We start from the raw sequence: 121896 nt of genomic DNA, 5'->3' as shown, positions 1-121896 counted from the left end.
CAGTGAAGTGAACAAGTGTCATGCCTTAGGCTAGATTCTAAATCCCTGACTTTCTTCTTACCCTGATTGCACCAGGGCACAAATTCCAGAGCTGTGTTATGCAGCATTGGAACCACTTATGCTAGTTTTGCATGAATGTAACTTCACAGACCTAAATGAAGTGATTTTGTAGTTGACATGGATATACCTTCTAAAGCAAAAGCTTCCAAAATCAGGTTTCAGTTGCAAGTGGGAGACTCTTTAGTCCTACTTTAATTTTTTAAGAGCTAAGCACCCAGAATTAGTTAGTAGGAATTCTGACACCATATGCTTTTCTTGGGAGGAATAGGTGGAACAGGAGGTGAAAGCAGGCTACCAGTCAAGCCCAGGATAGATTGTGTGGTGTATACACACATCATCACCTTTTTAGCTTCTTAACTTTTTTGCATTTGAGCAAGACAAACTTCCTGTGAGGTCCAGCTCATCACTGTCCCCCACCTGTTTCTCCAACCTGTACATCCTTTCAGCACAAACATTGCACCGTATGTGGCAGAATTCTGATAACTTCAAGGGGATATATATGCATTTAAATAAAGGCAGCCCATTGCCTTTCTCTCTGACAGTGATATTTAGCTAAATTGTTGTTAGAGCAAGAAAATCTCGGCATGCATGCCAAATTGAGGACAAATCTGAGGACAAATTTGGTTAGAGCGCATGAATTCTCAGAAACTGTGGTACTCATTCATCCGCACTAATTTCAAGTGTAAAATAAGAAAAAGTATAGTTAACAATGTTTTACAACCCAGCTAAAAATCACAGAATTGTTTGAGTTGGAAGGGAACTCTGCAGCGTCATCCAGTCCACCCCCTGCATCATAGAAGGAGTCTTTTCATTATCCTTAAATAAAGATAGGATGGTGTCAAGTCATTCATATTGCCAGCGAAAGATTATAAAACCAGCCTGGACAGTTTGTTCCATTGCCTAATTGCGTTTCCTAAAATTTTCCTGATATTTATCCTAAATTGTCCTTTCTGAAGTTGACGCCCATTATTACTCGTTCTGTCCACGTTAACTAATAAGAACGTTTAGTCTCTTCCCTCTTCAGAACCCCCTGTATTTACAGACAGTTATTGATAGGGACATGCAGGCTGTCTGGAGGCTGGGATGATGTGGAAACAGACATTTGGATGAATACTGGAATCTCTTCAAGCTGCAAAAAGGGAGTTAGGCCTTCTCAAAATGCTACCACTGTTTTACTGATGTGTGAGCTGATCAAATAATCTAAGAATAGACTTTCCCCACTGCCTTCATAGCATCTGACATACAAAAAACTACAACTCTTGGTTCCAAAATGATACCTTTTATTAGATCAACTGGAAATGGCAAGAAAACTGTCCTTTTCTGCAAGCTTTCGGAATCAAAGTCCCTTCATCAGGCTCTGGGAAAAGTGTAGATGGTACAAAATGGTAAAAAGTCCCCATAGGTAGGAAATAAACTTCATTTTTGCACAGAGGGAGCTGAAGATGGAAGGCTGTCCCTCTGGGTCCATGAGAGTGTCTTTGTGAGCTGTGCTGAATAGCTCTTTGATGTGCTGATCAGGTAGAATTCCTTCTCTGGAGGTGTCAGATGGCACGCAGGGAGGCAAAAAAACTTCCTTGGTGTTCTGCAGTGAAGTTTAAATTCCAAAATTGGCTAAAATTCGGCATCTTCCATGTTTCTGGGCACTTTCATCTCTGATCCCAGAGTAAACCAGGGAATACATGCAAAAAATGAATCGTTCCAACTGGAAACAGTAATTAGCCAAACTTGCTTGACTCTGTGAGGGTTGGTATAGATTTGGCTTAGGTTTTTAATAAAGGATGGTATTGGTTAATTTGATCAAAACTGCTTGTTATCATGTCAGATTAGGAACTGGTCTGAATTTAGCCCCAGGTCTTTTTTCCCTTGGATTTAAACCCCCCATTCCTAAATGTGCAATCCACTTGGCAATTTTGTTGGTCTATTTTTAAATTGCTCAAATTTCTCTCTCTTTAATACATGTCCCCAGCTGTTGCAGAGTACACTGGAATTGCTGAATCTTGCTGACTTTATATAGGACACACAAAACTTTCTCAGCTCTCTTGACTTTGAGATGCTCATAAATAAGGTCAGAAAGGACCATTGTGATTCTGACCTCCTTAAAATAAACACATCCTAGTTGAGTGGCTCCTTTGTGCAGACAATACACTAATCAGGTTTACTGTCTTCTAATTTAGGAATGACAAGGCTAAGTGGCCTCAGACACAGCTCAGACTGACAGCTTCTTGCTCACTATCCCTCTGCAATTTGACCCCTCACCATTAATTAATGCATTCAATCTTTATGCTAGTGTCCATCCAGTTTCTAATGGTTCTGGCTTACTGTTATTCCTCTGGTGGTATTTTTTAATGGGAATGTCCTGTAGAATCATATCCAGTGCTTTGCTAAAGGGAAACACGCTTGCACATTTTTACGCTTGTAAGACAGTTAGTGTGCGAGATGCTTTTTGAGAAATGTAGGCTGCCTATTAAGTATATTCATAGGTTCGCATTAGTTAAGATGAACAATATCTGCCAACTGCATTATTAGTATGCTACAGTACTGCCAAAATAATTGGGTTAAGGTGAGGGCCTCGTTAAATTAGGAACGGTGGAAAGACCAGGACAGTTCCCTCTCCGAAGCGAGGCAGTGTAAATGGGCAGTACAAACCACGGAGGGGAGACGGGACCAGAGGCAAAGGACTCGGGCGAGGCCGCACAGCGGGGCAGGCGGTAGCAGACCTGGGATTGCCGGCCGACCGAACCGCTCTGCCTCGAGGAGCAAAACGTTTGTTCTCACGACGCGCTGCCTTTACTTCTTGCATAGCCGGGATAATGGAAACGGACTTCATTTCACTTCCTCGTGCTCACGGCCTAGCTTAAAGCTTTCTGCTTCAAATCAACCTCCCCCTCCCTTATGATTTTTTTTAATTACACTTGTTTTGCAACGACTCAATTTCGATCTAAAAATCGAAAAGTTCCCCTTTACTGTTCGTTTGCCGAGGTTTTTTTTCAATTAACGATTTTTTTTTTTAAATTAAATTTGGTTTGCAAGGACTACATTTCGATCTAAACTCGAAAAATTCCCCTTTACCGTGACTTTTGCTGAGGTTTGGGGAGTACAGGCAGTCCTCAGACTTACGACACAACTGGCTCCTGAACACCGTGTCGTAAGTCGAAACGTAACTCGGCGCCGATTTCCCCACAGGAACAATGTTATCAATGGGGGATCGGTTCCTGAACTGAGGCCCGATACCCTATTTTCACCAAAAATAACCCAGAATTTTGTACTCAATCAATTATAGATGAGTCCTATAGCGACAGTAACGCATTTATATTGTAAACAGCAATTGTATTGCGTTGGAAGGACTGTTTTGTGGTGGCTTTGCCGGACGTTTCGAAGGCTTCGTGGCTGGAGGCTTCTCGGGAGTCCGGCCCGCGGGTTTTCGCGGCGTCCCGTCCGCCGTCTCGAGGAAGTCTGGACAGACGGGAGAGGAGAGGAGGGACACGGCGGTGGCGCCGAAAGGCGTCAGGGAGTCGAGGCGGGGTGTCCGTCTCGAAACGCCGCGAGTCGAACGCTGCCTGTGCTGCACGTGTGTTGGGTCACAGGTGGAACCGCCGCGCCTCACCAACGACACCTCGGGCCAATCCGGGTTTTTATTAAACCGCATTAAGCAGCGCCAGGACGGTCGGTAAGAGGCAGCATCCCAGAAGGAGGAATGCTGCGGAGCCGGAGGAGGCAGGCCTTGTCCCGCCGCTCTGCGGCGCGGCTTGGGGCTGGCCGCGGGGCGGGGCGGGGCGGGGCGGAGGCCGGGCCGCTCTTATAATAGGCGGCGGCTGCGGCGGCGGCGTGAGGAGGCGGCGGTGGTGGTGGTGGCTGCGTGCGGCGCCATGTGCGGTGAGTGGCGGGCGCGGGCAGGGCCTGACAGGAGCGCGGCTCTGAGGAAGGGCTGCGGGGCCCGCGTTTGACAGCCGCCTCCTTCCTGCTCCCTCGCGGGGGCCCAGAGGCCCGGGGGGTTCATATGACGAGAGTTCAGGCGTTTCTAGTGCGAGGGAGGCGGGTTCGGGGCACTGCTCTCTCTAGGGTGACTTGGAAGCCGTTTGACAAGCGCTTTCTGTAAGAACGGGCAGCGTTTAAAAAGTTGCTGGAGCCACTTCGAAGGGATGGGCTCTGTCCCGTTCGCTTGAAGTCACTCGAACGTCCTGGCAGCTTTCAAGCTTTAAAACTAGGCGCCCCCGTGTTTGCCAGGTGCGTTTTAACGACGCCAGTCTGCGCCGTGTAACGATGACAGCGCTCTCGCGTGGCCTCGTCGCCGCGTGTGCAAGCCCCCGTGGGTTTAAAAATGGCAGCCGGGGTGCTTTTATCTAAACCGTGTCACGTAAAGCATCCCGTGGCCAGGTTGAAACCTGCAGGGTGTCTCCAGGGACCGCGCCGGTTTGAAACGCCCCACCACCTGTGCACATGTATAAGCGGCCTGGATAAACGCCAGAGTCATTTTTCCGTTGCAGGACAGATCCGTAGTGAGCTAGGTGAGCTCTTGCCGCTTATGGCATTTTCCTAGGAAAGACGCTCAGAAACCTTTTTCCCCCCCTTGTCCTGATGCTTGCCTTTCGCAGCAGAGAAAGCAAAAGTCCAGACAGCTGGCGAGCTGAAAGGAGAGGTAGGTGTTCGTGAGGCTTAAGCAGGCACAGAGACGGAGACTAGTTTTGTGAGAGGCAGCGTGCCTCCTTCCTGGTGGCAATGCAGGATTGTGAAACCCTGCTCAGAAGCGAGTCGCTTCCACATTGCAGTGATGCCTGGTATCAGTTGTATAGCAAATACAACCGCTCTAAGGGCAAAGGACCAGTAACCCCGTTAAATGTTCTTTGAGTAGCTGTAATGGGATATAAAAAATACCCAGTTCTACCTTTATATTTAAAATTGCTCGCTTAAAATGCGTGCTAGTGAAGTGAGGCCATCGCTTCAAATAGCTTTACCTGATCTAACGAAGCTGTGATATCACTTTACACAATCATTTTTTATTTTTATTAGAAATTCTCTTGGAAACTGCAGCTCCCTAATTGAACAGTTTGGGAAGTCACAGAAGTAATTTCAGATGAAATGGGATTTGTGCATGAGAGAAACTTGTGAAATTAGTCATTTGCTTAAACTGCCAGATGGAGCTACCCTACTAGAAATATGGCTAAACTTTTTGGGGGGGGGGTTTCTGTAGAAGAGTTAAGCACCATAAATCTGGCAAAAAAAAAAAAAAAAAAGGATTACTGAGAAGAAAGTGTGTGTGTGAAAGAGGAAGTAGTAGATAAGTCTTATTCCTGACTTATTTCCTTCTGGTAAAAAATAAATACATTTGCAGTATGTTCTTTGACAACCCAGGCGGCACTTATCTCTTTCAGTGTAATAGCCTCTAGTAGCGTCTGAGTCTCCTAGTTCATGTGTGTGGGTGGATGTGTGGCTAGAGCTCCTTAGAAACAAGGATCTTTTTAACAATTACTGCACACTGGTAGCATTGTAAAGGCATTCCCAGAGGAAGCTTTTCCTAGAGCTTTGTATAGTCATAAAGACGCCACTCTGAACATATGAGCCTGGTGCGTCTTTGAATGTGTTGTGAAATCTGGCTTAGAAAGTGGTGTTGGATCTGAAAAGAGGTACAGAGCAATATTCTGGAATGATGTTAAGACATTTTGTATTTTTAAATTTCCAGGAGCCTTAGAGGCAGCAAGTGCTAGAGAACTGTAAGCAACTGTCTGGAAATTATGATCAGCAAATCCTTGATCTAAGGTGGTTTTATGTGCAACAAACCTGCAGATGTTATTTCCAAGAGATCTGTGGAAGAGCAGCTTTTGAAATGAGTTCAGGCATCTTTTTTATGTTTAACTACTGTAGCATGTTATGGCCTCCGAACATCTTGCTATTAAACCGATGGACACTTTTTAGAAATGGTTAGGGTCAAATAGGTACTTTGAGTCCCTCTTCTGTAGCAGAGATGGAGTTTTGAAACTTAATTAGTTTCTTTGAGGTTAGTCTAAAATACTGCAGCCTGTAACACTAAAGTTGTCCAATTGCTGGTGTACAGCCAGTAACATTATTGGCTTTACTCCTACATGTGGGGACTAATCAATTAGACCTGACATGTTCAACAACTGTATCTTCACTATGACTTCCTTAGTTTTGGAGGACCAGTGGGAGGTATAAATAACATTTTTGTGCTCTCAGTAGCTATAATTGAAGAGGTAAAACCATTACATTTTCAGCACAGACTAATGTGAATTAGTCTTCGATATTACGCATTTGTTAAAGAGAACAGTTTTTTCCAGTCAAACTGTTCCTTCCCTTCAAAGCTGAACCGCCACATGCTTGCTTGGTGCAGGGTTCACAATGATTTACTGATTGTCTAGTTTACATAATTTATTATACCAAATTCATTAACATTTTAAGTAGGGTTGGAGCCATGATGATCCAGGAAATGTAGCAGAAGCAAGGATTTTATTGTTTTTTCTGATACTTTTTTTAGACCAACTGTATAGTTGGGAGAGCTGCTGGATAGCCTTTTGGGCATTGCGCTCTTCCTTAAGTCTGCAAGAGACTTGAGAATGGGTACTTGACTTGGGTTCCTTGTCTGTTTTCCTTTGTCCCTTGCTTTCTGTCCTTTGCTTCCGATTTCATTTCTGTTTTATTCCCTAGTTTTCCCCTCCTGTTCCCTGTTAAAGTGACTGCTGCATACCGTTTTCAGCAGGAGCCTTTCAAAAATAGTTCCTGTGCTCAGAGTCCCTACCCTGGAGCATTTTGGGCCCTGACCTTGATTACAAACATTGCCTTGTACTAGTGCAGTGAATATACTCCTTCTTCATGAGATGTCTAGTTTTAGACCTGGAAACGCAGTCAATCACAATGCTCCCATTCTCTGCTACAGTCTGCATGGGGAGTTGGGGGATTTAAAAAAAAATTTTTTTGCAGTTTGGGCATTAACTGCTACTGTTATTTGGAGATCTCACTGAAGAGAGTGATAGTCTAAAAGTTCCCTAGAACCAGGAATGTTTAATTTTGTGACATTGATATTTGGAGCTAATAAAGAGCTTTAAATCCATCTCTGCAGGTATCCCAATAGACTATAAGGCTAAGTACAGATAGTTAAAAAGCCCAAGGCTGAGTCTATTCAATCTTTACAGGTTAGTCTAAGCTGCATAGATTGAGCCGATAAGCAAGTGAACAGTTTATTTTGATTCTGCAAATGCAGCCATGTGCCTGCAGTGGCCCAGACCAGAAGCCGTGGGGCGCTAGAGCATGCCTTCCTGCTGCTTTGGAACAGACCGCTTGGGCCATGGCTAGCCCGCCCACCCTGCGTGAGGGGGAGGGGGCATGCAGGGGAGATGCATTTTGGGATGCTTGGGGGGCTGTGAGTTGACTTGAATCTGGAGGGGATCTAGGACAGATCCTAAATCAGTTAAGTTCAATAAACCTACCTAAATTAGTTAAGTTTGATGCTACATGCATCCAGGTTTATTTTAAACCGGTTTCAGCAATTTTGAAAGCAGTTTATGTGCACTGAATTTCGGTTGTGTTACAGATTTGAAATGGCTTCCCATCACTTACACTGGTTTATGTGCAATTTCTGTTCCTAGCCTAAATGTTGACTTTCTGCTCTTTTGTCCCCTATTTCATTAAATAGGAATCTTTGCTTATCTGAACTACAGAGTACCTCGGACTCGGAAGGAGATATTTGAGACTCTGATCAAAGGACTTGAGAGACTAGAATACAGAGGATATGACTCAGCAGGTACCTCACCTTGTCCTAAAAATGCATGTGTATATGATTGCAACTGCTCGGTACTTGCATTATTTCAATCCAAGATGATCTTTACAATTTCTAACCAAGACATTTGGATGTTGAATTTTTATTTGTGTAGTATTTTCTCATCCAAATTTTATTCTATTGCCATGAAAGAGCAAAGATTGAGACCTGTGATTTAATTACATGTTCAGTTTAGTTGTTTTAGAACATGTAATTGAAGCAAGCAGAATGAAGGAAATGGATACCTACTGTAATTTTTGTTGAACTTCTAGTGTGAAGTATGTTTGAAGACTTATCAATTGATAGGCTTATCAAGTCACTTTAATCTTGAAGTGTTAATATCACTGACAAAATCTGAGGTCCTTATTCAGGCAAAACTTTGGTCAGTTTCAGTGGGTATTTAAACCTGTATTGCCTTTTCAGGTGAACCGTAATCTGATTTGAATAGCCATTTGTAGAAGACTAGAAGCATCCCTTTGAAGGCTAACTTTGTTGTAGAGCCTTTGCATTTGCATGCGATTGTCTGTCTAATCTTAGGTTGGATTTTTCTGAATAAGATGCACTCCCTTCCTTTTAAAAAAACACTTGCCGATGTGTTCTGAATTCTAGGTGTTGCCATTGATGGAAATGATAATAAAGATAAAGAGAGGTTCATCAAACTGGTCAAGAAAAGAGGAAAGGTAAAGGCCCTGGATGAAGAATTATACAGTGAGTTTAAAATTCCTTTTGATTTTATACTCCTGATGATAGCTGTAGATTAGCAAAAAAGTTAAACTATTGATTTCTATGGTTTAAAAACAAAGCTGTTAATGGCATTATATAACCAGCATTAGGTTGTTGAGTAGTTTTTGTTCAGAGACACTAGCTTTTACAAAGTAGGCTTATCTTTGTGCAGTAGGGGTTTAGTGGAGGTACAATAGTATGAGAGCTCACCAATAAGCTAACTGTTCATTTTTGAACTATCACTGTGCCCTCTGAAATCTAAGCTCTCTTATAAGAAGACATGCATATGAATTCATATTCTGACAGAGCTTTGGCCATATTGTACAGCATTTCCAAGCAGTTAATCTTCACACATCAACTCTATGGATCCCTTCCTCCTACAAAGAACTTAAGTCTTATTTTTAATAAATATTTGTTTATATTGTAATGTTATGGTCAGTTTACCTAGTTTATAATTGTTAGTATAGGCTGAAAAATAGCTCCATATTAGCAAAATGTTTCCCACATGCACTTAAAACTACCCAAGGCTTAGTGTCATGAAATCAAATAAAGTTAAAAACCACTTAGGATCTTTACAGGTAAAATTTAAATCCAACAAGGTTCTGTTAGTCTTGTGTTTGTGTGACATTTAACGAACTGACTTTCTTCTGCACAGAACAAGATGGTCTGGACCTAAAGGTAGACTTTGAAACACATTTTGGAATTGCTCACACTCGTTGGGCAACCCATGGAGTCCCCAGTGTAGTAAACAGTCACCCTCAGAGATCAGGTAAAGGGAATGGTAAGTATCATTCGTGTCAGTTTGGAATTGTTTATGAATTTGTTATGGCAGAAAAGATCTCAGTCTAGATTACTCTAAAACTGCCAAAGTATGCATGAATTCTGATAGGCTACGCTCATTCATCAGTGACCTTGTCAAACAGACATTTCTTTCCACTAGAGAATATATTTTGACTTGGCAAAGCAGTCTAACTGCTCTAATTATTACTCACAGAGAAGTTTTATTTAACGGGAAACTTATTTCTCAAACATGATACAAATGGAATAGAATAATAAAGGATACACATTTGTTTGAATGATTCACCGTTGGTTTATTAGAAGCTCAACACAACTTGAGCCCTAATGTATCATAATTAATGCAGAGAAATGTCTTATTGGGCCAACAGTATCCAGGAGGTAACTATGCTTTAGTCCATTGATATTTTGAAGAGCAACTTAGCCCAATGGAGGTGTAAAATATTTAACGATATTTTTACTGCACAGTATGATAAACTTCAAACTTAATACCAATTCAAATATTTTAATAGGCTGCTATCTAGAAAAAATAGTGTGTGTGGTTGGTTTGTTTTTTTTTGGTTTGGTTTGTGTTTTTTGTTTTTTTTTTTTTTCCTGTTAATGCATTTAATGCTTCCAAGTATGTGTATTTTAGTGTTCTTATGAATAGTTGAGATGTTTTTAACTGGATTGTTACGCAGAACCATTTTTTTAAAATGCAGGCTAAATTGAATACAATTGACCCAAAATTGGAAAGAGTGATATTATGATTAAGGCAGACGAGTTTGTTTGTTTTTTTTGTGTAAAGGCGATATATTTTATTAGACCAACTAAAAAGTTGGAAAAATTATCCTTTGCAAGCTTTCAGGCACAAATGCCCTTCAGGCATAGGTAGAGTCTGTTGGTGTTTGTATGCTCTTCTGGGTGGAATGGAAGCCAATATGCAAAATGCAGGTCTGTGAAAATGCAAATGTGAGGGGATGGAAGACCATAGGTGTGAGGCAGGTAGGTGTGGGGGAGTAGAAGGGGGGGGAATATTGACCGAGTGATATAATGTAGCTGGTAAAATGTAGAGGTTACTTGGCGTTATTGGATGGAAGGCAGGTTATAACGTGCCATAAATCCAATGTCTGTAGTTAGTCTATAATTTTTTTTTTTTTTTTTTAGTTTTTTTTTTTTTTTAAATCCAGTAGATTTATGAAGTGGAGTTTGTAGGTTTGTCTATGAAAGGTGTCTTGTAAATTTCCTTTTGAGGATTAGAATTGAAGAATTGGAGAGAGAGTGGTTTAATATTAGAAATAGCTCCATATTAGCAAAATGTTCCCCACAGGCACTTAAACTGTCCAAGGCTCAGTGTCATGAAAGCAAATGTTTTATAATTGTTGTAGTACAAAGATAAGATACACATGGTCTCTGCCCTATAAGCTTCCTTGAATATAAATCAATCTTTTTGGATTGCCTTAAATAGGGCACTTCATCTTCAGAACAACTTGGTACCCATAGAGGCCTTTACGAGGGGTATCTTTAGTTTTTTCTTGAATGCTCAGCTCGGGAACAGTGATTCAGTTATGCCAAAAAAAACCTAAAGTGGATGAGTAGTAGGTAACAGAATGCTTTTGTGGGTCTGAAGAAATAGAGAGACCCAAATTCAAAATTATTTATTCCTTCTCCCTACTATCCTAAAACTTGCTTCTGCTTAATATTTGGCTACTTTAGCTCCCATACAAGTACCAGAGTAAGATCTTTAGAATTTCTGGCCCTTGACTTTGTTCTGTAGCCAAAAAACCCCCCAAAACAACTCCAGTTTGGGAGTGATGGGATGATGGACAATAAAGAAGTAAACGTCTTCTCAGAAGTACTTTAACTTAAAAAAAATAGTCTATACAGGGTTGAGATGTCCATCCAGACAAAAATGCTGTCTGGTTGAGATGACAGAGTAAAATGGCATCATGGTTTCTGGCCGTCTTTGTATAATGTGTTAACAATCCAGCAATCTGGCTAAAGTGCAAAAAATGTTTTAGCATAACTATGAATAAACATCTAACAAAGTTGATAAAGGTTGCTATTAATATCTAATCTGTTCTATTTTTAAAACTGTGTGCGAATTGGAGGAAAACAAATTCTTATTTGAAAAACAGGATATAATGCTCAAATAAGATTTGTAAACTGATGAAGTGTATTTACATATAGGCTGTCAGGGAAGAGAAAAGGGGAGAAACGTCCACGCTGTGATGGTGGAGACCATAAAACTACTTCCAGTGCTTAGGTCTTAGTAAGTTGGTCTGCAGATGATAACTCTTAGGTTGGATAGAGCCTGCCAAAGGTGCTACAGTACACCCTAATTACGAAAGTGTTGCAGGAATAACAAAAATGTAAGATGCTTCTGTGTGCATGGAGTTTACACTTTGCTCTCTTATTTGTTGACTCTTCCTTTCAGAATTTGTTGTTATCCATAATGGAATCATCACAAACTATAAGGATCTGAGAAAATTTCTGGTAGGTTTTATAACTGTGTGACTAATTCCAAAATTAAAATACTGATATAAAATAATTGTTTATCCATTTCTCCTAACTTCTGAAGGGATTGAAATAACACTTTTGTTGTTTACAATTGAAAAGTGGTATTGCAACAGAGGTTGCCTGCTGGAGTTGCACAGGACCCGGCACAATACAGCCTAGTTTCCTTATGCTGGAGAAGGATAGAAGGCCAATTTTCTCTTATTTTTATATATGTTTGAAAATAGTGAGGTTATGATTAGTTCAGTCTTTTCTCTAAGTGGTAAATTGCAGCCTAGTGTGATCCTCCCAAGCTGTCCGTTTTAATGATTTATTACCTTCTGGTGTGATGACACCAATTGAAAAACACCAGGGTTTCCTTCCTGAGGAAGAAAATGCTTATTTTGTCTTTGATTATATCTCACATTCCAGGAAAGCAAAGGCTATGAGTTTGAATCTGAAACCGATACAGAAACCATCCCCAAACTAATCAAATATATATATGACAACAGAGAGACCGAGGACATCAGCTTTTCAGCATTGGTGGAAAGAGTTATTCAGCAGCTGGTAAGTGTGATAAAAGGAAACTGCTTGAATTGCAGTAGTGTCTACTATAGTAAAGAATCTCAGCACTTTATATTTGGAGTTAACAAGGTATGTTGGTTCATGGATGGTGAGAGGCTGCTACTGTTTAGCCACTGCTTGGAGGCAGAACTGGGGGACGGGTGAGCTTGTTAGCATGTTCCCTACCTACCTTGATGACTCTGGATCCTGAACACAGAGCTGTAGAGCAATTCCAGATCAACCTTACTTACCTTAAGAGTCTCTTTAATGTTGCGTAAAACACCAGGATTTTGTTTTTAGGCATTATTGTTATTTTTTAACGTTAAATTGGTCTTAGATGGCTTCCAAGAGATGGTTTTGTTTTTTTGTTTCTGTTTTTTTCCTTTTAAAAAACACAACCCCAACAGAACCCAAACTGAGCCAGGCCGCACATTTATGTCAAAGTGGAATAAAAAGTATTTGATCTATAACTTCAGCATACAAACATGGGCAGTATTGCCAATTTATTGTCTAATACACACAAATATCTATTTGTAGATCCCCAGCAGTGCTAGGAAATGCACCTGTCAGGGCTTTACAGAGACTTATATTAAAAGTATTTATTTTTATGGGTAAAACTGAGAATCTAGTTTCCTATAAAAAGTGCCCTTCTCACTATCTGGATAATGCATGGTATATTTATTGGTCTTTTACTTGTTCTACTGTATTTGCTGACCTCTTGGATGGTACAATCTGACTGCCAGGAAGAAATTCCTGATAGTGGTAATGAGCTACGCCTAAAATCATTTCAGGAAGAGGGGCCCCAGATTAATGAAGATTTGACTCATTTGTATAACTCAGTTCAGGGTTTTTCCTTTTGTTTGTATGGTTTCTAGGAAGGTGCTTTTGCCTTGGTTTTCAAGAGCAGCCATTATCTGGGTGAAGCTGTTGCTGCCAGGTTAGTGAAAATCCAAAAAATATTTTTTGTGTTATGTACTGAAATACACTGTGAATGAATAACCATAATTAGAGCATTTGACCATTTTATTTTCTATACACATTAATAATCCTTTGATCAGACATAACTTGCAAACAAAAATTGAAAACAATGAAATGCAGAGGACTATGACTTACGTTAATTAGTGTGTTATAAAAATTCTGTGTCCATGTTAAGCGTCGTTAGTCGGCATCTGGGTTCAGGACCATGAACTGTCCCTCAGTTCCCTTGGCACATCTTCCAGTCAGCTGTTTAATCTAACTGATTTGACATTCACAAGCTTTTCTTCCTTGCCAAAACTGCTGAATTCCAAGGGATTAAATAACTGCCTTTCAGATTCATTCTGAAAGATTTACCTATAAACGTACAATTAGTTTTTGAAGAAATAATTGTGAAAAATATGAATTAATCATTTTGTAATTGCAGCTGAAGAACAGTCAGATGATTGCTAAAGTAGGCTGACTTGATGCATTTCACTTGGTGTTAAATTTTTAATGTGATATGTATGAATGCAGTGTAAAATAATGAAGTATGAAATGGTACACCTGTGTGCTGTAGAACACTGAGAAGCTCAGTTTGCCTTCTGTTTCCAAAGTGCTTTTCTTTGGACAAGCTCTTTTTTCATTTGATAGCAGATTGAAAAAGGAAAGAAGACTGGTGTGCTTTGACTTCATTTTGAATAAATGCTGTGAATTGTATATTCATTCAAGTTGGCTAGAAGCCTGTTGGGTTAATACATTATGTAAATGCTGGCATGCAGCTCTAGTCCAAGACAAAACTCATGATAGTGTTGAGTTGCCTAAACTCTGCTTCTATTTCTGGTTGGAAAACCAATTTTCAGGATAGGTTAAAGGCATACTAAAGTGGCAACTGGTGCATCATGGTGATGGGAAAACTGTGTTGGTTTATTGAAGAAGTCCAAGTGTATGGTGTCCTAGCTTTACCAAAGGCATTATAAAGATGAAAACAAATGCATCTTTCCAAGCCTGATCTTATAATTGGGAATGCAAGTTTAGCCTTCCATCTTGTCAGTATTCCATATGCCTTATTTTGTTTTCTACAGTTGCAAAGCAGGGAACGGAACATCATGTAGCTGGGTGGTGGGCGGGGGAACATCCGTCACCCTGTGAAGTTGGAAGGGGTGTGACCTTCCAACCCTGCAGATTTTAAGTAGATCTCCCTATATAAAGTACGTCATAGCTAATGTGTTCCTTGTTGCATTCATAGGAGAGGAAGTCCTCTACTCATTGGAGTTCGCAGCAAATACAAGCTTTCCACTGAACAGATTTCTGTCCTGTATAGGTCATGTAAGTGAAAATATTTGTAAGTTACAGTAGTTATTCTCTTTGTGATGACAGCTAACAGAACCTTAGCAGGAATTTTTTTTCATAATCAAATTAAATTCAAGGTGTATTGCTACTCCCTTAGAAGTGAAGTTAATGATTTCTGTACTCTGTGTATTTATTGATTTGTTTTTGAGTGAAGAGTTTTTGTTACTGACAGTTCCCATTTTTATCCTATTGTTTATAAATGCCTACTGGGAATGCATCACTTTCTAAAAGGATAGACTACTTGTAAATGTAATATAGATGTCCATATCTTATCTTTATAGCTTACAAGTTTTTTCAGCCAGGTAGGTTCCTTACTTCAGATTGGTCTAGCTTGGATTCATGTCCCATTTCGTTTAACAGGCAACATTGAAAACGTGAAGAATATATGCAAGACCCGAATGAAAAGATTGGATGGTTCTACCTACCTTCATGCTGTTGGAGATAAAGCAGTAGAATTTTTCTTTGCTTCTGATGCAAGGTAATACATGACACTATTTTTGCTTGTCATTTAGGAGCGATACAGTAATGGAAATCTTACCTATTAATTCAGTGCCACATGTTTGTGATTTGGTAGTAAACTATTTTGTTATGGAGACTTGCAAAGCTCAACTAATGATTAATTGACTGGATAAAGCAGGGAAAATGACAGTTTGAAGGTGGTAAAGGGCACAGATTTTTCAACCATGTGTTACTGATAAGTAACTGTCAGTCTGGAACCTTTCTGGCGCTGTTCTGAAGTGTATCAAATGCAGGGAGGCAAGTTAAGCTTAAGTAGCCCTCACCAGCACATGTTATCTTTGTTTCTTAATCTTATTGCTTCTTCATACTAAAACATTGTTCCGAATTTAAATCTTTCTATTTACGTTTCTTCAGCGCCATCATTGAACACACCAACAGAGTAATCTTCCTAGAAGATGATGATATTGCAGCAGTAACTGATGGGAAACTTTCTATCCATCGACTGAAACGTTCAGCTAGTGATGACCCCTCTCGAGCCATCCAGACTTTGCAGATGGAATTGCAGCAAATAATGAAGGGTAAGTTGGAACACCTTAAAAAATAACATTTACAGGTAGGTAGTCTGATATTGGCTTGGGGAATTGACATGCAAGAAAGTTGCCAAATCCTCACATAATGACCTTGTACCTATGTTTCTAGTATGCTAAAGTAATTCCTGGGAGCTGGCAATTTTAAGACTTGTGACCAGATCAGGCTAGGCTGATTCAAGCTCTCTCTCTGTAGGTATTAAATCTGTGACTACAGGATAGCAGATACCTACAACACTTAAACATTGTATAGAATTAAATGTAATCATTCTTAAGATGCTCAGTGCTAGGAAGTTTGCACTGATCCCTCAGAAGTTTAATAAAGCATCTCAGAATCTTGGTAACAAGCAAGAAAATGACCAGAATTTCTTTTAAAATTTAATTAGACTTTTAACATTTTAAAACACTTTAATTGAGCAAGTGGCCCACTCTCTGTTATACCAGAGTCTCTCCCCATTAGCAAATATTGGAGACTTACAGCCTCCGTGAAACTCTCAGAATATGACTGGGCAGTTTAAAAAAAAAACAAAACAAAGTTCTCCAATAGAATTAAAATTGAAATGAAAACCAACTTAAATCTGTTTCTTAATGTGTCTCTAAATAGGTAACTTCAGTGCATTTATGCAGAAAGAAATCTTTGAACAACCAGAATCTGTTGTCAATACCATGAGAGGCAGAGTGAATTTTGAGAACAGTACTGGTAAGTCAATGTGATGACAAAAAAATGGATTAGAATAAAAATATATATGTAGCTGAAATCTACTTTTTTTTTTTTTCTTTTGTTGGGAATGCTACAGTTCTGTTGGGTGGTCTTAAGGATCATTTGAAAGAAATCAGGAGGTGCCGCCGACTGATCATCATTGGTTGTGGAACCAGTTATCATGCTGCAGTAGCTGTAAGTTCAACCTGCTCTAAAATATGGGGGATACTTAGTTTTTATGGTTTAGAGAACAGCTTTTTTTCTTTCTTTCAAACTGAGCCCCGGGTGAGGGAATTGGACTTTTATGCATCTTGCTTCCTCTTCCCCTTAGTACCTTTTATTAAAATAGCTCTACTGTAATCTGCCATGCTATAAATTAATCCTTTGCTTTTTGATGTTGCAGTTAGTAGTTAGAGCTGCCTTATTTCTTGGTAATAAGACACAAGATTTCATTAATTCCTATTAAATTCTGTAACTTTGTAGCTTGGTTTGTTTTGTTTCTTTTTCCTTAATATAGCTATTCACTCTAATGCTTAATGTTAATAAATGCTTTTTTGCTTATTGACTATAGACTCGACAAGTGCTGGAAGAATTGACAGAGCTGCCTGTGATGGTGGAACTTGCTAGCGACTTCCTGGACAGAAACACTCCTGTATTCAGGGATGATGTGTGCTTCTTTGTCAGTCAGTCAGGTGAGTTACTCTGACTGTTCCTCCTTTATCTGAGTGGAGACATGCAGAGAAGTGTATGCAATAAACAAAGCTTATTTCTATCTCCATACTTAAATTTAGAGTAAACGAGGAGGATTAATAGTAATGGTTCTCTGTATTGGATGCAGGGGTAGTTTCAAGCTTGAATTAAATAAACAACTGGTGGGTGCCGAAACTAGGTCTAAGTGTAAATGTTCTATCCAGCTGCAGCTTGTACAAAACTGGGTTCAGTAGGTTAGAGCTTCAAGTACCCTTATAATATAGTTTCTAAGATGCCTTTTTTTGTTGGTCCTGTATTAAACATATATGATAAACTGTACGTGTTCCATAGGTGAGACTGCAGATACACTTATGGCCTTGCGGTATTGTAAGGAACGTCGAGCTTTGACGGTTGGCATTACAAATACTGTGGGAAGCTCAATATCCAGAGATACTGACTGTGGTGTACATATCAATGCAGGCCCAGAGATAGGTGTGGCAAGCACAAAGGTAACTATTCACTGAGTGGCTTTTATACCTTTCTTCTGTGGAAGCCAGTGAGATGTTTTAGTAATATGCTTCTGTGGAGCACTGACATTCTGTCTGTCTGCAGGCTTACACCAGCCAGTTCATCTCTCTTGTAATGTTTGGCCTGATGATGTCTGAAGACAGAATTTCCCTGCAGAAAAGGAGACAGGAGATCATCAGTGGGCTGCAATCATTACCAGGTGTAATAACTTCTACAGTTTTTCGTTCTGTTTTTTCCTTTTGTTTCTGTGATGATGAGTGCTGTTAAAGAAGTACACCTTGATAAAAGCAAATCTTGTTCATTATCTTCATGAAAGACTAGCAGTGTTATGCAGACAACTCCTTTACAACAACCAGCAGCTCTCTCTGCTTTCAAGTGGTCTGAGTTTTGAATAACAAAACATGTGCTCTAATGTTTCAGTTTCCAGTAACTGTTCTCTTAGAGGCTGTATACTAATCCCGCAGCTTGTTTCCTATTCCAAATATTGGTGCCTGAAGGATAGGGGCTTATTAATGCGGTGGGATTTTTTTCCTTTTATTTTATAAAATAATTTTTTAACTAATTTGAAGTGGTGTTAATAATGACATTATTTTTAAAAGTAGCAGCCCATGTGGCTCTGAATACTCCTTTTGGTCCACCCTCTCCCACCCCTTTTATGGTTTAAGTCTATTTTCTATCAGTCAGAGATACTTTTTTGTGTGGGAAATTGAAGTCCTTGACCAATTAAACAATATACTGATTGAAATGTGAGCAGATGGGACTAATGCAGTTCAGTTGATCTTTTACAACTATTTTGCATGTCTTCTTTCCCAATCAACTGCAAATTATTTTTACTTATCCTAGGATAGCAGCAGGCAGCTAAAATACAGTTTAAATGGATCAACTGATGCAGAATTATAAGCAGCAAGTCTTTTCCTTTTCCTTCCACCCCAAAGAGATTCCACCCTTTTGAAATAGTATGATAGTTCATATGCCCATGCCCTTGCTTACTATATTGGAAAACTGATGGTTGTAAAACTGAAATTGATACATCATCACCTGAAGGCAGTAACACAGTATTTGGTGGTACATGAAATAATAAACTGGAACACAGTTTTTATTCTATTCTTAGTTACAGTTGAGTGGTGTTGGCCCCCACCCCTGTGCCCCCTTCCTTGCACACAACATTCCTTTTTTTTAATTTGTTAAGGAAATGTTACTATTTTCAGTGCTGATATAAAAAAATCAAGCTTATTTTAAGCTCATGTCAAGATGAGAAGTATAAGAATTACACTTAGAAATACAAAGGGAGTGATTTAAATTATCTCTTGGTTTCAAATGTATAAGTGCCACTTAAATCTATTCAGGGGTATAGGTTGTAGACATGTTGGTCTTAGGCAGGGGCAGGCAATTATTTTGGGTGGATGGCCACTTACTGAGTTTTGGCACGCCATCGAAGGCCGTGTGACAGGCAGCCTGGGGCAGATCAATACTTTATTTTCTAAATTTTTTTAGGAGTCCTGTGGGCCAGATGCAATGTGGCCCGTGGGCCACATTTTGCCTGCCCCTGGTCTAAGGACATAGGCAGACAACGTTCTTTGGGTAAATCTGCTATCTTTTAATAGACTAACTTCCAAATATTTAAGTTGGTCTAATAAAAGATATCTGAACTTTGTCTACTTAGATCCATGAGAGTCCAAGGCGCATTTACAAAGCTGCAAAGCTTTGAAGTTTAAGTGAATGCAGCTACGAACCTATCTGTTACTGCCTCATTGAAACAAATCTTAATGTAGTTTTGGTAAATTAATAACAATGCAGGAAATGGCAGTTAGGTTAATCCTCTTTGTATGTGATTTTGACAGAGATGATTAAAGAAGTCCTGTCCTTGGATGAGAAGATACATGATTTGGCTCTTGAATTGTACAAACAGAGATCGCTTTTAGTGATGGGTCGTGGTTATAATTATGCTACTTGTCTGGAAGGAGCATTGGTATGTATGCTTATGAGTATCACATCTAAAGCTTTACCCTTTTTTCTTCTTTTGTTTCCTTTCCATTGCTCTTTTCACTTTTTGTAAATTTAACTGCAAGAAGGAAACATCTGGAGAAGACCTCTTTTCCCTACTTTAATGTGTATGGGCCTTTTTTTGCACCATTTCAGTAAACCTCTCTTGTTAGGACTAGCGAGATGTGACAATATATCTTTCTGGTCACTAATCACCATATCTCGAGACACAAGTGCTTCTAAAATGTAAACTTTATTCAAGATAACCTAGAAAAAGGATTAAAAATAAACAAACTGCTTGTTTCTCTGTTATCTCTAGGAAACAAAGACTCCTATTGATTTCAGGCAAACTTGATCCAGCAAATATGACAGTTTTGCCAGAAGCAAGGGTGGGAACCAATTTTGTTGTAGAATGAGATAAACCAACTGCTGGAAAGAATTTATTAAAAAATATGAGCTTATTTCCATGTTTAAATAGCGGACACTTGGTATCTGTGTTTTGCCTTCTGAAGCTTTTATTTGGCACTTGGCATGAATGTAACTCTGGCATTTGCTTTCTAGAAAATCAAGGAAATCACATACATGCATTCTGAAGGTATCTTGGCTGGTGAACTGAAGCATGGGCCACTGGCCCTTATTGATAAGCAAATGCCTGTTATCATGGTAATTATGAAGGATCCCTGCTTCAACAAATGCCAGAATGCTTTGCAACAGATCACTGCTCGACAGGTAACTTGAACAACATCAGCTGGATAGAGGTTCTGCATGCTGAAATGCGTTGCTACTGACAGCACTTCAGAAACGCCGTGTCTTGGTGTTTGTCTAGTCCTCAAAGATGGCAAGTGCTCACCCTTTGATTATACCATAATATTAAAGATGGATGCCAGTGATGAGGACTGACCAATTAAAAATGCAGGTGGAATTATGTTGGTGATCTGCAGTGCTAGAAGTTCAAATTGTAAATACCATGTAACAAGCAAAAGGTCTTGTTTTCTCATAAATAGTAGGTAGGCATTGTCATCATCATTCTTACTATCTGTTTGAGTAAGCTCAAAATATATTGAATGCATTTGAAAGCTTAGCACCATGGGGCACTTACACACATACAGGGAGGCTGCTCTGTAATTCCAGCGTGTTGGAGCAGGCTCAATTTTAATTGAGTTTGCTGAAGCGTGGAAATTTTACCGCACTCCAGCGTCATGTGTATCGGCATCCCCATGCTGAAAAATGGTGGTGGGGTGCTTTAACCTAAGTAATCTTATTAGTAATATCTTATTTACAGGGTCGCCCAATCATTTTGTGTTCTAAAGAAGATACAGAAAGCTCAAAATATGCATACAAAACTATTGAGCTGCCACACACAGTTGACTGTCTCCAAGGGGTTCTGAGTGTTATTCCCCTCCAGCTGCTTTCATTCCACCTGGCTGTTCTCAGAGGATATGATGTAAGTGTCTTTTATCTTTAGGTACTCCAATTTGAACAGTTGGAGAAGCACTGCAGTGAACTTCCTTCTGCCTCCCACCAGCTTAATGCGAGAGGAATAGTTGCACAGAGTTTCTAGCAAGAGAATAGCTATATTCTAATTAGCTGAGCTAGAATTCTAGTAAAACCCCCTGAAAATATGTTTAGCTTCTTTTAACTGGGAAAATAAAACTAAATGTTCAGTAGTAAAACTGAATGAGAGCAGTACCTAGAATGAAGATTTCCCTCTATTTTTCAGTAAACAATATGAAAGTAGGAAGTAAAATTTACCCAAAGAAATTGTGACGCTTGTCTGATACTTTATTAACCAATGCTAAGTGTTTGAATAAGCTTAAGACTGATGCCTATGCTTTTGAGAGTTGTACCCTGTCATGGCAATTCATATTTTTGCAATCGAATTGCAAGGAAACTTCTAACGTTTGCAGATTTTAAAATCTCCAGCACTTTTTGCATGTCTAGGTTGTGTTTTGGCTAGCTAGGACAGATAAGGTGTGGAATTAATTCAGGGATGGGTGGTGGGGTGTGTGCACACGCATGTGCAGACAGGTTGAATCAATTAACAGATACAGAAAGTTGCTTTACTCAATCATGTACTGAAAATCTGTTCTTCATTCCAGGTGGATTTTCCAAGAAACCTGGCCAAATCTGTGACAGTGGAATAAACACCCTGCAACTTTTGTCACCAAACTTCTAAATTTGTATTCTACAAATGTATTGTTATTCATTGAGTACACAACTTTCTAAGTAGAATGATGATATTGTTAACTGGAAAGTGTTGAGGAAGGTTGGCTTGTTTGTTTTTTAACTTGTTCTGACACCCGTTTTTAAAAGCTTTTGATGTGCCTTGTACCCAAGTGCTTTTGCTTACAGCAAATGTTTCTCTAAATAACTAATATTGCCAAAAGAGAAAGAAAGGAAATCATTGTTTACACATGGTATAGTGAATGACGTTTTCTACTATTGTGCAATATATATATACAGCTCTGTTTTAGAGTAACTGTGAACACTTTTAGCCAACACTACTTTAACTAGTTTTAAAAACAATGTATTTATAAGTACAGTTGTATAGCTTTAAGTTATTATTTTTTTTAGTATGTTGCTCATCTGTAGCATTGTTTAATGCCCTGAATGTATATCCTGAGCATGGTAACATTTATTCATTTGTGTACAGGGTCATTGTTATGGTCTTGTATTTCAGCTTTGATCTGGAACTCTATGGGCACTTTTTTACATGTGCCCTGGGGGTGGGGGAGAGGCATCGCTTTAATTAAAGCGGCTCTGAGAGCCACTCTAATTAAAGCACAGCAGTGTCTTGTATATCAGTGGCCCTTGCACTTCAAAATGGCAGCGGGGGCACTTGAACTAAAGCTCATTGAATGAACTTCAGTTCAAATACCTCCACCACCTTTTTGAAGTGTGGGGACACTGCACGAGATGCAGGAAGCTGCTGGAGCGCAGTAATTACCATGCTCCGAGAGACTCCATTTAATCGAGTCTGCTCTGACACAGTGTAATTAGACAGGTTGGAGCAGCCTCTGCGCTTGTGTACAGACATCCTGTAGCTGTTTTTTCTTTCTCTTGGTCTCCTTTCTAACTGTTTTTTGCCATTTTCTGTTAACTATTTGTTACCTCAACTTCTTTGACGGAAATCTATTTGGAGATATTCAAACTTCAGCTTTATTTAACCAACCAACCAATCAACATTATTAACTCATTGAATTTTTTTACCACATACATAGTCCCAGTTTTGATTCATTTGACATGTAAAGTATAACAAAATAAGGCAATGGTATTTTCAAGTGGATTACTATACTTCTGTTGGAGATTGTACAATCAAATTACTATGCAATTAAAGAAAACGGATCATGTAAACTCTTATGTGCAATCTTTTACCAACTCCTTCCTCTTCCAGTTAACTATTCTTGAGTACAGTTGCATCTGACTCCACACGTGGAGTTTTCTTCACTGATGGGTTTTGTATCAGACAAAAAATGAAAGCACTTCATGAAGTTTGTGGAAAGGGAGGAATAGTTTTGGAAAAGGAGGAATAGTTTTGTGCTTAAGGCACCTGGTTAGGTTTCAAAATATGAATCCAAATCTCAGATGTGCTGCTGGATTTATGTGACATTGGGCAAAAAATCTCTGTGTCCTAAATGGGGACATTACAGATGGTCCTATTCTTTCTACTATCTTTCCTCTGCCACCTAGTAAGCTGCAAAACTCCTCTGGGGCAAGGACTGTCTTAAAATTTGTGTACTTGGTACAAAGGGAACCCCAGTCTGAACTTATTCCTTATTAATGTATACACATAATGTAGCCATAATATCTGTTTTGTACAAAAACTTGGCATCTTTATAACCTTTTTCTGTACTCCTTATCAATCTAAAAGCTACATCTTTTGGGTGCAGTAGTATCTCCTGCACACACTGAATTTTATAGATGTAGTTGAACTATTAACTCTGTATATTCTGTCTTCCTTTGAGTTGGCTGAGCTAAAAAGACATTTCGCACAATTTTTAAACAGGAAGGTACATTTTGTATTTCACCACTTATTATTTGTGGCCATAATAACACTTTTTATGCTTTTTGTGCCAAGCAAAACCTCACCAGAGATGAATACTTTTAAAACGGTTTGAACCTACCATCTCCTGGTTACGCTCGTGCTGATGAGCAGGATTTAGATCTAGCTTCTCTTGCTGGGAAAGGTCTAAAAGAGGATTTGTTTCTTGCTGGACATCCTGAAGAGCACAAAGCGTCTCTTCTCTAACAGTGACCGGTTTTGTATGCTTCAAAGAACAAAGAACTTTTAACCAACGGAGCTGGACAAGTGTCATATATGTACTGAATTACTGAGACTTTTTTTTGCCCTTACTGCTGATCATCTCCTTCCCCAAAGCAATGATGATCAGTGTGACATTGCAACTTTAATCTTACTGAGCATTGCTAATAATTTTAAGTGGTTAAATCAAAGATTTCAGAAGCCAAGACCAGAAGGGTGGTGTGACTTTCTTTTTTTCCCCTCTTCTTCCAAATTCTTCCTCCTATATTCAAAAGGTGGGGGAAAAGGCAGTGCACATGCACATGACTTACAGTGCATCATCTTTTGTTAAAATTTGCTCATTGCTTAAAGAAAAGTGAGTGGCTTCAATACAAAAGGCTGAACTTTAATAAAAGAAATGAAAAAACAGACTATGGATATATTTATCTGCAAAAAAAATTGCACTTCATGTGTACATTACGTGAACATATTTGTGGAGTAGCACCAAGAAGTCTATTGTAATACCCTGTCCCTTTTGAGGCTTATAAGTGAATTGCTCTAATGGTTTGTCATATTAAAACACTCACAAATTACCATCATTCTAGTTTTTGTAGGTGACTTAATGGTTCACACAAGTTCTTGAGTAGAAAACATTTTTTCCTTTATATAAATACAATATATTCCTCTGCAGGTTGGCTTTTAAATTGAGATGTTTGAATACTTACAATTTAATGGCTTTAAGTGCTGCAGTAGCTTTTTGTACTAGAGCAGTTTCTGATAGCTCCTTTTAAGGTGCTTCGCTTTCTTATAAAGAGGGCTTTGAAAGGTAAAAAAAACACAGTAAAATATGATATGCATCCCTGGCTGAAGCTGAGGTTGTCAGGGGCTAGTCGTGGAGAGGGCTGTTTCTTTGGAGCCACTAATTTTCTTGCCTTTTAATGAAATGCAGTACTAAGACTAGACTGTAAAGCAATGAAAGCAGATTATTTTTGTTTTTTAATTTATAACTTTTAAATTCAAGTAAGGAGAGAATAAATACATGGGGAAATCTTAAAGGAGAGAATAAATAGGAAATCCTAAGTAAGGAGAAAATAAATAAATGGGAAACCGTGCCCTACTTGGGTTTAAAGAATAGACTCAGTTCTTTTTTAAACAGGTAGCAAGCAAAAATAGTAGTTTTTGAGGTATAGGAAAAGAGAAGAAATGCATGGATGAGATGTTACTGAGATTTTTTGGATGGAGGAAGGAACAGCTGTGAGGGCACACACATTCCCTCCAAAGCTTTCGTGGCTCATTTATTCCTTCAAGCCACAAACAAGGATTACATTTTGCAAATAAAAATGGGAATTGGGGGTACAGCTTCTGAACTGGTGCTTCCTGGACCTTAAATGTTGGAGAGCGGCAAGAGGGAGAGGGGGAAAAACACCTTGGCAAGACCCAGTTTGCTCTCCCGTCCAGCGTTCGCTCCTTGCCATGGCATGCCGGGAGCCGCGGGGTGAGGGGGACCGGCGGTCTGATCCGCTTAATGGCAGTTCTTTTGTTTTTTCTCTTGTGAATTACAGAAAATATACAGTATCTATTATTAACTCCATTTTTTTTAAATGAGGGACAGGCGGGCGGACCAGGCAATGCCATTTTTTTCTTCCTGGTGGATGCATTGTGGTAAAGAAGAGAGGTTGAGGTCACCACCTCGGGCAGCGTCATTTGTAGCAGTCTCTTGGTTTTCAGAGACCGCATCTTGCGGTGCAGCGGCAGGCGGCTTCTTCACTGCCGCCCCCGTGTCACGGGGCCGCGTCCTCCTCCCGCCTCGCCTGGCAGCGCTTCCTGGGTGGAGCAGGGTGACGGCACCCGGGGGTTTTGGTGACAGCTGCTGACACTGCCTCGCCTCACCCTGGCAGTTGGATGGGGGGGGTGACATCACCTCAGCTGACAACGGTGATTTGCCGTGTAAATAGCCCATCATTTGGCAGTGCACTTAGGTGTGTGGTGACATCACCAAGCTGGGGGCAGTTTGACGTGGGTGATGACATCAAGCTGGGGGCAGTTTGACATGGGTGATGACATTAAGCTAGGGGCAGTTTGACATGGGATGACATCACTAAGCTGGGGGCAGTTTGAAGTGGAATAACATCACCAAGCTGGGGGCAGTTTGATGTGAGTGATGACATCACCGAGATGTGGCAGTTTGATATGGGCGATGACATCAAGCTGGGGGCAGTTTGACATGGGATGACATCACTAAACTGGGGGTAGGTTGATGTGGGATAACATCACCAAGCTGGGGAGAGTTTGATGTGGAATGACATCACCGAGCTGGGGGCAGTCTGACGTGAGATGACATCACCAAGATGGGGCGAGCGTGACGTGCGCTGCTCGGGCCCAGCCCGGCCCGGAGCCGCCCTGTCTCCACTGCAGTCCCCTCCCTTATATAGTGTCTTGAGGAGGTCCCGCCTCCAGCCGGATTGGCTGAGCGCGCCCGGCGCCGCGCGACGATTGGACGGCGCGCGCGCCCGTCAGCCGGTCTGGCCTGGCGCGGCCTGCGAGGGGCAGGGGAGCCATTGTGGCTGGGGCGGCCCTGCGAGCCGGAGGCGCCGAGCGGGCACCCGAGCGCCGCCCGCCCGCCCGGCCTGGCCAGGCCGCCGCACGGTGAGGCGCGGAGCGGGGAGGCCGCGGGGGGGCGGGGCCTGGCGCGAAGTTTCCCTCAGCCGCGGGGGTCGCCGCTGCCGCCCCTCCCCGGCCGCGGCCTGCAGCCCCCCGCGGGGCAATTCGCTCTGCGGCCCAAGGGGTTTGGGAGCCGCCCTCGCCGCTCCAGGCTGGCTGGGGCCTCGGGGCTCCTGGGGTGGACGCTGGCGCCCGTGCCTGGGGCTGGCGGAGGATGCTGCGGGCAGGCTGGTTTCCCTGCCTGGGCGACGGGGACCCGGGAGCCTGTCCTTCCCGGCCCGCGCCGCGGAGGAGACGGGCGCTCGGCTCGCCTGAGGGGCGACAGCCAGGTCCCCCCGCACCCGCCAGGCTGCAGGTGTAGGGAAGGGGGACCGGAGACGGCACGGCTCGTCTCGGGGACCTCGTCTGTTCCTTGATAAACTTAAAAGGTTTTGCTCCTTTTCCCTCTTAGCTGGACCCTCCACCTGGGACGTCGCCGTCACGTCCTTCCCCTGTGTCCCGAGCGGCGCGGGCAGCGCTTCTCAAACCGCAGTAGCCCACTTGTCTCCCATGTAAGCTGATGTGACGTGAAGATCTACAGGGATCCCATCTGGTTAGTCAGCAAGCGCCGCTTCAACCCTGCTGTTACGGGTCACGCGTGTACGCCGTCACGTGCTCGCGGCGTTTCGTTGTCCGTCTTTGCCGTGCGGTCCGTAAAAGTCCTCCGGTGATTGTCACCGGCGCTTGTCAAAACAAAAAGAAATGCAAAACTCTGCCACTCGCGGTTCAGAGATGATACCTTTCATTCGACCGACTAAGCAATCGCCCTCCCCCCCCCATAAGTCTTTTTCTGCAAGCTTTCGGGCGCGCACCCCGCTTCCTCCGGCTCGGGGAAAATTCAAGCTGGTAAAAAGTCCCCATGGGTAGGAAAGCAACTTCATTTTGCACGGAGGAAGCTGAAGGTGGGAGTGCGCTCCTCGGGGTGTCTTTGTGAGTTGCTCTTCGATGTGCAGATCAGGCAGGGATCCTTCCCTTGGGGTGTCACGTGGCAGAAAGGCAGGGAGGTGTAGAAATCTTTCTTATGTTCAGCAATGAAGCTTTACCTCCAAAATTAGCTAAAATTCGGCATCTTCCATGTAACACATCTCTGTCAAACAAAATGGCTTTCAAATGGGATCATCCGATCTTGTGCCTGTTTTTAATTTAGTAGTACAAGGCTGCCGGGTCAAAATAATGATCCTGCAGCTTTTTCAATTGATGAAGATGTGTTGCATTCTCATTGTAAAGGGGTTGTCGCTGCTGTCCATCCTTCGGAGGACGGATGCCTGTTTCCTGTTTGTGTGTTGGTCCTTTTTAGATGAAGTAATATCACGATACCAGGTGCTGAAAACCTTTTTCTGAAATTGAAGGTTTATTTCTAAATTCCAGAGGACTCCTTTATATCGACTGATGTGAAACATGATGTTCATACTGGCGTACGTGGCGTACGTGATACTGTAGTCAGGTTGTTGACTGATATTCCTTGGCTTTCATGGACCATAGTCGGAACAGAGGCCAGTTTCCCAAAGTCGGGCATTCAAAGGGGGATAGGTCCACAAGGGACTCGGGCATGTAAGTCGATATGCAGGCACCATCAGCATTTGCAAAAAAATTTTTTAACCATGCAAGTGGCTAAAGTGTCTAGCACAAGCGTAGTAGACAAGCACAAAAGTGCCTGTGTCTTGCTGTTGCCAAGCAGCTTGGTACCCCTGCGCAAAGAGAAACTAGGTGATTTCCCCACTGATTTTTTTTTTTTTGTTTTCCTGCAGGGCCTGAACCATTAGACAAGCTCAGAGCTTACCTGTCTTGCCCAGAAGTGTGCTTCTTCTTGTTCAATTGTCCAGTTACGTCCAGTATTCCTATGAGAGCCAGACACCTTGTTTGAATCCTTGTGCCCAGCGTGAAGCTGGATCTAGACCTCTGCTTTTGCACAGGAGGAGGCTCTAACTGTAAATATTTGAGGATTCTCTTTTCACAGCTGTTCTGCTTTGCGTAATGAATTAAACATTTATTTGGCCAAGGAGAGAAAAAGTGAGTACAGCTTCATAGCGCAGTGGTAAGGAGCAGTCATGAGACATGTGGGAGAGTTGGGCTCTGTGAGGGACTTCATATTCGTGCATATATAGTTGAGTAACTTCATTAGGAGATACTGAAAGAGTCTCACTCCAGAATATCAGATAACCTCGTGGTTAGGGTTAGGGTCCTCTAATTTGAGAGAACTGGCGTCCCGTTCCTGCACTGTATTGGCAGAACAGAATTTGAAAACAGCTCACATCTCTCAGGTGATTGTCCTATTTGGGAATGGGAGGTCTCTTGTATTTTTTGTAAGAAAGGGCTGACTTGGTACAAGCAGCTAACTCAGTGAGACAGTTCACAACCGAGACTCTTGCATGGAGATAGGTGCTTAACTGCTCTTGGCTTAGGTTCTGCCTGGTCCTAGCCTTTCCATTGTTACCAGTTTGCCACACAGCTTGCTTGTTTCTGTGAATTATTTTAGGTCTCTATCTTTCCCCATATATCGTATGGGGAACCTTGCCATAACTCAGGGCTGTGAATTAGCAGGGGTGCGAATTGGGGTGACTACCCCAGGCCCCACACTTTGGGGGGCCCCACAGAGCCAGGCTGGCTTCATGTCCGGCCGCTCTCCAGCATCTGGGCCCTGCACAGGCTGATTTGCCTGGGGCCTCACACCCTGCTAGGGTCGTCTCTGTTAAGGTGCTATATATTACAACACCCAAATCCCTGTGTGGATTTAGACCAAAGAAGAGTCTTTATCCTTGTTTCCAAATGACATTAATTTTAATATGGTTTTGTGCAATCAAACTCAGTTAGAATGAGCACTGCTAGATCAGATAGCCTCCTACTTCCTTTTTTTAAGTCTTGTCCTTAATACAAAAAATATATCCTCAACTCAAGGTAAAATCCTCCCCAAGAAAGGAAGCTTATGTTTTTTTCACCCACGTGAAAGTCAGGTTACCCTGCAGGGGAGTTTAGTCTCTAACTTGAGCTGTTTACTTATGTGAAAATGCTAAGCTGCCATTTTCTTCATGAGTATTAGCAACACTGAGTCTCCCCTGTGAAGACAAGGGCAAAGGAGGCTGTAGACTTTTCACTTCACTTCCTTCCCTTCCCTTCCCAAACATAGTTTTCATGTCCTGCATTGGGGAATTGCATAAAATAGCACAGCTGTCCCGTTCCTGTTACTCAGACAGTTGCTGTACTTAGGACATGCAGCTGTGATCTTTACTTTGCTCAATAACCCTTTCCTTACCCTGGCTCATCTTGCCAAGCAGGTGCTTAGGTCAGTTTCTTTACATATCTCAAAGGCCACGGAGATTTGAGCTGTCAGCATTTGCATGGGAAACCAGACCTGCAGCCCTGTGTTGTTAACTCTTTTACCCTTTAAGTAAAATAATGAAGATTTGGAGTGGAGTGGGTATAGGTTAAAACCTTGTCCTTCCTCTGGCCCTTGGGAGCATAGTGGCTGGAGAAAAAGGAGACTTGCATACCCCAACATATGGGCTGGGGTAGGCAGGGGTTTGTTAGCTTAGCTTCTTCCTTTTGCATTCATGTTACTGGTCAAGGAGAATAATAAGAAAAAGGTCTGTTGCCATTTCATCTGAAGTTTTAAGACTTTTTCTTTCTGTGGTCAATATTCTAGAACTATGACACATAATGGGGGGTTTATTTTGACAAGGGAAGGGTAAAAGGAGTATGAGAAGTCAGGTATCCTTTAAAGAAAACCCAAATATTTATGATTTTCACATAATGAGGTTTTTTTTTTTCATAGAACATTGACCATAATTAAGCCTCACATTGGACTGTCAGGTAGCTGTAGTCATAGGTCTTGCAAGAAATAAGGCCTTTTTATATTGATCAACAGCAAAAGAAATGAATCTAAGAATTCAACAGCGGGCTTTGATTTTTGGTTTCTTTTTTCTTGTTTGCTTTTTCCTTTTATTATTTGTTATTTCTCCAAATTTCATGTCAAAGATTTGCTTGTTATAGTTGTCCGTTGTGATTCTAGTAGCATTAACTCAGCCACACTGTACAGTCTGTATGTTCTATATATGTTAATAACATAGTAAAGTTTTAAGTTTTATATTTTAAAGGAGAGGAATTTAAGAGAATTGGGGATCTTGAAGAGGATCTTGAAAATGCCAGTATATCTGTTCTCTTGAGGAGGAAATCCAGGACTCCTTGAAGTCAAAGGCAAATTTATGTTGACTTTCAATGAGATAAGGATTTTACTCAGAGTCTCTTAGTACCTGCATGATAAAGACACCCAAATCTACTGGTTTACAAACTGTAGTCCATGCCTTATCAGTGGCGTACAAAAAGCTTGTTGGTTTCTATTAAGATCTAATTGGTCATATGGCGTAAACACTCTTCATTTGCATCTGCTAAATCACACTAAAAGGTATCAGAAGCACACTGAATATTTTCCAGCTATTTTTTTTCCGTTTAAGAGATGCTTTAGTTGCTACATAGCTATTACATAGCTGAGCAATGGAAGTTGGCTAGTTGAAGGTGGTCAACACAGTGGTGAAGGTGGTCGAGACAGTACTTCCTTAATCTGTGGTTGGTCCATACTGTAAAAGAGGCGGGCATCCTATGGCTTAGGGACAGATATGGCCCACAGAGCCATTTGATGTGTCCCACAGATGTGGGGCTTCAGCAGCAGTTGATTTCCCCTGCTGCTGCAGGCAAAAGCACCCCGGTGTGGGGAGGCTTTCGTCTTGTTGCCACATGGGAGAAGTAGCAGTGACAGCTGAGTCCAAGCACCTGGCTGCCCACCTCTGACCCAAACTGGGCCACTCCATCTCTCAGCCTAAAAAGCCTGCCAACCACTGCTATAAAATATTTGATGACCATTGTTTTAATTTGCCTTTTCTCTCTTTGTCCAGACTCAAATTTCTTTGCATTATTAACTCTTCATGAATTTCAGCTGCCTCTTAACTGCAAATGAAACTTTCCTCACACACTGTTTCCCCCACTCTCCCTTACCACACTGTTTCTCAGTCACTTGGCAATATAACTATCTTCCACCTCATTCAGTCTTGGGAGTTTTGGAGTTATTTCTTTTTTTTTTCTTCTTCTGTCATATCCAGGCTAGTGCCAGATTTTACAGCTCCTCTCTCTAACATTTCTGAAGTCCACTGGCTCCTCTTTGTCATATTGCCAAAACCCGTGTTCATGCCAGACTTCTATTTTGGCTGGATTACTGCTACCTTCTCCTTCAATTTCACTTCTGTCCAGCATTCAACAAAATTAAACGTTCTGTTGATCATCTTGAGTTCCTTTGCTGAGGACTCTTTCCTTCTACACGCATTTCACACACACCAAGTGCAGTTTTAGCTCTTGTTTTGTCTCGCTTCCCTTTCTCCCTGTTTTGTCTTTTCTTACTGCTTTCCAGCTTGCCACCCGCTCAGCTTTTCTTGTCTTTCATTCTGCTATTGACTTCCTCATCTGTGTTGCTGGCTTTTGAAAGACAAATACAAATGTTAATGTTTACCAAATATTACAGGAAGTAATGTACTCGCATACAACATAGAATAGCATAATAGCCATAGCTTTAGGTTTTATATTCTCCCCTTTAAAGGTCACTGGTTGAATCGCAGTTCCATGTAATGAACAGTCCATTTATATTTGGCAGTTTGTCTATCTCTACCTAGCAATAAGTTAAAATAGTGCAAAAACCCCCTGAAGATTAAAGTAATTTAATACTGTGTGTATTGGAAAATACTGATGCACAGAATATATTGAAAATGTTTTAACACTTTTGTTGAGAATTGCTTGTTTAGCTAATTGTTCAATATCTCTTTGTGTTTAAAGATCTTGAAAACTGTACCAGGTCCTTGGGGGGAAAAAACTACATGACACTGCATCATGAGTGAGAATAAATGTGATAGTCAATTTTACAGTGTTCAAGTCGCAGACTCAACATTCACTGTACTAAAACGTTACCAGCAATTGAAGCCCATAGGATCTGGGGCTCAGGGCATTGTTTGGTGAGTAATACATGCTTTGTTTAAACATAAATCACTTTAAGAACTGCACATATAACACTTAATTGTAATGCTTTTATCTCTTGCTACAGGATTGTGAACCAAATGGGTTCTCCAATGCCTGTTTGTTGTCATTTCTAATATGGAATTGTGATTTTTAGGAAACCAAATTAAATTTTTAGATATTTTCATAAGTTAAATGGGCAGCAGATTTCCTTCTCATTACCATTTGGTTTTAATTTCTAGTTGTTACATTTCATATGTGGTTATGAAGTTACCGCGTAAGGGTATAATGGTGAGATGGTGAGAGGGATTCTGGGTTTTACTCGTTTCTTCAGCATGGTTCCCTGTTTCCTTCTCCCTTTTTATTCCTGATCACTCCTGTTCATTTCTAGGAGCCATCAGTGCAGTGCCTTGCCATTAACTGGCAGGATGAGGCAAATCAATGTCACTGTCACTCCATGGGTAAATTAGGGATGCTATGTGAGGGGTTGGGCTGGCTGTCTGTCTCTACCTTGCTGTGTTACCTCAAATTTGTGTCCAGCCTCCACTGGCCCAGGACATGAGAATCTTTAGTCTGATCTTGAACCTTAGTCTCTTGTATGACTCCACAGCTCTGGGCCAGCTAAAGGTAAAACTTTTCAAATGTTTAATAGGCTGCCACTATCTGCTCCACACAGGTTACCTTTCAACCCCATCTGTTTTTGAGCAAAGCTTGCTTGGTACCAGGAGGCATCTGTAGGAACTCTAGCCCTGACTTTATAGCCATGATTTCTTAAGGCTGTAATACTTCAAATCCTACCTGCATTTTTGTGCTTTTACAATTCAAATTGAAGCGAGGAGTGTTTTTGATATGTAATTAAACTATGTTACACTTCTGAGAAAAGACAGTTTCTTATACTTGATCTGTCCATGTCTTTGACCCTCTTGTAACATAGTTCCTTAAAGAAATGGCAGGTTCTCGCCTCAAATGTTATATAAAAATATTTAAAAATTTTTCCACCCCCTCATACACACACAGAACTAATTTATTTAGTATCTTGTATTTTCAATTTTTCAACTGCTGTGGATATCACTGCAGTTATTTCATGAAATAAGCCATTGCCCAGCTGTTGATAAGCTGTAAGTCAGAGAAATTAGAGGAAAAATCCCTCTTTTTCCTTGAAAATAGCATGTTAAATGTAGGGTGTATGAAGTCACTAGATATTAGTGTTTAGGAAAGCTTGGTATATTATTATAACTCTTTCTGACAATACAGTTCCGATTTGATTTCTTTTCTATTAGTACCAGATGGCATGTGGAAATTTCAGATGGCCATGATTCCCCTCCTCCTTCTAGAAATGGTGCATTTTTGATCTGCTCCACTTCCCTGCTGTTTCAAACCAGACTGCTTCCTCAAGGTCAAGTCAGTGATGAGGTCAAGCTGTAGGGAGAGACAAGGAATGATCTGACTTAATGATTTGTCCTGAGTATACCTGATTTAAGGAGCAGCTGAGTATAAATTAGAGGTGTACTGTATCTCAGCATCTTCTGAAACCTCTAAATACTAGCTACAAATTAAAGAAACTAAAATTACAGTGAAACAAAAATTTGCCCAAATCAGCATTTATAATTTTCAAGAGAGAACAAATAAATGTCAGTCTCAAACTGGAAGATAGCAGCTCCCATAAAACAATTTTACTTTCTTTCTAATCTTTTCAACATTTTGATAATAATGATAATTACGATGTTAATCTTAGAAAGACCTTTCATAGCGTATCAAAATCCAGTCTAGTTGTGAAACTTGTGTAGGGTTATGCTGATGCAAAATCCATTTCTTAAACTATGAGTAACATGAAGTTCATCAGTCTTTCAGAAAATGTGAAGTGGAGCACTGTGAGTTTCCCAAAATTTAATAGGAATCACTGTTAACTTTGTTCCATTTTCCCTTTTGGTTGAAATTAAAATACATAAGAGTAATGTATTTGTCCTGAGGTCCACTGATGTTTGCTGGTAGGAGGATCCTGGTTCTTCAGTGCCTGTAATACAAAACAAAGATTGGAACAGGCTCAAAAGTCTCAGTATCTTTGGAGAGCCGTTTTGCTTTTCTGCACAGGCTTAAGTAAGGAGATTGGTTACGTGTCCCTGTACTTTATTTTAGATAGCATAAAATTTCCCCACCGGGGTTCCTTTCCTTTTTTGCCTCTTGACTGTTAGTGTATTTGAGCTTCTGGGCTGTGTGCATGCACACACACGTATACATGTGACTGAATTACCAGATTCTTTATATCTCCTTGAATTTCTTTGAGACCCTTTTCTCTCTTCTCCCCAAATGGCTCTTTCCCTACACTTTCTGATTTTTCTCTCCTAGCCTGGACCCTGACTTTCCCTGTCCCAGTTTGTTCTGTACCCCCAAATATTCCTGTATCAGTCCCCTTCAGAGAGAGTGAGAGAGCACGCATGATCTGGAATATCCTACTTTTATCTGTTCGGGAGACGTTGTAGATTGTTAATGGCTGTACTTGAGCAAGCTGTTCAAAATAATTATTCTATGTTTTTCAAAACAGAATAGACACCTTAAGAATTTAAATTTAGTTCTCTAAAATTAAATTGTCTGTGGGAGCAAAGTAATTTGCTTTTGAAAAAACACTTAACTGAGAATCATCCCTAGGCATGTAATGTAATAAGTTTATTGTATATAGTACCCTTCACAGACTAGTTGAGAGCAAAGAAACAACACCAGATTAATCATGAGGATGGAAATTCTACATTTCATAAAGAAACAATTGAGAAGAGCTATGCTTGCCGAATAGTAATCGGAGCAACACGGTAGTAAATTACTTTGTGTTGTTGGCTCTGCAGTTGACCTTCAGGATTTCATGTGACTTCTTGGAAATGTTTGTTGTTTTTTTTTTTGAGAGGGAAGTGTCAGAGTGAAATTGTCAGTGTTCAAATTAATTGTTGTGCACAAAATTTCCAAAAATTATATGAAACGAATCTGACTATTAAAGAAGTAACTTATAAATAGCTAGTGAGAAGATAAGTAAGAGCAGGCAGGAAGCTAAACCCTTGGATTTTTAAAACATGTATGTGTGTTATACAGGGGCAGAAACTGTTATTTTGAATGTTTTATATATCAGATAGAATTCCGTAAAAGTCTACGTAAATTTTGCTCAATACCATACTTCAAAGTTAATGCACTTCCTACTGTAACTGATTTAAAAAAAAATATTAGAAAAGAATTATCTTTCAACTGGTACAAGAGTATTCCTAATCTGCAGAACATGGTCTGATTTACTAAACAAGCAACAGAAAATGTGGGATTTTATTGCAGTGCTGGTGCCCTAACTGCCTTTCATTTAGATTAACGTTGTGAACAACACAGATAAATGTGTAACCTTAATCCTGTGTAAGACAACTTTTATCTGATATTGAATGATAGACATAAGCTTTTCATTAATTTGGAAGAAAATATCCTTGGAGGTGTTTGGATTAATAGCAGAGTGGTAAGGGAAATCAAATGAGTAAAATAAATCCACTTTTAATAATGTTTTTATGTGTAGCAATTTTCATTTCTTCTAAGATACGCATCACTTTTTCCTATTGACAATTCCTTTGAAATCAGGTACTTGAATTCGAGGACACAGGAAAGGGAAAATACATTTTGCACAGTGGTCTTAGAGGTTACGTAATGAAATTTTCTTATTAGGAACACATTCCAAATTATCTAGCATTTGAAAATGAACACTGGATTATAATAGGCATTGTGGCCTTGCAGCTTTGTTTCTTTTTAATATTGAAGTTCTTGATTTTTTTTCTCTGTGTCACACTCAAGTTCAAATATTCTTTTAGATTGGTTAATTATAAAATCTTTGATCCATTTCCTTCTGTAGTCTGTATACTTTTATTTCTCTTAGGCTGTGATGGCAGGAGGCACAACTTGATTTTCTAATGTGACATCAAGGCTACTTACTTCTCTTCAGTTTCACAGGCAGGGAATGAGTTACAGGCTCACTACTGAATCACTTCCCTCCTTGAGAGATTTTGCTTTACGTTTGCCAAATGATTTCTGAATAAAGCAGTGCCGCTAGGTCAGCCTCACAGCTTGTGGTAGAATTTGAGAATCGGTAACACCATTTCATTCCAGTGCATTTTCTGTTAAAAAGTTTTGGGCATTTTGTAGTAATTCAAAATGCAGGTCAAAGAACTGACATGCATAGAACTTTCTACTTACTATTTTATGGTCTCTTGTTCAGGTAAATATGAATAAATATCAAAAATGTAAAGTTTTGTACTAGGAGTAGTAGGGTTAAACCATCTGTTGAATTGCCTTGCTCCCACTTCATATTCTATTTTGTATAGGTATTCAAGCTTTGATTCTATGAATGGCTGAAATGACCTGATAATGATGACTTTGCACAGATCAGTTCTATAAATATGTCACTTTATATAAACGCTGAGATGGGTTAAGTAGGCTGTAGGCATAGAAACAGGGCAATCATGCTGTGTTTTTACCTTATTTCCTCTTGTATGAGAAGCCTGTTGTAATTTCATTTTTGCTCTTCAGTAATGTTGTTCCTCTTTATAGGGGAAGCCATGACTTCACATAAGCAGAGCACATACTATTTTATTTCAAAGTACTGATGCAACCTCTTGGAAAATAGTACTGTACAGGAATACAGTGCTGTTATGACATTCTTAAGCATACTGCTGGGTGTACTCTGAGAAAGAAAGCCCATCTCCCAACAGCCTTGAACATATCTATATTCTTATTTCCACCACTAAGTAAACAGTCAAAGTAGAGCTTGAATGATATTGCACTCTTCTGAGTGAGAGAATTGGAATTGCTTCCTGGGTTTGCAGTATACGGCTATTCTTTATGAATAACACCTGTGCATTAATACTCAGTTTCTTCACTGTTTAGTCTGATCATGAATATAGGCAGCTGCAGCTGAGAATTAGTTACTTGTGGCTCTTGGAAACAAACCTCCTCTGCAAAATGTGCTTATAAAATGGAGGCTAGGAAGGAAGAGAAGTCACAAAGAAGTAAAAGTTTTTTGCTAAATATAATTGCTAGTTCGAGGCCATAATTGGAAACCTCTCTTCCCAAAATGTGTGAATCTTTTTATTTATTAAATTTGTAATTCAGTTGGTTCCTCCAAGACAATAATGTAATGAGAGACTTAAGAACAATGAACATAGTTGGTGACCTGTGTTATAAATGTATTTATCATACCTTCCAAGTTTCAAAAACCACCCTTATGCTTCCAATGGCACTCTTACAGAGATCTCGCTTTTGGAGGCGTGAAGCAGTGAGGCACTCGAGCTCTAGACTGAAGTGGAGACTTTAGAGACTTGTAGTTAATAATTGCATTAGAAATGGACCTGCCGTGGAAGTAGTGTCAACAGCACTATGCGAGAGAGACACTTAGCTCAAATTAATTAACCAGGAATGTTTTTGTTTCCGGAAAGGTTGCCTTAACTTGGAGGCGGGTAGTTAGCTGTGTTAGCCTGAAGTTAGGCAGAAGGCAGTGCAGTTGGGCACATAAAGACTTCGTTAGGGACGTTTGGGGTCGGACTCGACAATCTACTGAGGTCCCTTCCAACCTAAACATCTCTGAATCTATGGGCTGTCATAGGGCAGCCCTACTTCATCAGATATTATGACGAGGTAGGCAGTTGTAGCTCAGAATCAGATATTTGTGATATAACATTCTGTAGTCTACAAAAACTGATGATTTTCTGTAACGAGTATCAAGCTTGCTTGAGGTCCCAGGCTGGGTCTGGACTGTGAGACTCCTCCTAGGTTGGATCCATAGGGTAGCAACAACAGCAGCAGATTTAGCGATGGTGGTGGCATGAGTCCAGTGGTCACAGGGCCAAACAACTGCAGTGGGGCAAGCAGGTCTGTGTCACACCTCTTGCTCACCCCCACCCATCTGCCATGGGCTATATATATCCAGCTGAGTCCAGGACCCCCAAGCTCTGGAGCAGGTCACATGGCCAACTTCTAGTACCCCAGCAGACTGGATACAGTGGCTCCGCAGGCCGTATATTTGACACCCCTAGTCTATAAGCTGCCACACTACCATATCTTCTGCTTAACTTAATTTTGACTAACACTTTAGGGTAGTAAGTGTTTGGGCTTGGACAAGGGGTGTGGGGAGCTTTTGTTTTACATTTATCCCTGTCTAAGAATGTGCAGACTCTTTTCAGTTATCTTTGTCTGAACAAAAATTAAAAGAAACGAATGTCCGCAGCTTTGTGGATGTGCATGATTTCAGACCTTGATTTCTGTCTTCCCCAAAAGTCTTCAACTTAAATTAACTCTCTCAATTTTCAGTGCTGCATTCGATACAGTCCTTGGGATAAATGTTGCTGTTAAGAAGCTGAGTCGTCCTTTTCAGAATCAAACACATGCAAAAAGAGCTTACAGAGAGCTTGTTCTTTTAAAATGTGTCAATCACAAAAATGTAAGTCATTTTTCCTAAGAATGTAATTATTTTCCATATAATGCTCTTACTAGAAATAAGTAAGGGTGAGTCAAAGTAATCCAAATAATGGACAAAGGTGGTTGCGTCAGAATCGTTGAATTGGTATAGGTAGCGTAGTCCTTTATAAATGAGAACTTTGACATTTCTCAGAATGAAACAGTAGGCTGTAATATTTAAGCACAATATATGTTTAAGTTTGTACACATGGCTTTTTTTCATGTACTGAGTTGGAGGGGCCAAGGTGGAAGGAATATTTTGCAACCGTATAGTTTAAACTAGCATAATCCATCAGTATAGTCACTGGACCAGCATAAAATTGGACTTATTCCACTATGTTTTATCTCAGTAAGTCACATTGTTTTGCACTGGTTCAGGTTCAGTCAGGTTAGTACTCTCCCTTTTGGCTAAGATCATATGTAACCATGTCAAAATGTCTATTTTATTGCCTTCCCTATTTCAGTTTGTTTAAAAAAGAGAACTGGAGCCAAGAGCAAACTGATAAGAATTGTAGCTTGCTTAGAGGCAAATATAGTGACTTGTGAAAAGTTACTACACAACTGCTAAGTTTTGTGAACGTTATGAAACATACATCACATGTAGAAGTTAAAATGACCTAGAAACACTTGCTGGTTAAGACTTAGATTCAAAGCCTTCTAGGGTTGATGAGAATTTTAAAATTGACTTGAGTAATTTTTCTTGTAGTAGTAATTAAAGGATTACAATAATGTTAAGGAAAGCTTCCAGAAACCTAGCAGTAGACAGATGTATCTGCCCAATCTGTGTGCTGTTTAGAAGCCTTTGTTCTAAAGATTAAAAAAAAATGCATATAATTCACACAGACTTTTGAGTGACACACACAAGGAGGTTGCTTTTCTCAGAAAAAAAAGATTTTTGGTTTGCCTGTGGAGAAAGAAATGCATCTATGCCTTCTAGTGCCTTATTTTAAATGTACAAGTTCAATGTTGCTCTTCAGCACTGCTGCTGTGTTGTGCTAATATATGTGAACTGAAAAGTCAAGCACATTAATAACCGAACTTCAGCAGTGAAACTAGCTTCTGAGTGACAAGTAATTGACAGTGTAAGCAGTTTCTGAAATAAAAAATGAATGCATTTGACTTCATATTCAAGTGATGTTGTGGCTTGCTTCTTACCTTTTAAGCATTTAATCTATGTAAATATTAATAAATTAATTTTTTCCACTTTTTGTCTGTCTTTGTAGATAATTAGTTTATTAAATGTATTTACACCACAGAAGTCACTAGAAGAATTTCAAGATGTGTAAGTATCAAGGGATTAAAATACGATGAAGTGTGGCATGAATTAGTCATAGTTTGCATTTTAACCCTTTGCACCCCTAGAAAGTTCATGGTATTGGGGTCATAATTTGGCTCATAATAAGACTGCACTAAAAGGGCGCATTTAGATGAGCGCACACCGCACGTGCAGGTGTTCCCTATGGGTGGGGGTTGGCGTGGTTCTGACACTGGGAGATCCCAGTGTCAGAAAACCCTGCACCTTAAAAAAGCTGGGTGGAGCATGTGGCATCAGCATGCACCGCCCGGAATCAGAAACTGGCCAGCCAGAGCCATGCTCCGACTTCCAAGTAGGCTGTATGCTGTTGGATTGCTATGGCTGCAGCCCCTGGAGGCCCCCCAGGTAAGACTGCTGGGGCCAACCCAGGTGCTAGCTCCAGCCTCCCCTACCCCACCCAGGGTAACGTGACATGCACCAGAACACACATGCACCAGTGTTTCTCAGGGACAAGCAGCCTGCCGCACATTGTGCCACTGCTGTTTGTCCCCGGGGAAACGCACATTCTCACTTGTGGGGCCGTGCCCAGATTGTCTACAGTTCCCATAATTACCCCTTGTCTCTTAGCCAGTAACTCAATATGGATAACCTGACATCCTTTTCTGAGATGAAGCCCACAATAACTGCAGCATCAAATACAACCTGAATATATTTCTTAACTTAGATCTTTTATGTGGCAGTAGGTCCTATTAATTTAAGTATTCATGGGGGTGCAATCTTAGTCTTGATGATAAAAAAGAATAGCACTTTAACCTGAAAATGAATTATTACATTTTATTCTATAACATCGTTTCCATAGTTTTGTTAAGTTAGGATACAGTAAAAAGAAATCTCACATTGATACACTTCACTGTATTCTCTCCTTGTGTGCAATTTCTGTGTAAATTTAGTTTGCTTTTAGGTTCCATCAAGACAAGCAACGTAAACTAGCAGTTTCTTTATGCGTTGTGTTTGGCACAATTGATGGTTATATCAGAGTTGTACTTTTCTTCCTCTATTTTTTCTTAAACAAATTACCAAAAATAATTTTAAATTATTTTCAAACTTTAAATAATGTAAACCATTCGATATTTTTACCTTTATCAGCATTCTGACACTCATTACATCAGTGACTTGCATGATCTCTTATTTAAACCTATTCTGATGCTAGGTATAAAATCCTTGACGTGAAAATTTTTTTTTGATTCCCTACATTATAGGTATTTGGTTATGGAGCTGATGGATGCTAACTTGTGTCAAGTTATTCATATGGAATTGGACCATGAAAGAATGTCCTACCTTCTGTACCAGATGCTGTGTGGTATCAAGCACCTCCATTCAGCTGGTATCATCCACAGAGTAGGTAGTGTTACGACACTGATATTAATAACATCTGTCTTAAAGGTAGTATTTATCTGAAATGTGTTCACTATTATCTTGCGAGTTGGTGTTCTGTTTCTATATATATTAGTTCAAGGATAAACAGTCATGTTACAAACAAATCCTTCAAAAAAGCAAATTAGATCTGCAGATAATAAAATAATTTTAAAACTGTTAAATGAAATGACTGACACCAGACTAAGAAAAAGACTAAAGATTGTATTAATATGAGAGAGAGAAACTGAGCTTAAAAGTATGAAAGGTAAACTCTGTAATGACAGAATAAGGAATAGCTTGTTTTAAAAATTCTTTTAATTGTACACCACAGTAATATTTATATTTAAAGTAAAATCCATAAACGGTCCCTATGATATTGCAACCCTTCACAGGCTCTCTGTGCTTCTGTTTCCCTGGTTGTCCTGTTTGCTGTGCCCAGTTTACATAACTAGTACTGCTCCCTTTGAGTTCCAGTTTTCCCACTCTTGCATTTTAATTTCTTCCATATGATCAGGGTGTCTGGAACCTCTTCCGTGTCCTAATATGACATGGTTTTTCTCATCCTTCAAGTGCTTAAAACACAGGAAAGCTTATCAACTCTAAAACGGTCACCTCCTTAACTTGCTGAAAAGGTCTGGGATGAAAATGTGATAGTAAGGTAGACTACAGTAATAGTACTGCTTCCAAGCATTCGAGCTGCTTCCAAGCTTTCTTACAGCTGCAGGGTACTCTTATTTTCCAAAGGTCTGTTAGACTCAGTGAACTGTGACAAGGTACTGGTGATGATGACCCTTTAGTTATTGTTCCTTGCAAGGGAGAGGCTGTCTTGTTTCAAAACATCTGATTATTCGGGATAATATATTTCCTTTGTTATAAAGGTTGATGTCCAATATGGTCGGTCTTACAATAACTATTTGAGGTTACTTTCTTTCGCAAGAAGCTATCTATCTAGTATGATCAGTACTGGTGTGCAAACGGTTGTTAGCGGTAAACTTGTTCACTGAAACAAATAAAAGGTCTAATTCTCTGATTTCTGACAGCAAACAAATTTGCCAGACTTGGTTTTTATTCATATTTTGTTTTGTGTGTCATAAAGACTTTGTAACCGCAGTAATATTGTGTTTAAAGTATCTGTTGGCTGTAATCTGTAAATAATTTAGCTATAAAAGGTTGCAGGCATGGCCAAGTATATATTTTAATATAAACTGTTAATGTGAAATGCTGTGATGATGACTCGTATAGATTTAAGGGAAAGATGCATACTATCTTTTAGTTTATTGGACATTACAGCTAACCAAAATAACTTTCGTTTAGGATTTGAAACCCAGCAATATAGTAGTCAAATCTGACTGTACCCTGAAAATCCTTGATTTTGGATTGGCAAGAACAGCATGTACTAATTTTATGATGACACCATATGTAGTAACACGGTATTACAGAGCACCGGAGGTTATCCTTGGCATGGGATATAAAGAGAATGGTAAGTTACAAGACTGAAATATTAAATGCTTTACCTAGAGTGAAGCTTTCTCAGACTAATTTCTTTAGACTATAATTAATCTTTGATCTGTAATGTAACTGTCATGGAAATAATGAAATATACAGAGTTAGTCACTGGAAGAATAGCAATTGTCTTGTTCTTTGTGACTGTGCCTCGCCATTTTGTCTCCTTTTTTATTGCTTCTCTTTGTATTCTTACTTATGCTCATTCATGGTCCTGTCTCCTTCATTCCTATTACCATTATTCCACCTGTAGAAAATGCATTGTTTACAAAACAATCATACTTAAACATTTAAAAAAATTAACAGAACCAATATGTGAAATGATTAACCCACAATGTGAACTTACTTTTATAAAGTGTTTTCTCTTCTGTATGTATCCTCTTCTCTTTGTAGTATCATTTTTCATAAAGTCTTTTAAATTTCTCTAGCCTAGGCAACATTTTATACCATCCTAGGTCTTTTTCTGGGTATTTGATTATTAATACTATTATTAATTTTAATAAATGCATCTGAGATATCTTAAACATCAAACAACAAAGCAGTTGTCAAGGAAAATATCCTTTAATTGCATTTCCCCTTCACAACTGACTGTCAGGCAGTAAGACCCAGCATCCTGCTCGGGACCTTCAGCCCAATGCATCTTTTTACTTTTCCAGCTTTAGAGTAGATTTAACATTCTATGGCTACAGGCTGGGGTTAGGGGAGGGCAAATCTTGAAGATGTACGTCTTTGGGAATGTAACACAAGAGATCCATAGAAATTCTTGAGTCGGCAGTATTGAAGGGTTCTGCATCGCGCATAATGCCTTGGTAGTGTAGTAAGTGTTGATGTGGCTCAAAAATATTTAATATACCTATAGTGGAGTCTGTCCTAAATGGGACAGGAAAGTGTAGAGTAATACACTAATCTAAAAGACTAAATGTGCAGTGTAAATTTTACAAATTAAAAAATCTATCTGTGGCTTTTTAAAAAAAAAAATCTTTAATCTTTTGTCCTTGCTGCACCTAACATGATAGTGGATATCTGGTCTGTTGGGTGCATTATGGCAGAAATGGTCCTCCATAAGGTCCTGTTCCCAGGAAGAGATTGTATCCTTCTTCACAGTGGTTTTACGGATTGTAAAATCCAATAAGTATTTTGAAGTACTTTAAAAGTACTAATTAGAACGTTGAGAAAAAGCAGGGCTGGTGTTCATACTGTCGATTGCAGTCATGTCTTGTTAGCAGTTTGGTTGTCCACGTTCTTGTGTTTTATTGTAGATGCTAGAATTTTTTTCGTTAAGTTTTCCACTTTTGTTCATGACACTTCATAATTTGATCATTTCATTTTTACTTTCAGTTGATATCTGGTCAGTTGGGTGCATCATGGGAGAATTGGTGAAAGGTTGTGTGATATTCCAAGGCACTGATCGTATCCTTCCCTAGTCATATTTGAACCCCATTACACATCCACCAAAGACACACAATTATTACCATCTGTTTATATATACAAGTGCGTAAAACTAGAAAACAAAATATTTTCTTACATGTTTTTGAATGCATCTACTGTAATGTTTGAAATTAGTGTCATTAACCGAATCACTGAACTTCCATTTTTTTCTCCTATTTACTTGACCGCCTTTTAACTTAATCCTTACTGCTTGATCACTTGCTTATCAATATAAGAACTTCATATTTTGTAGCTGTAAAGGATATTGATAGGTTAAAAAGCAAATTCCCTTTGCAGGGCTCCTAATAGTTAAATTATTAGAGCTGAAAGCTTAAAAAATATTGTTAACAATTTTTCCTGTTTTGCTTTTTTGCATTTTTCTGTTTGCATAATGAAAATAAGTTTATTCTCAACTGTTTCAGTTTGTAGTTAAGTTTTTTCCTGGTTCTTGTGTACCAGCATGTTGCAGTGCTACAGTGTTTTTGCTTACAGTCACTGCAGGAGGTAATATATATATTTTAAAAGAAAAGGCCTTTCATTTAAAAATTTTATGGAAATGTTTCTGAGTCTTTTTTTTTTCTTTAAAAAAATGTTCTTTAAAATTTGGCTTTTTTGCTTCAAAATTTACAATTTTTGCATGAAATTGGAATTCTAGAGGATTGGGTTGACTAGCATATTTCTTTGTATAATTCATTAAAAATACCAAAATATTCTGGTTAAGTGGATGAAGCTTATTTCACATAGATACATTGTGCATATATTTTAGTAAAGTAACTTATCTATTTCAAAACATTTAAAAAAAATAAAGCTTAAAAAGTGTACTTATTTCCAAGTTTATATTATAAAAATTGAACAGGAGACTACATTCTCTCCATTTTAATTGTTCTCACAATGTAATAGTAAAAAATGAAAGCTTGTGGACTATAGATTTGAAATCATTAAATAATTTGTCCTTTGTGGGGTTTTTTATTTTTATAGGTTAGATTTTATAAAAGTACATCCTCTATTACATCTGTAGGCAATACCAGAATTTTAATCTGAATGCTAAATTTCATGACACTAATCTTCAGCAGTTGACCATGTTAATTTAACATCACAAAATATTAATATGAAATTAGTTCTTTGTTTTTCACTTCTTCTTCCTTTGTATATTTATTGTTTTATCTTCCAAAGCCTTCAGACCAACCTAACACAATTCTTCATGTATGTTCTGTGTCTTTTCACTTGCATGCTTCAGTGGCTGTGCTGATTGCTGTCTTGATTTATTCATTAATAAATCAAGGGATTTTTTTTTCATACTTGTTAAATAAGTATTAGGTAAATCATTTTTACCTAAGGGACTAAAGCTCCACCAATCTAGATTTGAAACGCTGTATGCTATCTAGCTGTGTTATAGTGGGAGATGGCAGCTGTGGCCTAAGGAGCAGACACACAATGCGCAGCCTATGTTGGTGTAACTTGAGTCCAGTATAAAATTACCCTGTGAAAAATTAGGTGAAGCTGCACTGGCTTAAGTTACACTGGTGTAAGTGTTGTGTGCTCAGCTATTCTGTGATAACCTGTTTCTGTCTAGCAAATGACTATTACCTGTTTCCTCCCCACCTAACAATGAGATCCTGTATTAGCACCAGTGGTGAGCATGTATCTCCAGATAACTGTTTGTGCACGTTCTTCAGATATGGGGGTGATTTACACTGATGTATAAAACCACTATATGTGGGCATTTGTACACATGCTTGTGCTGCAGCACCAGGCGCGTCTCGTGCAGTTTTTTTAAGTGGCAAAACGCATGCCAGCATGCAGAAAATGCCAGCGGCGCGCTTTTAAACTAAAACACATGGAAGGTGTTTTAGTCCAAAAATGTACCACTGCCATTTTCTGCGCGCTGATGTGCGTTTTGCTGCTCATACAACTGCATGTGATGCAGTGGAGCGCGCGTCAGCTCGCATGCAGAGTAGACTTAATTAATCGAGTTTGCTCTGACACGCTGGAGATAGTGTCAAAGCATGTAAATGTATGTATAATGCCCAGTGTGTCTCCAGCTATGTATGTATGTATATTATAAATGCCCAGTGTGTCTCCAGGTCTTAAGATTTCCATGATTGGGCTCTGTTGTTAGTTGTCTAATGCTAGCCATTTCCACTAGAATTTCCAGTGTCTAGTGTCTGCTTCAGGCAGATTTTTTTTCTTTTGTTTGTTCATTTGTTCTATGTAAAATGTTTTTTTTAGTTTCTGAGAATGGGGTAGAAGGAACAGCAGGTGAATTTTGTCTTTGTTAAACTCTTACAACTACTCCGTTGAGAACCTCTTTACCTTACAGCAGGGACTTGGACATTGGCAGAGGGAGTCACCCTAATGGCACAAATGGGCCTTTGACTCTCCTCCTCAGAGTCCAACCATTTCTGCATAGTTTCAAGCCTTAGAACATAGTTTCACACCTGTTCAGGTAGAAATTAATAGATTTAATAGATTTTAGGGTCGGATGGGACCTATTAGATCATCAAGTCCAACCCCCTGCCCTGAGCAGGAAATTCCTGAGAGGCTCAGCAGTATTTTCTAAAGGTCCTGCTGGTGCTAAGCATGCTTTTAGCCCCCCCACAGCGACTTGCTGGCCAGACTCAGTGTGCTCTTTCCCAGGGTTGTAGGGGCTAAGCAAGGTTTTCCCATTACTTGCTTTTCCCAGCTGCTAATGGTTCCTGTCGTGCCACCCCAGAACTGAGAGTAGGAAGACTCGCTGCAGTGATGTCCATTATGTCGCTGCTCACTTAGCAAAGGGCTTTGGGAAGCAGCCTACCTCAGATGTAGAAAGCAGAGTGGTGAGAAATAGAGGAGGGGATGAGGATCAGAAGCCTACGTGTCTTACAGGAAGTCATCATAACTCGGTGCAAATATAACGGGGGCTCGGGTGTACTTCTGTAAGTTGGGGTTTCTTTGTTAATGCTTCTGAAAACTGCAGTGAGACACAATCTGCTAGGCAGTATCCAACACACGTTTTATTAATTTCGGGCTCCCTCCCAGTCTGGGTTTCAGATGTTATAAGGCATAGCTTTATTAAACCCACGTTTTTAGAGGCCCCAACCTTATACCATAGAATATTTTCATACTTTAAGCATTGGCAGGGTACTTCTAGAGAAATCTCATTCAGATACTCTGATCTTCTACTGCTCTTTATTAAATTAGGGTGGGTCACTACATTTTCCCTCTAATGTTTGACTAAAGATAGGGGAGTGAAGTTGCTGAGAGCAGGGCCTGGGTGTGAAGTTTTGTTCAGCTGTTTTTTCCAAACTGGCAATGGTCATAAGGAGAAATAACTTTTTTTAATCTAGAGTGGTGCAGACTCTTCTTGAATTGAGTTTTCTAAGTAGGAAAGAAAAATGCCTTCTGTGTATTCAGCAGTTTGTTTTTTTTGTCCGTTTCTGTAGCATGAGTCTAAATTTCCAAATTTGTTTGCTGTGTTTTGATGTCATTTTTTTTTTATTTGGATGCATTTGAACAAAGAAATATAAAGTTTAATCTACTAGAATGATCTTTGTATTAGTGTGGAAATTTTGAATACATGTTCATGAATGTCACAGATTATAAAATTCTTACAGCTTTTGCAGACTAAATGTTTAAGCACTTCTATTAACAATTCTAGATTAAATATATATGCAAAGTCCTGCCACTTGTTTATTGAGCTGTATTCTCCAGACATTGATATGACAGAAAGCAAGCAACCAAAAAATCCAAAATAAAAGTGAATGCTTGCAAAGTTGGTGATTTAGAAAGGTGTAGTGCTGCAATGAAATCATAAATTCTTCCAGTCTAGAAAATGAATAGGTATTCTGACAAAGAGCATTTCTTTTCCCTTATTATATTTTACATACTTTGAGTACTGTGATACAGAATGTACTTGCTGTCCAAACAGCTTTAGCTACATGTCTCTTTTCTTAGGATGGACTGAAGTTTCAAGAACTGCTGCTGTTACTTTTGTTGGTAGAAATAATAGAAGAATAATCTAGTTATGATGCTTCTTTTCAGAAGTTTCTAAACCTTATTACATAGTGTGTAATAAGACTCTTGATGGATCCACATTACCTAATCTATACATGCCTTGCTTGTGCAGAGAAGACCAGATGCTTAAATTCTTTTCATCTTTTTCTTTTTCTGCAATTTAAATATGTAGAGGGATCATGGGAATTCCTAGCTTAATCCAGTATCATACTAGTTTTCCTGCCTACTCCCTAGGCATCCTGGTTATACAGCAGCCAATAGAAATGAACATGCTTAAACAAAGTGCTTTTAAAGTCAGACATTGGCATTGACGGAGGATATTCACAGGTGTCATTTAAGCTGTGAAGCAGGGAAAATTGGTTAAGGTACCTCCGCTAGCACAGGTATTGTTCAGTACAGACTAACCCTTAGATCAGGGGTTTTCAATCTTTTTTTAAGGAGTGTATGCCTTCTGGCGGATACCCCGTTCCAGATCGGGGGCAGGATGGAGGTGGGGTGCTGATGGCCAGCCAGATGTGAAGCCGGCAGCACAGGGAAGCAGTGACGATGCAGAGTGATGAATGGCAGGGGGTGGGGAGCTCACACGCGGCCACTGCTGCCATTTACCACTGCACCACCACTGCGTGCTGCGTCCCTGCACCACCGAGTGTACCCCCTGGGGCTGTCCCAAGTACCCCCAGGGGTACGTGTACCTGCAGTTGACAGCCCTTGCCTTAGATAGTGTGGGGGGACAGTTGTGAAACTGCATCAGACATTATGTCCGATTTGTAATTATTAAGCATAATTCTAGTGACCTAACGTTTGAACTCTTAATAATTACAATAAAAGAATATAGTCCATGTTCTTTGCTATTATTTTAATAGCTGTATTAAAAAAATACACACTTTAAACCTGATGTTCTATAGAAAATTCAGATCGACCATTTTGGAAACTACTATGACATGTTTGAGTTGGGTCTTCCTTATGTTTTCATAGGGAAACTGTGGGCGTTTTTACACAAGCTCCTGGGATGGGCAGGGGTGCTTTAATTAGGGTGACTCCAAGAGCTGCTCTAACTAAAGTGCCTGGAGTGTCTTGTGTATCAGCATCCCTGCGCTTCCAAATGGTGGTGGAGGCACTTGAACTAAAACTCGTAGAATGAGCTTTAGTTCAAGTGCCCCCATACCTCATTTTGGTGATACATGAAATACAGAGGTTGGCTGAAGCATGGTGATACACGAGATATAGAGGTTGGCTGAAGTGTGGTTATTACCACGCTCCAGTGGACTTGACTAACCAGGTGTGCTGTGACGTGCTGTAATTACAATGCATCAGAGCAGCATCCCAGCTCTTGTGCTACAGGCACCCTATTTTCTGATGAGAATTCATTGAGAAGCATTTAAGCAGAAAACAAGTGGCATAAAATTCTTACCTCCTGTAATTTAGTTGCATATTCCTACCTGTTATTAAGCATCCATGTGGGGTATTCTGTAGTGTATGTCCAGAAGATTAAATCCCAGTCCTTTTTCTCTCATACTAGTTTCCATTCAACAAAGTCCTACTTCTAGTTAAAGACTTATGCAGGATCCAACAGGAGTTTGTCTAATACCCCTTTTAAAATTGGCTAACGGCAATTACAGAGCAGTAGAGAGTAATACTTCACACGTTATGCAGCAATTCTAGTCCTTCCTAATACTAGGGTCAGAAGTCTGATTTTAGGTATCAGATTGGCTCTTCGCACGACAGCTCAGAATGCTGGTGCCGAGAGAACAAAAACGCTAATCCACGTTTGGCTCTTACATTTCAATTTTTCATTACGTTCATTTAATATAGACAAATACGTTGCTGCCTGTTTTTGTGGTCTATTATGTGGTACAGATTTGAAATATTTCAGAGAATTTTCCTAAAGATACCCTGCAGATATTGATCAGTGGAATAAAGTTATTGAACAGCTAGGAACACCGTCAGCAGAATTCATGAAGAAACTACAGCCTACTGTAAGAAATTATGTAGAAAACAGGCCGAAATATCCAGGTATCAAATTTGAAGAGCTCTTCCCAGATTGGATATTTCCATCAGAATCTGACCGTGACAAACTAAAAAGTAAGTTGTTTTTGTCTTTCTAAATTGGTTCACTTAAAGTATATACCATTTAGCTATGCAATATAAATGTGATAATGCAGTGTTTTGATACTGTCACCTTTGTATTGTATTATGAGGCAGGAAATGAAAAGTAGCATCTTTGTGCTACAAGTGCAGGACATGACACTGTCTTACTGCCACTATTAAAATATATCTTATTAAATGCATACATTCTTTTCTGTTCCCCAAATTCCAGTTTATTCTCAAAATTGTAGGCTGAGATACTGTTGATCGTTTAAATGTTCACAGAAAAAACACCTGTTTGTAAAAGACATTTTACAATGAAAACCTCTGGTTGATACTGATATGTGTAGGTTGATTAAACTAGATCTAAATTACTGTTAATGCACTTTTATCTTGCATCAGCAACTTGGTGACTTGAAATTTGTGCATATGTTTTCAAAGTCCATGTTGTTAAACATCTGGAATAGTTAGGAACTCAAAACTTGGTTTAATGACATAAAACCATATTGACATGTATGCTACAACTGTCCATGGTCAACTTCACTTCAGTGAACAGTCTCTTTAGATGTAAGACCCCAGTTTGCAAAAGGGCATCTAATTCAACATGAATGATACCTTCTTCAAAATGAGTTGAAACTTATTTTAGTATCATATCAGCTGTGGCCCAGTGCCGCAGTAGAACGTCATATACAAGTCCTTTCCCAGATTAGAGGTTGGGCATGTGGTTTGAATGACTTGGAAATTTTTATTAAATATAAAACATAATGCTTTTAATCATAAGAAATAAGTGACAAGATAGGAAATGTTTTCCTCTCGGGGTTTCTCTTAACAGACTTAATGCTTTTGTTTGAACAGCAGAATGCATCGTTTTACCAGCTACTTCATTCTGATGTGTGCTAATCACACAAGTTACAAGACACCTGTTTAATCTGGATGCATCGTGAGACTGATTCTTATACCTTAGCATTTTAGCCTCTGAAGCTTTTATTTGCTTTCTCCCTCTTCTTTTCCAGCAAGTCAAGCTAGAGATTTATTATCCAAAATGCTGGTGGTAGACCCTGACAAACGAATTTCTGTAGATGAAGCCTTACGTCATCCATATATCACAGTTTGGTATGACCCAGCTGAAGCAGAAGCAGTAAGTATACACGTTTAGACTTCACTTAAAATATCACTTCAGCGATTGAGGCTATAATTTGTGTCTTGAGTTAGGTCAGTAACAGGCTCTGGATTTTCCATTTTCCAAGCTAGCAAAGATTACACGTGTAATTGTAAGAGAAATGGCAGCGCTAATTGCACCACCACTGGTAAATAGCTAAGAAGTGGCACTGCTGTTGGTTTGAATACATCCACTGTTGTTAATTTAACTGCAGAGATATAGCTGGTAGGGCTGTGCGAAGCTTCAGTCCCTGATTTGATTTGGTGGAGATTCGGCCTTATTTGGTGACCAAATCTCCAAATCTGAATTGAATCAGGAGACCGTTTAATCTGTCTGAATTGAATTGGAGCCCTCCGAATTGATTCAGACATAGACACAGCTTTAAATGTTTTTTCTACGTACCTCAAGGTACCAGGCAGCTCATGAATGCTGCGATGCTGGGGCCAATGGAGTGTCCCACAGGAGTGCGGGGGGCTTCCCAATGCACTTGGCAGCAGACCTGGAAATGGACGAGAAGCACTTCTGGGTCTACCAGGGAGCACGCAGCCCCCCCCCCCCCCCCCCCCCCCCCCCCCCCCCCAATCTGGCCCACCTGGCTCGTTGACTGGTGCCTCCTGAGTTTGGGGGGGTACCCAGGGTCCCCCCCCATGACTGCCACCACTGAAAACTGCCACCACTGGTGGTAGCTGAGCCGGAGGGGCCCCCCAGTGCACTCCCCAGTGGACCTGGAAGTAAGTCCGGTCCACTTCCAGGTTCACTGCCGAGCACGTGGGGGGACATTTCCCCTCCCCCTGTGGGATGCTCCATCTGTCCCAGCATCTCAGCGTTCACAAGCCACGCCTGGTACTCCAAGGTATGTAGAGAAAACATTTAAAGCTGTGTCTATGGCCGAATTGCTGATTCTCCAAATCGGCATCAAATCTTCAGATTTGGATTCGACCGAGTCGAATCTGGGATCATGATCTAAATCAACGAATTGAATTGCTGCCTCCGATTTGGGCTGAATCCGAATGAAATATGGCCTGCTTCACACACCCCTAATAGCTGGCAATGTAACTTAGGCAGGATTGTATAAGTTACCTGCTTTTGGTTAAGCCCATTGAAGCTTCTTCTGAGTCCCCTAGGCCTTAGGTTTTAATAGACAATCCTAACATTTTGGCAGATCATTCCAGTAACCTGTCTTAAGCTTTAAAATTATGAACACATGTAATTACAAAGCACTTATGCAAAGCAGGTATGTTAGAAATATTGATGAGGGAGACTGCCTGAGATGAAGAATTAAAAATAACATTTCCCTTGGATTTTTTTTGGACACAGCAGTTAATGACACTGCTAACTTCCAGTGTCACAGTTCTATTTCAGACTTTATTTTCTTTGTAGCCTCCTCCTCAGATCTATGATGCACAATTAGAAGAAAGAGAACATGCCATTGAAGAATGGAAAGGTAACAGTCAAACGTGATCACATTCTAGCTTTGGTAATAATTTGTCAACCTTTAGCACTAAAGTAACAGAACTGCTCCACTGGTCAGCTGATGGGAACCCATCAATGAATTAGGCTGGCTATAGCAATACAAAAATTAATTCCCAAGAAATAATAAATCTAGTTCTGTTAAATTAATTCTAGATTTTTTTTAATACTTGTGTGTAAAAAAAAAAAAAAAAAAAAAAAAAAAAAAAAAAAAATCTAAAGCAACTTCTATTAATAGAAATGAATTAATTTGAACAAAAAGTCAAAAAAAAAATGTGATGCTGGTATCAGTTGTACCTTACTTATTCTTAACTGTCCTACCTACTAAATGAGGTCCTGTAAATTCAGTCCCATGCACCAGTAGAGGCTGGGGACTGACTAGCTAAGCATCAGCTGTGCAGAAAAGGATCTGGGGGTGACAGTGGACAATAAGCTGAATATGAACCAACAATGTGCTCTTGTGAAGAAGGCTAATGGCATCCTGGGCTGCATTGGTAGGATTGGTGCCAGCAGATCAAAGGCAGTGATTCTCCCCCTCTATTCAGCACTGGTGAGGCCACATCTGGAGTTTTCTGTTCAGTTTTGGCCCCCCCACTACAGAAAAGATATGCACAAATTGGAGAGAGTCCAGCGGAGGGCAGTGAAAATGGTTTGGGGGCTGGGACACATGACTTGTGAGGAGAGGCTGAGGGAACTGGACTTGTTTAGTTTAGAGAAGAGAAGACCGAGTGGGATTGAATAGCAGACTTCAGCTCCCAGCAGGGTGGTCCAAAGAGGATGGAGCTGGACTGTTTTCAGTGGTGGCAGATGACAGAACAAGGAGCAGTGGGCTCGAGCTGCAGCAAGGGAGGTTTAGGTTAGATATTAGGAAGAATTATCTCACTAGGAGGGTGGTGAAGCAGTGAAACAGGTGACCCTGAGAGTTGTAGAATCTCCATCTTGGCAGGTTTTTAAGACCCAGCTAAACAAAGCCTCGGTAGGGATGATAAAGTTGGACAAGATGACCTCCTGGGGTCACTTCCCACCCTAATTTGTCTATGATTTCTATGATTCTAAATGATGGGCACAAAAGCCATAATAAATAAGGCACAATTGAGCACTAGTTAGGTATCAGTTGTGCCTTATTTCTGGGATGGCTGAAACTGCTTTTTTGTAACTTTCCCTCTTTACCATTTTTCTTAAGAATTAATATACAAAGAAGTAATGGATTGGGAAGAAAGAAGCAAGAATGGTGTGGTAAAAGATCAGCCCTCAGGTTAGTCATTGGTTTAATAGTTTACCTTTATCTGGAAGTCTGATACATATGGGTCAATTCTGCTCAGACTCAAACATCCAATTATACCAAAACTCTCATTTTTTTTAAGGCTCTCGGTCCTGATCAGTCTCACAGTTACATGAGGAGTCAGTTTACCTTGCTGTGAAATGCGCTACCAGGAGTATGTTCTCTACCTTCTGCAGGAAGTAAAAGATGAATTTGAGTTTAAAGGCAGATGAGTCGTATATGATGAGTCTATGCCACAGAGCTGCAAAGTGTATAAGGCTCCTCTGAACATAAATTGAACTGTCAGAGGAGATAAATAGATGCCTGTTATACTTGGGTCCTTGTCCTGAAGTAGTCCTGCATTAAGTTTTCTTCCATGTGAATTTTAAATTCTGTTGGACTTGTTCTCAAAATACTTGGGAAACTCTCTGTCCCTATGAGTCTCTGATATATGGCATGGTTCTCTTGGTCTAGTCTTGAAAATATTGTACTGTCAGTTATGGAATATATCCACTAGCTCTTTGGCATTCAGGTTGTTATTACTTAGGTAAAGCAAGCTTACATTTATTATTCGTTTGGAAAGAGGAATGGGAATTTCTAACACTCCTCTCTAGTTTAAGCCTTGTACATACATACTGACTTGGAAAAGAAAAGAACACCATGTCTTCAATGTCACACAGTCTTCCGGGATTGTTAGATTTGCCTTTTAGCAAGTCAGGCTTGTGAGGTTTATTTTAACCCCAGATGATCTAAGTCCTGATACATTGTAGATGTGGAACTGTAATTTGTAAGTAAAACTTCACATTTTACAAAGTAATAATTCTGGTAAATAAAAGGCAAGTGCAGCCTATTATATGCAGTTCACATTATATCCAGTAATAATTTTTGTAAAAAGTGATGCTATAATTATTCCTGTAAGATACATCTTTTGTAACTATACAAAAGTATTTTTGCATCTGCTGCAGCTACTGATTCTGGCTTCTCCTAAAGTGGCAGTCATATTTCAGTAAATACATTAACATATCTGTACTTCTCAGGTACAGTGGCCTTTTGTGATTTTTGTAATGGAAAGATATCTAGTTTGGGCAGTGATGTTTCAAGCTTCTCATCTTCAAATTTGACTCATTTTTTAAACAACTGGTTAGTTTCAGTGTCTTTGTTGAAAAACAGTTTCATTTAATCTTTCATTCTGGTTTGGAAAGATGTTTGTTCATCTTACTTTCTTTACTTCAGTTGGATAGACTAAATTTTAAAGTTATGTTTGAATTCACAAGCTAAATATTATGGTTTTCATGCGAGATTTGAAAGTCTTTCTTCTTGGAGAATTGCACTTGCTTTTTATGGTAGATATACACATGGAAATGTTTCAAGTTACCTTCTCTAAAGATGCACCTTTTGGTGTCTTTGGCGGAGTACAGGCATTTGGGAGGCTAAATTGGGTTTCAAATGGCTGCCCGATATCAGGTAAGTCAGGATGGGGGGAGCTAGCTGGGGGGTCAGGGATCCAGCAGGATGGAGGGGATTAGGGGTCCACCAGTGGATGGGGGATAAACGCGACCTGCTGGTGGGGTAGGGGGATATGTGTGACCCAGTAGGGGTAGGGGGAGCAGTATTTATATTTACGAAATATATATTCCATCCTTTTGGACCCCCAACCCCACAGCTGGCCCTCCCCATCCTGATTTACCTGATATCGGGCAGCCATTTTAAATCGATTTAACCTCCCCCTAACGCCCCTGAATGTTTGCACTTAGCCTTTATGTTTAAGGAGTTACAGGGGTGTAAAACACCTTATCCCCAAACTGCTAGCTGAAAAGAAACTGCTGGGTCAGTTGGAAAAAATCCACAGCGCTGCCGCTGCTTTCAGTTGTGAGCAAGGGAAATTATCGTATATTGTGAAAAATAACTTTTTAGGTTTGGCAAGGTAGTGTTCTGGAGAAATTTGCAGACTGCTCTGCAGAGATCTGGCAGCCTGCAGCCGACAGCACAGTAACTCAGGATATCCTGTTACAGTGTTTAGGTGTAGCCACTTTTCAGTTTTACCGTGTACTTGACCTAAAGCAGGACTTGACAATGTGATACCTTTTTTCCATGACATTTTATAATTGTTCTGATTGTGCTCTATAGCTGTGTACCTGTCTGTTGGCATAACTGTGGGGTAGACCAAACATATAATAAAGTAATGCAATATAAAAGAAACATTATCAGTTCAGATACTGCCAAAATTATAAACACACTCCTTCACAGTATAGAAATGTTGTTTGCTATCAGTAAGAGGAAAAAGAAAGCTATTTGTTAGTCTCTCGGGCTGCTTACTCATTCAGTATGTTTTGGAGACGCAGCCACCTAAGAAACTTTTCTCAGCCCATATATCTTAACACAACATACAGAATGGTATTTGCGCAGTTTCACGCTGGATAAAGTAAGACTAAAAAAATCCTTCAAGCTAAAATCTTAAGTCACAATCCTCTTGTTGAGCAGAAGGCTGTAGCTGTCATTACAGTGTAGTTACTTCATTTGGGAAACACTATGCAGGTGCCCCTGAACTCTCCAAACCTTGATCCAAGTTGCAGATTTGACATGGGATGCCCTGAACAGCAAACAAAAAACCAAAAAGCGGTTAGAAAACCAAAAGGTTACTTTAGAGAGAAACCTCTAGTATTACCTTTTTATCACAATATGGTTATGCTGCGAGTTGGGTGGAAAGCTAACAGGAATAGTAGTTCTCCCGGAAATCATTACTGGTTGATTACCTGTTTGTTTTGAATATTCCTGCACTCCATATATAATAACCCCGTGTAAATTGGTGCATTTTTAAACTTCTTTTTATTCCAGCTGACACAAAACTTTTAACTTCTTCAGTGTGCTGAAAATTAATCTAACCAGGTTGGCTACTGAAAGCAATAAAGCCAGATTGGCTCAATCCTTCACTTAGACATACCCACATGCTATTTGGGAACTTGAGGAGATTTCCTTCTGGGTTTTTAGCACCTGATATGTTTTTCTGAAGGAAAGTGCTCTGAGAATCTCAACCAAATCAAACAACTCCCCTCCCCCACCCCCTAATTTTTAGATTTTGGATCTTTTTTGTTGTTTAACTTAATTTTCAGCTGAATCCAAGATGCTTCATTTTAAAACATTCAACCCTGATCCCAAGGAGCTTTATGCATTAAGGACCCTGAAGTGCACTGCTTGCTGATGAGCAGGGATTCTGGTTTTGTCTGATTTAAACATCCTACCCCCAAGTTTCAGTTAAAGTAATCCCAAATCCACATTTTTCCATGATTAAAATGAAACACCACTACCTCTACAAATTAGTGGTGTTGCATTTAAATCACAGAAAAATGCAGAGTTGGGGTTACTTTTTTTAACTGAAAACGGGTTTGTTTGTTTTTTAAATCGGAGAAAACCAGGATCCCTACTGATGAGGTACACGTAGTGGGGACCAGGGCACTGGTTGCATACCCGGCTAGAAGCATGAAAAAGGGCAGGCGGACAGAGAGTAGGGGGCAGAAAGAGATTGTGGAAGCTGGAAAGTCTTGACAGCATGAGATGAGAAAAAGACGGCTTGATGGGAAAAGGACCTTTTTTTGTTTTTTTTGTTTTGTTGACTTCCAGTACTGAGGAGGGCTTTGAAAAAAGGACTTGTTTGGGACTTGGAAAGAAGTGTGGCTGTGGCCCATGTGAGACCAGCTGGCAGGGGGCATCACCAGCTCACAGTCCAAGATTGCTGTCTCTGTTTTCCCTTCTTCATCTGTTGCATTTTTTGCTAAATTTCACTACATGGCCCCATCCTCTAAGAGAATTAAACAAAATAAATCCGTCAGTATAGCGAGTCAGTACTTCACTGGACTCAGTAGTCCCTTTTGAGCATTACCATGTTAATCTCCTGAAGCCTGGCTAAAATGGAGAGGGCAATTCTAATTGTGAAGTGGGCTCTCTTTTCTCCTGTAAAACCTACTTCAGTCTCCCTCCAGGTTGTTTCCTATATGATTTCTAATCCTAATTGGGCGATTATTGCCAGTGCCATTCCTTCCCTGTGGGTTATTGTTGGCTGTGTCCCTCCTGTGCCTCTGAACCCTGATGCCCTCCCATGTCTTTCCTGTGTGCTAGACCATCTGGACTGAGCTGCATGCCGTTGCTTGGACAGTTGTGGAATAGAAGCTGAGCATTACATTTTGAATAATTCATTCTCTTTAAAGTGCTAAGTCTTAGTGACCTAGGCAGCAGCACTCCACACTAACGCAGCTGCCATGCTCTTTTACATGTGTCCGTGAAAATGAATGATCCACGCCGTTCTGAGAGGTGTTTGATACCTATTGCATGCTTTGACTGTTTGGACTGGCGGTAAATTTTCCAGTGAAGTTGATTTGACGTGTTACTGTTAACAGGTGGAGATCTTCTCATCTTGTCAATGGGATAAAGTGACAGAAATTATTCAAAACTTACAAAAATGACAAAATGAAATGTCAGAAGGGCGTGGAAGAATGTCTCCTACTGCTTAGACACTACCTCTGCTTATTAGAAATGTTTCTGTACTATACAATACTTGTACTATAACAAACTACTGCTACTTGTACTATAGTACAAGCATGCTTGTTTACTCCTTTTTAGGTCTGTTAAAAATGTTTACCTGTTGGTATTTTCTTGTTAAAAGTACACATTAGAAGGAGTCCATTCGGAGAGAAATTGCACATGGTTTGCATGAGTTTTGCACAGAAAAGACTGTTTTAAAATTTTAATCAATTTTGATAATCCTGTAACTAATACAGCAGTAAGGTACTGCATGCTGTGGGGAAAAGTGATACTAAGAATCCTAAAATATCATTGCTTATATTTGCAATATTGTCTTGCCTCAGATTTTATTATGCTTGGTTTACTTAGCACAGATGCAGCAGTGAATAGCAACACCAGTCCTTCCCAGTCATCATCTATCAATGACATTTCATCCATGTCAACAGAGCAAACGTTGGCTTCAGATACAGACAGCAGCCTCGATGCCTTGACAGGACCCATTGAAGGATGTCGATGATCAGCCAGGATTGCAGACTTACGATTGGAAAAGAACTCTTGCTTCCATTGGGCCTGAATTGCTTGTAAGTTAATGGAACCAAGTAGAGAAACTCCATGTTCTGCATGTTCCACTGAAGTCATGCCTGTGTTTTTACTCAGCTGTTATAAGGCTGCCTGCTTAATGTTGTAGAATGAAAAGAAATTGATGTCTAAAGAAGAAAAAAATTACAAGTTAAACACTACAATAGGCGTTTTTGTTTCAGCCTATTTCAGGTGAGCAGTTACAGTAGATTCATACCAGATAAACTCCTCCTAAATGAGTTCATGGATCTTCTGTCCCATTCAGTAGACTTCTGTAACACACAAATTGTTCATTAGTAGGTCTTTTGAATGCGTATGCTCTGTATAATTTGCTTAAATGTGTGACTACAGAAATTTGTTCTATTTAACTACCAGTATGTTATATGTATGAGGGTTATCTTACCTATTGAACATTTGAAGTACTGTATTCAAAGGCAATTTTTCTTCCATTGTAGCACTTTTTTTTTTTTTTACTATTGAGCCCTTTCCCTCCTTTCTGTCCTCATCTCCCGATACTTCTATGCATCTTCTTCTAGAAGAGACAAAATAGTGAACTTTAAAGAAAAAAACCCATCATTTTTGTATTTTACATGTGAATATGACTCTGATTTTTTGAATGTCTTTCCATTATTTAAATTTTAGTTAGAAATAATATGGGTTAACTTGATCTTGAGGAAGGAGTTGTTTTTTCTTGAATGACTACTCCCTGGTATATCTGTGAAGCAATGTCTCTTTTTAAAGGAAAAGGTACTGATGTTTTGTTTGTTTTCTGGTTTATACATTATTTTGGTTCTTTAATTGGTAAAAACTTTTGGAAATGATATATTCGTTACTTTTCCTTTAAAGAACAAAGGGACACGGTGATACTTTTCATTTAGTTCCTCCCTTTGTCTCAGAACAAATTCTGATAAAAGGACAGAGACAGTAGAGAAATTTGAAGTTTGTGACCTCAAGAATTACATGGATTTTTTTCCCCACTTTTTCTGGGACCATTCTATAGTGTATATATTTTTAAAATATGATAGTCCTTTTGACTGATTTGATGGGGTTTGTTATGTTTATTTCCATAAGCCTAATCTCCATTTCAAGATTAAACATAATTCTGGATCTTCAACTAAAATGAAATATTTATGCTGAAGCTTTTTTTTTTTTTTTTTTTGATGTGGCATCATGGGAGAAGGAGGAGTTTTAATACAGGCTTATCCAGGCCATTTTCAGATTAAGATAACACAGACATTGCCTTCTGCGTTGCACTATCTTGACTTATTAGAAAATATATGCAGTAGAGTAGTGGCTTAAGTTATAGAATATTATACAATTGTGCATTTGCAAACACAGAAATGCATGTTTGCTTTAGAGTGCACAAGTGTAAAAAATGCTTAGCTAACGATTCTTTCTGTGTGCATGTATGTGAAGTAAAACTTTGTAATAGTAAGAAAAATGTCCGATATGAGGCGAAGCATATCATTTTCATAAATACAGATACTGAAGATTTGATTATATAAAAAGAACATGTACAATTTGTTCGCTAAACTAACAAAATATACTGTGACTGAACTGAATCGTCCAGTACACAGCTGGGAAGAGAGAGAGAGAGAAATATATATCATTTGCGGACTTATCTGAAAATCAAATTTTTTCCCAATATTTGAATGGTTTTGCATTAAGAATATACACTGGAAAGTTTTCAAGTAATTTAATTTACAATAGTAAAATGTTAGGGGTCCAGATTATGACCTATCAAAATAGAAAAACTGGGTAGAAACGCCTCTGTATGAATTCAGATCAGGCATCTTGGGTACAGTTTTTTTCTTAAGTATAAGCGCTGGGTTTAATTTTAGTTTTGTTTTTTTTTTTTAATTGAAAAATACGGACAAATTTTGTATGCAAGACCAGACCCCCAATATAAACAGAAGTCTATCCAATATTTTTTGTCATGGAGCAAACCTTTGATAAAAATGCTTTTTTTTTCTTCCCTCCCTCCACTGCACAATTCGGTGTTTTCTCTATCCGTTGAGCATTAGCTCATTCAAATACTAAGGTGTCTAGCATATAGAATGTGCTCTAGTAATATCAGATTCTTACTTTCTTCCATCCTGTTCAGATCTTGCTAAAAAGTACATTGACATTGAAAAATGCCTCTCGCTCTTTTGACAACAAGTGTTATCTCATTCCAGAGATACCTACGCTTCACTGACTTCACATTGGGTTCAGTTGTCTGGACCAAGATTTTAAAAAAGTGACTGGTTGTTCTTTGGTGTGAAGCATGAAACATTGATAAATGGCCTGATTTTTTTTCTTTTCCTGAGGGTAGGTCCTCAGCGCTGTCTGAAAATCTCGTCCTTTTGAGATGTCTCAAGTTGGGTACCCAAAACCATTAATTGCTTTTGAAAATGTTGTCTTTAGTATTTGCAAATAATTACTTTCTTATTGAGCCTGAGACTTAAGGGCCTAAAATCTCTAAAGCAGCGTACTGAATCTGCTGTAGCCACCAGCGCATGGCAAATGTACTCAAGAAAGGTATCTTGGTAATAAGAAAACGATTTGTTAATAGTTTCCCAGTCTTGTTTTAGACCTGTTTGTACAATTTCTCACCGAACATTTTATAATCTGTGATTCACTTGTGGGAGTGGCCTACTGGATATGTCCATTTCAAGATGATACCAAAATCGGCTTGGTTTTCCAGTCTGTTATGTAAGACCTGCTTGGGTTACCTCTGGTGTAACTTGTCATTCTAGAGCAGCTTGGCTGTAACAGGTGCTCAGTTCTGGCCTGCAGGCCAGATTCAGCATCTGATGCCGTATCATCCAGCCTGCAGGATTCCCAATGGATCCTTGAGGAGACCCATGGACTGGACTGTGGCCCTGCATGCTAGATTGGGCACGTAGGGCAGCACGGGATCTAATCTTGATGCCACAGGTCCAATCCCAGCAAGTAGGAGCAGTGCGGGCCCCAGGGTCTGATCCTGCCACGTGGGAGCAGTCTGGGGCCTTGGGGCCTGATCCCAGCACATGAAGTATGACCTGGCCCATGGATTGGCTGCATACTACTCATGGGGCCAAAAGGTTGAGTGCCCTTAGCCTACAAGGTTTGGTCTGTTCTGTATACCTTGAATGAACCCCCATTTAGAGTGGGGGTTCATACTGGATTCAACTCATAGTTGTTATAATTTAAAAAAAAATAATCCATCATTTGAGTCAGTAATGGAGCTTTTTTACTTAGCCTCATTTTGAAAATGTACTCTTAATCTAAAATTCTGCTTCTGATTCTGTCTGCCATTTCCCATAATCCTCATTATAGTAAAAGATGGATCATATTTAACACTAATTTTCATTGTTCTTTGCTTATGGTATAATTGGAATCTTCAGTTGTGACTGGGGACAATAACTTTCTTGATGAGATGCATAAGTTTTAACGTCTGCATATTGTAAATTGGAGTAGAATATGGAAGGAAACAGTTGTTTGTAAATTGAACCATAGCTTAAGGAAACCCTATGTCAGATATGCACTTGCAGTAACAAAAGTGCGTATAGGACAGCACGTCTAGCCCTGTGTGCATCTGCACACATACATAGAAAATGTGCATGTAGAACATATACTCTGCAAGCAGATTTTATACATATGTGTTGTCCCGACTCTGATAATTAAACTCAGTATCTAGTTTTGAATCTGATTCACTGACGTACAAGAACCTGATTATCACTGATGGAAACCAATAGTCACATGTGTAATCTTTTAAAAGGTTTAAAAGATAAGAAATGTTGTCCATAATCTTTGCAGTGTGATAATGTTTCTTTCTCATATAAATCAGGTATATATGAGTGGTGCGGTCGAGCATTTTTGTGCACTTTGGCATTTATGAATATTAATATTTTTAAAAATACCTATGAGTGTGCATGTGTGTATGTAAAAACTACCCAATTGATTCTGTAAACAGGAATGTTGCTTTTCTGTATGACAAACTTTTCATATAATGTTGTTAATGCTGTAGCTCGCGCACATTCAGAATCATGGAATATTGACTTAAATATAATTGGTGGTCAAACTGTGACAATTTAGGTCTCTAACTGCTCACCTGAAAAAAGAAGAGGGATATTTGGCTAATAATGCTCATATTATATACTATAAACATCATTTTAAATATGTAAACACTGAGTAGCTGAATGGCATTGCAGAAATGGAGTATGTTTAAAAAGTTGTCATTTCATCTTTGCTCATATCATTGTTCCTCAAAAATGACTAAACAGAAGCCAACTGTTTTGAGAGCTGAATGGACAGTGTGTAGAATGCACTTTGAGGAAATACTCTGATATGAAAGGTTTTGTTGTTTTTTTATAAACTATGTCAAAATAAGGCTTTGTCTGCACAGATCACACAAAATAGACCAGTCTAACTACTGGAAACCGAAATTTGCAAGCAGCCTTTGAAGTTCGTTGCATCTTGCTTCTGGTAAGGATTTAAATTTCTTTATCAAGCAATACAAAATGAATTCAAAGTCAACTAGAATCAGACACTAGTTTGTTGCCAAGATGCAAAAACCTGTTAGGGACCAGAATATTCTTTTGTTTTGTTTTGTTTTTTTTAATCCTTACAGAATGTCTGTTTATTCAAAATTATGTAACAGAGTATGATCCCTCCTTCAATTTCTGTTCCAAAGGAAAGACTTCAGATGACCTTCTGCTAAAGATTAAACCCGTTTCCTTTTTGGATCTGGGTTCATAGAATTTTTAGCATGAGCATATTTTAGGAATAGGATGGGGTTTAGAAGTTCAAATTAAATAGGTCTCCAGGAATAGAGTTGAGGGGCTCATCTCAATGTGAGAGAAATGCACTGCTCTGATTTGGCATGCATTATAAACTCTGGGAAAAATTCCTCAGGTGTTCAAGTGCAGACAAATCTTTACTGAACATAATGCCATGGTGGAATATAGGTTCAGTCTTGCAGCAATACAGTTAGTGTGAGGTGTTTCATTTTGGTTGTGAAACTTAGGATGGAAATACTTTAAGTGAAGAAACACTGAGCAGCCTTTGTCTGTAAATTCTACACTTATGTAATATGGATTCTATCAGGGCTTGATGCTAAACATAGTGATACTATGTACTTGGAGCCAAATTTTTTCCTGACATGCATACGCTGTGGCTTTCATTTGAAGATAATGCATTGTGCACACTTGTATCCAAGTGCAAAATTTGGACTTCAGTTAAGTTCTCATAGCTGAATTCCTGATTTTAGAAATTTCATTTTTTTTCACCATGAACATCCGTCAGCTCATTTTAACATTGAGGTAGGGCAGAAATAAACATATTCAGGTTCATTATCTTAAATGTGTATTATTTTAGATTGTCCATCACACGATTAGTAGAGCTGTTTTAAGTAAACTTTAATAACACAGAACTGTTAACTCACTTTGTATGCTAAAAACATCAGGAGCTAAGCAATGTTAGCATTTTTAAGCAAGCCATCTTTTCTCTTAATATTTGCATTTGAGAAAAGCGGAAGTGCAACAACCACCCATTTCACGTGTGTTCTAAAAAATGGTCACATTTATTTTTGTAGCTAAAATTCTGGTTGTGGATTTTGACCCCACAAACTTGCTGTGTGGACATAGAAATATATCTGGGTCTAGTATTTCAATCAGTATATGCATTAAAAAAAGATTAGGTATAAAGTTAAAACAATAAAATGCACTCTTTGGAGCTTTGTTACCAAAAACATGGCAAAGTATTTTGGTCCTAAAAGCAGAATATAGAAAATGCATTTAATATTTAAGTTTTTACTCTTTTATGCTGCTGCTTAATTTTTGATAAGGTGCTTGCAATTTTGCACAATAAAATAATAAATTCTTTTAATTGCTGTTTTGAAGCACTTTAGGATTCTTCTAAACACAACCATGACATTCTGTTTTTACATTGTTTTACATACTAAAGTTGTTTAACGTGTTTTAAATCTTAATGTTTGTGACCCTACAATTAAGGTTGAATCAGCATGTCACACTTTAAATATAAAAATATTTTCAGAGATTTAAATTTTTGGACGTTTTGTGGGCTAAAACTTATATGCTTTCAAATGACAGTTGGGAAGCATCTTTGCCCTGAATATGTCTAAAATGGTTAGATTAGCAGTGTGTTTGCTTGTATAGATTGTAGAGTTGCTTGGTTCTAATATCAGGATCAGTGAAAAACACCAGGTCCTTTTATTGAAACCAGAATTTGTTATTAATCCATAACTGTTCTTCAGAAGTTAGTTCTTGCTATTTAGTATTTAAATTATGCTAATGCTCAGACACCCCCGCCAGTATTGGGGTTTCATATGAGAGCTGCTCTACAAACACATGTTAACAAGTCAGTTCCTGCTCCATAGAGATTAATTAGTCTCTAAGCCCTGATTCTTCCAGTGGGCTATTCTTGCACACGCGCACGCGTGTGTGTGTTTACAGAATCAGGCCCTTAATACAGCACTTCATCTTCTGTAATGTAACAAAAGCAGGGAACAATTTGATCAAACCAGAGCCTTATTTTCTGTTCAAACATAGCCTGCTCAAGGCAGGCTAGCTGAAACATTGATGCTTTGCATTTTTTTGAAGAAAGACACTGACTAGTAACACTGTACCACACTCACTGCTGTCTTCTAAGAAATAATTGGTAATTTTTAAAAAAAAACGAGTGCACAATTTTTTTATGAATTTCAGATGCTTAGATCGGTGCTAATTTTTTAAAGGAAAATCGGAAGGCGATTAGCAATATGGTTGTCAATTTTGATATGTATATTTTTTTAAATGGCTGGCAGCTTAAACTTTGTAAGATGGCTAATGTGCATTTTCAGGGTTTTCAAACAAAAATTCATATAAATTCTTACAGTATGCTTAAAATTTCCATGATAGGTTACTGCTTCTTTGGAGCCATTAGTTTACTGGGTAAATAAAACCCCTTTAAAAAGTCCCCCAAGAACCTAGCAATACATAACATTTTTTTTCTTTGAAAGGCCAACATTACATTATGGTAGATCTGCCAATCTCATGTAAGTGAGATGTTTAAATAAATAACATTCACTTACCACAATATGATTTGCTGTATACAGCAAACCCTTTCTGGTCTATAGGATAAATATTAAGGATTTTACAGGCTTCCTAGAAATAATTTTTGTTCAGGAAAGCAAAGATATCAATTAAATATAATATAGTGACTAAATGGTTTTTAACACAAACCATTGAGTCCAGAGAAATTCATTTATCATAATGTTTTTCTGTAAGTTGTGCCATTATAGAAAATGACAGATACTCCTCAACATGAGTTGATGGTGAAATATCCGCCTTAACAGAATTTCATGGATTTTCCTAGTTTGTTGGAACTTTTTTTTTTTTAATTTTGAGTTTTGCTTAATTTGAGTAGGTGTAATTTTCATGAGACTGCTCTCTGTCAGGTGTTTAATGTGTAGATGTTTTAACTTTGCCTAATCATATTTTAAAACCTCTTAAATTCTTTAGGATTTTTTTTTTCCAAAAGCTTTCATTTTTTTTTTAAGTGTTCACTTCCTCCAAAGTGTGTTTTATGCCCTTCCCATCATTTGTGTTTACCAAATATCACAAAAAATAGCATCAAGCCCTAACACATTGTTGTTCAGAGTTTATGGCCTTTAATTTAATTACAATATGGTATGTGATTTCAGAAGAAATGTGTTTTGAAGTCTGACTGTATAGATACATAAAGTGGCCTATTTTGCCTACTAAACTAGGCTTTGATTGCCATATTTCATTCTTGATGCTTGTGCAATAGGAAAATGTTCCGTGTAATGGCAGTGGCTATTTTGTCTGATGCTGGACTTTGATTTCAAGAAGATTAGAAGGCTTGTATCTTTTTTACAGATGGGAGTCATGCTTTCTTGTTCTCCAGCTGGTTCAAGGAAGCTAGAATTCAAGGAAGGATTTTCATAAGGAATGTTGTCAATAGCTAACTCTGAAGTGCTAGCTATATCTTCATCTAAAATTTGGTTTTCTAAGTTTCTTTTCTTTCCAGAAGTCTTATCTTAAAGCCACTGTAAAATTTCAAATAAATATGTGAACTTACAGTATGCGAGAAGTCTGTTTCATTTACTCAAAGTGACATCTTTGTCTAATGCTTTCCATCTTCGACACCCCAGCATAAATGTGCAGCCTCAGAGTAAAAGACTATGCACATCCAGTGATACTGAATCAAGGTGTTTTAGCTCTCAGTTAGCTAGTAGTCACAAACCCTCAAAAGGGAAATGAATAGTGTGAGACCAAAGTGAAAGAGATTTTGAAAAGAAATTCCTCATACACACCTTTTTCTGATCAGCTGGAGCATCATGACACAACAGCAGCCAGTGGTGCTGCCAACGACTGGAGCGTGCTTGCTGAATTTTTGTTTTTTCAATAGAGGGAAGTGTGCAGTGCCCTGTTCATTGGGCACAACTGAGAGCACTAACTTCTCATGTTTGGACTGGATTGGACAGCATATTTTGTGCTCATGGAAAAGGGCCTGCAGTGCTTTTGATTCACTGAGTGAAGTTCTGAGTATAGAGGGAGATACGTGAATTGAGCAAAGCAGGCCCTAGCCATCATGGAGAGTGAAGCGGAGCTTTTGAAGAAGTTCTGCGCTGGCAGCTTGCACCTGATCTCAGCTGGATTGTCCAAGAAGAAAGAGCACCATCTACCTGAAATTGTCCCAGTTTACAGAGCCCATCCAGCTGACAATTTGTGACCTTCGCTTTCAAAGAAAAATCTTGTTGGTTGGTTTATTTAAAAGTATTTTGATCGTCACAGCCTCTCCATTATGCCCTGTGAAGAGTGGTGACAGCCCACACCCCATGCCATTCAATGCATATAATAACACATCTCCTAGACTGAGGCAGCAGATGAATGGTGCAATGACTCAATCTATTTGCACTTCTACCAAACACCTTGTACGTGTTAAAAATAAAATTTGATCTAATACATGAGCAAGTAAAGGAAGATCTTGTGTTTTGTTTGTTTATTTTTAAGCCATTAATGGCATGATCAAGTTGAACCTGTTTTCTCATTAACGCCAAAACCCTCAGATCTATTGCCATAAGATTTGTCCCTGATGTTACCCCAAATTTACTGCCTCCATCTATAAATGCTTCTAACTAAGTTGCCCTTTTTTCTACCCTCGTAGTAGTACACTTTTTCACTCTGTAACTCCTCAACATGGTTTGTGAAGCTTTCAGAAATATCGTCTCTAGGAGGGAGGAGATGGATGTTTTGAGAAAAATGTTAGAGCCTAAAGGACACGATAATGGAAACACTAATGGACGTTGCAGTGACACTTAACTGTGAACATCACCCTGCACTCAGTGTGGGTCTGTGTGTAAGTAGGATTGTGGGTTCCAGCGTTCAGCAAAGTATAAGCACATGTTTTAGGTGAAACACAATTCTGTTACTATTCAGGAAAATGCTTCAAGTGTGAACAAAATGACATGTTTTGCTTAGGGACCATAATGAGCAACTCGGGATCTGTGCTTCTTAAAGTACTTGTCTGTCAGTAAGAACTGTATTTCCATTGGTTCAATATGGACATGGTATAAATGATTTGAGAGCTGAACAGAAGACACCAATAGATCTTTGTATTTTACCAAGTAGGTTAATTAGTTGACTGAATGTATTTTTGTAAATTAGGAAGGAGGCTTGTTTTATATGATCCACATTTCCTTAAGAAAACATACAAATGATGTTACAAAGGGAGAATTTGCTCTCTCCCCACTGTTACCAATTTATCAAAAAGAGGTGGGAAGTTTTTTCCTCCACTTCTGAATGGAGAATTAGATTTGTGTTACCTGGCTTCAGTGGAGGTGGAGGAATGCAAACAGTGTCTGCACTGCAGTATAGGAGTCCAACTTTGCTATTATTTGGTAGCTACCATGTGCTTTTGTATTCACTTCTCCCTTTTGGCTAAGATGAACAAACAGACAATCACAATGATTATTAGTGTTTATTGATTATACTCTAATAAAACAGGGTCTGAGTTATCTTTGTGTTCAAGACTCACATATTGTATTGATTGTTTTGGTTTTCCATTGGGAAAATACAAGCGTTAGAAGTCTTCAGAGACATTAATTTAAATTGATTTTGTTTACTCACTAATTAATGATGATTCAAAGAACTGGAGAAACTACTCGCAATTTATAAATGCAGCTATAATAAGGCTGTCTTGTCAGCTGCTTCAGAGGGAGACAAATAGATAGACTGAAATGTCATCAGCTCTTTTCTGCCGTAGCTCAAATGATAAAGATTTTTTTTTCAATTTAATGTGGTAGTAACTTTTATTAGTGTGCCACCTTAATTGCAGTTTTGGATTGTCTTGAACACATATAACATGTTTTAAAAAATGGATATTTTTGGATGAGTGGGCAATTGGAATTGAATTATTTTTAACACTGACTTTCAAATTGCAATGTACGTTGTTGAAAGAGGAACTATTTGTTGAAAGAGGAGCTAGCTTTGCTAGCTTATTTATAAAATACTAAGATTATATCATCTCTTGGATAAATAGTTGAATTTGTTACTTTGTATTATCAAACTTATTTTTGCTGTTGGGACCCTCATTATTGCATTGAAAGGGGAATAATTGTAATCAAATGTCAACTCTGGTCCCGTTCGTTGTTTTAGAAACTTTGAATAATTCGTTCCGTCTTCTTTACTTCATTTGTTAATTCCCCAAATGTGTCGAAGAACTCCTCCATCTCCCGCTGGAGCATTTCATTTCTTTTCTCTGCATCTTCCCTGGCTCTCTCTGCATTTCGCATTTTAATCTCCACCAGGCTGTACCACTTCCGTTGCTGCCTGAGTTTTGAAAGAAGATCCTTAATCTCCAACTGCAGCTCTTTGTTCCGCTGCTCCAAGCTGTTTGAAAGACAGACATTGTAATTTAGAGTACTCTTTTCCTGTCTCTCTTTCCTGATAAAGCCATTTTTTAAAACCAGTTTTCAGCACGTGGTACTATAAATAGAAGTACGTGGAGAGGCACTTGGTGTCCCCAAAGAAGGCTGTGTTATATCACCCTTTGATGCCTTGCTAATGTTCTTTCCCATGTGGACAGGTCATTGTTCTCATGATCTATCCCGTTTCTGCAGCCCAGGGCATTAATGTTCTGCTCACAAGTTGTGTGTCCGGTTCATTTTGAAAGATAAATGGCATTCTCACTTTTGTATTCTAATCCTCATATGTCCTGAAGAGTGACATAAAAAGCACTCTCATACATCATCAACGCGAGCGGCTCAAATTCTTGAATTTATACCATAAATGCCGTTCCACTAATAAAAGTTGTCAGGGTGGGGTTATAAGGCAGACTACATTTATCACAAAGAGCTTATATACAAACCACTCCACAGCAGATTGCAGTGGAACACAGGTAGTCAAGACCCTAGCACGCCCTGTCTGTCTAAGGCTGAAAAAAATATTTGGGAAGGAACTAGAAACCAAAATGTATTTTTCAGATTTTTGAGTGTTTAAAGTAGCAGAAAGGCTGCATGGTTAAACTCTGTTGTTTTTTGTGTTTCCTGCTATGTAGCTGGAAACCACAATGTTTAACATGCAAGGCTTCTGCAGTTGAATGCTAGCGGTATATCAGTTCAACAGCAATTCGGCAGTTTCGAGGAGAGCATATGGGAATATCGGTTTGAAACTGCAAGGAAGATTTTTGGCAGAACATAATTGAGATAAAAAAAAAATGAGAAACACGTCCCTTATTTTCCCACCAATCCCTTATTTCTTCTGTAAATTACACTACTTAAAAGCTTGGGTGCGCGAGGCCTGTAACATTCATCCAAGCTGTCATCTTTTTTTAATTGTTATAATTAAACCTACACAAAACAGGGCAACATTTTCTATCTTTTAACTGCTACTAGTTCTGTCTTTAATCTGAAGTACGGAGTCTGGCAAAAACGTCATGTTGGGTTGTCCTTTTGGAGCAGGCAGGAAATTCAGTAAGAAGGAATAAATGAAGAGCTCCTTAAAAAGTGGGACTGTCCTGTGCAAATCAGAAACATCCAAAAAATCTTCAGTGTTGAGCTGCTTATACCTGTTCCCTTAACTTTTAGGGCACATACATATCCCCATGTGCAATTTATTAAAACTAATATGCCATTTGGGTAACGTACTGCCTGACCTCTTAGATACAAAATGCTCCCTTATTCTAACTATTATATGTTAGCAGACGAGCACTATTATGTAGCTGCCTACATGTGGAACAAGGAGCTGGGAGCTGCTGTGTTCATGTGTCAGGTCTGCCTTCGACACACGAAACAGCCTAGCACAAATTATTTCTTTATTCAGTTTCCATGCCTGAAAATTGAAGACCATTCTTGCCAGCCTCTTTGGGCTACTATGGAGATTAATATTTTAATGATTGTAAATCACTTTGTCGGTGCTTAGTATTGGTACTAGTCCAAAGCCAGCACGTCTCTTCCCAAAGTCCTGAGCCTACCACCACTCAGAGCGACAGCAAAAAATCAACAGTAGACTTCACAGTTTTTCAAACAAAGTACAAATGTTTTGAAACTTTTAATCTGCTCCACCAACAGTGGTTTCTGTTAACTTTAAATAAAGCACATTAAAATAAATAACCCTTGTGGTGGTGAGTCAAACCCCACTCCCTTGTAAATACTGGGAGAAACATTCATAGAAACATTCATAGTGAAACTTATGGGCCGTCATTATTTCTATTAATTACAGTAGTTTGAAGGACCCCAGGCAGGTATCTGGAGTGGTAGGCAATGTACAAATGAGCAGGTAGTCCTTGCCCTGAAAAGCTCATGATATTAAGAATCTTTACCTTGTAATTTTAGATTCATAGTCTGCCTTCTGTCTGGACATCTGCTTCTTTAGTTTGGCAAAGTGATGCTGCAATGAGGATGAATTTGCTGGAAAATCATCGGCAGGGAAAGAGATGTCACCACTGTTGTCCATGGGGGTATATCCCAAGTTTTCCTGGAACCCTAAAACACTGGCTGTGGCTGTGTTAGTTTCTTGAGACTCTTCCAGGCAGGTAGGCCTAACTAAATACCTTGAAGCTGGGTTTTCTTCAAACATAATTTCACACAAGGAGCGAGTCCAGGAACCCTGCCCAGTGCTATTCATGCCCTAAGGGTTTTGCAGAAGAGCCTGTTCTGTTTCTGTTATATAAGAGAACTTGTTTTCTTGCATCTGCTTCTCTCTTACCCTGGACTGTGAGAGTTTTCGTCCTCGCCACAGCTGTTTGAAGCTTTTCAAATACTTGGAAATAGTCCATTTTGTTGGAGCCTGGATCTTGTTTCAGTCTCCAGTTTTGTTGTTATGTGGAATGGGTGACGCCTAATGTTGGTGTGCCAGTCTACCGTGTACTGGCATTATTGTGGGGGCTCCTTCCTATTCCCAAGAGCCACCACCTCTCTACTACCATATGTCTTTTCAGTACAGTTTGACTTATATCTGTGACCAACTCATTGTATAGATGTCCATGATTTTATTAGTTACTGTCTTCTGTGAAACATTTTCTGTGGTGGTAGCCATGGCTATTAGTCATTCAGGATGGAAGAGGATAACTGGTGCATATTCTCCAAGTACAAGGCTCTTTGTGTTTCACTTAGCACAGATTATGGAAGAGACGTTAAATCTGTTTTGGATGCACTATATGTAGCCAGTCTGGCGTGAGAAAAATTGCATGAATGGAAAAGAGCTTGCTGTGCTCTCTTATCATTACTGACATCAGCTGTTGCACATTTTAAAGGAAGCAGAGGGCAACAGTTAAAATGAAGCTATCCAGTTTCTTCCATGCTTTTGTTTCAAGGACAAGAACTTGGAGGTTAAGGAGATAAATGTACATAGATAAAAAAAAACAAAAAAAACCCCCTTAAGTTTCGGTTGGAAAAATTAATTCAGACGGATAAACTAGAAATAAGTGTTTATTTTAGTTGCCTCTCTTCAAGTAAGTAAAACAGCTTCCTATTATAGATTACCAGAAATAATGAGTGCAGCAAATTAAAGAGTAAGAATCCCTAGTAATTATAGTTAAAATATATTTGTTAAAATGCACAAAAACAGGTTAAAAATTATTGGGAAAGTCTTTTCCTTAGCACTGGTACAAGAGACAGAATACAGCTGGCACCCGGTTCAACTACCATTTTTGTATGTGTTCTGGTTTTCTTGCAGAAATGTCACCTGTCCATCCTTAGTGCTTCTTTCGAATAGTTTGATTATCGTAACTGTCCACCAGACTCGGAGCTTGGGGTTTAAAATCCTTCTGAAAATGAAGCGCACACATAGTAAGGACTACCTCCCATGCTTTAAAAAAATCTTGTGGGCCTTTTTGGAACCTCTCCCTAAGTAGGTTGGACTCCTGTTTCACTGCCTTGCTTTTAATAAGGATCTGACAAATGGGCTATCTTCAGATGTCTAGGCCATTCTGGTTGGTTTGGTCTGGCTTGGTGGGATCTGAATACAATTCCCAGACCCCAGTGGGGCAAATTTCTGAACTCACTAGTTTTTCTCTGAGTTATCCTTATTCACTTAAATAAATAACATGCTATTATTCATCCTGTTATACTCACAGCTGTGAGAGGTGCCTTGCAAAAAACATGGAAAGGCCATAGGAACTCTTGAAAGCTTTACCTCAAGCCTCCTCTGTAGGAAGGGACCCCTCAGGCTTGAACACGCAGATTGAATGTTCAGTAAATCTGAAGAAGAGGTTTATGAGAGTTTTATAAGAAGAATCGAGATGAAGGCAAATGTTGTGTACACATGTACTAACTTTCTGACAGTTAAGCTGGCTTAACTTTTTAAAGTCAACTTAACTGTCAGAGCGTACACACGTATGTGGAGCAGAGTTGACTTAGAAGCGGTACAAGATAATACACTGCTGAAGTGGGTTATCTTGAAGTCAACTTAGCTCACAAGATAGCCGCCACCGTGTCAAGGGGCTGTATGTGGGTATGCTCCAATGTGACTTAAGTCAACTTAATTAAGTTGTCTTATTTTAAGTTGACTTAGTAGGTGTGTACACACCCAAAGGTGTTAGCACACCTTTTAAAGGTAAGAAACTCTGCTGCTTGAATGGACCAAAGGAGTCCATCTCTACTGAATAGATAAAAACAACTGCTAAACAAAAACCTTATAACATACTGTCATGGCACTGTTTCACACGCACGTTCTGTGTTTCATAAATGTCTGATGAGTTAAGTTCTCTATCTATATGGTCAATCTGTTTCTTTCTCCCCATCAGAGCGAGCAGGAAACAACTGTAAAGATCCCCAGCTGTTGCTCACAAATGTGAAAAGCCTGCCTTTTTCCATTCAAATATAGAATTTCCTGTCAAGGCATTCTTCTAGCGGACTGTCTTGGCAAAACTGCAGCATTCTCCAGAGCTGGGAGGAAGTGGGTCCAGAATGAGCAGCCACTAGAGACTGAAGTATGAAAAACCATCTCAAATCTCCCACATCTTGGGTAACTCATGCTCAGAAGAGTTGCAGAGGTGACGCTTCTATGCTAAAAGAGCGGGGTGCGTTTGCAGACTTCTGAGCGTGGCGGTACCGTAGGGACTGAGCTCAGTCTAGTGTTACAATGAAAGTGCTGCTGATGGATGTTGTGGACATCGTACCTGTGGTGGTAAGTGGAAAATAAAAATAAAGCTATATTATCAAGCTCCAAAACGTTTTACAAAGCTGAAGTTTTGTTGGAGCGTTTTCTGGCATAAGGACCTCTCCGAGGCTTTTTCAGATTCAGTGGGTCAGTTCAGATTCAGTTGAGAAGAGCTCCTTTCCTTTTTAAGAGCTTCTGGGAGAACTTGGAAATCAAATGAGTTTAGTCATGCTGGATGGGCTCCAGACACAAGGATGTGGTCTTTGGCCTGAATAACTTAAAAACAAAGGACCCCAATGGCATTAGACATGCATCTCGTCTGACAATGTGCTCGCAGTGCCTGACTCAGTGAACACATCTGACTTGGTGGCATTTTTAACTCAACGATCCATTTTTTAGTGCATGTTGCACGGGTTAAAGAACCTCCCCCCTGCTTGCTGCCACCCCGAGCTAGCCCGTTCAAAAGCTATTTCTGAGTGCATCAGTCCACTGGGAAAGGATGATAGGGAAGAAAGGAAGACTGGTTAGTCACATCTGTCATTCCTTTTTCGCAAGCCACAGAGGACACTCTGGTTTGTTAAGGATAATCCTGTTTCATTTTGCATGTCTAAACAGTATGTACGCAGTCACGAGACTGTAGGGTTGGGCACCCGCCTACACAAGTTTTACGAGGGTTTTTTGCCTGGTAGTGAAATAGGATCAGACCTACTGGAAGTAAAATGGACAGGGAGGAGGACCTCTCTCCTCTTAAGCCAACCTCCTCCTGCACCTGACGCCTGGTAGTCATGTTTTTCTAGGCAGAGCACAGTCCTCTTGAGTGTGCCCACTGAGCACGTGGGGCTTGTGCGCAGAGTTGAATTGTAGTGTACATACATGAATGTGAAAAGTGGCTGGGTACGTGCCATTTAGGCACATGCAAGGAAATGGGATTCAATCTTTAGTATGCCCTGGCAATTAGTTCAGTGTCTCTGATGGAAGAACAGCTTTCCAGTAAGTGAGGGCAGCAGTGACTGCAAACCTGACAAAAAGCAGACGCTGCTGCTGTACCTTATCATAAGATCGGCCCTGTCTGCGTTCAACCCATGGCTGATCTTATCTCCAGCTGTTGCTCATTTCCAGTGATTCAAACGAAGGTGTAAAACCACCACAATTGTCAATTGTGCAACAACATGACCAGTGGGAAATAGCTGCCTAACCTCAAGCATTTGGTGATCTGGCTGTTTGCCCAGTTATTCCTTCTTTTTTCCTTTAGCTAGTACCACTGGGGAGGATATCCTTGTTTCTCACATAAATGTGTAATACTTTTGAATCCTGCTCAGTCGTTCGCCCCAGTATTGTCTTGTAACCATGAGTTCCCTCAGCTCTTTGTGTGGTTGTGAACAAACAGTTTATACAAAGGTGTCTTTCCCATCTCTCATGCACAAGCATGCCCTCAGTCTTCAACCTTTTCAATAACCGTACCAAGCACATCAGATTCTTATAAACCAGAGTTGCTAGAAAACTGCTGCCTGTGTCTTTCTGGTTTCACAAAAAGTTAGAACCAAAACCTTCTACTTAATCAGTTTGAGAGGTTTGAGTGACATGCTCAGAGTTTTGTCTGTTATAAATATGGTAGAAACCAAAGGAGGAAAACCAATTTATGGTCTATTCCAGCGTTCCACATACAGTGGATTATATGTATACAACGTCATACATTGCTGGGACAAAGACTGGATTCTGTGAGGTCGGTGATCTTTCCCCCCGCTAGGTGATGTTTGGAAATGTACATACAAGAATTCTGACCATCCCGTGGCCCCAAGGACCACTGTCTCCATCATAAGAATCCCTACCATCATGGGCTTTAACTAGGGTTTTTACCAGTCAGGAAAGGACCAGCAAGGATTGAACTGGAATTAATTAAGAAAGATCGTTTCTGACCCCTAGAAGTAGTTTATCTAGATTAAGATTGGTGGGGAAGCATGCTGTGCTGGACTCGCACTGTAGACAGACAACACTTCAGAGCTGCCACATTATGTCAGTGTTATATTCACCCCCTGGATTTTAAACTAATTGCTAACAAAATTTATCTGGGAAATCGCTGAGGATTCTTTTGAAGGGAAAATTTGAACCAAATAATTTCCTATTCTGGGGTATACACATACATTGCAAACTGTCTGCATGTGCATATTTCAGGAAACGCACCCATCCACATACACAAGTGACTCCCCGAGAGTTCAGAAATCAAGGGCACCTGTACACACCACAGGTTTTAATCCTCATTAAATGAGAGAGGTTTATAAAATTTAAATGTGTTTATTTTGGAGCATCGCATCAGCGTTTGCACGTACTAGGCTTTTGAAAGAATTAAGCTTTGGGGTGTTGCGTCAGTGTTTGCATGCTCTAGGTTTTTGAATGAATTAAGTCCAGTCTCTGGCCAGCACTGCCCTCCTGGCCCAGGGCCCCTCACCCTGTGCCTGTGCTGCAGGGAGCTGGCAAACCTCACAAGAAAAAAAAAAAAGCGGAACTAATTTGAAAGCAATTTGAAGGGGTGAACTACAAAAAAGCTGCAGCCATCTGGTGGACAAAGAGGTTCATTACTCGGCTTTGAGTGCCTTTGTGTTTTCATGCAACAAATCCATGGACGTGATGCTTTAATTCCCGATGAGCCAAACTAAGCTACATCCAAGGAGTTTTAGTTTAATGCGCCAGAAAGACTTTTAAAGCATCTGGAAATCCTGCTCATGCAAACAGTCTTGCAGTTGCGGCACAAGAAAGGGTGAATAACGTGGCGTGTACAAAGGCCCCTGGGGCCACAAAATTGGTCTTTAAAGTGGCTTAAATGCTCTTTTGCACTGTTTGCACGTTCAGTGGCATATTCCACTTTAATGGTGTTGCTGTTTGCACGCTTGATGGTGTATTCTGCTTTAAATGTCTTTGGTACGTAGCAAGATAAAACACTTGCGAGGTGTTTTTAGTTTGCTACCTAACAAAGTGCAACAGTGCACGGGGCGCTGGAAGCTGACATGCATGGGGCTTGGCAGGCCCTGTGCAGCTCAGGAGCTGCGGGATCCGGCAGTAGCCCATGCAGGCAGGCTCCACTGAAGGGGGGAAAAAGAAGGGGTTGAGCCTGATTTTTTTTTTTTTTTTTTCCCCACTTCCCAGAGCCTGCCTGCCTGAGCTGTGCTGGGGCCTGGTGCTTCCCTCCATGGCTGTGGCACCCCCTGAGACTACCTGGGCTGGGTGTCAGCAGGTGGGTGCTGCCTGGGGTGGCCCCCACGCAGCAAGTGGTGTTGGGATACCCTCCATTGCAGTCAGTTTTTATCTTGGAAGAAAACTGCAGTAGAAACTCCCCCCCACAATGGCCTTTTCTGAGAAAGAGAGCGAGTGGAAAAGGTTGTTTGCATTGGTTTCCTACCAAATTAAAGATCAGTGATGGAAATCAGTGTATATTTTTGTACCCAGGGGCAGAGGAAGAAAGTTGTTCTGAACCATCCGTTTGCAAGAGCCTGCCGTGTTTTGAGAAATTGTTTCTTATTTTTGGCCTAATTGCACATCCTTTGGATGGAACACATCATTCGTGGAATGACCTCTTCCTGGAATCTGAGATGCTGCCCTGTGTGGTTGAAACTTAACATGCTTGAAATAGTTTCTGCAGAGGCGTTGTAGGATTTGTTTTCCTAATTCTGATCTCATACCAGTTCCTTGCTCTGGCATCTCTCTTGTCGTCTCTAAAAGAGAAAAAGATCATACAGTGCAACCCAGTCACGTCTTCTAGAGACAAATTGTGGTGTAAACAGACAAAGGCATGGGATTTGCAGGAAGAGCTGCTGGCTAGCCAGGGCAGGGGTTGCAAGCGAAGGCTGAGATGGTTGTGTGCAGCCACCTGATCCTACTGCTGTGATTACGGGAGGCAACTTCTTTTGCTGAGATGCTAGTGCCAGTTCGGTCCCTTCTGCCTGGCTGACCGTGGTTGTCAGTAGCGGCTCTTCTTACGTGGTGCTGAAAACAGTCTGGCTGCAAATGAGGAGGAGACCCCAGCCACTTTCAACACAATTTACAAAACCTGTGATAGCTCCCACTCCCTCCCCCCCCCCCCCCCCAGGCTCAGTGGATTTCTGGGACAGCCGTGTTGGCAATGGTTATGTCTGGCCTGCATGCAGCCAAATCATTTTCAGCTTCTGCTGGCAGCAAGAATATGTACAGTGGGTGGGAGCGGGGCCACGTAATGACTACCCGCCACGGTCAGTTCTGCCAGCTTGCCTAGGTTTGACAGACCCCGAGAGGGCTGCATCTGTGCCCAGGGCATAGGATGGGGTGTCTGGTTTGGTTGCAGTGGAAGAAACGTCTGGGTGCTGGAAGACTGCCATTGCTAGTTGGCAGCTTCTAATTGTATATGCGACGGCGGAGGCTGGGTTAAATCAAAGTGATTTAAATTGTCAACTGGAATCGTGTTTTGTCTCTTTCATTATTTCTCCTAAATCAAACCTGATCTTCCCTGGTGGGTAACTATTAACGTGTTTTCAACTAAATGTAGCGTGCATACTCAATTTGTCAGCTCTTTTTGGTTGCCAGGATGTTACACTATATCGATACACATTTACTCAGCATAGAGCATTATGTGTTTATTCAGGTTCCTAATGTTTATATTGCTTTATGTTAGAAAATAGCTAAAGATGCGTTTCTTATTGGTGATAAACTTTTTCTTTGTGATATGCCAGGCTGCATTTGGGTGGTAACTGGAATTCAATGAAAAAGGTAGAAAGAACAACATTTTAGAATTGATTGATTGATTGATTTTTTTTACTTAGTTTAAAAACTACTTTAAGTATGCTGGATATAGAATGAAAAAAGTACATTAAAATTCATTTTAAAAGGATATGTTAAGCTTAGTGAATTGAGGTTATGGTTGTTACTAGTTACCAGGGCCTTTCATATTTTAGAAGTAACAGATCTCCTACTCTTGTCTCTAGGTTTTCCTCCTAAACCGGCAAAGGAAAATAGCTTTCTTGCTTTTTTAATTCCAGACTGGATTCATACATTTGGGTGAACCACGCATTGAACTAAACTAGCTGAATACATTGGAGTGAGGAAGATAGTCTCCATATACTCTTGACAAAGCCGGGCTAGCACGTTAACAAGCCCTTCTTCCGCGTGTCTGTCCAATGACTTCCATCAGCTCAGAGGTTTGATTTCTTTAAATATTTGGCAACAAGCATGTATTCCTCAATGCATTTTTTTTATTTAGAGTAAATATTTTAATAGAATATAGTAAATTTAGGTCTCAGCATAGACTGTCAGAATTTTCAAAAGGGTTTATCTTTAAAAAAAAAAAAAAAAGTATGCTATTTGAATTTTTAAAATCAGATTTTTTTTAAAAAAAATCTACCCTGTTTGGTGCTTGCAGAGCATGTCTCTGGGCAGAGGAGTAAGGAGATGGATTATTAGATGTCACATTTTCCATTTCTTACCATTGCCCGTGTGTTAGGAATGCTCTGTTCAGCCCAATCTTTACTGATTCGTGACATAACACCATTTACCTATTAATATGGATTATCCCACTGAAATGGCACCTAGGATGGTATTATTCAACAGTGTGGCCTTGCTCACATGCCTATAACTAGAAATGCAACTCGAGAGCCCAGAAGCCCTGACTGCCCTCCTCTCTTTCTGCCCTGTGCCGTCCCAGCTGTAGGGGCAGGGTTGGCGGTGGTCTTATGTAGAGGTTAGAGAATGGTTTGGATGGGGATGATCCTGCCTCGGGCGAGGGCTTGGACTAGATGAGCTCTGGAGGTCCCTTCTACCCCTAGTTCTCTATGACAGCAGCAATTTTTTTGTGGCCAGCAGAGTACAAACATGTTTAACTAAATGCCCGCTAGATGTCATAGTTGTGTTTTTAAATTTCAGTTGATCCACATGGAAACTTCCCATGAAGAGAAATTGGGGAATTTCTCCAAGTCCCATAGTCATTTGCGATAGGCATTTCACAAAGCAGACTTATGGGGCAAATTGCTACTTACTCAAAACTAATGCTGTAGGAGCAGGGAGGCAGAGAGAAATCTCATAATCAGACGTTTGCTCCTTGCAGAAGGCATTGTGTGCTACATCCTTAACAGAAGGACAAGGAGCTTGAGATGAGACTTTGTTTGAAATGGGGGGCTTTGCACAGCTCTGAGAGCCACTTCTATAGGAATGAAAGGAGCTGGAAGGAAGCTTGGGTAGATGCAGAAGGCGTGTCCGGGAAGGGCTGTGCAATATGTGCTTTTTCCATCTCTGCCTTACTTCATCCAGCCTAGTTGTGCAGGCTCATATGAAATAAGGAACCCAAACCAATCGCTTCTGTTAGTTAGTTGCTGCGGTTTTTCCCTTCCCCTGCCCTTTCCTTCCCCTTCTTTTATTTCTGAAGCATTCTTTTAAGAAAACACGAAGTTAAGAGGGAGAATAGCTGCTGGCGAAGTCCTCTCCAGCAGATGCAGAAGACAACGAAGCAAAGATCTGCATCGCTAGCACGTTTAGTCCTGTCGGCCTCCACTTTTATCCATAATATAATATCCAAAATTCTGCTGACATGTCCTTAGCCATAGGGTCCTCTGAATAATTCAAGTGGTGATCTGGGGTTTTATGCGTTTGTTCCTTAATTCACATTTCTTTTGCCGCGGTCTCTTTCCAGTGGTTCTGTGTCTGGACATACATGGTTGAAGTGGGACTTTTGCTGCCTTTGCCCATCCATGCCAATCCACCTTTTTCCATGCTGGGACATCTTCCCTTTATAGCTGCTTCCTTCTCACTCCTTTGCATCTGAGAATCTCTATCTTTTATTCACACTGTGGTGCAACTGTCTGCCCACCATCCTGATGCACAGAAAAGTAAGTGTTATTCTCAACCTTTTTAGACTCAAGGGACCCCTTGTTAGACTCAAGGCACCGCTCAGAAAATGCCAACTCTTAATTTTCACATGTTTTTGGACTAAAAAAAAAGAGCAGAGCAATTATTCTGATGCAGAGGACTCAGAAGACAACAAGACAGAATGTTTTTTAACTCTACTCATTCCTGTTTGAAATGTCTGACTTTATCATGTGAATAATGTTTGTACACCTAAAAGTGCTAACATTGCATGGCACCCTGCAGCACCCTGGATCTCATGGATCCAAGGATCTCAAAGTACCCCAGGGTGCTACAGCACCTTGTTTGAGAATCGCTGTTCTAAGATGACTTTTCATTTGGGGCGTTCAACAGTGTGTCTCCTGGGCAGATAGGGATAATTAAGCATAATATTCCTCTCTATTCACTTTTCAAAAATCTTGATATTTTTCTTGGAAAAAGATGCACAGGAGTAATGGATAATTTTGCAAGCTTATAGAATATATTTTTACAAACCTCCCAAATTTAACTGCTGTAGCTATGCAGCCACTGCATTACCATCAAAAGTTGATCCAAACTGCAGTTAGTGATAACCACCCCAGACACAGAGAAATGTCCCGTTTCCTATCCACAGCTGCCAAGAGGGAAACCTTTGCTATACTCGGTTCCTGTTGCAGCTCCTGTTCTTCTGGCCAGATGTCCAAGTTTCCTCGCATTTGTTCACTCTCCTACACTTAGGCTCATGCACTTGCTAACTGAGATCCTCAGTGAAGCATCATTCTCCGAATGTCTGATGGACATTGCTTTCCTAGTCTCTGATCTAGTGAAACACCTTTTTTAAGGTACCGCCTATACAATCTATTGCCCCTAATGAAACCAGGAGGGGGAAGATTAGGGTCTTTGAAATCTGTACATTTACCATTTAAATAGTATAAAAAGCACTCTGGATTTTACAGACATCCAAACTTGGTTCTTTTTCTTCAGATTGTCTTTCACTCTACCTCCTGTTTTCCAATGGAGCCCCCAGGGTAGTGATTGCCTTTCTACACCTAGGCAGCTATGATCATTACAGTTCAACTGCAGGAGGGGCAGGAGGACCGAAAATGAGGATATGTGGTGGGTTGCCTGCAACAGCAGAGAGCTGGACATGGTGGCTAGGGAGCAGTTCCTTCCAGTCTTGTGACCCGAACAGTAGCATGTGGGTACCCAAACGCTCGTCCTCACTCTGTAGAACCAGTGGCAGCTGCTGCAGTACCCGGCTAATGGCAGCTGTTATAAGAGAGTGACTTTATCCTCAGGACAACGCCTCATTGTAATCTTCCAGCGTCAGTTTTGCGAGAGAGGAAGAGCAGAGGATGCTGTCACTTTCACCGTCTGAACCGTTATTCATAAATGAGATGCTTTCTATAAACTGCAATGTCTGGTGTGCATGTGGTGGTGAATGGAAAGTCATCTCGGTCCCATCCATCACGCAGAGATGATAATGAATCTGAGCTGCAACACGTGCAACTTGCACATTGTGCTTTAACAAAAGGATCCTTGCTAATTATCTGTGGACGAGAGGCCCAAGGTCAGCCTCTGTTCTTCGTTTTGTGGGTATTTGACTCAAACAGTGGTTGCTTGTTTGTCTTACAGAAGGCTCAGCTTCTGGATTTCCTGCTTTTTGGGACTGATCGTTTTGTAAGATTGACGCAATGGACATCAAATAGTTGCTCCTGTTTTGGCTTGGTTTTGTGGAATAGCTGCTGCTGCTAACAGTGGAAGAAAGCAGTCCAGAGCTGCAGCACTACTGTTCTTGTGTTCGTTTCACCGGAGACACTTTAATTAGACTTCCACTTCGCTTCCATTTGAAACAGTGGAATTTCAGAAACCTTCAGCAGTGGCCAAGCTGCATCTGCAGTAGTCAGCGCTGAGAGTTATTCCAACATTAAGGGTTTTTTAAAACACTGTTTAAGAGAGCCCAAGTTTTTCCTAGTTCAGGTTTGTGATTTCTCTTAGAGCTCCTGAAGGGATTCATGTTTCATGGTTTCTAGGGTCAGAAGGGACCTGAACAGATCATTAAGTCCGACCCCCTGCCCTGGGCTGGGATCGTAATACCCCAGACAGATATCATCCAACCTCCTCTTGAAGACCTTAAGGCTCTTCCTTCATGGAATCTCCTTGGTATGTCTCTTTGTCAAGCTCTTCCCTGTGTTCTGGGATAACCCTCATAAAAAAGGTTAAGAGTTACAGGTATACAGCAGGAAGGGATCATTTTAGCACTAGTTTTCTGGGGTTTTTTCCCCTTACAGTGAGCTTTAGTATCTACTTGGATTGGAACTTATGAAGCAGAGCGGCTGTCTGCATGCAGAAGGGACTTGTGTGCAGTGTTCAAGATGAAAAGCATCTTAATGCTAGTTAAAAAAAGGCTCCTGCAGCCTGAATAACAATGCCAGCGTCATATCATCTTTAACTATAATAGTCTAGGCATCTGTAGCTGTAATGGGAAAGACATGACACTTGTTTTACATTTTCAAGGAGACGTTTCATGAGTCCACTTTTCTTAGATCTCAATTTTTTCTGGGCTAGTCTTGGAGTGCTCTACTTTTCAATAGGGCTGGATTTTTCCTTCTTGCCTCCAATTCTGCAAACCTGTAATCAAGAGACAGAGACAGCTTTTGCTTTTTCCTCCTCTTGTTGATTTAAGTTGTTTTCTTTCTCTGATAATTTCTCATTTTCCTGTGCTGTGGGTGACATCTTTGAACTACTACATAAAGCCCATTAAAAAGATCCCATTTTCATGCTATTAATCCTATAAGTATTGCCTGAGAATTGCAAGCAGGTGTTATAGTATAGGCATGTGCTACAGGTAGATCATATTTTAGCCCAAGTATGGCAGGATCATAGGCAGAATCTGATGTGGGGTTGGTGGTAGGGGAAGGCAATCTCTTCATAAGAAGTTATTCTCTTTTGTTGGGCTTATCAGGTCAAAATCAGGATGGTAGTTTTACATCATGTTCATCTAGCGAGGTGACCAGATCGGATTACAGAATACAGTATCCAAGGGGCAGGTATGCTATCCACATGGATAATAGGGTAGGGTTGTAATAATCTTAATGTCGTTTTTCCATTCAGCCTTATATCCATTCTCCCATTTGTTTGCCTTGCCCAGCTCTGCTGTATGCCAGGCAGCAGTTTTGATTGACTGAGGTGTCCTCAGTGATGCCCAAGTCTCTCCCCCCCACCTCCCCTCCCAGCAGTTATTGTTTCACTTAGACCCCAGCAATTTGCAGGGCTGTTTAAATTGTTAAATTTTCAGCATGAATTACCTTGTCAACACTGTCTTTCACCTGCCACTGTGCTGTCTATTAGGCTAGCTTTGACAGGTCTATCCTCCACGAGGAGGCTGCTCAGTCTTCTCTGCTCTATCCCAAATAATTCTCCATCCTCTGCAGCAAATGTTTCCAGCCTTCTATTCACTTCCCTTCCAGCTCATTAAAGACAGTGATGTATAAATCAGTCCAGGGGCCTGGTCCAGCTCCTGTTGTTGTCGGTGGCAAAGCTCCCATTGATTGACCCAGCCGCTAGTACAGAATCAAACCTGACTGATGGTCAGTGGTGGTTAGAGGCCCGAGTCTCATGCAGACAGATGTTGATTGACGTTACACAAATGGCTGAGGTTGCCAAAAAGTGGCAAGAGCGATGAGCCCTGTGGTACTCCCAACCCGAGTGGGAGGGGAGAGGAGGAACGAATGCCCGGGAGACCCTGAGGGAACAGTGCAAGAGGTGGGAGGAAAAGAAAAGCTCGGCTGCCCTGCAATTCCCATAAATTGTCAAAAATGGGAAGATTAATGTGGCAGAAATACAGCTGTTCTGTTTAGCCTGAGAGCTCAGATTAATTCCAGCACTGCATAATAAATGTCCACAAAACCATGTCCTGGGGGCTACTAGAGCTGGGCCTGATTCAATTAAGAGATTGGCTAACTTTATGGTGCCACTTGGGACTCTGACGGTGAGACGCTGAGCGCTGGGTTTCTTCACGCACTTGGAGGAGGGCGTATGTCTTTGGAGAGCTCTGAGTGTGGGGAGAGCGCCTCTTCTTACCATTTGCTAGGGTAAAACGGCACGGGCAGTATAAGAGTACCTGTATTACTTTGAGCTTCTGACACCAGAGCCCTGTTGCACTAAGTGCTGCACAGGTACACTGGCAGAGGCAGTCGCTGCCGGGGAGGAGTTCGGATCTGAAGGGGCAACACAGACCAGTGAGCGGAGGAAGGGAAACAGCAGCACAGAGAGGCAGGGTCTAAGGCACACACCAAGCTAATGGCACAGCAGAGAATAGACCCGGTGTCCTGAGCCCCAATTCTGCCTGCCAACCCAGGCCCTCACATTCACATTTGCAGTCTGTTAAGAGTGTGGAGCTGTGTGTTTTGCTCTTCCCCATAGTAGGAAAGAGCTAAAACAAAAGGAGATTTTTCTCGGACAGATGCCAGGCAAAGGTTTTCCTCCACTTGCAATGCCATGACCTGTTTTACTTAGGTATGTTAACAGTATGCTAGTGAACAAAGAAATGTATTACGGTATGAAATTTTGGTTGAGGGATTTATTTAGTCCTGGCTTCTACTTTTGGCAGCGGATGAAAGGATTGTTCTCTCCCTAACCATCCTGGAATTAAATTATGGGAGCAGGTCATGCTTACTGTTCTCTGCATAGGCCAGGAAAGCTGAATAGATTTAGCAGAGCTGATCAGGACAGCTCTGACAGAGCTCCAGGGCATCCCGATCGCTGGGTGAGGAGGTGGGCAGCGTGGGGACCTGCCTGCTGCCAGGGTGGAGAGCTGCGGGAGCTTCAGCTTCCAGGCTCCAGCCTGTCAACAGCCCACTTGACAGTCAGGGCTTCCTGACTCCTGGCTTCCCAACTACTGGCCCAGCAAGCTACTGAGGACAGAGGTCTTTCTGATTCCTCAGGACTGTGGCTACTAGCCTGGCAGACTGCAGCAGAGCTGGGTGCACAAGACGCCTTGGTGGCTGCATAATGAAATAGGGAGGATTCTGGTCATTTTGGCTGCTTATAGATGTAAAAAAACCCAAACCCGCCCAAAACAGTGCTTTACTTTAAACTCGGTATGCCCCTGCACTGAGCCTGGCACATGCCCAGAGGAGGCATTGGGTTAGTTATACCTGGCTCGTGCAATGTCTGTATAGATGGGGTACTTCACTGGGAGTTTTTTAGCATTTTTATCTAACACTGATTGAATCAGCATTTGATAAAAGTGCCAAAAAGCCCTGCTGAACAATGCAATCTATACAGACACTGTGGAGCCAGGTCAAACTAACACACCACTTCTTCCAGTAAAGCATGGTTTTTGGAGAGGGGAAGGGCGTGGGGGTCCATGTCTGTCAGCAGCCTTTTTTATTGCTGCCTACCATTGCAGTCGACCAGACGTTTACTGTCAGGATGAAAATATGCAGAAAACTCAAAGACATTCATGTAACTGGAATTCTGTTTCCAAGCCAGGTCTAAGATTCAGCCAACCAGGGTGAGACAGGTGCGCACCTCCTCGATATTTTCCAGACAGAAGAACTGATCGAACTCCCACTGAAGTCAATGGAAAGGATCCTTTGCCATCAGCAATCCAGTGGTTCAGAGTGGGTCTTGGAAACCAGTAAGTAGAGCTGGGCTGGGAACGGTTTTCCTGCCCTGTGAAAATTTTGAAAAATTAGGACCCTAGACTATGACATGAGAGACTTAGGTTAAAGAAGGTGCTCCAAGGAATATTTCCTTATTTATACAAAGCAAAGTTGCTCAGGCAGACAGGACTGAGAGAGCCCCATCCCAGAAGAGCCAATGACTTATTGGTGGGGGCACTATGGATGTGGGATGTTGAGGATTAAGTCCCTCGTCCAAATTAGGCAAAGCAGAGATTTAAACCTGGATCTACTTTATCCAAGGTGAGGGTCTTCTGGGTACTCTGGTGTGGGTCTCTCTTGTATTTTAAACAGAAATCCCATCTGGGACTGGGAAAACGTTCCCCAATGACATTGCAATCAAGCCTGGCACATTGCTACAGCAAGCTTTGCTTTTAACGCAGCAACTCTTAGCAGTCAGCAAAGCGTTTCATCAGAAAATTCCCAACCACTTATTCCAGAAAGCAGGCACGTACCAACAACATGAAAAGCAAGCAGTCCAATGGTGAAATCAGATGATGATACTGTGTGTGTTTCATGATCCAGAAATGAGATCCAACCCACGCTTCCTGAGGATTAAACCTCGTGACGTATACAGGCACCCCTAGGGACACAATGCTAAAGGATCCTGCATTCTGGACTGTGATTGGTATGCCAATTGTAGCTCTCGTGGGTATAGTAGTGATGCCTATAGTTTAGAAGTACAGATTATACTCGCTGCTCTGTATGTTTAGGGAATGCCTACCCTAATAGCAAGCACACCACCAGATACGATGATTTATTTCATAAAGCAGGATTTTTCGTTAAGATAAATGTAAATATAACTTTCCCTCAAACCCCTGTAGTAGCTTAAGCAATTCTACAAGGAAAAACAAACAGTGATATCAATTCCAGTAATAAAGTTGCAAGACATTACATGAACTGGCAGAAAACCCCATTAGGATTTCTGGGCAGGTACCAAGGTATTTGGCTCGTTCTTATGGATAGGGATTTTGCAAGACTAGGGATCAGAGTGACTACACCTCTCATTGTCATTCAGAAGTAGAGTAAATCCTGTTTAAGAGAGTAGACTACCCATGAGAACTGCTGAGTTGGGTTGTGTCTGTTGTATGTGCATGACAGCAAGATGTTTCACAAGATGCGGTGGAATAACTTAAGTAGAAATCCACCTCTGCGTTGCACTGGGAAACAAAGGACTGAAATGCCCTGGGAATGGCTATTCTTGATTTTCTGTCCTACTCAAGAAACAGAAAATACTTGGAGTTGTCCCAAACACCCTGGAATGCTTTCAGTTTGAGTTCAGTGGCGCAGACACTGGTGGTGCGCAAAGTTATGATCCACGTCAGGACAGCCAGACTTGGGGATGCTTCTTTCAAATAACTTCCAGTGCTGAGCCTTTTGAATGGCAGGCTGCTGTAAACCTTTGTACCACGGCCAAGCAAAATTAATTTGGTTCTTTGGCATTGACCCTGCTGATAGAAGTGGTTGAAGGCCTTGTTAATATTTTTGTCTGTCTGTTTCACATCTATCTGTGCGATCCAGAAACAGCAGTCAAGGATTCATTGAAAGCCTTGGCCACAATGAGTATGTCTTGGCTGGATTTTTATCCACCCCAAACCACCAGTCTCCTAGCAAAACAGAACTTTGCAGCGAACGTGCTGGCTTTCTGTGCTGCATTAAATTTGTACGCGAGTAGTCTGCTGAAATGGAAAAGGAGAGAGAAGAGGGTAGGAAGTGGTTACAAGTGCACCACACTTCCTAGAGAGGTCCCTGAGTCTCATCTGAACTGAAACGGATGGGTTTCACACAACTCTGCTTTTGAATTTCATTCGCCATTAATTCTGATCACACTGCGTAGATACATCCCCCATGTCTGATCAACTGCTAACTGATTTCTTTAGCAAATGTTTCTTACATGTATCTCCTTCTCCCAGTGGATGTTTCGATTCTAGTAGCAGACTGCATGTGGTTACTGGAGCATTGGTGGTCTTTAGTTATTTCCTCTGGTAAAAATCAGGTTGATATCATTATCATTCCTGGGCGGGATGACGATGTGTTCCCATTGAAGCTGGTTGCACAAATGCAGTGTTTTTAAAAATGCATTTCAAAAGTTTTTCATTGATATTTTTAAAAATTAAAACATGTTGGTACTTAACCATGGATTATGTTGATTGAAGTCATCGTCCCTACCTACTCTGTTAAATCCTGACCCAGCACAGCACATAGAACTTGATTTTATAAGGTCCTTGATACTCTAGCTCCAGTCCAGTAAAGCACCTAAATGTGCCTTCACTTTAAAAGGAGAGACTGATTTAACATTAAATGCGCAGCTACTGTTTTGCTAGGCTGTTTCTGTGGCACTTCACCCTTGCAGACCTGAGCCTGAAAGCAGCTACCAAACTTTACACATGCAGCTCCAGCCAGATTAGTTGCACATGTGCTTAAATGCTTTAGATGATCATCGCTTCAACTAATAAGAAACGATCATCTCCCAGAAGATTAAACTTAACTTTTACATTCTCTGTTTAGTACCACAAAACTCCTGCACTAGGAGATCATTGTCGTTCCACATGCCTTTGCTCAACTTGGCTATTTGTGCCCATAGCGAAAAGACTGAAAGGCCCAGGGATTCCTGCCAGTGACCATCTTAATGGCTCTCAGGCTGCATCAAGTGTGCTAGGAAATTGTTAGGGTGGATCCACCAGCAGTGATTAGGGCACATTCCACCAACCCCAGTTGACTTTCTCAGCCTCTCTGGGACACCTGTCTTCCTCCTTGCTAGGCAGGCATGTGGAGCTCCATGCACACCTTTACTAAGCATAGCAGTATCACAAAAGTTTTCAGAGCAGATGATCTCCTTCAACCACCTTGAAATCCAGGAGTTACCTTCTGATGGACTAGCCATGACTTGATTCACCTACAAAGGAATGTGCATGTGGACAAGCACCCCAAGGATAAAGAGGAGTTACTTAACAGGAGCAGGAGCTCTGTAAGATGCATTGCCCGTGCACATGTCCTACGTCCCATCTCCCCCCACTCTTCTTCCTGGCACTCTGGGGGCGCTTGTACACACGACAGGGGTTTAGTCCTTTTTGCATTCTTTGCCCCCTAAATTGAAATGGTGGGTTTTTAATTCCCAGTTTGCCCCAGGTGTCCTGCCAGACACAGAAGCGTGCTGAAGGCAGAAACAGCAACGGGCCCGATCCTTTTTTTCCACGGCGCCTGCCCGCCTCTCCCGCAGTCCAGGGGGGTGAGCTGCCTAATGGCTGCCATATTCCAAATTGTAACGTTGCAAACTAAATTACACTGGGATGCAGTTTAGTTTGCAACGATGCAAACTCATTTAAAAGGCCCAAAATTTGGATACGTGTAATGTGTGACACCATTAAGCCACACAAAGGGAAATTGTCCTGTATGCCCTCCGCACAGAGTACAGGGAGGAGTGGGCCCATGGTGTGCTCTGTGAGTATTGCCAAAGCAAAGTCTCCAAGCTTGAGTGGTTGAGACGCATGTGCCCCCAAAGTAAGGCTATGCACAGGGGCGACCCACTTTGAAACACTCCAGCTACTGGTGAGTAAGTTCTCTCTCGTAAAGGACACAGGATTTTTCCCATCGAAAGCAAAGAAGAAGACAAGAGGAAAGGAACACAGAGAAGTCCCAATCAGTTGATTAAATTGCCTTTTGCTAAATGCCACTTGAATGCAGCAGTCGTAACGTTGAGTCATTACCATCCATTTGCATGTACAATAGCAGCAGAAAAAAAGATCGAAATCAATACAGAAATCAATACAGTGTTCATAGCTTCAGGTCTTCTGCTCAGAGCTTATCAGCACCCGACAGCCGAAGGAGTATGGTGCTATTAATTAGAGGAAACGTCTGCTGTTCAGCAGACATGATTGGCAACTGGAGAGAGCCCCAGACTTTCTTGTTAACTGAATGAGTTGACAGAGGCAAAGAATCTTTCTTATGTAGAGTCACATTTACTTTATCTTTCTGTCTCCTGGACTCGTGTGTGAGATGAGACCTTGGTGGACTACCAGCTGGAGTACTGCATCCAGTTCTGGGTGCCGCACTTCAGGAAGGATATGGAGAAGCTCGAGGGAGTCCAAAGGAGGGCAATGCGCATGATTAGAGGCCTAAAGACCAGGTCATACGAGGAGAGGCTGAAAGACTTGGGACTCTTCAGCCTGGAGAAGAGAAGACCTAGAAGGGACTTGGTGGCAGCCTATATCTATATCAAGGGCATACATTAGGGTCTGGGGGAGCATCTGTTCACCAAAGCACCCCAGGGGAGGACAAGAAATAATGGGCACAAACTGATTGAGGATTGCTTCGGGCTAGACATAAGGAAAAACTTTACAAGTTGAGTGCCGAGGGTTTGGAACGGGCTCCCCCCAGAGGTGGTGCAGCCACCCACCCTGGCAATCTTCAGAAAGTGTCATCAAGCCATCTTGCTGGGGTCATCCGATCCCAGCAGCCTTTCCTGCCCAAGTGCGGGGGGGCTGGACCCAATGATCTGTAAGGTCCCTCCTTCCAGTCCCTAACAACTATGAAACTATATGCAGTGTCTTCAGTGCAGCAAGAGCCTGGGCTTTGTGCCCAAACCTGAGCTTCTCCAAAAGAATCAATTTGCAAAATATCCCAGTGAAAGGTAGGAGTAGACTGGTGAAACATTATTCTTCCTAATATCTAACCTAAACTTCCCTTGCTGCAACTTGAGACCATTGCTCCTTGTTCTGTCATCAGCCACCAGACTTTTCAGTGGTGGTGGATGACAGAACAAGGAGCAATGGGCTCCAGTTGCAGCAAGGGAAGTTTAAGTTAGATATTAGGAAGAAATTTCTCGCTAGGAGAGTAGCAAAGCACTGGAACAGGTTACACAGAGAAGTGATGAAATCTCCATCCTTGGAAATTTTTAAAACCCATCTCGACAAAACCCTGGCTGGGATGATCTAGTTAGGGCTGGTCCTCCTTTGAGCAGAGGGTTGGGCTAGCTGACCTCCTGAAGTCCCTTCCAGCCCTCATTTTCTACGAGTCTGTAATTTTTATGAGCTAGAAGAGGAGTTGAACACACTGTGGAAGCCCAACATCCCCAGATCTCTGCTTCATCCGTTTTGGTATCCCGCCTCTGAAGATGTTGATACCTGACGCATCCAAATGGGATGTTCTGGGGTGAATTTAAGAACAGGATGCAGGAAATGTCTTTTATTATCCAAAAGGGCCAGGAAAAGCAATGTCTCAATTGCAACTGGATCTGGCTTGGAAAAACATGAAGTGGTCTTCCTGGGGTCCTCCAAATGGTTGCAGACCTTCTTCTCTTCTAAACCCTACTACTTCCTCTTGTCTAGATCCTGACTGTTCTCTCTATATATTGTATTTAGTCAGTCTGTCAGGTGCACATCAACACTGCCTTCTGCCTGACTTCAGACTAACACAGGTAACTACCTCTGTCTACTCACACTCCTTGGGAGGAGGAGCTCCCCCTACGCCTGTGCAGCCACTACCCAGACACTGAGGAGAAAGTATGACAACTTACCGGCTTACTCCTTCCTGTAGCTCCAGCCCACCCCCTCCTCTCTGGACCCGGAGGCACAGCACTGATCCATTGTAGCTGTATTAACAATCCAGCCTGGTGGGGTTGATCAGTCTCTAACGAAGTTGCTTGGCTTGGCTAAGTAGTGGGCCTCGCACTGGGAGGTATCTCATTTGGGACTGCTGCTGCCGCTCTCCCGTACCCCAGCCCTCCCTGGGGTCCTGAACTGTTTCCTCTCTCCCTTGTTCTCAAGCAGATACATACTCTGCCCCCTCCCCAGTGCAAATGGTTGATAATGCAAGGAGACCACACAAGGAGGAGAAAATCCCTCTTTGCCTGTCACAGGCCACTGGCTGATGCCTTCAGCACATGCTTATTGGATTGGGATTGCCTTCACGCTGCCAGGGACATCAAACAGTGATAAAATTACCCAGTCCGTTTAACTTGGCAATAGCGTCGCTCCACTGCACTGCTCTGATGCTTTGTCCCAGGGACAGACTGCCCGCTGTCTGGAATAACTGATGAATCGGTCTATAGACCGTTTAGGAATCCCCATTGGCTGTTTCTGACCAGTCTGTATCCTTATGTCACATAACTGACTCCTGCTGTACTCTTACCTCGAACTCCTTGTGCCCAGGGACAGAGGTTTGGGACCAGGGCATCTGCCTATGACTAGGTCAGATGCCAAGGAACAGAACAGAAACAGCTTTGCCCTAGAAGAGACAATCCCTACCCCTGCACACGTAGCCCAAAGCCAAATGCCTTTGGCATGGCTAACGCTGGTGAAGGCTTTCAGCTAAACTAATAAAGAGCAGAGAGTGGTCAGGTTTTTAGCATCAATCAAGCAGGCTCTTGATCCCACCTCGAAATATGAGCTTCCCTGTGTAGGACTCAGTGCTGTGAGCAGGCTTTTGGGGAATGCCGGCTCTGATCCAAAGTGAGGTGTCTTTGCAACAGGGTCGCCGGGAGAGGAGGCATTAATGCCAAGCTAATTGGACCAGGTGCTGTGTCTCAGTCTGCCTTGCTCTGTGCATGCAAGTCACCAGGGACAGTCCGCATCAGACCTCGCAGTGTTGTTCCGACGCTGGCTCGGCCTGTGTGTCCGTTTCCTGATAACCATGGAGCGATTGAGCTTCGCTAGCACAAAGGCCTCTGGAAAAGCCAGTGCTGGAGCTCACGCTTGCACACTGTAAATATGACATTCAACCAAGCAATCCATATTCATGCCGCAAGGGAATTGCTTGCATAAATCAACCCAGCAGAGGCTGCGCTAAAGCCAGGGAGTTACGCAGCACCAAGTGCAAACGTGGAACGTCGAATTTTCACTGAGCGGGGATTCACGGCCCTTAGAATGCACAAATAAATTCAAATAATGAATTAATTTTCAATCAGTCTGTGGACAAGGTGGGCACAGAAAGGACGGAAACTTGTATGAACTACCTCATGAATTATGAATTATTCACCCATCTCTCCTAAGCTCTCAGTGTGTCTCTGGGTAGAAAGCGGGCAGGGGCAGGGGTAGTACTAGTCTCCTAATATGCACGGAAGGACAGATTAGTTAGCCATTAAGGCCTCAAGTCTGCGCTCCGTAGCACTTGGCTTGCAAACTCTTCGAGGCTGAGGACTGCCTTTTTGCCTTGTGCTTGTACAGCCCCTTGCACAACAGGTCCCCGTCTGTGACTACTGCTCCTAAGTGTTACTCCAAAACAAATAGTTAATAGCGGTACTATTAATACTTTGACTGCTACATCACTAACAGTTGCAGAATCGGGGCCTTAGTGTATTTTTAAGCACCTTTTATTGGTCTCGATAGTTTAATTATACAACACTATACATGCTTCTGGTGGCTGGGTTTATTAGCTGGATCCTGGAAGTATGTTTGCCTTATTGTTGGGTAACACATGTTTACTTTTAATTAATAAATTGAAATAACATTTGAGTTGCTCTGTTTCCCCTGTAAATCTTGATCTGCTCGATTCCAGACAGCTCCGTGTTATTACAAAGCTTTGTTTGCTTTTATATTTTCACCCTCTCATTATTGCTACCATAAAATAGTTTACAGGCTCCAGGGAGGGTAGAAAAACACCATCTCTTTAAACAATGCAATTATTCATAGTAAAATATTTTAAATAATTCAGGACTTATTGGCTACTGCCTGCTGTTAAATGCCTTTTAGCGATTTGTTGTGTAAACTCTTTTAAGAATGGCTGGTTCAAAGCCAAGTTTAGGTTAATGATGTTGCGTGAAACCCCCAGTTTGCCAAGAAGGTTGCTTCTGAGGATAACTTTGGGGCACCAGGAAACTTGAAACAGCAGGAGCTATTGTTTCAGGGAGGGTGTGTGCAAGGTGCCAAGCATCGGTGCCAACCCTCAATTGCCTTTGGTGCAATTGGTCTGAAAGATCTTCCACAGACGAAACGGGCCTGCTTCTCTTCCACCCAACAGGGGCACAAGTAGACATAGGCACTAGGGCTGTGCGAAGCTTCGGTCCCTGATCCAATTTGGTGGAGATTCAGCCCGATTCAGTGGCCAAATCTCTGAATCCGAATCGAATCAGAGGACCCCTTAATCTCTCCGAATCGAATCAGAACCCTCTGAATCAATCCGGAGAGATTCGGAAAGATTCAGAGATTTGGACATAGAGACAGCTTGAAATGTTTTTTCTGCACACCTCTAGGTAGCGGCTTGTGAATGCTGTGATGTGGGGCAGATGGACCATCCCTCAGGAGCGCAGGGGGCTCCCCAACGTGCTCAGCAGCCGACTCAGAAGTGGACCAGAAGCACTCTGGTCCACTTCTGAGTCCACTGGGGAGCATGCTTTGGGGGGGGACCGCCAAGCACATGGAGGGCCCCCCCATGTTCCTGTGGGATGCCGCATCCGCCCCAGCATTGCAGCATTCATGAGCTGCGCTGGTACCTCGAGGTATGGAGGAAAAACATTTAATGCTGTGTCTGTGTCCAAATCGCTGATTCTCCAAATCAGGATTGAATTTTCAGATTTGGATTCAGCCGAATCGAATCAGGAACAGTGATCTGAATCAACGAATCGAATCGCTGTCCCTGATTCGGGCTGAATCTGAATCTGAATTGAACAGGGCCCACTTCACACATCTGTAATAGGCACCTACACGTGATCCTGTTCCACCCTGCTTGAGTCTTTGAAAAACTGTTGATAGGATCTGACCAAACGTCTTTACACTAGAAATGTGATTATTGCTCTATAGCAGGTTTTCGGGTGCTTTTTGAGTGTTTTAAAAGCATCAAAAAGCCGTGGTACAATACAAACAAGTAATTGCTTGCATTTCCATGTGAGCTTTACTTATGTGAGCAGGCCTCCTTGATTTCATGTTTGCAGGGTTGGGCCGTGAGCGCGCTGTGCTCAGCGTGGCCATACATGCTTTTGCATACATCCGGTAATTTTGCCTCTGCAAATGGCAGCACTTCCGAGGTAGATGTTTATGACTGCACCTTTCAGTCTGCCTGTATTTTGGTTTTAAATCGTCTCATTAGATTTCAGATTTATGCTGCCAGAGATCTCTCTCATTCCTAGAAACGTTCTGGAGACCTAAATGGGAAACGGTCACATTACACATGCAATATTTAAAATCCAGCCCATTGTAATGTTCACGGGGGAGTAGCCACCAAGAGGTAAACATGCAGTGGGCCCTATCGTTTAATATCTAGGAGACAGAGCAATAAATCAAAGCAAAGCAGTATGCCTATTAAACTTACTTCTCCATCAGCCTATTTTTTACGTATTCAGGCTGAAAAGAAATCAGTGCAATCAGCAGGCTGCACTAACTGCGGCGTGATAGATTCCCCGGCTTTGCAGCGTGAAGCTGTCTTTCAATCGTGTGTGCTCGCCTTTGTTATAAGTTCATTTTGCTTCTCTTTGCTTTCCATGCCTGCCTTGACCAGATCTGGTTAAAACTCCGGAGCCGGCTCCAAGCAGGTCTGTTATCTGTTTACTCCCAACAGCTCTCTGGGATGGGTTTTGTACTGTGCTTCCCAAGACAGGAGGCAGACTAGGTCTCCTTTGGCCATGAGTGCAAGTGGCTGAAGCCTTTTTAAATTGATTTACTGAGACTCAAAGTTAAAATAGTTATTGGTGTGCGTATATAGCACAAATAACCGAATGCAGCAGGAAGCCGAGCACTCACAACACTCATTTATTTGAAGCAAGGGTTGTAACTTTTTATTACCTTTCTGGATTTCCAGCATGTCCCGTGGGCAGCCTGAGTGGATTCCTTGCTCCATTTGGTTTCAAGCTTGTCAACAAAGATCCTTAAATTTGTAATTGCTCTCTGTAGCCCAGTGGGGGTTTTGAGAATATATCGGTATCGTCTGCGTACATTAAAATAGGGACTGGGGTTGCTCGTAATTTTTTTGCGGGGGGGTGTGTGAAAACGAGCATTCTGCATGTTTCCAATGACGTCATTCATATAAAAATGAAATAGGAAGGGGGCCAAAATACATCCTTGTCTAACCTCTTTTTGTATCTGAAATTTCTGTGGAAGCTCACCCTTCAGGCCTTACCTACCTTGGGCCCACGTGTCCTTAGGATATTCTGTCAGCAGATGCAAAAAAGAAGGGTCAATCCCATCATGTAACAGTTGGTTTCAAGCTTTCCACAATCTTGCTTACACCATGTGGGATCTTCGTAGTCAGCGGCTTAGGGCAAGACAGTTTTAGAAACGTGATGCTGTTCAGCTCTTCCTTATCCGTTTCGCGGCATCCCCTTAGTGTTGTGAAAAAACAAAGGACAACCCCCATTTCTTTTCGCCAAAAGGATTTGTTGCAAATATTGTTCTGCTCAGGTTTTTGAGCATTTGAGCATCTGTTGCGACTCAAACAATAGGCTATTAAAATTCTGGAAAAAACCTTCCAATCTTAATGTAAATCTACCATGCTGAATCATCATGCATGATGATAAGTGCATGATATTTTTAAATTAAAACTTTCTATTTTAAACTCCTTTCTTAGCACTTCCCTCTTATTAGCATATATTAGCAACTCTTTGCATAGAAGACACTAGAAATCTGGGTAAAGAAGTAATAGATACAACGAGGTTCTTATTTAAAAGGCATTTTGAGGATCAAATATCAAGGCAGTTTTAATTAACAATTAGGAAGAGCTTGATTAGGATTTGCGGTTTTTACGATGGCATATGTTTAAAAGAAAATGGTTGGCAAAATCAGCTAAAGACTCGTGAGTCTTCCTTTTTCAAGTGTTAGCATGCGGTGGGTCTTAGCTGCCTGCAGATTGCTCACTTCATTATTTCACATATGTCACAGCTTAAATCTGAGGCAGTACAACAGGTATCCTCAGTTGAAAGCTGACGGCATCCTTCTACTTCCACGTCTACTGAAGTCAGTGGGAGCAAAGTTAGCCCATGGCCGAGTGCTTCAGAGAGCGCTCCCAGAGAAGGCTTTCCAATCCATGGTAGGGGAGGGATGGGGGAGTGGAGAAGGATATGGCCCATACTGCATCTAGACCGCATGGGCCCAATTCACCCTTTAAAGCCTTGGCATCCCATGGATTCACATAGCTGACCTCAACAAACAGAAGGGCTAAACTGTCAAAGCGGTAATGGGATGCCCGATTCCTATTTACATTGTCCTTCTATCGCAACCCGCTCCACGCCGCTTGAAAACGAAGAGGAGCAGTGTGTCCAAACACCTGAGACGGCTCCGAACGTTTACACGCAGAGTTTTAGGGGATAATGTGCCATGTTGCAACATGGGGTGGTAGCTTGCTGTGTCACCAGAGGGACGAAGTGGTTACACTGAACAATTCCTGCTTTCTTCGGGCCTGGTTTTCAGCTGTTGTTAATCAGGGTAGCTCCATGCAGTCAATGGAGCTATAGCAAGACACCAACATGCCCTGCATCCTTCCTTGCAACGTTCCTCTTGAGTTCATTTTTCTCCTACCCTTCCCTTTCCCATTTTGCTTCCCAGACCTCTGGATACGCTGACACTTTAGCCATTCCTGGGTACAGTATTTTTCTGGTCCTTGGCCCTGGGTAGGAGAAGCATAAGTACAAAGAGCAGCCTCTGCCCCTGGGAGCACTCCTAATGCCACTCAGGGAACAGGAAGTACAGTACTCAGACCTTCCTTTTTAAGCTTTTTCACAAAATACCATCAAGGGGTTGAATCTGGCTAGAGAGAAATGTGTGACCAGGGAGGGTTTGCATTAAACACTGGAAGTCCTCAGTTCACCGAATAAGCAGCAGCTTAGGAAGCTGTTAAAGTTTTGGTGCAATCTGTCCAGTGTAAAATAGTAAGAAAAAGTGGCAAAATGTAAAGTGCAGGGGTTGTGCTGGCCCTGTGTGTAATACTTACTAATCTGCACTGAGATCCCTTTCTGGTCACCTTCGTGTATTATCCTCCTGGGAGGACTGTAGCATGAAGTCAGCTGACACCAGGCTTTAAAAATGAGGAAAAGATGCTGAATGTGATCCTGTTCCCATTAGAGAAGTGACTGAGAAACCAAGAGTGGTTTGTGGGCATAATCCAACAGAGTGACTAATAAATGGATTCATTTATGAAGACATCTGTAAGGTTTATAATACTTATAACCATAGCCCCGATCCACACAAGCATTCATATACATGTTCACTTTTACTTTTGATCAGTGGAACTAATCACATGAGTAAAATTGAGCGTGTATGTATGTGTCTAGGATCAGGGGCAGCTTATGGGCAGCAACCAGTAGATATCCTGCCGCCTTTTTCCTGGAGGTCTACAAACAGCGACCCCCACTCCATGTCTCTGAAGTGGGACAATATTATAGTCATTTTACAGCTGGCCAAACAGTGTCATTAAATGACTTATCCAACGTCAATTGAGTCTGTGGTAGAGCTGGGAATTAGAAGCCGGTAGTCCTGACCCTCGACTCCTACGGTCATGGCTGGATTGCACGCCTGTGCACAGAAGTCAAGGGCCTGGAGTGGAATTTAAATGACTCTGAATTTTATATATGGTCACTACCTTCATGTGAGCTGCATTTGGGAGAAATCCTTCATATGACCATTTTAAAGGGCTTTTTCATTTAAACTTGTGTTCTGCAGAAGCAGGGCTCTCGGAAATGGAGAAATAAACTCCTCTTGAATGACAGGTGGAAGGGTAATGGTCAGGCCGTATGATTAATTTATTTGATTACATCTTTCAAGAGTTTATGCTGAAGACTGTAAAGAGGCTTTTGAGGTCAGCGCTATGTGCAGTGGCGAGTGATCGGATGATTTATTTGCCATTTAACATTTTTCCCATTTAATAATAATAAAGGGACGAAACCACAAGTGCAGCTGTAGAATTAATTGCGTTACAATTTTTGCTCTATTAAAGAAACCGAAAATGATGTATCAGCATCGAAAATGCTTCCTTCACCCACTACCACTCTGACATTTGAGTTCCTCTGAAAAACTTGGCAGTCTCTGCCTCCATGTAAATCACCTTATTGTGAGCGATCAGCACTCAGGGTTTTGCTTTTAGAAGGAATCATACTTTATCTGGAAGGAGCTGCAGTGTTTAGGCTACATAAATTGTGCCTGAATCATGCTCTAACCAGGCTATTTAAAGATGTATGGCTCATATCTCAAGAATACAATAGAAATAAGTATCCAGGGTAGCCACATAAATCAAATGCGTAGGTCACAAATGTTGACGTCTGACCTTTAAAATATATACACTTACCATAGCCATGGCTTAGAGGTGCCTTCTAATGCTCTCACAGATATTCCAGCCTTCCCAGTCTAATAACTAGTTTTGTGGGGTGGGGAATGATTACCCATAATAATTTGCTGAAAGCTGGCTATAAAGTACCAGTATCAGAACTACCCCAAAGTATATTCTTACAAGGTACACAACTAAAAGCCAGGGCTACTGAGGTCTCTCATCTATTTCTAGAACACATTTTTAATTGATAAAGAATAAATTCTGCAGTCTATGTGACTTGTCCTCAAGGCTGACTAATGATCAGGTCCCCTTTTCACAAAGCAAGTGCTTTGTAATGCTGAAGGTAGAAATGAACCAAAACTTCAGGGATGATGAAGGCGACTTCTTGGGTCTGGCCCACTTTCAGACTGAAGCCATGTCCAGCCAAGCCATGCCCCTGACAATTCAAAGATGTTGCTACACAAAACATGGACCTGGCTTACAGGTCTTGGATGAAGTTTGGAATCAGTAGTAAAACCCAAGCTGGGCCTTGTCAAGGGCTTTGCTACCAAAATTGCAGACCTCTAACAACCATGACCTTAATTTGAATAAATATCAAGGGCCAATTTCATTGCTGATGTATCACCTTCGATTTCTGTGGCTTTCATTGATGTCGTCAGAGAAGAGCCCCTTGTATGAGAGCATCTGACTTGATCTTCTCAAGACCTTTTCATTTGGTGGATCCTGGGACAAGCAGCGGAGCCTTTCGCTACCCCCCAAATGACAAAAAGACAAATTGGCAGCTGTCGGTTCAGGTCCTGTGCCAGGAACATGGTTCCCACAGCAGCCATCATTTATTGTCTTATCTTCCGAACATGCCGGTGAGCCAAGAGGAAATGAACTGAGCTATGAAATAACAAGTGGATGGCTAAGTGAATGTTAATCGTGCTCATGACTAAGGGCAATTTGATCCATCTCCTAAATTCTGTTTAAGTAAATACAGCTGTAGCTTTGTTCAGTAGCCCTCAACACCATGGAATTAAAATGTTCAGAGAGAGGCCTGTCTGGGAGGAGGGTTAGATATGCAATGGATGTCTGTGGTGCAGCCAATACTGTGTAGCATTGGGCCATGCCTGTGGTGTGGGGTTGAACACAGGAAAGTGGATAGAGGAACTGTCGTCATCACTGGTGGAAGAACAATATGTTATTAAAACATGAAGGAATTTGTGGATTTACTTGCTTGGTTGAAGACTTGCCATGTTGCAGATAAAAATCTGTTCTCTGAGGACCTGATTCACAACCACGCTACGGCCCCGGGTACTGGATGCACGTTGCCGCCTTGAAGTAGGAGGAAACAGCTCTCTGCAAACATCTACCTTGTGTGGGGGCTTCCCACTGCTAATTTTTGTCTGGCAGAAGGGCTCTACACTACCCTGTTTCTAACCTGGAGGCACAATGGGATGCATAGCAAAGATGGCAGTGAGATGGTTTACAAAACTTTATTCCAGAAGGGCTCACATCTCACATGCACAACCTTCCCTTCCTCGATCTCACTGTCTAACAGCTATACTCTAAGTCTCCACCGTGTTTCAGGATGTAGCGTCTTTAGATCCCTGCCGTACCCCTCTGTTATGTTATCTGGCCACTTCTGCATGCTCAGCCTCTTGGTTTGCTGACCTCCACCGGGCCAGAGGGCAGGTCTGTAATGAGTAGTCATCCTTCACCCAGCAGATGCATCCAAAAGGCCAGAGCTCCCATCTCACTGCTGCATTAATGTCACTGATCCTTTTCTGATCCATCTCAAGTCTACTGTGGTCTTATAGATTCATAGATGCTAGGGTCGGAAGGGACCTCTTGCCAGCTGATTGCAAGCAACCCTCTATCACATTTATTTTCAAAGGCCAGAAATCTTCACGTGTTGGCCTTGTTGAAGGCCCATTTCTCAGAGGGTTTGAAAACACCCCCATCCTGAGAGCAATCTGTGCCCATGGCTGGACAAGATGATATTATGAATGGACTTACCAACCAAATGAACAGGGAAGTGGAGCTTGTAAAACACTCACTTCCCAGGTATCACAAGCATTGCATATTCAGATGAGAAGTAACTATTTCATTAATGTAAAAGCAGATATGCCTAAGGCTTGGTTTACATTACAGGGTTTTCCCGGCATTCTGTATTGGCTAAGCATGTGGGAAGATCAAACATCTCCAGCTGACAGGGTCATTGAGTGCATACAGCCATGCAAAAAGAGGAATAGTGGTTTCTGCTAATGGACAATACCTAGAAGTCCTCCTGGCGGTTGGTAAGAAGTGCCAGGGGGAAGATATGGCAGGGTGGGTTCTGGGGAGAGAAGGAGAACTATCCCCGCTCTCAACTCGCATCACACTTTTCAAACTGAAGGCTATTTTTCAAGAACCTTTTCTTCTAGCTCAGCAGGACTCTTACTCATTTACAAAGGGAACTTCTCTAAGGGCTTTTCTCCCTTTCTAGTTGGCACTTCTCACTGGATCTCCTCTTTTATCTTCCCCATAGACAAGTTATGGGCCATTCTCTCTCAATGTAACAATGACGGCGTCTCCCTAACCCTTCCGCTCTACTACCCTGATCTGAAAGACACTCTCCAGCTCTAGACCTAATCGGTTTTCTTTCTTTGGGTGGTGCTGTGCTGACTCGGCTTCTGGTGGAGGCCATCCTCCTTGTAAAGGAGCATCTCGGGATATGGTTTCAGAACATGTACCCCAAGAGGAGTCTGGCTGGTTGAGGCAAATCCTTCCCGACTTTGCGTCCTCAACATCTGTGATGTTCCCCACAGTCTGGCGTGAGATGATGGCATAGATCCAGGTGACCTCTCTTGAACAATCCCATATGGAAGAATCTCTCTGCTTATAGATTTGTGGGGAAACAAGTTGGGCTGCACACTCCAAAGTATCAGACAGCAGCTGGATACACACTTTTAAGATAGCTGTAAGCTGGAAAGATTCAATTCTTGATCATGTTCATGTTAACGAGTTCCACTTTCATTATGACTAAGAGAGTGAGAAGTTCTCATTTATCTTAGCAATTCTGCTGAGCCTCAAGTTAAGTCTTCTTAATTGTAGGCAGACATTTGTTCAACCAGGGAAGAGTGGTTTCTGTGTAGTGAGCCATTTATAGCTGCCATGTGATAAAGTGAGCACATTTGTTTAAATCAATAGTAATTAATGTTCTTTTCTTCTTCTTTTTATCTATTAGATACAACTCAGCTGGAGTACAGCAACAAAATGGATAAGGATTTTATTTTATTTAATGACTCTGAATGAAACAGTTAATTGCCAGAGTGTGAATTGCAGGGCACCAGCTGTCACAGAGAGGGGAGCTGAATGAACTGTTTACACCATGATTAACTTGGTTTTTCTTATCAGGAAAATGAGTTCTTTATAGACAGGGAGAAGGAGAATGGTGTTAATGATGGGGGAAGAGCGAGGGGTAAAAGTCAAGTTTGTGTCCTTTTCTAGAGATTAGAACAGGGGTAGGCAACCCCGGGCACGGGTGCCAGAGCATGGTGTGCAAAGGCATTTTGCTCAGTATATGTGCCTTGGGGTGGACAGTGGGAAAGGGGCTGGGGTTGCAGTGCTACAACAAGGATCAGGTCCCTTGCGGCTCCCCCGCTGCCTGCCCCTGACACACCAATATCTTAGAAATCGATGTTGTCGGTATTTGGGGCACTCAGTCTAAAAACGTTGCTGACCCTTGGCCTAGAACCAGAGAAGACTGAGTGCAAAGGCCAAGAAGAAAGGGGCACCCTGCTCTGAAGTTGCTGTGTGCAGTTATTTTAGGAACAGAATACCCAGGCCAATCTTTGGATTAAAAACCACAAAGCCATTGGCCTGGAAGAGGCCTTCCCAGTAAATAAAGTGAAATCTGTGTGTCCACCCAACCTAATAGTGACTCTTCACCAGAGACTTAACTTAAGGCTTGTCCCTATTTCAGCCCCCAGTAAGGTCTAGTTTTTCCAACCCAGGCATGGCTGGAAGCAGATGCTAGAGCTCAGGTGCTGCTTTCATTCAGGCTGGTTACCCACCCACTGCGCGTGTCTACACCTGCATTTACGCTGGCTTAAATTTACAGCGCAGTAAGTTACTGTGCAGTAAGCAGGAATAGACTGAGTAGACTACATGTGCACGCGTTAAAGTGCATTAACACTGTGCGTGGACTGACTTGGGACTAAAGTTAGTCCGAAGTCAGTTCACACACACAATGTTACTGTGCAGTAAGGTGTCCACGTGTACGTTACGCCGCAGTAATGAATTGGGTGTAAATTTGATACCTGCATGATATGGTTATCAAACTTACGCTCAAGTCAGTGCAAGTCACCATATTTACTGCGCAGTACGGGCTTGCACATGTACTCTTGTGCCTGTACTGTGCAGTAATTTTAGTAATGCGCACGTGTAGACATGCCCATTTTGCAGTGAGGATGGAGACTGTCTCATTCATATCTGATTAGTTCTTAAATGGCTTCCCACAATTGCCCCTGGGGTGCCCAAGAGGATAGACAAGTTCTCCCACAATTCCCTGGGAAAGGATCCTGGAGTAGATTCTTTTTACTGCAGCATAAAGAGCTGTGAGGTGTGTCCCCACAAATGCCAGGAGGAGCCCGGTGATTGCAGGCCCAGTGAAGATACGGCAGCTCGGGTATGGCTTTGTAGCACAGCTGCTCGCTCCCAGACTAGCCTGCCGTGTACTAACTGCAGTGGAGACGCAGCCTAATGGATGTTATTACTTTAAGGCCACATGTGTTCAAGTGCCTGCGGTGCTGAGCTCTTCAGAAAGCCTTGCAGTGGGAGCAAAGCACTTGGCTCTCTGTTCATGTATGTATAAATGTATTGCACTTGGCCATCAGGGGGCCGGGGCTAAGAGTTGCTGGTGTCTCATGGAGAGTATGGAGTTGGCAGTCTGAAATCCTGGTTCTGCCTCATTTGCCGTGTGACCTTGGAGCTATGTTACAGCTGGCCAAGTGCAAAGGCACCAGAGCAGGTGCAAGAAGACTCTTCTAACCCTGCACCCCATGTGTGCCTCAGGATTTGGTTCCTGGTGATGGAGAGCATAGAGGAGGAAGGAAGGCGATGCCTGCAGTGATGCTGGCTGCCTTCTGTAGGACACTTGAGTGGTAAGGTTGAGTGGCTGAGTGTTGACCTGTGTGTCGGTGAGAGCTGGCAAGGAGGTGCATGGGAGGAAGCTGGTCACTTAGACTTCGCGCCAATGCAAGCGTGACTCCACTTCTGTCATTGTGATGTCGCCCTCAGTTTCCAGGGGGGGACACAGGCAGAGCATTCAGAGCTCTCACGTGCCTAAGGCCTTGCATGTTTCAGGGGTGTTGGTTGTAGCCGTGTTGGGCTAAGGACATGGGCAGGCAAGGTTCTTGGGGTAAATCCGATATCTTTTATTAGACCATCTCAGATAGGTGGAAAAAATCTATTTACCCAAAGAATTTGGGTAAAATTCTATAACTAAGGATTTACCCCAAGAACCTTGTCTGCCTAAGGCCTTGCCTAGCATTCATAACCCTGAATCCCCTGGGCCTCAGTTTACCGCACTGGAGCAGTAGTATATATGGGGTGCTGCGATTCTTCATGCGATTCCCTTTCTGTAGCCACTAGGCCATGCAACTACCTATTTAATGCAATGTAGTAATTTTTTTCCTTAGCAAAAGAACATTTTCCTTGGCTTGGATCTCACAGGGAGGTATCTGCACCTGTTTCTCCAGAGTCCGATCTGACAAGCATCAGAGCTGGCTCATACTTTTAAACATCCCAGCAACGGGAAGCAGAGATGCCAGTCTTCTAAAGTGGCACGTTACCCCACTGCTGCGACAATGAGAGAGCCTTTAAGAGAGGTTAATCCACAACAGATGGTGCAGAGAGAGACAAAATGCTGCTGACGGTGACTCGGATGGGACTAGAGCTGCAAAGGTGGAGGCTGCCAAGAACTGGCTGTCTGAGTGGGGAAGATGTGCTGGGATGCTGCCAGCAGGGATGCACTGGGGATTTCAGGCACAAATACCGAGATCCCAGGGTGTGTGGGTCACCTAAACCAAATCTCTCCTTCGCTCTGTCTGATTGTTTGCAATACTTTGGCAAACAACAGGGCAGACGGGGAGAGACGTGCAGCTGCTCCTTGCAGGCAGGCCAGGGAAAGGAGGGGGCTTCCAAAAGTCTGAAAAAGCAAGTGCTGCAGGTGGTGGCACAAAACCCTCCCAACCTGGACCTCGTTCCTGCTGAACAGCCAGGAAGCACTTGGGCTAGGACCAAACATGCTTCTCCGTACATGAAGGGAGCCTGAGCAACACGCTTGTCTGTGTGTGGGTTAAACAAATGGTAAGGGACACGTGGCCTGAAGGAAATCTGCAGTCTGAACAGCACCAGGTCCCCTGAGCTCAGATTGCAATTTGGAGTTAGCAGGCATTCTCCGCTGCCCTGCACCACTTGTCTTTGTGAAGTCTCCTTCCCACCCATGTGAAGGAGAGGGAGGAGGCCTGAAGGGAGGTTTTGGAGGATGTAAGCTGGGATGGTGAAGCATCAACACAGTGTGCAGTCAGCTAGAGATAGACGTAGCGCATCCTGAACTCAGAACCGAGAGATACAGCCTGGGTCCTTCTCCAGTTGCTGATGGTAATGATTTATGCAGCCCTGGCTTTCCGATTTCGCATTAGTTTGACTCCTGATTGCTTTGCTGGCTCTCCAGCCTCACTGTCTTGCTATTAACTCCCTGTGATTTTTAGAGTACAGCAACATTTAGGCCTGGTCTATGCTGGGACTTTTGCCTCAGCTTAAACCAATGGTGGCCACACAGATGGGTGCACTGGTCTAAGCACCACAGTAGACCGGGGCAGACACCATCACCCATGGTTTGTGCCAGTACGGACAGTAGCCTTGCTCATCTCTGTGAATCCTTTGTACAGACAGAGCCATTGGCATAGCTGCAGTCAGGGTGAATCTGCAGTGTTAGAAAGATCAAACTTGGGATCCACTTTGTGGAGGAAGGAGACTGAGAAGAACGGTGCTTCTCTGCAGGACCCCTCACAACACACCTGTCTTATCATTCTCGGGGCCTGCCGGGGTCAACACCTGTGATTTAAGGAGTCTTCAAAGGTGATTTCACGGGGAGTCCTAAGACGCAGGCTGACCCTCTGGTGTGACCAAGTGGGTACAAGGAGGCTGATGAGTTCGGTACCTGGTTGAGCATCTCTTTTTATCTGTAACTAATGCATTCTGGCTTCCTGGGTTGGTTTTCCCTCGGCGCGCCGAGCACCTTCTCAACGACTGACTTGACAGCCAGTGAATAGTAGCCTGTTTCTTGGGGTTTCTGAAAACAATAAAAGCCCTTCATAAAAAGCTGCGTGTAGGAGCAGTACTGATTGATTTGTGAAATGCCTGAGACGAGGGCGCCTTGTAGCTAGCCACCCTGTGGGCCAGATCCTTCTCATGCTTACACCAGCCTAGCCCCTATGCAGCTACTCCTGATGTATAGCAGGGAAGAAAAATGGAAGAGAATCAGACCCCACATTCCTGCAGCGGTATACCAAAGTAAATAGCATAATATTTATTCATAATATATTCAGCATATGATGATGAAACCACAGAAAAATAAAGTGAGAAGGGGAAATATAGTCCCTGGAGCTGGTGAATTACTGACTGCTCTGAGCCAGGGAGCGAGTAATTTAAGTGGGGAATTTCCTTGGCTTCCCCTTAAAATAAATCACAGAGGTAGAGCAAGGGAAACCAGCACTGTAAATTCCAAGCCAGGGAAGACGTAGCCTGCAAGCAGCAAAAACGGCATCGCTGTCTTTTCCAGCCTGAGGTTGCTCCTGAATTTTGATGGTTTCAAGCCCAGCCTGTCTGTGGCCCTCATTCAAATGCCACGTGAAGTGGAGTGGTCTTCGGGGAACTCCATTAACCCAGATCCTTCCTTCCTTCATGCCTCTCTCTTCCATAGGGTGTTTGCCACTGTCTTCTGTCTTCAGCTGTTTATTGTGATAGCTTTTGCTTCTTCCCGTGATGATTTTCCCTCCTGTTGTACATCTCAGGCCAGGTCTTCAGAGCTAGAGACAGAAATTACACATAAACAGGTATAAGTGACGTGAAACTGGATCAGATCTGTAACGTGACAGAAGTTCAGTGCTCGTAAACCGCTTTCAAAATGGCTGAAACTGATTTAAGATAAACCTGGGTGATGTTGTATCAGACTTAACTGATTTAAGTTAAATCAGTTTATTGAATGTCTGTGCCAGATCTCCATCAGATTCAAGTTAACTCATAATCCCCCAGCATCCCAGGATGCTTTGCAGCTCCCTTGCAAACTCCCCCTGTTGCAGGGTGGGCAGGCTAGCCTTGGCCCAAGCTGTCTGCTCCAGCTGAGCAGGGAGGCGTGCTCTAGCGCCCCCCGGCTTCTGACCTGAGCCACTGCAGGCACGTGGCTGCATTTCTGGAATCAAAAGTGCATGTCTGTTCACTGCTTATCTGTTCAATCTGCACATCGTAGACTAACCTGCAAAGACTGAATTGATTCAGCCTCAGGCTTTTTGACTGTCTGTCTTTAACCTAGGCCGTGTAAACCCATGTGTCCCCATTGAAATGCATGGTGCTTTACTGACGTAATACCGAGTACAAATCTGGCAGACTGATTTGTGTTTGCACTGGTGGTGCTTATGGGTGGGCACGCAGCGGTGTGGAGACTAGAAGGAATCAACTATAGAGCTTCCTCCCTGCCTACAGAACCAAAGCAGAGCTGGCACAGAAAACTGAAATGAGTCAGGTCTTCCTGGCACACAAACCTCTTCAGTCTCACTTTGCAAAATGTTTATTTGGCCTGAAATTTCGGCTGGTGTCTCTGCATTGCTAGGAAACACGCTCATTGCTGCTGGTTTCCTGCAGAACTCCTAGCTTGAGCAGGGGTTTCGTGCTGCTTCAACTTTCACCAGTGCTCCCTCTGCCAAGACAAATAGACCTTAATCCAATGATTCAGGCTGCAAGCAAAGCACTTGCTGTGAATGGGCAGGTCTTTCAACACAACAGACGTCCTACTGTTTTTCATACACTTGGGGGAACATGAGTCTTCTCTAGTTTCCTCAAAAGTGAGGAACAGAAGCCCGTCTCGAACAATGAGTTTGCCTATGTAAGCGTATACTACCCTGGGCTCTGGGATACTTTCCAATACCTGCATTCAAACTGACCCAGATTTTATCTCGGATACCAATACAAGTCCAGAGGAGCTATGCTGCAATGAATAGAGATACTCCCAAATTTACACTGATATGGCCAAGGTCAGCATCTCTCCGGCTGTGCTTTTGGGGTAAGTCTTGTCTACACAGACAAGAATCCCCCAAGCAACACACAGTGCTGTCATTTAATAAATGCTTCCAGTTCTTTAGTACTTGTTTGTGTAGAAGCACCCCAGGATCTCAGTTTAGGAGAGGGTTTCATTGTGCTAGGGGCTGTACGAAAGCAGTCCTTGCCCTATAGAGCACCTTTAAGATTAACTCATCCGAGAGCTATTGCTGACTTGCAGAACAGATAACCTGTGCCACTGCAAAACAAGCATTAATGATGGATTAATTCCTGCTGTGATTAAATATGCAATAGATATTTTGTTTCCCATTTAATGGATCTTAAAACAGCTTTCAGGTTATTGAACACTAGTTAATTATGGCTGCAGGAACACAACAGTTAATTAAAACATGGCAAATCTATAGTGTAAATGAAGAGGATCTTTTTTTTTTGCAAGTCACATGCCAGGGTAGATTGTGCTCCCTCTCCTAAGTGTGCAAATAGACTTCGGTGGCTAAGCGTGATTCTTTTCCACCTTGCTCAAGTTCCTGGGAAAACTCTTCATATAAAAGGTAGCTGGGTCCTCCTCGCTTTTTTTTGTGACTAAATTTTAATTGTCAGATGACATTGTATTACAAAAGTAGGTGCATTAAGGGATTTTTCAGGGCATGAGCAGGATGGACTAGGATGGCACTTAGATGCCTAAGGCCACGTGCTCTAGTGGAAAAGGAAGTTCTCATAAGGAGCCCTGGCCTTCAGGCTGCTGGTCATTATAGCGGGCAACATGAGAGGAAATGTCTGCAGAAGCAGGAAGAAAGGGAAAGGTGTAAAAGCCCTCCTTCTGCATGAGGTGTAGAAAGAAGGAGCCTGTGATCTGGCCCCTCATGTCAGCCTCTTTAAGGCTTTAGGCTATTTTTTTTTCAATGGTGTTTTTTCATGTTCCTTTTGTGTTGGCTTCTCAGGTACACACTAAGAAAAAGTTTTCTGGCTGGGATCTTTGTGACAACGGGCCAGATTCCTAGCTGATGTTAATTGAGAGCCTTGAATTACACCAGGGTCTGGTCAATGAGTGCGTAGCACATACTGGAGTATCTCAGCCGGTGACTCTACTGCCCGAGGAATACTTGGTGAGGTAATTTAGGGGGGCATTTCAACCAGCGATTGCATTTGAGGAATGGTTTCCTTGACACAAGCAGAAAAAGTGGCAGCCTTTCTGAGATCATCTGCTGGGGATTTTTCACCCAGCTGGAGCAACAGAAACCCAGCCTTGCCCTTAATTGCATCTGTTCAAATTCAAGTGGTGGTGATTTGATATTAAATATGAAATTAGCAGAGAAGAAACTGCTAATGCCCAGGGGTATTTTTGTTTCTATATTAATGTGGCAAGAAAAGATGAAGCCAGCCCCTTGTATTGCACTGCAATTTGCAGCAAATGTTTCCAAAAAGGGCTGATCGATCGTCATTGCAAATAAATCAAAATGCCACAGACTAAGCATGCTAATCCATTTTGAAAATCTGCATGAATCCCCTGATTAATATTTAATAATGTGAAAGGATCGCTTTCCTTCGTGGTGCCCTCTCCACTGTTTGGGAGCCAGGGCAACTCAAGGAGATGCCTTAGGGAGTGAGAGAAATCCTGGCTTTGACTAATTAGGTTGTTTCTCCCTGTATGCTTAGAAGATGGCAATTTAAAGAAATTAAAAAATGGTGTAGAGTGAGCGCATAGCATTTAAGTCATTGCTCATTTAGAGGAATAAATGATTTAAGGTCCCCATACATGTGGGAGAGCTTTTCTGCCGCTGTGCGTTCTCCTCTGCTACAAGCCACTTCTCACCTTACCGATTAGGAGATGCCACCGCTGTCCTGAGAGTACAAGCAGAGGAGAAACTCAACAGCTGCCACCATTAAATGCAACAGACGGGCCAAGTGATGCCACAGTGAAAAGCCCATGCTTTGTGTCTTGGATGAAGGGGTTTGGCCCTCCTAGGGTCTTTTGTGATTCTGTCCTCACGAAAAATGGAAGCTGCACTGCAAAGCCAAGGTAGTGGCATTGTGAAATGTTGCGTGGATTAGCTCTGGACCGAGTAGCAAACCCACTGTGTCTTCTGCAGCAAAACACCTGCAAAAGTGTGTGCTTGGCTTCTGCAACCAGAGACTCTGTCCAGCAGCCAGCATGGCCAGGCTGCAGAGCTTTCCCCATGTAAGCCCAACCCGAGCATCAGCTTAAAGCACATGCCTACGTGAGGCTTTAGCTCTCACAGTTTGTGTCCCTGCAGTAAACTTGCTGTCCCCAGAGGTAAATAGACTGCTCTAACTTTTATCTGAGCCTAATTTGCACAAAATGAACTTTTCCAACCAGGAGATCTTACAACACCTTTCAGCTCTCCTGAGAAATACAAATTTTCATTTCCACCCAGGACAAATTTTACAGTCTTTGCACTCTCCTATGCCTGAGGAAGGGTGTGCGTGCCCAAACGTTTACAAATAAAGATTTTGTTGTTGTTGTTGCAAATATCTAGTTGGTCTAATACAAGATATTGCCCCTATCGAGAGTTCAGCTGCCTTCCTGCTGTCTCCAGAGGCATTGCTCTCAAGCAGGCTGCTTCCTAAACAGAAATAAGGGTAATGGTGAGCAAGCTAATTGGCATGTGGGCAGGCTAATTGGTAGTCATTCAGCAGTGTTAATGAGCCTGCCCTGTGTACTGCTTTTAGTATGAGAGGCAGCCTGCCTGGAACAGCACAGTCTGGTGAGATTGTTATTAAGGGTGGTAAGGTGAGTTCACTGTGTAGATGCTGCTTGAGTGTCTCCTTTGGAGATCGCTGTAGGGATAAAGGCCTTGCTTCAGCTGATTCTTGCATTTGCTGCGTTGTGAATCCAGCAGAGCTCCAGGTAAGCCAGGAGAGTTGTTCCAGCATTAGCATACTGTGAAAAAAGTGGACTTCTGCTTTGTATTTTCCTATACTTACCCTTCCTCTTCCATAGTGTAAAAAAACAAAGCTAGACCAATCTCCCCATCTCAAAGTTTGCAGCTCAGGTTCTCAGTAACAGTAATACAGTAATAATAACTTGGTTTTGTTTTTTTATTCTTTGGGTGGGTCTGGTGCTTCTCATCAGTAAGTCTCAAAGCACTTCGTGGGGGAGGCTGGTTTCACTAGCCCTGTTGTACAGACAGGGAAACTAAAATGGGGAGGGAAACTTGTCGGAGGTCACCCAACGGCAGGGCCAGGAAGAGAAGTCTGGTGTCCTGCCCTGGTCCACTTCTTTTTTTCCACCAAGCCCTGCTCTCTTTCCTCTCATGTCACGTCAGCTTTACCTAGTGCTGGCCCATTAATTGCACAGGTAGACCATTTAGTTCTTTTAAATTAAAATGATGTGCCACTTAATTTTAATTTTCTTTAAAGAAAGAAAACGGGACTCTGATTATAGCATTATAAAGACAGACTACTTTGAAAATAACCATGCGGGAGTGGGTGAAATGGGCTCAGTGTGATTTGCTATTTGCAATTTTGAGACTATAAAAAACCCTTCTGCTTCTCTCATTATTTCAGCATAAGTTTTTAGTAAAGCATTAATCTTGCTTGTCAGTAATAACATGCAAATTAAACACCTGCTCTAGGATCTGTGAAGTTTTGTTCAGTTGGATGGTATTGACATGTTGGATATTGGGACTTTAATTCAGAAGAATGGTGCCATTTTCATTTATCTCTTGTAACGAAGAATGAAAGCATGAGCTGATACAGGGCTGCCCAAAGCAATGCAAATAAAAATAAAGAACAATACTTAGGCTAGCCACTAAATTATATGTGACATCTCATTTAAAGATAAACAGCTCACAGGCATATGTCCAAGTGTATTCTTAAATGTTCTTTCCCCAGTCTTCAGTGGTCTTTCATGGTATTCTTAAATGTTCTTTTGAATTCTCATTTAACTAGCAATTTGGCAGCTTGGGTGCTGGTTGTGAGATGGAAGCCACCACCTCCAGAGAGGAAAAACCAAGGAACCGGAAGTAGAAGGAAGCTAGATCCAACGAGAACGGCCAGCAAATGTTGGCTTGCGTTTCCCTCCGCGTATGTGAGAAGGTAGGAGCTGAATTGGGTAGAAGCTAGCCAAGATGGGAAACGGTGGAGCTCTGGTTCAGCGACACGCTACAGCTCGCCTGCCCTCTCCCTGTAAAGTCTGGTCTCTGAGGGTCTAATGGGATGTGTGGGGCGGAGGTCCAGGAGGACCTGCGCCTCTCCCGCTCCCTGACCTCCTGTAGGTCCTTTTGCAAGTGATCGTGTCAACTCTTGGATTCCTTTTGCTCTATAAAAGTCAGAGCTCCTGGAAATCCCCACTTCTTGTTGGAAAGTCTCACCCACGAGTGGGGATTTGAGGACAGATGTTGGTGAGACAGATGTTGGCCATCGTACTGTAGGAAAGGTCCCCCACTGCCCCCCAGGGGCTGTCTGCCCTGTCCAGGGCAGATCTGCTTCACGGCAGTGATCTTGTTATAAGATCCATCAGATTCTGCTGCGGGTATTGGGATTCCCTCTCGTTAGCTGTCTCCGGCTGTGCAAATCCTCCCCCTGATAGTACAGTCTGCAGGAGGCACAGCGATGTAACTGGACCCTGCGTGACTACTTCACTCTTGTAGAAAGTTTGAGTCACTGCAAAAAGACTTCTTAGGATATCCATATACTTAGGGCCAAGTTGTGCTACTCTTACAAACCTCACATAATGCCATATTGTTGGAGCAGTCCCACAGGACTGCTCATAAGTTTAAATTACCATACTGTGTGGGCAAGTTATCAAGATCTGGCTGTTGATGCATTTTACTCTGAAAACCAATATTGGTCTCGTACTAGTTGCTAGAGCAGACTTCTCTAGGATACAATTTTCTCTTTGCAATAGTGACGTCTCAGCTGACTGATTTATGCCCCTCTGTAATGAGTAAACATTTTGTGCCCAGAAACAGAGGCTTATAAATCAGACCCCAAAATGAATTATGCAAATGTAATTTTTTTTTTTTAATATATTCCCTGAGAAGAACCTGCGGCAGTCTGACAATTTTATATTTTTCTCACAGCCAGGATCTTGCCCTTTGCATTTTCATTTCAGAATAAGGTGTGAAGGGTTTGCTTTTTGGACTGTTGTGCATCTGAGAGATCAAACAAATATTTGGATGGGTGGGGAATTAATCAAACACTGTCACTTCCCAGCGGTTCGCTGTGCTGGGCTCTGTGCACCTTCTTTTTCACTAGCAACAGGTGAAGAATAACCTGCCAAAGGGTCGATCGCTCTCTGCAGACAGCCGTGTTTGCCATCTATTGCAGGGGTGTCAAACTAACCTGCCCTAAAGTCTACTCTGAGCTGCGCGAGGGAAAACCCTGCCAAAGTCGGGCTGGTCCAGTCCGTGTAGCACTGCGATCCAACATCAATTCAGTTTTAGTTTAACTTGGCTTTAGAGAAGCTTTTAATTCTGGAGTGTGTCTGTGGTAAGGGCCACAGGGATAAGTCCATGCAGAAGGCAGGAGTCTTCCTGACCCCTTTGAATATCTACATCTAAAATGTTCAGCCATATGAGAAATTATCTTTGTGTAGAAGGCAAACTCCAGGTATTAGTGAAAAATTCCCACCACGCTTGCTTGATTAGTGGATTTTAAAGGGATTTCTTCAATCGTACAAGTCTACAGACATATCGCATCTGGTCAAGATTCTTCACTGTCACTTATTACTCCCCAACATGTTGCTCGAGCACTTCTTTGCTTCTGCTTCGGAGATGTCGGGCACAATCGACACTGGAGCAGCATTGTTCTCAGCACTTCCTGCCGGGGGATCACTTGGAATTCGGCACTTGAGCCATCACGTATTTCTTGTGCTTGTTCGGTCTTGATGTTCCTCAAGAGAACAGTTGATGTCTGTACAACATTCCTAAGGCTCCCGCTCCCTGTTTTAAAAGAGAGTAGAGGCTGCTAGCATTGAGACTTCTTTAGTTTTGCGTCTTGTGATGTGACAGTACCCGTAATAAACACCGGCTGGCTTCTCTAAGGCAGATAATAAAATCAGTCTTTGAATAAAGTGAATTTTAACTTTGTTTTATATTTAAATTTGCCTTTTTATATTCAAAATAAGAGCCAAAAAGCAATTTAAATGTTTCCTTCACTATCAAATATTAAGCTGCATTTTTAGGTCTCCCTCCAGCCCGACTGCTTTATAGTCCGTTCTTGCAAATGGCATTGCACCATGCCTCTAGCACAGGGAGTTCTAATTAAGTTAGTGCGGGTGGAAGATGTGCACTTGTCAACCTCTCAGTTCTTTAATCCCAGCTGGCACCAGCCTCTCCGCACTGCCTGTCACCTTGCAGGGAAGATGGAGGCATTTTTACGGCCACAAATTCCTCTACAGAGTTGGCCATTTTGTGTTGTAGACAACAGTCTATTAGGAACTGCACGAAAATTAACCCACGTTGTCAGATGGCTCTTGGTTCCTGTTGCAAAGAACCAGGTGCTAGTCTCTTCGGTACTTGTACTTGGCTGCTTCACAGCCTTTGATGCATTTATCCATATAGTACCTCTGGGACACAGAGGTGTATTGTGCTCTCTGGTTTACAGATGAGAACGGGATTAGGTGACTTGACTGTGGCAACACAGGCAGTCTGTGACAGAGCAGGGAGCTGACCTCTAGCTTTCTTGAGGTCTAGGTGAACTTATTCACCACTGATATCTCGTCTTTTTTTTCCTCACTTAACAGCTCCATTTCTTATTATCAGTCCGGTCCATGTGCTTGCCACCTGATATTAAAAATGCCTTGTTTTGAAGACTCATCAGTACTGTCGATAAAGGGTGTCAGACTTGTTATAAGCATGGAGCATGGGTCTGTCAGAGTCCCAGGAGCATGCCCTTACTGTGTCCAGTACTGGATCCCTCCGGCAGGTTCAGTGCTGGACGAGACGATGTGAGCTTAGACTATTCTAAAGATGCCGGTCTCTGACTTTCGTGGCTCCAGCTCCTCTCACCAGAGGGACTATAAAAAAGCAAGCAGAATAGCCTACACAGTGAGGGGATTTGCTTCATAGTGTATGCTGGGACCCTCCCAGCCAGGAAATGAAGTCGAGTCTCCCTGCAGCTCATCCACCGCAAGATTTTGCTTGGGAAAACTTAGCTCTTGGTACAAGGTATAAAGAATTGACCTTTGCGTGGTCACAAATTAGGGCCCTGACCCTGCAAATATGCTGGTCCTTGGCTCCCACTTGTCAACTCTGCGCTAACCAGCCACGTTTTAATTCGGTCTTAAACCAAGGCACCTTGAATGAAAAGAGAATTTTATAAAAGTCGAGCTAAGGCAAGCTGCTGTCTCCAACCGCTTAAACCGGCATAATGGGATAGTGGAGGTATCCTGTTACAGCAGGACATGAAAGAAAAATGGCAGGAGGGAATAGAGTCTTAATTTAAATAATGAGCTGCTCTTGCTGCATGACAGATGGTCATTTTCTCCAAAATGCAAAGCCTCTTTGGAGGGGTCAGATCACTTGTATAGACGTGGAATAATGGGAGTGAGGCATGGGCCCAACACATGCTGTGTTTTTTTGCATTTCTGTAATGGTATTCCCAGCTGTCTCTTCTCTGTCTCTGATTTTGATCCTTTCCAAAGCCTTGTGTGAGTTAAACTTTGCTCTACCGAAGGAAGAAAGCAAACATGAATGGGAGCGTGTCTAATATTCCAACAGGCATTGCTGTACCCCTTCAGTGTCTTCATTGGTTTAAAATAAGCTTGGTGATGATGCCAGAAAACATCTTCAGGCATGAATGTGCCTTTACATCCCCAGAGCTGGCTGCAGACCAGCTTCCAGTTATCTATACTCCATTGGCGTCTCCTGGACTTAACATGTGGGAAGCCAGATGGGATGGCAGAGAATTCACTAATGGGGTAGGGCACCTTCCTACACGCTTCTCCACTCGCTGCATCCATCTTTAGTTGTAAGCACCAAGGATTATGCATTTTAATACTGTGTTTTAACCCCCTAATTATCCTATCCATACAGATGACAGATGAAGGCAGTGGTGGGTTCTCTCCCTGCAGCTGGCTGAAGATCTCCTTGCTGCTTTGTAATCCCTTAGCGAGGGTTGGAGAGACGCTGCGTTGGAGTGGTAGCCGCCAGCTCAGCTGCTCCAGCAGACATGTCTCTGCTTCCCCCCTGCTCTGTGAAACTTGATTCTGCTTGTTGCTATCAGTGCTGCGATTGCAAGGCCGGGTTAAAGAAGCCCTGTCTGCCTCGCGCCAAGAAACAGGATAGAACAACGTCCTTGTGTCGGGGAACTTGCTACCTCCTGCTACACAGCTGCGGGGTATTTTGTTAAGGCTTGTCTACACAAGGAAGTAAATCTGAATTAATGTTCAAAGTGGAGTAGTCAAGCTGCTTCAAACCCCTGCATGAATGCTTTAGCTCATAATTAAAGTGGCTTGGCTTTGACTTAGTCGACCTGAGATGCTAAATCAAAGTAAGGGCGCTTTTTAATTCTGAGTGACTGTGGCTACACAGGACTTGAAGGCAACTTAAAAAGCCCACTTCAATCTCACCTTTTAGTTAATTAAGATTTAACTTTTTTCTAAGTGTCCCTGTATGGACAAGCCTTTCTTTTCTGATCAACTTTTTCAAAGCTTGAGGGAGCAACCCTAGCCATGACTCTCGGGCCAGAAAGGCAGAGACCATCTCTTCCTCTTCCCAACTGCTGGCCACATCTTCCGTTGCTCTGTCCCTCGCAGAGTTCATTATGCCAGTGCAAAGTGGGTGCGAACCATCTGAATTTGGTAACGTCATGACCACAGAATGAAGGGCAGTGCAGAATTAAACCCATAGATATGAAAATCGGCCATTGTGGGGGCTCTTGCTAAGTATGGGGTTAGATTTTATTTTTTTGATCATTGCTATTTTTAAACCATGCAAACTTGAGACTGCATCGAACATTGGAGCAGTCTGAAAACTAATACAAGCGGCTTCCTCCGTTCTTTGCGATTAGGAAGCCGAGACACGCTTCCGTAAAATTCAGCGCATTCTCCTAAATCCGTGCCGCATGCTCTTTAATCTCTGGGTAGCAATCTGTTAGAAAGAAGCCAAATCAATCAACACCAGCCTTTCACAGTGAATCAACTACTGGTGTCAAATTTTTGTCTGCTTCTGGTGCCAGAAAGAGGCTTGTTGCCACTTAAAATGAGAGAGTGCCTATCAGGCAGGGAAATCATTCATTTCCTGTGATGTGGTCTTAAATTACATATTCGCTGTCAGGTTTGGAAGATTAAAAACAAAGTGATCTTGTGACGCACACTTTTTTTTTTCTTTTAGTTAATTGCTTGTTAACGTACCCCACCGTTGGTTGCCTGCTGTTTTGATCATTGCCCTGCTCAGGCAGACACAGCAACAGAGCTTGGGGTGACGTAACACCTCCGACAGCACCGATCCTGCTGCACCCTGCGGGGTTTTAGAGCTCGTGGTAGAGGTGATATCTTTTATTAGACCAACTGGATTGTCTGTGGTCGAATAAGATATCACCTTTACCACGATTTCCGATTCCTTTTGCCTCTAGACCTAGGCGGTTTTGTACTTTGAATCCGCTTGAGCTAGATCATCTATTAGATTGAAGCGCCAGAAAAGTCCCACCAAAGCACCCGATCTTTACAGACGCTGCAGAGCTGGGTTGAAGTAACATGCTGCCTCCTCTGGGCACGCGCGGGGCTCAGCGCAGGAATGCGTCGAGTTTGAAGTGCCACTTTTTTTGCTTTGGGTTTTTTTTGGTGTTTCATGTCTGCAAGCTCCCACTGGCAAAAACCAAAGTCAGCACTTACGGTTGTAGCAGAGGCTTCTCCTACGTTCCCATCACCCTGCTTGTCAGGACTGCAGGTGCAGGGCCAGGTTTCACAGCCAGGCTCTGCTTTGGGGAGCTCCACAGCTTCCAGAGGGAGATCCACGTAGGCCAGACTTTTTTTCCTCTGGCACTAATTTCTCTCCGATTAGAAGACCCTCCATTGCTTTGATCTTTTCAGTTTAAAGGGCTGTAGCAGGAGCTAGGGCAACCAAAACAATGATGGGGCAGATGCCCACAGTTCCTGGTCCCTGTTGGCTGTGGGCGCTCAGCCATCCAGCCCCAGGAACCCCAGTTAGTGGACTGACTCTCAAAGTGCAGTCCCCCAGTGGCGTGCAACCACATTTGTCCTTCTCCAGCTTGTATCCACTGTCACCATTTATAAAAACTCTGCCTTTTTACGTACTGGCTTTTAGCAGGTTTAGCTGCTGCAAAGCAATCGGAGAGACATTTTGCAGAGGCATCAGTCTGGAGGTGAAGGCATCTGCAGGGTTGGGGGAGGAAGGTGAGAACAGTGACAGCCTGTAGCCTTGACAGGAGAGAGACTTATAGTAAAAGGAAAAAATGTTTTTAAAGGTTAAGACTCTAAATTTAGACCCAGAGCTTGCTGACTTTTTGTAGGAGGTCAGCCGATGGGCCTGCATTGTCAGTCGCTGCAAAAAAAAAAAGTGGTGTCTGTACTAAACCCTTGTTCTTCACAGTGGGGAAGTCTTTCTGGGGCAGGACTACTGTTAATTATACGTATAGGCAGCACCTGGCATGACAGGGGCTTTTAGATGCAGTATAAATATTTAAATAGTCAGTAGCATAACTAAGGTGGGGCAGGCAAGGCACAGCCCTGGGCACTGATTTAGAGGGGATGCCATATGGCCCCTTCCCCCAGGAGCTTTTGCCATGGCAGCCCTCCCAGCAGTGTCTAGGACGGGGCATCATCTCAGACGCAGCACAGCCCAGCGCCTGGGGGTCGGAGGGGGGAAAAACCAGGAGGGGCTCCCAGGGAGCCCATGCTGATGCCTATTTCTTCTTGGTGAGAAAAGACCCGTTTCCACCACCCTAATGAGGGAAAAACTACTTCCTTTCCTCCCTGCTTCCCCCCTCCTACCCCCTCTCTCACTGTCTAGTGGTCAGCATAACCCCCTTGTCCCCCCAGGCACTGGAAGTGCTCCTTGTGCCTCTAAACAGTCATACAAATACCAACCTACTGATGTCTTATATGAGACATTCCCCCAGAGCCAGGCAAGCTCCCACATACCAAACAGTGTATGGCATATCCTTGTCTACAGTCCTCATTTCACCTCCAGTATAAAGGGAAATCTTTATTTGTGCCCAAAGAATTGGAGACTAGAAAATGAGTATCAGTAAAATTACTCACTACAAGAACTAGTGCTGTGAAGGATAAAGAGTCTCTGGCATCGAGCCCTAACCGGGGGGATGCTGACATGCATTCAGTTGTTAATAGGAGTCTCTCCTCAGTGCTGTAGCCTCCAGTTTATTCATTCCAATGGTATGATGATAATGTACTGGGGCATTCATAGCACAGACTGATGCTTTGTCTCTTGATACATTTTTTCTTTTTTTTTTTTTTTTTTTTTTTGGGGGGGGGGGGGGTTGCGCTAAAAATCTGCCCTGCAGCTCTCCAATTAATTAAATCCTGACAGTCGACTAGAATAGGAGAGGGGAATATCTTTTTGCCCTTTATATATGTTAGACAGACTCAAGAACATAGTGCCCCTAGGAAATGAACATGTTCCATTAGGCAAAATCAATAAGGCAGAAATCTCT

The 121896-nt window shown here is 41.8% G+C and overlaps 3 protein-coding genes across 6 annotated transcripts; 2 read left to right on the top strand and 1 right to left on the bottom strand.

The window, feature by feature from the left end:
• The first annotated feature begins 3857 nt into the window (after positions 1 to 3857).
• Positions 3858 to 24305, top strand: GFPT2 (glutamine-fructose-6-phosphate transaminase 2). The gene is made up of 19 exons (XM_006263530.4): positions 3858 to 3933; positions 7703 to 7810; positions 8435 to 8533; positions 9204 to 9329; positions 11760 to 11818; positions 12251 to 12385; positions 13258 to 13319; positions 14586 to 14665; positions 15050 to 15167; positions 15563 to 15726; positions 16340 to 16435; positions 16533 to 16630; positions 17007 to 17127; positions 17477 to 17634; positions 17738 to 17852; positions 19495 to 19622; positions 20198 to 20365; positions 20919 to 21080; positions 21736 to 24305. Exons 1-19 carry the CDS (start codon positions 3927 to 3929, stop codon positions 21778 to 21780), a joined length of 2049 nt encoding a protein of 682 aa, XP_006263592.1. The 5' UTR covers positions 3858 to 3926; the 3' UTR covers positions 21781 to 24305.
• A 2116-nt stretch (positions 24306 to 26421) lies between these two features.
• MAPK9 (mitogen-activated protein kinase 9) lies at positions 26422 to 67761 on the top strand. Of its 4 annotated transcripts, XM_019478491.2 has the most exons (14): positions 26422 to 26522; positions 26989 to 27129; positions 28325 to 28504; positions 32391 to 32566; positions 38886 to 39015; positions 40256 to 40314; positions 41547 to 41685; positions 43018 to 43183; positions 44545 to 44616; positions 50527 to 50709; positions 51726 to 51850; positions 53252 to 53315; positions 54525 to 54596; positions 59492 to 67761. In XM_019478491.2, the coding sequence occupies exons 4-14, from the start codon at positions 32445 to 32447 to the stop codon at positions 59632 to 59634; spliced, it is 1275 nt and encodes a 424-aa protein (XP_019334036.1). In that variant the 5' UTR covers positions 26422 to 26522; positions 26989 to 27129; positions 28325 to 28504; positions 32391 to 32444; the 3' UTR covers positions 59635 to 67761. The 4 variants fall into 4 exon arrangements, with proteins under 4 accessions (XP_019334036.1, XP_019334035.1, XP_006263594.1 ...); XM_019478490.2 differs by lacking the exon at positions 28325 to 28504; XM_006263532.4 differs by lacking the exon at positions 28325 to 28504 and having other exon boundaries at positions 59487 to 59587.
• A 1886-nt stretch (positions 67762 to 69647) lies between these two features.
• Positions 69648 to 73272, bottom strand: LOC102572386 (rho GTPase-activating protein 24). The gene is made up of 2 exons (XM_006263539.4): positions 72504 to 73272; positions 69648 to 70573 (listed from the first exon to the last, which is right to left on the bottom strand). Exons 1-2 carry the CDS (start codon positions 72806 to 72808, stop codon positions 70336 to 70338), a joined length of 543 nt encoding a protein of 180 aa, XP_006263601.3. The 5' UTR covers positions 72809 to 73272; the 3' UTR covers positions 69648 to 70335.
• Positions 73273 to 121896: the final 48624 nt, after the last annotated feature.

The sequence above is a fragment of the Alligator mississippiensis genome, chromosome 9 (genome assembly GCF_030867095.1).
Source record: "Alligator mississippiensis isolate rAllMis1 chromosome 9, rAllMis1, whole genome shotgun sequence".
In the NCBI taxonomy this organism is placed as follows: Eukaryota; Metazoa; Chordata; order Crocodylia; family Alligatoridae; genus Alligator; species Alligator mississippiensis.
This window is presented reverse-complemented; position numbering and strand designations above follow the sequence as displayed.

What these genes read in the sequence shown, in the direction of transcription:
- MAPK9 (XM_019478490.2), top strand. Translation starts at nt 32,445, where the DNA reads ATGAGTGAGAATAAATGTGATAGTCAATTTTACAGTGTTCAAGTCGCA. An exon ending in GATATTCCAAGGCACTGATC is followed by an intron (nt 44,617 to 50,526) that starts GTATCCTTCCCT and finishes GATACCCTGCAG; the next exon opens with ATATTGATCAGTGGAATAAA. An exon ending in ACCCAGCTGAAGCAGAAGCA is followed by an intron (nt 51,851 to 53,251) that starts GTAAGTATACAC and finishes TTTTCTTTGTAG; the next exon opens with CCTCCTCCTCAGATCTATGA.
- GFPT2 (XM_006263530.4), top strand. An exon ending in CAGAGGATATGACTCAGCAG is followed by an intron (nt 7,811 to 8,434) that starts GTACCTCACCTT and finishes TCTGAATTCTAG; the next exon opens with GTGTTGCCATTGATGGAAAT. An exon ending in AAAGAGTTATTCAGCAGCTG is followed by an intron (nt 12,386 to 13,257) that starts GTAAGTGTGATA and finishes TATGGTTTCTAG; the next exon opens with GAAGGTGCTTTTGCCTTGGT.
- LOC102572386 (XM_006263539.4), bottom strand. Translation starts at nt 72,808, where the DNA reads ATGAATAGCACTGGGCAGGGTTCCTGGACTCGCTCCTTGTGTGAAATT. An exon ending in TATGAATCTAAAATTACAAG is followed by an intron (nt 70,574 to 72,503) that starts GTAAAGATTCTT and finishes TCTTTCAAACAG; the next exon opens with CTTGGAGCAGCGGAACAAAG.